At 45.0% G+C, this 144179-nt stretch overlaps 1 protein-coding gene across 1 annotated transcript; it reads left to right on the forward strand.

Moving 5' to 3' along the window:
- The first annotated feature begins 18825 nt into the window (after positions 1–18825).
- On the forward strand, positions 18826–106998 carry LOC146812438 (somatomedin-B and thrombospondin type-1 domain-containing protein-like). Its single transcript, XM_085619437.1, has 5 exons — positions 18826–19461; positions 67280–67471; positions 84322–84400; positions 97272–97448; positions 105512–106998. The coding sequence occupies exons 1-5, from the start codon at positions 19239–19241 to the stop codon at positions 105627–105629; spliced, it is 789 nt and encodes a 262-aa protein (XP_085475563.1). The 5' UTR covers positions 18826–19238; the 3' UTR covers positions 105630–106998.
- Positions 106999–144179: the final 37181 nt, after the last annotated feature.

A 144179-nucleotide genomic window follows, 5' to 3' on the forward strand; every position in this document is an offset into this window, starting at 1 on the left:
CGCGGCAGAGCGTCCCATTCAGGGCATACATTGGAGCATTTAAATGATGTGGGTGGTGTCCTATGCGCCTTCAATTGCCAAAGTGGGGACACTTCAAAACGCGTCAGGCATGCATGGCACATTGAACTGCTTAAAGTTATCATTGTACTGGTGGACTGTATACCATAAAGTCTCTTTAGGAGCATGTTGCCACTCGAGTGCTCCTTGTACGTTGGGTACTTGGAGCTTGGATAAATACCCGGCACACCCTGCCACGAAGGAGCACCACCCCAGGATGCGGGGACCACGTGATCTGTTATCGAGCAGGCCGATTTTGTGGGGCAGCAACAGATTTAGCATATCCACTGGCACACCGAGGCCCATCTGGAGGCATTCAATATCACAGCAGCAACATCGCGTGCTCCATTTGGAGATAAAAGACAATACAAGTCCCATAATGCTCTGCTAGTCGCGGCAGAGCGTCCCATTCAGGGCATGCATTGGAGCATTTAAATGATGAGGGCGGTGTCCTATACGCCTTCAATTGCCAGAGACTCTGAAGAGAAGTGAGGACACTTCAAAACGCGTCAGGCACGCATGGCACATTGAGCTGCTTAAAGTTATCGTTGTACTGGTGGACTGTATACCATAAAAGCTCTTTAGGAGCATGTTGCTGCTTGAGTGCTTCTTGTACGTTGGGTACTTGGAGCTTGGATAAATACGCAGCACACCCTTCCGCGAAGAAGCACCACCCCAGGATGCGGGGGCCACATGGTTTATCGAGCAGGCCGATTTCGTGGGGCAGCAACGGATTTAGCATAACCTCCGGCACACCGAGGGCCATATGGGGGCATTCAATGTCACAGCAGCAACATCGCACACTCCATTTGGAGATAAAGGACACTGCAAGGCCCATAATGCTCTGCTAGTCGCGGCAGAGCGTTCCATTCAGGTCATGCATTGGAGCATTTAAATGATGAGGGCAGTGTCCTATGCGCCTTCAATTGCCAAAGCCTCTGAAGTGAAGTGGGGACACTTCGAAGCGCGTCAGGCATGCATGGCACATTGAACTGCTTAAAGTTATTGTTGTAATCGTGGACTGTATACCATAAAGGCTCTTTAGGAGCATGTTGCCACTCGAGTGCTCCTTGTACGTTGGGTACCAACCCAGGATGCGGGGGCCACGTCGTCTGTTATCGAGCAGGTCGATTTTGTGGGGCAGCAACGGATTTAGCATATCCACTGGCACACCGAGGCCCATCTGGGGGCTTTCAATATCACAGCAACAGCATCGCGTGCTCCATTTAGAGATAAAGGACACTACAAGGCCCATAATGCTCTGCTAGTCGCGGCGATTTTGAGGGGCAGCAACGGATTTAGCATATCCACCGTCACACCGAGGCCCATCTGGGGGCATTCAATGTCACAGCAGCAACATCGTGCGCTCCATTTGGAGATAAAGGACACTACAAGGCCCATAATGCTCTGCTAGTCATGGGAAAGTGTCCCATTTAGGGAATGCATTGGAGCAAGGCCCATAATGCTCTGCTAGTCATGGCAGAGCGTCCTATTCAGGGCATGCATTGGAGCATTTAAATGATGAGGGCTGTGTCCTATGCGCCTTCAATTGCCAAAGCCTCTGAAGAGAAGTGGTGACACTTATCGTTGTACTCTGGACTGCATACCATAAAGGCTCTTTAGGAGCATGTTGCCGGTCGAGTGCTTCTTGTACGGTGGGTATTTGGAGCATTGATAAATACTCGGCACACCTTGTCGCAAAGGAGCACCACTGCAGGATGCAGGGGCCATGCGGTCTGTTATCAAGAAGTCTGATTTTGTGGGGTAGCAACGGATTTAGCATATCCACTGGCACATCGAGGCCCATCTGGGGGCTGTCAATATCAAAGCAGCAACATCGTGTGCTCCATTTGGAGATAAAGGACACTACAAGGCCCATAATGCTCTGCTAGTCGTGGCAGAGCGTCCTATTCAGGGCATGCATTGGAGCATTTAAATGATGAGGGCGGTGTCCCATGCGCCTTCAATTGCGAAAGCCTCTGAAGAGAAGTGGGGACACTTCGATACCAAAAGACACTGACACCAGGGAAGCCCAGCTTTTCTGGTAGGGGCCTGACCGGCAGCGTCAAAACCTCATTTGTTCCATGAGAAAAACACGCACCAGTTCAGTGCTGCGTAATCAGGCCCCCCCCACGTGCTTCACTGAAAAAGTGCTTTATTCCATGCAAGATTAAAATTGTAAAAAGCATAGCGCGTTTCGGTTCCAGAGAACCTTAATCTTATGCAAACTTGGTGGCAGTTTAAGTTCACCCTTTTTAAATTATCACATCAACAGCGAAAAGGGACCAGGTTTCCTGCTCAGTGCAATGTTTGGAAGTGGCAGTGATCAATAGCTCCAAAATCCATTTCAAAGATGACACATTGAGACAGTGAATGTTTTCATTATCTGCATCGGTAGTTTATATATATATGTTCACTACTCGTACCAAACTATAGATCACTGATGACATGGTCAGTGACATCACTGATGACATCTTCCACAGAACCATTCACCTGCCCACTCACATCCCTATACAAACTGTCATACACCCACCCACACAACCACTTACATACCCATTCACAGACCCATACAAGTACTCACACAACCACTCAATCATCCGTAGAGCCATTCACACACCCGCTCACTCACTCATGCAGCCACTCACACAACCACTCAATCACCAATACAGCTACTCATAGTCAGTCACTCACCCATACAGCCACTCACACAGCCATACACTCATCAACACAGCTACTCACACACCCACTTATTCACATATACAGCCACTCTCACACTCACTCACTCACCCATACAGACTCTAAACACAGAGACTCACTCGCCTATAAAAGCACTCGCACACTCAATCACACACCCACACAACCACTTACATATCCATGCACACATCCATACAAGCACTCCCACATCCGCTCACTCACCCATACAGCCATTCACCCAGACACTCACTCTCCAATACAACCACTCACACACCAACTCACTTAACCAACCACCCACTCAAACACCCAATCACTCACCCATACACCCACTTACAGACCCAGTCACTCACTCATACAACCATTCAGACACCCAGTCACTCATCCATACAGTCACTCACCCACCCACTCACCCACCCATACAACCACTCACCCACCCATACAGCCATTCACACACCCACTTGCACAAGCAAACGGCCACTCACACATGGATGCACAGTCACACAGCCACTCACATAATTTATGTTAAAAGAAGCATCACTCATTAGTAGTATACCTAGTCTAATAAAGTAACTTTTGTAGTAGCTAAGTATACATGTTTAACAATTATAGACTCTTAAAAAAACTCACACTCACTGGATGATGTAATCAGTGATGTCATTTGAGATGTCATCATTAATGTCACTGAGCATGTCATGAATGCTGTAATATGTGAAGTCATAAGCAGTGCATTGCGGGGACGTAAGTTATAGTTAGTTTAGGTAACTATAACTGCTGAATTTCTGTGGTTTTGCATGAGTGAAATTTGAGCCTAACTTTAATGACTACCTTTATTTTTTCAGTGAATTTCAAAGGTTTTTTAAATTCTGTTTCCTAACTATAATGTCCCTGAAACAATTGTTTTTTTCAGTGAATGTCTGAGTCTTTTAAAATTCTATTTCCTATCTATAATGTCCCTTTAATCTTTGTTTTTTTAAGTGAATTTTTTAAGGTTTTCTAATTGTATTATCCTAACTGTAACCTGTAAAGCTTGAGAATGGGTGTGTGAGTGGTCGTATAAGTCAGTGAGTGGGTGTATGAGTAGGTGTATGGATCTGTGGGGGGGCGTGTGATTGGCAGTGTGGCTCTGTGAGTGGTGCTATGGGTTTGAGAGTTGCAAAAAGAACAATTGATGGACAGAATGCAGAACAATGTCGTACATTCACCCCAGTACAGAGATCTGAGCCTAAATCCATCATTTTTTTGCTCACCATGCCATTCCAGTTTGGACCCAGCCATATGCAAATCAGTTTGACCCTGCACCCAATGGGAACAGTCCATCCCGAACTGCCAGGCCAGGTCCTCCCTGAACTGGAAACAAGCATCATAGGGCTGATTTCAGGCGTTCAGCCCTCATCAGCCAGGGTAGCTTGACTCCAGGTGCATGGAGAGCACGGGACCCACGTCTGGGCATACCTGTCCCACTCGGGGTGACAAATGCAAAAAGAACAATTGATGGACAGAATGCAGAACAATGTCGTACAGTCACCCCAGTACAGAGATCTGGGCCTAAATCCATTGTTTTTTTGCTCACCATGCCATTCCAGTTTGGACCCAGCAATATGCAAATCAGTCTTGACCCTGCACCCAATGGGAACTGTCCAGCCTAAACTGCCAGGTCAGGTCATCCCTGGACTGGAAACAAGCATCCTAGTACCGGTTTAGGGCTTTCAGCCCTCATCAGCCAGGATAGCTGGACTCCAGTGGCATGGAGAGCACGGGACCCAAGTCTGGGCATACCCATCCCACTCGGGGTGACAAATGCAAAAAGAACAATCGATGGACAGAATGCAGAACAATGTCGTACATTCACCCCAGTACAGAGATCTGGGCCTAAATCCATTGTTTTTTGCTCACCATGCCATTCCAGTTTGGACCCAGTCATATGCAAATCAGTCTTGACCCTGCATCCAATGGGAACAGTCCAGCCCGAACTGCCAGGCCGGTCCTCCCTGGACTGGAAACAAGCATCCTAGGACAAGACTGATTTGGATATGACTGGATCCAAACTGGGGTGGTGTGGTGAGCAAAAGAATGATGGATTAAACCCAGATCCTTGTGACTGGGAGTGAATGTTTGCATTGTCCAGCATTCCGTCCATCAATTGTTTCTTTTGCATATGTCGCCCTAAGTGGGAATGGGTGTACCTAGACATGGGTCCAGTGCTCACTACACCACTGGATTCAAGCTAGCCTGGCTGATGAAGGGTGATGCCCTGAAACCGGTCCCAGGATGTTTGTTTCCGGTCCAGGGGGGACCTGGTTTGGCAGTTCGGGCTGGACTGTTCCCACAAGGAACAGGGTCAAGAGTGATTTGCATATGGCTGGGTCCAAACTGGGGTGGTGTGGTGAGCAAAAGAATGATGGATTAAACCCAGATCCTTGCGACTGGGGTGAATGTTTGCATTGTCCAGCATTCCGTCCATCAATTGTTTCTTTTGCATATGTCGCCCTAAGTGGGAAGGGTATGCCCAGATGTGGGTCCCGTGCTCACTACACCACTGGATTCAAGCTAGCCTAGCTGATGAAGGGTGATGCCCTGAAACCGGTCCCAGGATGCTTGTTTCCGGTCCAGGGAGGACCTGGTTTGGCAGTTCGGACTGGACTATTCCCACAAGGAACTGGGTCAAGACTGATTTGCATATGGCTGGGTCCAAACTGGGGTGGTGTGGTGAGCAAAGGAATGATGGATTAAACCCAGATCCTTGTGACTGGGGGTGAATGTTTGCATTGTCCAGCATTCCGTCCATCAATTGTTTCTTTTGCATATGGGTTTGAGAGTGGCTGTGTGAGTGGCTGTGTGGGTCTCTGAGTGGGTGTGTGAGTGCCTTTGTAGGTTTGTGACTGGGAGTGGCACTATGGGTCTGTCATTGGGTGTGTGAGTTGTTGTGTGGGTCTGTTGTGATTCTCACCTTTGATATTTTCTGCAGGGGAGAGATGGAGGTCAGTAGCTAGATCCTAACTTCCCCCAATCACCACAAAAGCCCAACAAAGTCAAAGCATACAATGGTGAGATGGGAAAGAGAGGGAAACAAGGGTACAAGAAACAAACGTCTGAGATATTCAGGGTGGAATAGGAATCTTCGGACTCACTGAGAAGGTCTGCATAAAGGACAAGATGTATGTGCAACTACATGAACTGATATTACCTCTTCCAGTTATACTTCTACAAGACAGTGCTTTAATGTCTGTACATATCTACCTGTGAATTTCCCTTCTTCCGTTATGGGCTTTAGGTATGTAGTGGCAGAATATGCATTTTTCTTTCTATATATTAAAAAACATGTGTATTAAGTTATGTGGTAAAGACAAAGGACATAGACCAATAATGGAGGATAAGGTAACCAATGAACCAACCTTTAGAAGGAGTCAGCACACTTAGAATAGCCCCTTAAAAAATATTAGTACCAATGGAAAAAAACAGAAAATATATTTCCCAGTAGGATGGAGTGTATCAAGCATAGTAAGGAGAATCAAACTGTATACCAAAAAATAGGCAGAACTTATATAATAATAAGCATTCTTTAACTTCAGATTACCTTGTGGTAATGTTCTTTACTTTCTCAGGACCAGGAATTCACCGAGGAGAAGTCTGACACCGACAAATGCCGCGACGGGTCCCGGAAGTAATCAGGTGAGTCAAAGGGCATGGACGGAGGAGCGCACACATAGACTAGAACGCGAAGCGCTCTTCCCTATGTGCCTGCCCTCTTTATTCTGGGATGGCTCTGCCCCACCCGCATATGCAGGTGTTTACGAAGCAGGCCAGACATTTGTGAGTTGTTGTGTCAGTGCCTGTGTATGTTTGTGAGTGGCTGTGTAGATGCTACTATTGGATTGTAGGTGGGTGTGTGAGTGGCTATATTGGTCTGCGAGTGCATGTGTTTGAGCCGTGGAATGGATTTTGAGCATTTGCATACTTAGGGTATGTAAAAGGGAGTACCATGCACTCTGCTCTTACAATGGTACATTAATAAAGAAACCACTCATCACAGTCATCCAAGTTCAGATTGCACTCCAATACATTAACGTAGCATTCACTTCTATTAAGGATTTCAGATCATTTTTAACATATATTATTACAGGTCAGCCCTTTGCTAATGACTAGATGGCTTTGTTGCATATCTCAGTTGTGTGGTTCTTATTTGATGACTTTCTCCGCTATCCTTGCATTTGCTATTTGCATTTTGCAGTATTCTGAATAGATGAGTTGCATCCTTTCACTGCTTCCTTGTGGGGACTCTTTTAATTTGACTTTAGGCATTCCATTGGCGTTCATGTTTCCTTGCTTGTTCCGGTTTCCATCCCTACCCTCATGTGCTCCCTTCACTTTCTCTGTCCATTCCCACACACTCTCCCCAATGCTCGTTCGAGCCAAGACCTATAGGCTTTGTGTTAGACCTGACATCCTTGGCGTGGGTTTTTCCCCTATCTTTTGTCTCTGCTACCTGGATTTTTGATGCTGTGCTGGATTTCGTTTTTGCTGGTTTAGATGCTTTGGACACTCTGCCACTGATAATCAGTGCCAGAGTGTAAGTGCTCCCTGTGTAAAATATCATATTGATTGGATATACCTGATTGGCATATCTGTATCACCATGAAGTCCCTAGTAAAGTTCACTGTGTGTGCCAGGGCTGGTGATGACAGATGCTACTAGTGGGCCTGCAGCACTGATTGCGCCACCCGCATGAGTAGCCCTAAAATGGTGTCTCAGGCCTGCCGCCGCAGGCCTGCCTGCAGTCCCTGGACTGCCATGTCCTCCTGGCCAGTGTCCCCACTGGCCGGGCCTAACCCTTCCCTTTTTGTACACATCAGTCATCCCTATGGAAGGCCCAAGGTACCCCCCTGGGCAGGGTGCAGTGTATGTAAAAGGTAGAGCATGTACTAGTGCAGGTATCATGCTCTGGTAGTGAACAGCGGCCATTTTGTGTGTTCACTGCTGCAAGGTTATCTTGCTCCATAGGCTAACATGAGGGAGCCGGGTGCCAATGGCCATCCGCCTATCTTCTCATAGGAACAAGATAAGACATGAGTGTTTGATATCCCTGAGCTCAGCATTTAATAACACATATTTTAGGAGAGGTTGTTTTTAAATCCTGAGTTGGAGAACAGTACTTTTTAGAGAGTAGCTGTTCTCTTGTCTGACCCTTCTGTGTGCCTGGGCATGCTTGTGGATTGACTGTCTGGTTTGAGAGTGACAGGGGCTGGGGAGCCCTCAGGAGGTTGGATGAGTCAGCCCTTTGCTGAATGACTGCATTTGCAAGTAGAGTGGAGGGCGGAGATAGCACCTGGGAGTGAATAGGGCTGTGCCTGCCTGCCACACTGCTGGCTCCACCTCCTGCTGGGCGGCTGACGACTCTGCCCCTCACTCTGAAAGGAAAGAAGAAGCCAGGAAAACAAAGTGCTCCAGCAACCCCCAGAACTGGATCAGACCGGGCTCAGGATCCACTTGCACAAAGACTTCAAAGACTTTTAGGGGTATAAGTACAGGACCCCTGACAACAGATTTTTAGATTCTACAATCAAGAGGAACCTCTGCTGAAAGACGGACCGCTGAAGGACTGAAGGAAGATTGCCTTGCTGTGTGCTCTAAGGGCTGACCTGTTCTGCTGTGCAACTGAAGCTGAGGAGGAGAAGGGGCCTTGCTGTGTGCTGTGACCCTGCCTACTTGACCTAACAAGACTTTGCTGTGTGCTGTGTCTTCAACTCTGAATCTCCAAGGGCCTGAGAAGAGCCGGCCTCCTGTTTTGCAACCCAGGGACAGAAAGGTTGCCAAGACTTTAAGACTCTGCTGTGTCCCCCCTGTGCTGCTGTGTGCTGCAAGGACCGTGGGCTGTTTCTACCAAGTTTCCAAGCATCTGCCCCAGGAAGTGCGCTGGCTGCTCTCTGTTTTGCTGGAGAGTGCCGCGCTGATCTGGGTCTGACACCGGTTGCCACCTTGAGAAGACCGACGTGCTCATCGACACGTGTATTGCTGTGGCCGCAGGATTGTGGGCGTCCCCCGTGCTAACCGAGCCGCTGTGAGGCTTGGTGGCGTCACGATCGACCCGCTGACACGGGGCGCCGTGGAATACCCTGCCCGCGATTCACCACCGCGGCCCGGGGGCCAGAAACTGATCAGAAGCTGCACTTCCCCGCTCTGCGAAGCCGCGGAGGAGAGAACGAGGAGGCCGCGACCTGATTGGTTGCTGGTGGAGGCTTGGCCGGAGGAGCCGCGCTGCGAGTGGCTGACTCCGGTGACATCTAACATCGTCACTAGGGGCTCGTCGAGGGAGCCGCGACCGGATTGGTCCATCGCTCGGGAGCTGTGGAAGCCCTGCACCGAGCAGCCTGAGAGGAGCGCTTTAGTTATAAGCGTAGAGGCACCGCTAGAGGAACGTGGCTATTTAAACACTGAGAGCCTACGAACGTATTTCTTTTTCTTTGAATACGAAGTCACACAAGAGACTAGAGACTATCTTCTTACGATCCTGACAACCCAAGAAAACGATTAATGTGCAACGCTATGATAATTGATTTCCACTGCTGAAACTAGATAAAGTTATATTTTTGATATACTCACCTGTGTGGTCTACGTTTGTGGTGTACTAGGGGGGTCATTGTAGTTGTTACGTGCAAATACTTTACACATTGCCTTGGAGATAAGCCTGTCTGCTCGAGCCAAGCTACCTAGAGGGTGAGCAGGGGTTATCTACCGTGTGTGTCCCTGTACCCTGACTAGAAGCAAGAGTCCCTATTTGGTCTAAGGTACTTACCTATGCCAACTAGAGACCCCCAGATCTAACATTGGTGGGCAGCGGTGCGGATTAGAACCAGTATTTGCACTTGACCTGCAGTGATTCTCTGTACATCACTAGTCTAGTTAGCAGTTACATTTTGCACAAAGTTTTTGAAACCTATTTTTGGAAGACCTAGGAAGCATCATGTCTCTGAATGGAGTAGGCGAGGAGATGGAATTGCAATTTGAAGTAAAGGAGTTGCTCACATACAAAAAGGAGCAGCTGAAGCAATTCTGCAAGCAGCTAGGATGCCCAGTGAAGGGCAGCGCTAACAAAGAAGAGCTACAGAAAGCTCTAAGGGCCTGGTGGGAGGCCAAACATTTTGCGCCAGAGGATTTGACTGGAGAGGACGGTGCACAGGAGCATGGATTTGGATCCAGTGATTTGCCAGTGAATAGGCCAGCATCTAGGGCTGGCAGCACCCCTTCCAGTAGGGGCCTCTCTCCATAGGAGCTGAAGGAGAATCAGAGGATTAGGGCCCATGAGATTGAACTTTTTAAGCTCAAAGCTCAAGCAGAGGAAAGAAAATTGCGCCTTGACAGTGATAAGAAGGCGGAAGAGAGGAGGAATGCTCTCGCTTTGGAAGAGAGAAAACTCCAGTTGGCTCATGAGTTGAGCATGAGGGAGCTGGACATTAAAGCTAAACAGGTGGAGTCCAGTCCTAATGGGGGCAGCGCACAACCAGTACAGGCGGGTAAAGTATACATACCAAAAGATTTGGTGCAGAATTATCAGAGGGGTGAGGATATCTATGCATGGTTTAGATCCTATGAGCTTGCCTTGAACATGAATGAAGTGCTTGAAAAGAGTTGGGGGGCAGGTTTGTGGAAGCATTTTGAGGCCTCTGGGAGGGATGTCTTAGCACCCTTAGAAGCAGCAGGTACCTTAACCTACCCCACTATGAAGGAGGCCTTATGCCTCAGGTATGGGCTTACACCAGAACAGTACCGCCAGAAGTTTAGGAACTTCAAGAAGCTTGATTCAAGTACTTGGGTGGAATGTGTGAGTATGTACACGCGTGCACTGGAAGGTTGGATAAAGGGCAGCAAAGTTACTGATTATGTGGCGTTGTGTCACTTGATTAGCTGGGAGCACTTGAGTAGTCTATGTGTTCCAGAGCTGCGCCAACATCTTTTAGACAGCAAGTTAACTGATCCCAGTGAGCTTGCTAAAGAGGCAGACCGCTGGACTAGCACCAGGGTCAACAAAGGGGTGGTAAGTATCCCAGTCAAGGGTGGACAGGGTCCCCAGCAGAAAGGTGGGGAGGACAAGGGTAACAGTAAGGAGTTCTCTAAAGGGCCCCAAAACAGTTCCACGGAAAAGGAGTCCCAAGCCCCCAAGCCTAAGAAGTCTTGGCCCCCTAAGGGCAGACAGGACAACAGACCTCCCCCTACTTGCTATGCTTGTAGGGAAGTAGGGCACATCGCCCCTAAATGTCCCAAGAAACCCCCAGCACCAGCTGCTGCTCCAGTCCCAGGGTTAGCTAGTGTAGCTTTGGGAAGGGATTTGATTTCCAGTGGAGAGGAGGGATTAGCTATGATGACCCTTGTCTCTTTAGGAGACCAAGAGATGGTCCAGGATACCTTGATACCCGCTAACACTAAAAAATACGGGCAGAAGGTGACCATCAATGGGAGGGAGATAGAGGCTCTGAGAGACACCGGGGCCAGTGTGACGTCTGTCCGGTGCCAGTGGGTGTCTGAAGAGCAAGTCATTACCAATGTACTCCACCCAGTAGTGGCAGCTGACACCTCAGTGCGCCTCTGCAAGATGGCGCGTGTTCCCTTTACATGGGGGGGGGGGTCTCTGGTACCTTGGAAGTCTGTGTCAGTGATGCCTTGCCGGTAGATTGTCTGTTGGGTAACGACCTGGAGAGTCCTCCATGGAAGGACGTAGAGCACAGAACTCACTTGGAAATGTTAGGACTGCCAGCGTGGATCTGTGTATCCACACGTGCCATGACAGCCAGTAAGGGTGGATTAGTGGAACTGGAGCCTGGAACAATGGCTCAGGAACCTGCCAGGAGAGGAAGGGGCAGAGGGCGCGGGAAACCGGCCCCCACTGTTCCCACGGTCCAGGAGGAAGCAGAACCTGAGGGGGATGCCCTGGAACCTACAGGGGAACAGGTGGCCGAACTGGGGGAATTGCCTGAGCTGACCCATTGGCGGCAAGAGGGTGGTCCCTCCAGGGAGGAATTCTGCCAGGCTCAGAAGGAGTGCCCTTCTCTCATTGGTGTGCGGCAGCAGGCTGCAGACCAGGCAGCGGGCCTAGGGTCAAAGGAACATTTGATCTACTGGGAGGATGACTTACTTTATAGTGAGCCTAAGTTTGCTGAGCCCGGTGCAGCCCGTGTGCTGGTGGTACCCGAGCGCTTCAGGAACTTCTTCCTGGGTCTGGCTCATGACGTGCCTCTCGCGGGACATCTGGGGCAAGACAAGACCTATCACAGGCTTGTCACCCACTTTTACTGGCCCCAGATGAAGAAGCACGTCAGTACCTTTTGTAAGTCTTGCCAAACATGCCAAGCCAGTGGTAAGAGCGGAGGAAAGTGCGTGGCACCCCTGCAACCTTTTCCTGTGGTGAGCACCCCTTTTTAGCGGGTGGGCATTGATATCGTAGGGCCCCTGGACCCCAAGACTGCCTTAGGCAACAGGTTCATCCTGGTCTTGGTGGACCACACAACCCGGTACCCGGAAGCAGTCCCTCTCCGGACAATCACAGCCCCCGTGGTGGGCCGTGCATTGATGGGGATCTTTTCCCGCGTGGGGTTCCCCAGAGAGGTGGTCTCCGACCGGGGTACCAACTTCATCTCTAGGTACATGAAGTCTCTGTGGGAGGAGTGTGGGGTAACTTATAAGTTTACCACTCCTTACCACCCTTAAGGAAATGGTTTGGTTGAAAGGTTCAACCGCACCCTGAAAGGTATGATTATGGGCCTTGCGGAGCCCATGAGACGGAAGTGGGACGTCTTGTTACCATGCCTGTTGTTTGCCTACAGGGAGGTGCCTCAGAAGTCCTTAGGGTTCAGTCCCTTTGAACTGCTGTATGGCCACCCTGTTAGAGGACCTCTCACACTGGTGAAGGAGGGGTGGGAGAAAACCCGTGGGAAAACCCCCCAGGATGTGTTCAGCTATGTGCTGGCCATCCGCAACCAGACACAGCGCTTCAGGGAGCTCGCTCAAGAGAACCTAGAAGCCAGCCAGGAAGAGATGAAAAAATGGTACAACCAGAATACCACTCTGGTTGAATTTCATCCTGGGCAGAAAGTGTGGGTGATGGCGCCGGTGGAGCCTTGTGCGCTCCGTGACAAGTGGACCGGGCCATACGAGGTGGTAGAGCGCAAGAGTGAGGTGACCTACCTGATCAACATGAAGACTCCTAGGCAGCCCCTGAGAGTCTTGCATGTGAACCGCCTCTAGCCCCACTTTGAGAGGTCTGAAGTGACAATGCTCATGGCTACAGATGATGGTGGGGAAGAGGATAGTGATCCTCTCCCTGACCTCCTGGCAGCCAAGGAGCAAGACGGGTCTGTGGATGGTGTGGTCCTCTCGCCCACCCTGACCCCAGAACAGCAGAGAGACAGGTGTTGGGTCAGTTTGCCTCCCTGTTCTCCCTGACCCCAGGTGTCACTTATTGGTGCGTCCATGATGTGGACACTGGAGATAGTCTACCGGTGAAACAGAAGTTTTACAGAGTAGCTGACAAGGTCAGGGCTAGCATCAAGGAAGAAGTTTCCAAGATGTTGGCGTTAGGGGTAATTGAGCCCTCCAGCAGTCCCTGGGCTAGCCCAGTGGTCTTAGTTCCCAAGAAAGCTGCTACACCCGGTGGCCCGCCAGAACTTCGGTTTTGCGTGGACTACCGTGGGCTCAATGCGGTCACCAAGACTGACGCGCACCCCATCCCCAGAGCGGACGAGCTTGTGGATCGGTTGGGAGCTGCCAGATATCTCAGCACCTTTGATTTGACTTCAGGGTACTGGCAGATTGCCTTAACTGAGGGGGCAAAAGAGAGGTCGGCATTTTCAACACCAGAGGGGCATTTCCAGTTTCGCGTCATGCCCTTTGGATTGAAAAATGCCCCTGCCACCTTCCAGAGACTGGTCAACCGGGTACTGACCGGGCTGGAGCAGTTCAGCGCCGCATACTTGGATGACATTGCTGAGTTCAGCTCCACTTGGGAGGAACACTTGCAACACCTCTGTGAAGCGTTGAAGGCTCTGCAGAAGGCAGGCCTCACTATCAAGGCCAGCAAGTGCCAGATAGGGCAGGGATCAGTGGTGTATTTGGGACACCGGGTGGGGAGCGGCCAGGTGGCGCCCCTACAGGCGAAGATTGATACCATTCTGGCTTGGGAACCCCCCAAGACCCAGACAGAGGTGAGAGCCTTTCTAGGACTCGCCGGGTATTACAGACGGTTCATCAAGGGATATGGCACCATTGTTGCCCCCTTGACAGAACTAACCTCTAGAAATCAGCCCAGGAAAGTGAATTGGACCGAGGGCTGTCAAACTGCTTTTGATGCCCTGAAAACTGCAATGTGCACAGCACCAGTGCTTAAGGCACCTGACTTTTCCAGTGAGTTCATAGTGCAAACAGATGCTTCAGAGCAAGGTGTGGGAGCAGTACTCTCACAGATGGACGACGAGGGCGGGGACCAACCTGTAGCTTTTATTAGTAGGAGGCTACTCCCCAGGGAACAGAGGTGGAGTGCTATTGAAAGGGAAGCATTTGCTGTGGTCTGGGCCCTGAAGTAGTTGAGGCCCTACCTGTTTGGGACTCACTTCCGTGTTCAGACCGACCACAGGCCCCTCAGATGGTTAATGCAGATGAGGGGTGAAAATCCAAAACTGTTGAGGTGGTCCATCTCCCTTCAGGGAATGGATTTCACGGTGGAACACCGTCCCGGTACAGAACACGCCAATGCTGATGGTCTTTCCAGGTTTTTCCGCCTTAGTGATGAGAACTCCCAAGAGGGTGGGTAGTTCTCCCCACTTTCAGCTGGAGGGGACACGTGTTAGACCTGACATCCTTGGCGTGGGTTTTTCCCCTATCTTTTGCCTCTGCTACCTGGATTTTTGATGCTGTGCTGGATTTCGTTTTTGATGTTTTAGATGCTTTGGACACTCTGCCACTGCTAATCAGTGCCAGAGTGTAAGTGCTCCCTGTGTAAAATATCATATTGATTGGATATACCTGGTTGGCATATCTGTATCACCATGAAGTCCCTAGTAAAGTGCACTGTGTGTGCCAGGGCTGGTGATGACAGATGCTACTAGTGGGCCTGCAGCGCTGATTGCGCCACCCGCATGAGTAGCCCTAAAATGGTGTCTCAGGCCTGCCAACGCAGGCCTGCCTGCAGTCCCTGGACTGCCATGTTCTCCTGGCCAGTGTCCCCACTGGCCGGGCCTAACCCTTCCCTTTTTGTACACATCAGTCATCCCTATGGAAGGCCCAAGGTACCCCCCTGGGCAGGGTGCAGTGTATGTAAAAGGTAGAGCATGTACTAGTGCAGGTATCATGCTCTGGTAGTGAACAGCGGCCATTTTGTGTGTTCACTGCTGCAAGGTTATCTTGCTCCATAGGCTAACATAAGGGAGGCGGGTGCCAATGGCCATCCGCCTATCTTCTCATAGGAACAAGATAAGACATGAGTGTTTGATATCCCTGAGCTCAGCATTTAATAACACATCTTTTAGGAGAGGTTGTTTTTAAATCCTGAGTTGGAGAACAGTACTTTTTAGAGAGTAGCTGTTCTCTTGTCTGACCCTTCTGTGTGCCTGGACATGCTTGTGGATTGACTGTCTGGTTTGAGAGTGACAGGGGCTGGGGAGCCCCCAGGAGGTTGGATGGGTCAGCCCTTTGCTGAATGATTGCATTTGCAAGTAGAGTGGAGGGCGGAGATAGCACCTGGGAGTGAATAGGGCTGTGCCTGCCTGCCACACTGCTGGCTTCACCTCCTGCTGGGCGGCTGACGACTCTGCCCCTCCCTCTGAAAGGAAAGAAGAAGCCAGGAAAACAAAGTGCTCCAGCAACACCCAGAACTGGATCAAACCGGGCTCAGGACCCACTTGCACAAAGACTTCAAAGACTTTTAGGGGTATAAGTACAGGACCCCTGACAACAGATTTTTAGATTCTACAATCAAGAGGAACCTCTGCTGAAAGACGGACCGCTGAAGGACTGAAGGAAGATTGCCTTGCTGTGTGCTCTAAGGGCTGACCTGTTCTGCTGTGCAACTGAAGCTGAGGAGGAGAAGGGGCCTTGCTGTGTGCTGTGACCCTGCCTACTTGACCTAACAAGACTTTGCTGTGTGCTGTGTCTTCAACTCTGAATCTCCAAGGGCCTGAGAAGAGCTGGCCTCCTGTTTTGCAACCCAGGGACAGAAAGGTTGCCAACACTTTAAGACTCTGCTGTGTCCCCCCTGTGCTGCTGTGTGCTGCAAGGACCGTGGGCTGTTTCTACCAAGTTTCCAAGCATCTGCCCCGGGAAGTGCGCTAGCTGCTCTCTGTTTTGCTGGAGAGTGCCGCGCTGATCTGGGTCTGACACCGGTTGCCACCTTGAGAAGACCGACGTGCTCATCGGCACGTGTATTGCTGTGGCTGCAGGATTGTGGGCGTCCCCCGTGCTAACCGAGCCGCTGTGAGGCTTGGTGGCGTCACGATCGACCCGCTGACACGGGGCGCCGTGGAATACCCTGCCCGCGATTCACCGCCGCGGCCCGGGGGCCCGAAACTGATCAGAAGCTGCACTTCCCCGCTCTGCGAAGCCGCGGAGGAGAGAACGAGGAGGCCGTGACCTGATTGATTGCTGGTGGAGGCTTGGCCGGAGGAGCCGCGCTGCGAGTGGCTGACTCCGGTGACATCTAACATCGTCACTAGGGGCTCGTCGAGGGAGCCGCGACCGGATTGGTCCATCGCTCGGGAGCTGTGGAAGCCCTGCACCGAGCAGCCTGAGAGGAGCGCTTTAGTTATAAGCGCAGAGGCACCGCTAGAGGAACGTGGCTATTTAAACACTGAGAGCCTACAAACGTATTTCTTTTTCTTTGAATACGAAGTCACACAAGAGACTAGAGACTATCTTCTAACGATCCTGACAACCCAAGAAAACGATTAATGTGCAACGCTATGATAATTGATTTCCACTGCTGAAACTAGATATAGTTATATTTTTGATATACTCACCTGTGTGGTCTACGTTTGTGGTGTACTAGGGGGGTCATTGTAGTTGTTACGTGCAAATACTTTACACATTGCCTTGGGAATAAGCCTGTCTGCTCGAGCCAAGCTACCTAGAGGGTGAGCAGGGGTTATCTACCGTGTGTGTCCCTGTGCCCTGACTAGAAGCAAGGGTCCATATTTGGTCTAAGGTACTTACCTCTGCCAACTAGAGACCCCCAGATCTAACACTTTGCCAATGCTTGTTTTAATTATTGATTCGCTTCAACTATTCTATGTCACAATCAGAAGAAAATGCATTTATAGTTAGAGGGCCAGGTGTACAATCATAGGTTACAAAAAGTGGTCGCAAATAGCGCACTGACTATTTGTGACCAATTTTTGATTTCGCAAGAAAACCTATTGTACTATTAAGTAACTTTGCAAAATCACCAATAGCAGGGGGTCATAGAACGATCTGCCTTACAAATATTAATTAGGCAGGCAACAGTTTGTGACCCTCTGCGATTGGCTACAAACACAGGGATGCCTGTGTTTGCATTCCAAAATGTAAAACATTTTTTAAGCAATCCATGTTCGCTAAAAGATCTGGTGCTGTATTAAAAAAAAAAAGGTTTTCTGTTTCGGGGAATATCAGGGAGGGCAGGCAGTGGTACCTTGACCACCACCTGCTCCCCCGAGGGAACCAACATGCTTACCAAAAGAGAAGGAGTTGAGGACCCTGTCCCCTTTGTGAATCAGTAGCCACCTCCTTTCAGGTGTCCATAACTAGTCAATGGTTTGGAGGCAGAAATGCAGTCATTCACCATTGATACACTGCTTACTGAGTTGCAATCTCAAAAGAATCCCCTTTTACGCCCCTTCTAAATAGCGAGATGAGCAGTGCTTAATTTGAGCCGGTGCTTTCCGGTGCTCAGCACCCCACACTTAATTGGTTTCCGGTGCTGGGCACTGGCACCTAATTGTCAACACCATATTTAGAACAGTCTACTACAAGGTGGCGCTGCTCATCTAATTTAGAGATGAGCAGAACAACGGTTATTTAGGAATACAATATACATTACAATTGCTCATACCTGCCTCCCCCGCCACTCCTTTAGCTTTGGGGAGCTGGAATAATATGAACTGTCGCATTCACATGCGAAAGAGATGGTTACTAGTTGTTTTGGCAGCAATGACAGGGGCGATGGGTGGTGCAAGCTGCAGTGGCCTCCTGGTCAGAGCCCTGGCACTTCATATTTTACAAATTAAGCACTGGATATGAGCCATACATACTTCTCCGGCTCGTAAAACGGATTTGTACATATGAAACGACCATTTTTCTTTCATACAACCTGTGATTTTGTAAGGTTTTGAAGTCGCAAAATAGCTTTGTATATCTGGCCCTACATGCATAGATAGCCGCCATCAGGAAATATGGACCAGCATTGGCTGAAATATGATCCACATTTATATTTTCCTTTAATTTCCATCGTGCACCAAAATCTGTTGAAAAATAAGTAGCCCGAAATCCTGATGATTTTTTGCAATGCAATTCCATCTTTTATAATCCGCTTTTAATAAATGTCATTATTTATTTTACTATTTCAGAGATTGTATTGCAAATTGCAATAACATTTGTAATCATTATGGAAGTTTCTTCAGACTCGATGTCATTTATATTGCACGTCGTTTTGCAATTCGTGTTTATATTACTTGACTTTATGGGTGTTCGCCGAAATGTGAAATAAATCTTTGATGCTTTTATTGTAAAAGGTTTAATTGTGTAATTTCATCTAGAAATATGTGATATAAAATCCACTGTGCAGGGTACCCTTTAGTACAGTCACAACATTTTTGTCCCTGTGACACCCCTTTTCCCATTGCATCCTCGTTTTGCAGTCCCGTCTCTACCCCGCGCGCACAGAACTATTCAGTGTAAAGATAGGTGTGAGTTGCCCCTGCCTGGTGCAGCGAAAATATTCTCTGTTAAGTGCCTCATTGTTGCTTACTGCTGAGTTTCGCAAGCACGTTTGCTTTTAGCAATACTTCCTGCCCGGTAAACGATAACCTGTCCAATTAAAATAAATGAGCCGGTCTAAAGGTCGCTTTAAGTGGGTGAGCCCGGGATCTGCGGGGTGGAAATAGAGGCGAGAACAATAGCGCTGAATTTCAGTAAACATTGCTGTGGGAGGAGACACTTAGTAGAGATTTTCTTTCTGAACTCTGCGGGACACCTCCAGGAAATACTTTCTATCCTTTTGTACTTTAGAATTACGTTTTTATTTTAACCGGTGCTAATTTTTTTGGGACGTGAGGTAATTAAAGTTCTCCTACAGCATGTTATTTTCTCTACTCTAAAATACTACGGATGAAATTGTTCCAAAAACCTCCATCTTGACTAGGCTTTCACCTGGTTTCTGGATTGTTCTTCGTAGACAGGTGCTCAGAACGTTGATACGCTCGCGCCGTGTTCCACGCTTCGAGGCAGCACGAGACCACCCGCGCAGGACAAGTAACATGCGCGTCGGCGCGACGCTGGTGGCCGTGTTCCTTGGGGTCGCCCTTTACTTCAAGCAGACGGAGGCCGGATGCCTGGAGCTCGGACTCTGCTGCAGCGGCAGAAACCTGTCCTGCACCTCCACGGGCTGGAGACCGGATAGGTCCTTTGGGACCTGCTTCTGTGATCAGGCCTGCCCTAGGACCCTGGACTGCTGCCAAGACTATGCTGAAGCGTGCACAGGTGAGTTTCGGCCAGAGAAAGCACTATTGAAACAAGCATTTTCAGTGCACAAGGTCTCGCTTTTGCGAGCGTTTAAGCGATTGATTGGCATATTCCTTTTATTTATGTGTTTGAAACCCAACACATATATTAAAGGCATTGTTATTTTTAATGCCAAAAGCACAAACTCTCGCAAATTCCAGAGCACTTTAATGTTGGCCGCTCCCCTTTCTTTAGATGCTGCTCACCGTATTCAGGTTACATTGAGCAGCGTCTAAAGAAAGGGGCACGGACAATATCAAATTGAAAGCGCATATGGTGCGCTTTCACACAAAGCAAAAATTAGAAATGTTCCGCGGGGGCGCTGAAGTGAAAGTGGCCCGCGCTTTTAATTAATAAAATAAATAAGCGCTGTGGCCAATGTGAAAGCCTGTAAAATAAATACATAATTAAACAAGCTAGGCCACTAAACTGAAAGTGGACCGCGCCGTAAATAAAATAACTGAATAAGCGTGGCCGCTATAGTTAAAGCAGACCACATAATAATTTAAATGAATACAGTAGTCAAAGCCTGGGGCGTGCTGCGATGTTGTGGGTAAAATAGGGTAATAGCATTAAAGAAAATAGTGCTCACCAATTTATATTGCAGGCCATGTAACAACACCAGTAAAAAGTCTAGTCGTTATGGGAGGTAACAAATGCAGACAAGGCGGTACCAAGGAGGGATCAACAACCCTACTAACGACTCGGAAGCAAGCGTTTGCGAAGGACAATGACACAAGCCAATTAAAAATATGGGCGGAGAGTGGGCGGGTCCTCAAAGCCATACTCCACTACTGCATGCCTCGCAGCAGCGCATGCGCTGCCCAGGCTCGACCTAAAAAAGGCACAGGTGTGGGCAAAGCTTTTAAGTTTTGGTCTTTGAAACTTCAGGATTTTTGTTTTGATGGAAGTTTAAAACTGTCCATTTGTGTGAAATATAATGCTATTGTGAAATGATGGTCAGTGCCGCTTTGCTACCCTAGACTCATAGTAACCCTTCGGGGGTTCCCAATAAGCTCAAGGCCAGTGAATATCTGTGAGATATTGGAGTCTCGAGGGCCACGCATCACTTTCTGCAAACTGCGGAGTATATCACTTTACGTTACACCACCGACTTACACCTACATCATTCAGTATGTTTGGAAGTGTAGATATGTGAAGAATAAACATTATAAATGTTTGTGAATACTTAACCGGTTACGCCTGTGTGTGTATTCGTTCACTTCATTTGCATTGCATTTTCCTGATCTCCTTTCTGACATTATTTTGGGTGTTCCCTGCGACTATTCTTCTGGATGCCACAGAAGGCAGAAAACCACTGGCATAGTGGACTTCCTACATGTGTAAGTGACAAAACTGACATTACGAATTACTGGTCAGTTCTTCATTAAGACTTTCAGGCATTTACCACTCTTAAGACTTGCATACGGAAAAATCCATACGGGTCTCAAGCCTAAAAACACAAGTCATGGAGGCTCAGAAACTGGTACTCTTCCTTGAAGGGGTGAGAGTTGCAAGGTCCTAGAATATGCGAGGACCAGCTAATTTCTTTCATTTACTTGCTTACTTAAATCCCATTGTTGTATTGAAATTTATAACAACCAAAAAGCTACTGTACTTCAAATGACATGAGCTCACATTTGCTACAGTTTTCAGGGGCATGTGCGATGTAGTATAATTTAATATTGCAGACACTGGCATTTACAATTGTAAATACTATCTTTTGTGCTGCGTCTCATGAACAACCCTGCACAATTTTAGCAGATGTGGCGACCCATGAAATGAAAGCCTGTCCCAGTCAAGGGCAAAGAGATTTGCCAAAAGGAACAGAGCAGGAACTCAGGCCTGCAGAGTTTGTAAACTCTCCAGGCCTAGATCATGGAGCCCATCTTGATGACCAGCCTGTCCTAGGCTTACTAATCAATGGGGATGAAAAAACTTGCCCCATTTTGTTTTTGAGTCATCTTTTGCAGAGTTCAAGGCTGGAGACATAAGCTATCACACACCTCTGGCTTAGGCCAATGGACAGGGGAGTAACATCCACTAGTGAAGCAGGTTCAGTGGCACTAGGGCCCAGAACCATGAGGGTCCCATTGAACCCTGACAATTGCTGTACTTTACAACTCGAACAGTGGACAAAGGGGCCATTTTAATTGTTTGCACCAGGGCCATTAGCATCCTTGCTACTCTACCACCGATGGGGTGCGAGTGGAGCAGCCCAATATGTAATAATACAATATTGAAATAATGCCTTTCCAGCCTGGGGAAAGCTGGCGGGTTACGTATAGCTCCTATGGAGTTTTTGTTTACCCGGGGAGGAAGAAGCTACGCAGGTCACAAGACTGTGCTTATGGAGGGGCAGAGATCTTATACTGAAGTTTAATTTTTTTAGGATGAGGTAGGCCCTATAATATGTAAGGGGAAAGTACCATGGGAAGGAACATTGGGCCAGAAACTCTCCAGAAAGTGTTAAAGGTTTCCTGATGAGCATATGTGAATAATACATTATTTGTGTGAATTAGTAATTTTAATGATGCATATGTACGCAACTGATGAACGAAGGACTAGCACTTAAAATGATATAATTATCTCATAATTCTATGGGCTACTGTTAAGAAATGTTTTAATACTGGGTTGTACATCTCTGGAGTGCAGTTGCTGAGAAAACAAGAGGAAGATTTCTCATACCTTAAGAAATGAGTTGAAACAAAGTTGTTTTCTATTTGCCAGTGCGACCTAAAGTTCATACCATGCTGAATTTGCAGTTTTATTAATTAATATTCTATTTTGTGCATAAAAACCCCTGGTTTAGAAGGATCGGGGCTACTTTCTATTTTCCTCCTGAGACTCTGTCCAATTATTTTGAGAATTTCTTTCTCACTTTGGATGCTGTCAGTACTCCTTATGAGTTTTACACTTAGAATTTAGAGCGTTTTGCATTAGCTAACTAGGGTTTTCATTATAATTTTATGATTCGGTAGTTTGCTTCTGAGTCTTCATTACAAACTATGCAATTTCTCTGTAATAATTTATTAACGATTCTGTAATAAACCTTTCGAACTTAATTTTGATCTAGCTCTCAGTTTTTGAGTGGTCACAGTTTCTAATTTTATTAGATCAACGAGAAGCTTCACAGAGCTGAACTGCCAAGGTAAATTTGGGGTTCATACAATATTGAGGTTCAGGAGATTATTGGGGTTCGTCTCCCACATGAGTATTAGCAAAGCAATAGGTGTTGCTTTCTTATGCTAACACATACAGTGTGCACCCATGCTTATGTTTATTTTCCTGGTATTCTAAAGCCCAACAAATCGTTCTTGCCAATGCTTCTTCTTTCCACCTCGGTGGTACTTCTCCTTCCTGCCAATTTTATGAATGGATTATTGGCAACAAGCCAGGCACATACACTGAGGCGTGTCTGTATGTGCAAGGAGTGTTTTGGCACCAGCTTTTTGCCAACCTACATATCAGTTTTTGTGTTTAGGTCCAGCGTCAGACTGAGGAACCAAAAGCAGCCCTGAGAAAAAAATCTCAAACCAAGCACGCTCCCTTCATCTCCACATCCTATCTCTCTCTTTCCTTTCACCCATTCTCTCTCGCCTCCTCTCCTCTCTCTTTGCCCTCTCTGATTGCTTTCTCTCTAGCTTTTAGTCCCTCTCTTTTTCTTTCTCTATTGAAGCCTGCATGTGCTTTCTGCAATCAACTTTGGGGAAAGTGGTAGAGGCACCAGGAGTGGCCCTGGGTTTTCAAGCTCGGCCTCCAATGGCTCCAGCCCAATGGGAAAATGCTGGTGGAATAAAACACCTATCTGGCTTAGTTTCAATTTGGCATGGGAGCCATTTGGGAATCACCACAGTTATATCTTTGTTCTAAAATATTCTGTGTAGTACAGTGTTTTTCACAGAACTAGAGCTAATTGCTCTTCAGGGCGAATGCGATTTGCATTGCAGACGCCACCTCTGGCCTCTTAATGGTTCAATGATGATGTTAAGTGGCACATGATGTCACATGGCGTCCATTTTAGGAGCACACACAACTGTGCTTGTCATCACTTTAAGGTCCATTGCTGGAACCACCCCTTCTGTTACCATACATTTTGCCCTTTAGTTGTGCAGCAGCCATCTAGCTTTCAGGAGACACTTTCCAGCAGTCATGCATCATACATTTATCTTACACTGCAGGTCTCCTTTTAGCAGACATATGAATGGAGGCCTGGAGCCATGAACCATATGAGACTTGAGTAGGTCGAGGGCCACCAATCTGCTATGTACCTGCATCCTTGTGGCATGTATGACATAAGCACTCATGCCTTTACCAAACATGTATATACCACGCAGATGACTTTAACATGTCATAACTATATGTTTGGAAACTTATAGTGAAGTCAGATTTTAAATTGTAAGTCTGAAAATGCCTCTTTTTTTTAAGTTTAAGATAAACTAGGACACAAGTCTTAGAACTCTGTGTGCACTACCTGTGGTCACTCAAAAGAGTGTTTAACAATGTGACATTACGAGGTAAACTCATAGATACAATTGAAATGTAGAACAAAGTCCTCTGTGAAAGCTGCAATCGTAGATCATAAGGAGTCTTTAATTGAAAAACAAATAGTTGTAAATCCCGAATGAGTATTTTCTTTGAATGTGTTAAACAGCACACATGTAGATCCCACGGATGATGAATAAATCCCAATGCATTTCGGGCATGAAAAGCTGCCCTTCGTCAGGAGAATCTAGAAATAAAGTAAATAAATGAATTTATGTCATGGTAACTAGATGTTCAATACAAGTCTAAGTACGTGAGGTACTGGAGCAGCGTCAAATTACATTATGCTAAAGTGCAACACAAAATATTTATGGCACAAGCGATGACAAATCCACATACAATAAAGCAGAAAAGCTTAAAGGAAAATATATTGAAAGAAGGACAGTGACCAATGGTGAAATTTCAAGACATATTAGGAAGTAGCGCACTAACAGGACTCATAGTAAAGGGTGAACAGAAGACAAACGTGCACCTATGTAAAAACAAACGGAGTGACTGTGGCAGAACTCCAAGAACCAAACCCAAGGTGCTACAAAATCAAACAAAGTACAAAACCGCAAGTGCGTGTCACCTAAATAACATTACACCAAGAGGAAAAAATACCTGTAACGAACTAAGGACCATGGCAAAGCGTCAAATAGCAACTCACTGCTACGAAAGGCGGTGCTGTGAAAGCGAAACGTAAAGTATGAATGGTGCAGAAGACCCAAGCTAATGGAAAAAAGTAACGATTAAAAAATGTGACTCACCAACACGATAGAAGTGCAATGACACCTAGTAGAGTAGTAACAAGCTCAGTAAGAGTAGGCTTCCCGGGGTAGTGAAGCAGTGCCGAAAATCTACATAAACAGAAACCTATTCAGTAACACACCAAAACAACCAACAGCAGAATAGAACTGCTAAATTACACCGAGCGTGTCCACTCACCCAACTTGATGGGCTGAGATAAAGAAACCTTTTCGAAACGTCGTGCAACAGCGACCAACCAAGGAGAACAGCCTCATCAACAGTGCTTGCAACTGCGCGTATGCAAACGTAACTGCCATATAAATGAGGACGTAAAATCATGCACCGTGAATTAAAGAAACCGTGCAACGAACGAAGAAAAACTACATGAAGAACTCGCGATGTCCATATTTACCCATGCCACCAATAGAACGAAAATAAGTGAAACATTTTAGAAAGTTGGCATTTTCTTACTTTAACCATTCTGTGCTCTGCCTGTTTCTGAATACATGTCTGGTTTGGGTGACAGCTGTGCTTTGTGCATTCCCTCTTGACAGACACAAAAAGGGAGATGGGGTGTGATATTTGCACTCTGATGGCCCATCACCAGGCTGATGGGCCTTCCTTAGGTAGATTGAGAGGGAGGAGCTGACACTTGCACCTGAATAGAGCTGTGCCTGTCTCCACACACAGAGCATACCCCCTGTAGTGAGTCTGAAGCCAGGGTAGGAAAGACAGGAACCTTGTGATTTTCAAAGGCCTCTTTGAAGTCACCCCCAAGTCAAAGGCACATTTATAAGTTCTGGACCCTGACACCACCAAATAGCAACTTTGCTGGAATCAAGGACATTCTGCCTGAAAGAAGAGCTGCTGTGCTGTATGGGGAACTGCCACTTTGCTAACTGCATTGCTGTTTTGGCCTGCTAACTGCTGCTTCTTGCCTGGGAGTAAGTTGGAGTGGACATGTTCTCTACATCCTTCAACCCAAGTTTCTCCAAGGGCTTGCTGGCTTGCCTCCTGTTCTCAGAAGTATCAGGGCCATAAAAGACTACTTGCAATTTTGCTGATGCTGATGTCCCCTTTCCAGTCCTGGGCCTCAGAAAAGAGTTCTGCAGCTGTTTTGCTCTACAATCCACTCAGTGACAACTTTGCACCAATCGGAACTGATGCAGTGCCGTTCGACGCCAACGCAGCGCTGAGCGGAGCTGAGGACATCCCTGCGCGGCTCAATGACTATGCGGGTCCCTACCACGAGGTTTGATGTCTACACCATTGCCTTGACGATCAGCGAGGCTCAGGCGCAGTGCCTGCATCGTAAAGAGTTGCGATGCCGAGCCTTCATAGACTGTGCGGATTGGCGCCGAAGCTTCGCCTCCATCTACGGCATTAAAGACGACGCAGCGCCTTCTCAACTCCTCGCATTGAACCTTCGACATCGACACTTGCTCCACCCAAGGTACTTTGTCAGCAGGACCTGTCTGGGTCCTGTAGCCAGCCTGCCCTAGATCGCAATCAGCCTGAACTTTGGATTTACCCTGAGCTATCACAACCTCATGTAACCTTTAAGCGCTATTGACTTCTAAGCACTGTTTTTGGATTTAATCTTTAAAAATTAATATCTCAAGTATTACTTTTTGGACTTTTGTCATTTCGGTCGTTTTACTCAGATAAATATTCTCTATTTTCTAAACTGGTGTGGAGTCTTTATGTGGTGTTTTCACTGTGTTACTGTAATTCAAGTGTTGCACAAATACTTTACACATTGCCTCTTAAGTTAAGCCTGACTGCTCTGTGCCAAGCTACCAGAGGGGGAGCACAGGTTCATTTAGGTTGTGTATCTGACTTACCCTGACTAGGATTGTGGTTCCTGCTTGGACATGGTGTGTACTCTGCCAACCAAAAACCTCAATTTCAAACATGTGTTAGACGGCATCTGCGTGGTAATGGCATGTGTGCTAAAGACAGCATGGTCAAGGCTGTTTCCCCTCTCAGTGTCTCCTCTACAGCCAGTTTTTACAGTGTGTGTGAGAAGTGGTGAATGTACAATAACAGAATATGTTTATTTGTAAACTGCACCTTCACCTTATAGAACATCTTAGACGAGATTAACAGTTATTTTATTTTTATCTACTTCAATGGTACTTATTTTATCAATGATAGAAATATTTAACGGTGAGTTGGTCTACCGTGAAGTACCGGGGATTTTAGGACCCCAGCGGTGCCAGGGATAGCACCCTATGACTTCAGGCTATCCTGTTGCTGTAGTATTATAAAAGACGCTCTCATGGTAATGTAACAAAGAAACTGGCAGAAGAAGCTGAAATATGAAAAAGACATCTTTATTAGACATTAAATGAGTGAGACTACGTCGCACAGAAGCCTTAGCAACTGAATGAGGCAGTCTCCAGAACAAAAACCAGTCTTCTGTTTTATACAGAATATTACGCTCTGGGCAACACCGCCCCTGTTTTACAAGTGGTAATTCACATATTTTGGCTTCAAAGAAAAGGCAGAGTCATGATGACCATCCCACATTCCAGTTAAACCAGCCCACAATTATTTACCCAGCAAGGCTCAGATCCCACATCAGATATCGATAGGCCCCAATAAACATGAGCATCTCCTGTTTGGAGAACAAGCCATAAAACAGGAACAGTCAGGTGTGAAAGAGATTAGCTGGAGGCTCGTGTTTAATGTAAAGGCTTTATGGTGTGTCAAGCCCTGATGCTAATCACAGGTGGCCAGAGGACGGGGAACTCGTGAGACCGAACTGACCTAGGGGAGTGGAGCCAAGCTGCCCAGGTCACAGAAAAGTCAAAGGAAAGCACATGTGCTCTAAAGGCCCGTATTTTCTTCATAATATGTAGCCTATGTGAGGGCAACCATAAGATGGCCACCGCTCTAAGATGGAACCCACGTAGTGATGTATAATAACGTGTACACAGTGCATTCATCGCTAAAACGTTACACAAAGCACTTGTACATACCGCATTGACCATTCGCGGTTCGCTAATACCGGGATAGACAGGGGTAGGGCCCTGCCTCCTACGCGGTCCCAAATTTTAAAGTACCACAGACCCTCCTTTTGCCCTTACATAGGCAATAACTATACTCTCATCAATCCGAGTCTAGGTCAATATTCATGAAGTCATGGAGATGTTGCTGTAGCATCATCCTATTACTTAGCTCGTTTTCTGATACATGTTTCCTTACACATGTAGTAGCACAAAGGCCACATATGGCGGGACAAAATAAGGAATACCTCTGTCTGTAGTAGGCGGCATAAGATCACACACCCAATAATTAGTGATGTTCACTACTAACTAATGTTGATGCAGAAGCTGTACAAAAGAATTGCTTACGAATTCTAATCTTTTAACCTGCCCATGTTCAGGATAGGGTGAAAAGAGTACAAAGAAGCAGTGGTAGGAAAAGACATAGGTTGGGAAGCGGGTGCAGAAGTCAATTGAGTAGAGAAAAACGATCCCACCCATAAATGACAATGTCATGCTTGAAAAGACACTAGAAAACACGTTATTAAGAACATATAAACAACGGGAGAAAGTAGTAACCACTATTGCAAATTAAATAATAGTTTTTCACAACCCTAAGCAAAAAGTAAATCCCAAAATTATCTAGTAACATTTTTTAGGGCTCCTATGCAATTCAGTGATTTGTTTTGTATGTTCAGGTGAAACAGTGGTGACCCTCATCAATGCTCTAAGGTGAAAAGGGGGTACTCTTTCCACAGAAAATGGACTTTATTCTGCTTATACTGAACAGAATAGTACTTTAAGACAATACCAGCAAAACAATCAGTTTCTAACACCTAGTCTATACCATCACACGGAAACCTTTTGTGAAACCAACTATGCCCAGAGTCCGTTCAAAAAGCCTCTCTGGCAGGCTTCTATTGTCCATCAAATCTTCTTCTGTTGTTTTCTTTTGCATGGGCCTCTTCATTCAAGCCTTTCATGAGAGAAGTACTATTTAGTTGGAGTGCCCTCCTGGCAAACACCCACAGTTCACACGAAAGTCTCAATGTCCCAGGGCAGTGCGCCAGTATCTTTCCTTTGCAGCAGGCACTACAGGTAGTGTGCTCTCCATTGATCAAGGGCATAGGTCATCTCGTGCAGACCTGGGACCATTCTCAGGCTCCAACACTCATCATTCAGTGTCAGAGGACGCTCGGGCTGTTCTTCCATGGGCCCTAGAATTAGTGCCTTTTGTCAATCTTGGATTCGCCGGTGCACTGCACTTCCATTGGAGCAAAGGGAAAAGAGGGGGGTGTGTGGCCAAAAACTCAGGCCAAGGGGCTCAAAGGACTGCACACTGTCAGAGGTTACCAGCACATGACAGGCGCTCTTGTGCACTGAAATTCTGGTTCTTTGGCAAAACCAGCTCCTCCTTCTTTTCTGATGTTGAACGCCTTCTGATGAAGCAAGTGCGATGCTTTAAACAGTTCATTGTATAACAAGGGGACTGCAAACAGGTGGCCTGCGGTCTTTCAAAGGAGTGGCCACACGCCATGGGACAATTTTGGTCTAGAATACACTGTCATTCTCAAAAAGCAATACAAATATAAAGGCATTAGGTAAAACAGCGTCTCTAATCTTTTCAATTGGGTTTCCGTGTGAGAGCCTCCATCATCTAAGGGTAGATAACTACACGAGAATTCTATCTACATGGATGTCTTCACATATGGTGGCATTGTGTAATGGGGCAAACACATTTTTTTTTTTCAATGATTAGGTGTTCCTAAATTCCTTATCTAGAACATCTCAATAGAGAAATCACACGGTACAGATTATCATGGGCATGTAGAAACCTTTCACATCAGGTGCAATATGCAATACACAGGCTAATAGTCAAATATGCAAACAAAAGACAAGAACTAGAGGGTCCTGATATTTGCATGATTAGAACACATCTGATCCCACCAAAAATTAGAGCTTCAGGAACAAAAGGGTAAAAACCACATTAAAAATAGACATTGAAAATTCGTCATGTTCAAAAAGTAAACGTAAGTTATCTCCTATTGAGATGGAAAACTTGTCTTACTATAATATAATATACTTGAGTCAGTTAACCAGTCTATCGCTACCCTGACCGTCAGGCTAGAAAACATTGAAGCAGGCCTAAGGAACATTCTTGAAGATCAGTCTGGTCATACAAAAGGGAATTATACATAATATTGGGGTCCCTGGTACATCACTGCAGTCTGGAAGTGTGTACCTGAGCAATACACCTACAATAATAAATGGGCTGACTGGTGAAAGGAATACGGAAAAGGGAATTGGAACTAGGACACAACTAAAATCCCCAATCACTAAGCATAATGCGACATTGGGCAGGGAAGAAACAAAAGCAATAAAAAATAAAAATCTATAGGAAGGACAAGAATTTACTTGGGTGATAGTCAGGCATGTGACGCTACACCAAGAGTACGGGTGATACAAAAAAGGTAAAAGTTACACAAATTTTAACTCTACCGCTGGCGACTACACCATATACGGTACTCCTAGGTAATATTCCAGTTCCTTCTTCAGGGAAAAATGAAAACCTGGTTTTCTTTTAAGGAACAAGAGCCATATGCTACTTAGGAAGCAAAACATCATTAACTAATGTAATATAGAAATTAGGCCACCTTGAGTCACAGATCTATAATTTCATCCTTAGGTCCAATCAAGGATACATAAATGTAGGGCTGCCTGTTCCTTAAGGGAAGGGGGCAGTAACGTGACTAACTGCAGGTGACACACTTTGATCCTGTATATCTCTTTTTTCCTTCACTACCCCATTATAGCCAAATAGACATGCACTGGTGAAGTGTTGTCTCTCATGTTCACAGCATGAAATATCATTATCTGTGGAATTTAGTAACCAGAACAAGTTCAACCAACTGTTGCGTAGCGATGGGCATCGTCATGACCATCCCCTCACAACACAGGTAAACTTGTAATAGTATCAAAAGCAGCAACAAAAACAACAAAAACATGCAAAAAATAATAAAAACGCACAAAACGTCAAGCCATCAGATATACTTGCTGTATATCAAGCACAAAAAGCATAGAAAAAACAATAGCATATGTAATAAGCGGTGACACACAAACACCATGTCATGTACTTTATGCACTGTAAAACTGCAGCCCAAAACCCAATATTTGGGCCTGTTTAATTTGTCAGGTTTAAAATCCTTACCCTCCTTTTTGACAGTAGATCACCAGGCAATGGAAATCTGCTGTCAAATATAACTTTACTGTCTCTCTTCTAACATACAGGACCAGCAAGAACGATTCATGATAGAACCAAATACACAAAAATAAATTTCCATTACTTAACTGTTACCCTCTTGTCAGTCCTTGCAACATCCAGCCACTTTAGTTTTACCTTTCTAAAAATAAAAATCGTTACACTGACACTCCATATTAATTTGGCACCTACAATTTCCACTGTGAAAAATAAGTCTTAATTGTCAATTCGTTCACACTTAGCATGTAGCCTTAAAAATTTTTAGAATCTTATTTTCTGTCTAAGACTTAATGCAACACTTTGTTTTCTGTTAAATAAGAGCTAATAGCAGGCATCATTCTATCTTTTTTTTTTTAGAGCGAGACACAAATGTATCAGTTCTGTAAAGCATTCAACATGATGTTTGGGCTTTCAAAGAAACCCCATTGCTATATTTTCCCTTTGGAATTAAGTTCTTTAGTTTTAGTGATGTTGTTATGGAGAAACCAGAAACCCCACCTTTAGAGGCCCGTGTAGCAAGGTCATTCTGCATTCCACAGAGGCAAGGCCCTAATTTAAAAGGTCATAAATGTCAACTCCATTGTTTACGGGAAAACTAAAGATAGCATCTCAGCAGCATGACCGAGCCAGCCTCTGCAGCTCTCCCAGCTCCCAGCTTCTGCCACTCTGAATTTGTCAAAGCCAGAAGGCCTTCCTAATTCCTCCTAATTTGCAATAATTCACGATATTTTGAAAAATAATTTCTCCTTTTTAGGCGCTAAAAAAATTATCCCTATTCCCAGATTGTTAAACTACATGTACTGTGAATAATTCACAAAACTTAATAACACACATACCAGTTTTTAGAATAAATGCTTGTTGCAATCCTATGCAATGGTACACATTTCATCAACTTTAAATTAATGAACTTCTCAGTAGGCCCAGCTGATGTTAGAACCTTCAACCCTGATATTAAAACAAGCCGTTGTACTGGCATATTAACTCATTGAATCATAAGAAGGCACAACCTGTAAATATATATCAAACCTAAATGTATGTATTTACTGAAGCCTGAGACACTTTAAAAAGTACTCTGAATGAAAGAAAATGCAGTTTAAACAGTGCTTTTACCCAAATTCGACTTTGATTTTTTTAGGCATTAAAAAATGAGCATCCTTCAATTTTCTTGCATAATATGCATTACCAGAATGTCTATTACATAACCCATGAGTCAGGCATTGGAAATAATAACTTATACTTTATAAAAATGAGCTTGTTTGCGCCTGCGCCAAGGGAAAATTGTACACACGAATGCTTGCCATTTTAGTGATGCAACACAACTCAAATCAAATTTTAATGCTAGGATGTCATAGTATGAGTATTAAGCTTTATAAATATCAAAAAACGATTTTGAAAAGCACTTATTTTTTAAAAATAATTTTTCCATGATTAATAATTTTCTTTAAAAAAAAAAAATCCCAATTATTCGTTTTTGTGATAATTCCATGTATAAAAAACAAGCTGCATCCCTTGCCTATCATTTTGGACACATTTAACTCACAAGCCTAAGCGCATAAGCCCAATTTGAAACGCGTCACATTTTTGCGCCACTTTCATTTAAAAGGACGGTTATGCAAAATTCCACCCGTGTTTAACTGGGAAAGTGCTGGATGAATGAACATTCCTATCAAATATACTGCAGCTGAAAAGTTTGCCTGTGAACATCTAATACAATGCATCTAAGGAAAATGCTGTAAATTTATTTACTTTTGCAAAAATAGATAATTTCGTTTTTGGGGCCTTATTTATATCTATTGAATGTGGTTCTAATTTTATCCTTGAAGCATTTAACGGCAGTTTTGTATATGTGCACAACTGCTCATTCTATAAATTAAATAGCAACACATAGCTTTTTTAGCCTATCACATTGTTCATTTCTGGATTTTTCCTAAGTTTCTACTTAACATTAATTAACCAACATTTTGCATAACAGACTGAAAACATCAGAAGACCCACAAACACATATTGAGCTCATTTCAGACATAAACGGAAAGGGGGGTCAAACAGACAATACAGCGTGCTTTAGCCATTTTTCATGAATAGCGCCGTCGCAATTTACTTACGGAAGTTGCACTAATGAGAAAACCACATAGACATTTAAACACACAGTTGACTTACAAATCAATACGCATGACAGAAAGAAAGAACAGCTCACAGACTATACTTGAACCAAACCATTTGCAAATACTAGTTGTAAGTCATATTTACAAGAAACGCTTCTCAATAGTATTCCAAAAGGCTGCATAAACAGCCCAACAGACAGATGTATGTCCAAGAAGTAGTGAGTGCGCTCAATTCACTAGCTTTGCCTAGCAGAACACCACACAAAATCGTTCTGCATATCTTTATTCATGAAACTGCGCAGAACGAAGGATCCTTGTTGTGTATTATGTCATATTTTAATTCCCTGGGGATACAAAATCACCAAGGAAGAAATATGTTTTCAAATCTAACCGATTTAACTATGGTACCTTCCAAAAAAGCAGCACATTTTTCCATGTGAGCTTAAAAACAGGCATGCCAAAAATACTGCGGAAAACGCAAGTATTATAATCTAAACCAAATGGAGAAATATCTCCTCATTACCTGCCTACACAAATTGCAATTCGCATATCCAGACCTATACAAACCAAAAGTTGGCCAACACAAATTTCTACATTTCAAACTTGCTAAGATCAGGCATCTTATAGCTCACTAATCTAACTTCAAACTTCAAGGGGTTATCTCTATCAATACACTCGCAAATATACGAGACCCTTGGCTATGGTAATTGCAATGACCAAATTAAAAACCAAGAAACCAACCCCTCGGCTTTGGTAATTGCGATAACCAAATCAAAGACCCAAAGAACCAAAGGAGTGGGAGCGACCCATTCATACTTAACTCTTACTTTTATTAATCAAAAGGTTATCCAAATTCTAACTGTCAAGTTCTTCATAACAAAACGTCTTTTATAATACTCACGCCAAAAAGGGTTCTAATCGGGAGTGACATCTTTTGGAGAGTCAAAGTCAGAAAGATCAGAGATATACTGGGCTGCAGAGACAAAGAATTCCCCAGAACCTCGGTACCTGCTTAGTGGATTTCTGTCCTGTTCTCCCCAGTAGATTTCTGTCCTCTGACAAGATCGCTCCTCCAGATAGTCACTTGTATTGATGCCGCGCTGTCGGGCGCCAACTGAAGTACCGGGGATTTTAGGACCCCAGCGGTGCCAGGGATAGCACCCTATGACTTCAGGCTATCCTGTTGCTGTAGTATTATAAAAGACGCTCTCATGGTAATGTAAGGTAAGTGCAGTGGACAACCCAATATACCCTTGAGGCTCGGGCAAATATGAATAAACAGGTAGAAAGGTGCCTTCAAGGGATTTGTTTGGTAAATAATTTGTATAATTTCGATTCTTAATTAAAGGTAGGGCAGTTATATACCTTCAAATTTATTAATTATCACTTTTCCAATACAATCACACTGTTTTCCAGAGAAATGGCTAAATATTGTTGTGAAAAAGTGTTGGATCAATTTGAAAGTGAAGGCATCAAATATTGAAATATTTCCTTTCACTGTATTTAATTGTTGTAATTTGAAGTACCCTTTTTTGAACTAGAAATATAAATTCAATTTTTATATATACACCCGCTTGTTTCTCCTCCTTTTGGTTTATTGAATTTATTGTATTCAGGTTAATATGTGATGATTCACTCACACCTTATTCAATCCTGATTCTGACAAACTAACCTCATGGTAATGTAACAAAGAAACTGGCAGAAGAAGCTGAAATATGAAAAAGACATCTTTATTAGACATTAAATGAGTGAGACTACGTCGCACAGAAGCCTTAGCAACTGAATGAGGCAGTCTCCAGAACAAAAACCAGTCTTTCTGTTTTATACAGAATATTACGCTCTGGGCAACACCGCCCCTGTTTTACAAGTGGTCATTCACATATTTTGGCTTCAAAGAAAAGGCAGAGTCATGATGACCATCCCACATTCCAGTTAAACCAGCCCACAATTATTTACCCAGCAAGGCTCAGATCCCACATCAGATATCGATAGGCCCCAATAAACATGAGCATCTCCTGTTTGGAGAACAAGCCATAAAACAGGAACAGTCAGGTGTGAAAGAGATTAGCTGGAGGCTCGTGTTTAATGTAAAGGCTTTATGGTGTGTCAAGCCCTGATGCTAATCACAGGTGGCCAGAGGACGGGGAACTCGTGAGACCGGACTGACCTAGGGGAGTGGAGCCAAGCTGCCCAGGTCACAGAAAAGTCAAAGGAAAGCACATGTGCTCTAAAGGCCCGTATTTTCTTCATAATATGTAGCCTATGTGAGGGCAACCATAAGATGGCCACCGCTCTAAGATGGAACCCACGTAGTGATGTATAATAACGTGTACACAGTGCATTCATCGCTAAAACGTTACACAAAGCACTTGTACATACCGCATTGACCATTCGCGGTTCGCTAATACCGGGATAGACAGGGGTAGGGCCCTGCCTCCTACGCGGTCCCAAAGTACCACAACCGGATCTAGAACTAGTGACCAGGCGGCTAACCACAGTTTCCTACACTGTATGTTAGTCCATGAGCCATCAGAAGAAGCATGGGAGCTGGTACCCTGGTGTGCCCCTGCCTCTTTAGTCCCCCTGCCGTTGGTAGGCTGTGTATGGCTTTTTGAAAAAAATTACACATATTCCTATTCTGTAGCAAACACTTAATAGATAAGGACCCTTGCATGGATAGTAAACAATATGAAAGTATAACTCCTGTTTATACAAAAGTACAAAGCCAAAGATTCTGACATTTTGCTAGCAAGAGGATTGCAATTTCCTGAATGTTCGTGGCTCATAATGTAGTATTTATTAAAGGCAAGTCAGCAGCTAGCTGTGTACAGGGGTATCTTTGCATCCACTTAATGCTCCCAGGCAAAGCTGCATGATACACTCTTTGAATGTAGGGTGAAGCTTGAACAACATTTTCTTCAAGCAATGGATGAAGGGGTGATTGAATGCAACCAGTGGCTTAAGGGAATGATCCAAATCACTTTCTGTTTATCACCTATGAAATACGGTATGAGGCTACACAAGTCCTAAAAACAGTTCGCTCAATGGGGAGTGAATGGGAAATATTGGGGAGACAAGACCTCCCTCTGTTCGACACTGATGTCTTTGTTTTGTTTTCAAACTAGTGATCATGTCCATTATGTGGAGATCAGGGAGGTTGGCTGGGGGCGGGGGGTTGTGCTTGAGTTAGAGGAAGGATGTGGTAGTCCCGCCTAGGCTTCAGGCCTTGTCTTATCAGGCCAGTTTGTGGTAGGAGAAGGCAGGGGAGACCAACGTATCCTCCGCTGACTTCTCTGTCTAGTCTGTGATTCTTTCCTGGTCTGCTTAGGCTGTGGAGGGCTGTTTCCACCATGCAGGTGGTGCTAATTTAAATTTTCACGTGTGCAGACTGCAGCTGGAAATGACTGTCTCTGCAGTACAAATTGTAACACACTTTACATTCTTTTTGCCCCAGGTGAGGAAGGACCATGGTGTTCAGGGATCCAGGTCGAATAGATTAAGAGCCCTGTTTAGATTTTGGCAGCGCGGGACAGGTCCCAAAAAGTGGCAAATTTTCCTTCTGCTGTATTTACAGTGCCATTGGACAATAATGATCTCTTACTTTGGCATACGGGCATGCGCCACTTTATTGGCAGGTGTCTGCATCCGCCCATCTCTAAACAGGGCCCTGATTCGTGAGCTGGAAGAACCTCCTACTCATTCATTTGAATTTTTTTAATAGCGCGTAGAAGGCTCCAGGGCAGTGGTTTTCAAACTTTTTAATGCTGAGTCCACCTCAGTATGACAAGAAATCATTGAGCCCCCCCATGCCCCCCCCCCCGAATTTTTCACATTTATTCTATCAAATTTACAATGTTTATGGGTGCCGGGGAAGTTTGAAGTATATTTGGAGTCCCTTCCCTTTTGACACATTCTCCCAGCCAGATATAAATGGCAAAAGATGTTAGTAATGGCCCAATACAGAGTGTCTTACTGCTTATCCTTTGTTTTCAGCTTAAAACAGAGCACGGCTATCTGCAGGATGCTTCTTTTAACCAAAGCCTGACGCCCCTTATGGGTTCAGTTAAGGCCCACCTAGGGGGGCAAACCAGTTTGAAGACCACTGCTCTAGGGCATTAGTGTGCTTTATATAGGATACTCTACAGGCAAACAGAGGCAGTGTATCAACCATACTGAACACTACAATGACAGCACATAATAACATCAGCTACATTCGAAGCAGTGCTTAATTTGTAAAATATGAAGTCCAGGTGCTCAAGTGTTTGTCGGAGGACACACCTACTTTTTCCTGGCTCCACCCACTTCCTCCACTGGCTCCACCCTCATCCTCAACTGGCACTGCTAAAAGTCAGATGCACTTTATACAGAAAGAAACATGCATAAAAAACATTTTTACTGACAGTCCAGTGCAAAAACAACTTGTGTCTGACAGTCTAGCACTAAAACAACGTTTACACAGGAAGACGAGTGTAAAAACAACATTTGCACGGATAGCCCCGTTACCGTACAAAAACTTGTAAATGACAGTTCAGTGCTAAAACAATATTTGCACTGACTGTCCAGTGCAAAATCAACTTGTGCACTGCCAGTACACCACAAAAACGTTCAAACATGAAGACCAGTGTAAAAACATTTGCACTGGCAGTCTATTGCAAAAACAACTTTAGTACTGACAGCCCAGTGCTAAAGCAACATTTGCACTGGCAGTTCAGTACTAAAACAACATTTACACAGAAACACCAGTGTAAAAACATTTATTTTCACTGCCGATCCAGTCCAAAAACAAAGTTTACACAGAAAGAGCAGTGTAAAAACAACATTGTCACTCACAGTCCAGTGCAAAAGCAACATGTGCTTCGACTGTACATTGCAGAAACAAACACCTGTAGTGGTCTAAGCGGTCGGGCAGCAGCTCCTCTTATCAACTTCTATAAAAACAACAACATTGAGCCAGTATTTTTTTTACAATGTTTTAGCAGCAGTTGGCTTGTGCAAAAGTGCCCTGTTTCAGTGAAAATTGTGTTTTATCTGACCCCAGTGTTCAGTCTTTTCAGGAACAGACTCAGGAACTACATTTAAAGATACATGCACATCGATGCCAACCTTCTCTCGAAATAGAATGTGAAAAATGTGCCTTAAATTACCTCTCGGTATCTGGGACCATTTACCGTTTTGAATATTAAAACCCGATGAAGTAATAACAGATGATACATGTCAGTTCGGCAAGTTGAATGAGAACCAGGTGGTTCTCTTCTGCACCCACACAAGTTCATCAAATTAAAAGGCCTCCCCGTATTTTGTAAATTGTTTCCTACTGGAAATTAATGCCAGCTTTGCCTATACAGTGACGTTTCTGGTAGAAATGCTGTTGTTACTGTATCTAAATATATTAGGAGCTTTCGTATATTTTTTAGGTTTGTTTCACCTTTTCGCAAATGAAGACCCCCATCAACTGTATTCTCTTTTAAACAGCTGGTGGGACCCAGCTCTCCATTGCTCATTTTTATAGAATTTGTTGAAGGTTATGTTTTCTGGTTCATAATAAATGAATATGTGCAACAGTGAGTTTTAAAGTTGTAGGTACTCGGGGCCTGCCCAAGATCACATTCTCACGGCTTTCTCCTGCAGAGGAATGGGGAGCTGCTCGGGGTATCTCGAGGTTACAACCACAAGGGTTGCCTTTAACTCATCTAGCGTTGCTGGCTCTGACCTTAATCTCGCGATGTCTAGAGCCCCCAAGCTGCGTGCATCTCAATGGGCACACATTTTATAAATGTCTGAAAGCCGGACCCATGACATGGGACGGATTGACTGTTGTGAAAACTTCTAGCACTCTCCTGTATTATAAAAAGTATGTAAAAAATGAAACTATATATTTTGCTCAATTTTTGCTGCCACAGAATACATACATTCTTTGGTGGTCGCGTTGCACAAACATTTTACATGCAGAGAAAAATGGGACACTGTGCAATTTCTTTTTTTAGTAGCGTAGTGCAGAACAAGATCAGAATAAAATCTGTATGCGTGATGAGTGAGGTGTGACACAGACAACATAAATCGTGCACTGTGGACTTGCTGGTGCTTCTGAAAAGGGTACAAGTGTGGTGCGTGTGAGGCAGCCCAGGGTCCCACTATAAATAACTGCTATTGGTTGACTCTCCTCTAAGGAGAAAATACAGAATGACAGCTTCGAGAAGAAAACTCAGTTATCAAGCAGCAGTTGAACTGCTGAGAGTTTTCTCATGGTGCTGAGCTAATCCCAAAATGTCATTTGCAAACTGGTGACTGTCGGCTCAGACCGCGTGCCCTCCTCAAGCCAATTGCATATTCAACAAGAACATGCACAGGAACCCTATTCACCCTAGGACTTAAAATTAGTCAGCCATTTTTATATTCTTCAAAAGAAGACTGCTGCTATTGAATTGTTAACACCCGTCAGCTGTGGCAGCGACATGGCCTAGCAAACAACATTGGCAAATGCAAACTAGCTGACACAATATTCCCAAAGGGTAACACAAAGAAGGCCAAGTCAAATTAAAAAAGAAATTGTCAAAATGTATATGTTTTTAAGATTTGTAGAAAAACTGTTGGAGGCTTATTCCATCTCCAGCCCTTTTTGACCGAGGAGACTACCTGAATTCTAGCAGTTGTCAAACAAATCGCCCTAACAAAAGTAAAATAAAACTATATAGGCAAACCCACCAACAAGAAAATTAATGGGAAGTTAATATAAAACAAGCAAAAACACAGTATTGCCAGCATAAGGCAACATCTAGACAAAGTATCTTCCTCACTGAAGCGAAGCCATAATATCATAAATGGGCTAGAGCATAAGGTAAAAGTGAGCAGTACCCTGGAATATATGAGCGGCTTCCTGACGTATTCGAGAGAGAACTTGACATAAAGAGCAGAAATCGTTGCTGGCCTTACCATGAAATCCAAGTTTGCTGGGCAGACTGCAGTTTCCCAGATCCAGGTACAGTTTAAAGGCACAGCTTCTTGAAACTATACAATCTAAAGTATGCTCAGGACTTTGGACAGAAACTACCCTTCCCAGCATTTGGGAGAGTGAAATCAAAGCCTGAGCCTGCAATTTGTTGGAGACTAGGCCACGCAGCAGTGCTGCTAAAGTCCGGGGTTAAGTAAAGTTAAAGGCCCTGTATTGCCCCTGCCCTTCTTCCAGCCTTCTCCTCCTGGCCTGGGCAGTGCCATTTTACTGGCACATGCACACGGTGTCCGGCTCCGGAGGCATGATTGCTCAGGGCAGGCTTTGGACTCGTCACTCGGTGATTCACCCACTTCACAGTTTATGCGTATTAAGTGAACTGTGAAGTGAACAACCGAGTGACGTGTCCAAGGCCTGCCCTGAGCAATCGTGCCTCCGGCGCAGGACACGGGGCACCTCCTGACCAGTTCAATACCACTGCCCAGCCCAGGAGAAGGCTGGAAGGAAGAGGGCAGGGACCGGTGCACTGCAGGGCCGCGCAGCCCACTTTAACTTACATAACCCCGGACTTCATGTGGTGCCGAGCCGGAGCTACCACCCGACGCCGGTGACCGTTATGTATGTTACGCCACCCACAAGTCCTCGACCCAAAAAATCCCCAGTGTCGGTAATGTAATGGCTTATTATAATATTTATGGCTGTTACTTACCATGACAGCCTGCCCTGGTGGTGGTGTGCGGCCGGGCATTGGCCCGCCTGCCTTTACATTCGATAGGCGGTCTAGGCCAGGCTGCTGCTGCAGCTGCTGCCTGCACTACGACGTCGACTAGTCCACCTCAACCCAGATCTGCCTCAATGACTCGTGGCAGGGACTGGTGCGTGCGGGTGTGCCGGGGCGTTGCATTTTAGGAAAAATCTACAAGCAGTGCCTGCCGCCCAGCCCCCGCAGAACCAAATCCAGCCCCCTGCCTCTGCCCAATCAGTGTCCCGCCCACCGGAAAGGGCTGCCGCCAAACTAAAGGAAGCAATTTTAAAATGTGCATTGTGACCGGCGGAATCTCCCAATCTGATCTGATCTGACTGCTGCATATTGGATTCATTCATGCAGTAAATAAATAATGAGTGGGGCGGTCTGAACCACTAATGTGATGCGCTGATTCAGTGAGGTAATTTAATTTTATGTACTGTCATTTACATTGCCATATGACGTGCAGAGTTGGAGAGGTCTAGTAGACCCGGCCCTGGTAAATAAGTGCCGGTGCTAAGCACCGGAAAGCACCGGCACAAATTAAGCACTGATTCGAAGGTAAAAATATACAATTGCGGCACATAAAAAAAAAATATACATCTAAGAACTAACATGTAGAGACAGATGATGTAACACACTTGATTTATTACGTGACTTAGGTTAAAATATAAACTAATGAGAAACTAAAGAAAACCTCTTGAACCACAGAAAATGGCGAATGAAGCTTGAAAGCATGCAGTCAATACGAAGAGGACTAGAATCGTGAAAAACCTAAAGATTGTGTGGCGCTAGGAGTAAGAGCAGGGCTGGCCTTTAGCATGGGTGGGCTGGGCCCAGGGCGCCAATTTTCTGAGGCACACACTTATCTGTGTGCATTAAGGTTATGCCAGCAGCAGCGCCCTTCTCAGCGGCGTCACTATGGGGTGCGGACCGCACCGGGTGACACCCTCACATGGGGTGACACCAACAGGGCCGGTGTGTGCAGAGCAACCTAACCTTTCAGGAGGAGGAGGTGCCTGTGCGCAGTGCGCACTGTCTCCTCCTCCGTCGCGTCTGCGCGCCTCTCTAGGCTCGAGTGCAGGGGTCATTCCCGCATGCGCATTGGGCCCTAAAAGTGGGCGTGACTGGCCTGCAGCAGCAGCACGAGTGATGAGGAGCAGAGGCACTATCTTGACCACCGGTTTCTGGGCCGCCCGCCAACGTAGCCCCCCCTGTCTGCCACCAACACAGCAGGTGAGTCTCTCCCACATCAATTGATTAAGGATCGTGGATGGTCAAGCGGTTATGCTGCCTGTGCTGTGCGAGTTGTGAGTGAGTGACATCTTGAGCAGGGCGCGGTGTGGAGGGCGGAGGCAGTGTGGAGCGAGGTTGCCTGCCTCTGATCACTGATCACCGAGTTGTGGGCCCATCTTTTAAGCTGTCGGGAGGCCTGCGAAGACGACTTTCAGGCACAGCAGCTCTGTGTACATACTGAGGCCTCTCGCCTGCTAGCCCGGCAGTTCTTCTCTTACTGAAAACAGTGGCTGCAAGACGAGGTTCTCACTCTTTCCTCTCCTTTCTTTTATTTGCTTCCCTGTGAAATGGATCCAAAAAAGAAAATCACTTTTGCCGGGAAATCAATGACGTATTTTTCTGACATTTAATTCCAAAGTGCAGCATTGGCAATAAAAGTTTAAAAATATGAAAAAGAGATAACTAAATAAAGTAAGACAGAGTGGTAGCAAACTGGCCAGATTGATTTTATTCACACCCAAACACATTGGCGCCACTTTTACAGAGTTTGCCAGTGAAGCGCTATTTTTGTTGTCTTGGCTTTGTTTTCCCTGGGCTTGGAACTAGTGCACCAATCCTGGAGGTACTGCAATGTGAGGATTGAAAAACAAAATATGTACTGCTGCTCTGCATCTAGGGATGTTGTCTTTTTTTTACCATACTGCTTACGTTTTGTAAGGATATAAGCAATGGCCATTGAAATGGATCCATTCAAATAGTACCTCCTCTCCCCCCTGATCATTACTAGTCTTTTACAGCGCAGGGATGCCTCCGGGTCACCAGGCGCTTTACAAATCGTTAAATAAATTCAGGGCCCTGTTGTCATGTCCTTAACTTTTCAGGCAAAAGCACTCACTGATTTCTGAACAGTGAGTGTAAAAGCGTTAAGGTAACCATGTTGTTCCTGCTTACATTTCACATGGTTTTCAAAATTTTGCATTCCCTATGATTGTTTGCTTTTTCCAGGATGCTGTCACTTTTTTCTTGTAGGCCACATATTGCTCTTGCCCAGTGCGTAATTTTGAGCCGCATCCAGGTGTTTATAGCTGGCAACAATTGGGTTGTAGTTGAAAGCAGTCTGAGTTTCTCCTCAGTGGGGCAGTATGGTGTTCAGTGGGGGAGAGGATGTGGCACTATGGCCAGAGCTGCTGAATTTGGAACGGGAGAACCAGGTTCAGCCTTAATAACCAGTCCACCAGACCACTCTCCTGAGAGAGCACTTTCTTATGCAAGGCCGTAGAAGGCTTTGCAAGACATTAGAAGCCTGGTGTCGTAGCACCAGCAGGTGGACCCTAGCATGACAAGTGTAGGTTAACCTTCTAGGCTTGTCCACCACTATTCATACTGAAGTTCACCTCTAGTCTTGGGGGCAGGCCTATGAAGCAGCACACCCTAGAACAACAGTGACCCTGTTACTGAGATCACAGGACCCTTGAGAAGGGCCAGCTCTAGGGCGGTGCAACCGGTGTGACCGCACCAGGTGCTGACTTTAGGTGGAGGCATCATTTTTGCAAGTATATTATGGTTTTAAAAGCGCTTGCTGCCTCCTTCCTGGCCTCCAGCAATTTTCGGTAACAATAAAAATGTCATGATGACTCTGGTGATTAATGTTCTTCCTAGAGAGAGATCGGAATTTTGTCTAATTGAAGATTTGACTCATGGAAAGGTAGCTCAGAGGGTTAATGTACCTGCTGCAAAGAACATGTACCATGCAGATCACAAAGTGCACATAATGTAAATAGGCCAGTGGGCTACTGCTTTTGTCAGAGAGATCCTGTTGTTACTTGCAGTTTATAAGTTAAAATCCTAACATAGAACAGTGAGCTATTAACTGTCATCTACTCCGCAGCAGCACAAGTCACATTTTTTATTAACTTTTGATACGTTTGAGCTACAAACAATTTATTAGTTTAAATGGTAAGATCATGCTGCAGATCTTGCATTATGAGGCAAATATGGCAGAGCCATTATTATTTAGAAAACATTTGCAAACTAGGATTTTTAGCCATTCATGTTTGAACTGCTGTTTTGGAACAGGGAGAAGTGCTAATGACAGAAACTCCATGGCCTGGATACAAATTGATTGTGCTTCCACATTTTATCGTATTTGGGGACATTCTGTGATTAGAAGCATATCCCACTTTGTGAATACATTTTACTGTCAATAACTCCTTATAACCTTAAATAATGATGTGTATCCATTGGTTGATAAAACTGGGCAGTAAAACCAAACAAATACAAAAAATTGGGATGTTTGCGCATTCTGGTCACACCTCTGGCTCCGCCCACTGATCAAATCCTTGGGTTATTCCCGCCCTCTGATTCTCTGCCCACAGTTCCCCTACTTTTTTCCCCCCACTTCGACCACTGATATATCGTGCTGCTGGATGGTGGGAACACCACACCAGTACAAAGTACCATACCTATGATATTATAAATTCCAATAAACTGTTGACTAGCAGGTAGCCCACTGTACAACCTGATTAATGAGTCGTTATCACACTGTTGTTAACAGGCACATTTTGTAAATATAGGACCTACATTTACAAACGTTACTAAGGATTCTGTATGGTCCCGTTATTTGCCAACTGTGTCCACTGGCGGACTCGGAGCGGAGGAGGTCCATGCGATAAGTCGTGAGGGGGTGACACCATGAGTTACCCGCACCGGGTGACACCAACCCTAGTGACGCCACTGGCCCTTCTCACCGTGCGCCAGCCTTGTCCTTGTCCCTGCCTGTTCGTTTTTGTCTGATTTGCCAGTTTAAAGTGGTTTTAGTCTTCATTATCATACAGCGGATGATTTTAACACCCCTTTAGCCCCCTTCTGTGCCCTCCCTTCACCCTCGGACCCTTGCTGGCACACATCAGCAAAACCATCATTTGATTTAGGTGAGCTGGGGTAGGTCGGGGGATGTTTGTGCTCAGCGGCCAGTCCCTGCTCATCAAGGTACTGATCAGTGAACACAAAAGGGACCCCCTGCTGCCTCATTTAATTCATACCATCAGCGAGGGCGCCACATTTCTCTCCACCTCGCCCAGGGCACTATTAGCAAAGGCCAGCTCTGACTTACCGGGTACCCATCTTCATACAGTATTGCGAGGTCGTTTTCATCAAGGTTTTCTATAGTACAGAAGGAGTTAGTGTCAAAGCACATGGGTAATGCAATGGAGTTATCCACATCGCTTCCCCAGTTCTCATCCGGAATCTTTTGAGCATAGGAGAGATCAGAAGAAGTGCTCCTTGGCGAGGAAGTCTAGGATCTTATGCTGGGGGATAGAATTTCAGACTATGGCCGCATGGCCAGAGAAGCCAATATTGAAGCCAAAATATCAGCTACCACCATATCTTGATGGTAAGTATACATGGGCAGGGCCAATGTAATTATGTGATTTTGCGGCCACAGTGTTTTATGCATAATTATGGATTTGCCGCATTTGCCACATAAACCACTAACCGCTGCATTATCTGCAGATTTTAGCAATAAAAAATGTGTTTCTTTACAAAGGGATTAAAAGTTACAAACAGGTGTGGTGGCACGTGTTGCTGTGCAGTGAAAGGCTCTTTGCTAAAGTTAACTGGTCCCCTTTCTGTTGCTTATTGTGTATTTGGGTGTTAAACCAAAACTAATGATTTGATATCTTTGCCCGGGGAGTGTTAACCTGAGTAAATATGACAAAATAAGGAAGCAATACTTTCACAAAATATGCAGCATTACGCCACACAATTTACTTTTCTTCCCACATAGTTTAGTCAGCCCTGCTGCATAATTTGGTCCTCCCCTGCTGCATGATTCCAGTGGCCCTGCATAGCTGAGTATAGATTTACTATTCTTAACCCTACATATATCTTGATAAGATATACATTTTCAAAGTTCATAGATATGGAGTGGAAAATATTAAATCTATTCTTGCCTTCATGATATTGTGGTTGCCGATATTTTAGCGATGATATCTTTGCAGGAAGATATTTTGTTAACTCTATATTCTGACATACAATCACCACAGATCAAGATTTGAATCCCGGCTCCTACACCCAGCATTTTCTCTATTTGTGATTGATAAAAGGAGTGCCTTTAAGCTGGAGAAGTGTGGCTCAATGATTAGAGCGGCAGACCCTGATGCAGAGGTCTAGCCCAGGGTTCAATTCCCCGCCTCGGCGGGTCTTGGGCTCAAATATTCCACGGACCTGATCATTCTTGCCTCGGTGCCTATTCCAATCATGGAGTGCAACTCTGGGCAATAGCTTGCTTAATCTCCACAATGGCCCCTACAACGCTAAGGATGCCTGGCCTCCACCTTGGGGGTGCCCAGAAGTGGACGCCTCACAGGGAAAGCCAGGATGGGTTCCACAGCAGTATTCGTACAAACGCCTTGAGACCCTTGCGGGTGAGTAGTGCGCTTTACAAGTATCAATTTACATTTACATTACTCACGCTTGTTATCAGCCCCTTGAAACTCTTAAAGAATGCAGTGTGTTTTTTATTTATTATCAACTATAAGCCGCTTCTATAAATTAGGCTAGGTATGAGCAGAACTGCGTCTCACCACATATAATCTTGTTTTAAGGGCCATTGCGCGTATCATAATTAAGTTCACCCCAGACACAACAAACCTGCAGTTCACAAAAGCAACAACTTCTCACTTTTAAAGGGAAATGAAAAAGTTGAGACTGGCCTTTGAGAAGCAAAGAGAGGCGGCCATATTTGTCCATGATTGCACTCAGAAATCTGTTCCCTTGCCAAAGGGCATTTTAAACACTTTATCTTGTACTGTGTAAACTATTTCTATTTTTGTGCCTGCTGTCTCTTGTTTTTTAGACGTTTTGAAGGGTTTTCGTTTTTTTTTTTTAACCTTTGTTTAAAGAGACCACACACAATATCTTCACACTAAATATATCAGACCATTGTGTTGACAACCACACAACACCGAGGCAAGAAAACGAGGCTTGAGCTCTCATTTAGAAAATGTCTTGTTAAACCTAATGTTCACCAGATTTTCAAATGTCACGAAACTTATGGCAGGTGATACAGTTACTGAGATGCTATATAACATGGTATGCGCGATAGTAAACTGGTTATCTTTTCATTATGAACTTCCTCTATAACATTTAAATAAATCTTCAACTTTAACTAGCACCATTTTTCATCGGTTCGTCAAAAACTTGATTTTTCCCAGTTTGGAGCAAATTAATGTAGCAGTTTAGTTCAATTTTAGTCCATAATTCACTCTGCAATCTCTTTTAGACTGTGAAATATAGACAAAACTCCCAGTCCACCTAAACATGCATCAAAGCAGAAGATTTTTAGGCCAGGGACTATCACTCAGCCTGATTAAATACCTCTGGTCAATGTAAAATAAATCAACATTTTAATTGGGGTTGCCACCTCCGTGAACGGGAAATGTATTACAATTCTGGGAATGCAGCACCGAGTCAGATATAATTCATCATAAATTAAGGCATCGCCACACCAATGCATGGATTGAAATATATATGGATGAAAACCGAAGTTATTTTTTTCAGAGTAAGGTATCATTGCTCACTGCTTTAAATAGTGCTTTGGATGGAGAGCAGGGATCCGGCACCTTAAGATCTGACCACGATAAAGGCAAAGAGGATTTCACCCTAACTGTTCACCTACGCCACCTTTAGCTGTATAAGAATCTATCTATAATGTTTGTATGTATAGGGATTTTATATAACACAACACTAGCTACAAAGTCACAGAGCACTGCACAGTGTATGCTGAAATATTGCAGAAGGGTTATCGAGTGTTCCCAAAAGCTTGATCAAAATATAGATGTATAGATATACTATCATTAACTCCAAGTTTATGCACCTTGAAGATATGTAGCATCAAATATGTTTTAGGTGTAGTTGACTATGGGAAATCTATAAATACTTATCTGTCAATATTTTTTTCCTTCATATTTGGTCATGAAATGGTGACCACACAATATTAATTCCTACACATTCTAGACCAACATTCAGGGTGGGACTCGGACAAAAATTAGGACCAGTTACCCAAATAAAAGTGACCCTGAACAAGATAGCTAAAACAATTGAACCACAATTGCGAATCAGGCCAGTTTTGAGCTTGTAAAGACAAGCTATATATGTATTTTGCAATATATGGGAGATTGCATGCATTTGTGTTTGCTGCAGGCAATGGTTGTGGTAATATTAGGGACATATACAGCAAAACATGGCCCACCTGGCCTTAAAACAAGCCCACAAACTTCTAACAAAAACTTCCTACACAGATAAGTCATTTCTGCCCATCTGGCACTGCCTGATTGCCCTATAGGCCAGTCTGACGCTGCCCACACTCACTGCACAAAGTTGGGGGCAGTGAGCAGGAATACAGATGATGTGCATCACCGAGATAATGCCAGCAGGGCAGTGCTGCCTACTCCTCGGTTCCATCATTTGGATGGATACACATGGATGAGATGTTGCTTGAACTGGAGTATCTTCAGTTCCTAATGTAAAAACCAGAGTGATGGGGCTTGCTTGACCTGCGTGTGGAGGGAGTTTCAGAGGTGTGAACCTTGAATATCGACACCAGAATATTGATGGGACACAATATTGAGGACAATATATCAAAGATAAATTGTTAAGAGGTAAGTAAGCTTAGATTCTCTATACCTAGTCCACATACATGTACCGTGGTGATATATATCCCCCCCACCAAGATACGGTCCTGGTGTCTTTTCCCTTTCCGGCACAAGGTTGCTGCTGTGAGTGTCACATAGCTCGCCGGAGACCTCTTTCTTGCTGGATATGGTGGTGTGCTTGAGTTGACCACTTTGTAAATGAGGCATCAAGCTTTGAAGTGATGAGGGCTAGTTGAGGAAGAGCCTGCTGAGTTTTCAGCATGAGCACGAAGGGCGCTCATCAGTGAGGAAGTTGTAATTCCAGGATGCTGGTGAGCAGGACGTTCAGAGACTACCCATGAATAATAGATTGTAAATATGTTTCTGAAAACTTTAACCTTATATTTTCGTTAGAAACTATTTTTTGTACAAAATATTAAAGTAACAAATGAATAGACTTGATAGCTCTGCTTTTGGCATACTTTTATGCAGTTCGGGCACTTTAATAAAAGCAGGTCAAAGAAATGAAACATTGAGTGTACAGTAATAATATATGAGCAGGTGATGGGTAGGGCCAGCTCTTATAATAAATATCAGTTTATTGATCCCTAAATAAGAATACTTGCATTGCAGAGGTGAGCAGAACACTGTTAACACAAAGGGTACTGGAGGGGATCCAGGTCCCAGGAGGGTGCGAGAGGTAAATATGACCGGAGTATATCCTTCCTGCAAGACACGTAATCATGAAAAAAAACTCAAATGGACCACAACGTGGTCGACGGTGCTAGTAAACTAGCTGTGCCCGAAGGGAAAAAGGAATGGGTGTAAGGTTGTATCTAACCAAGCCATGAATGTGGGGGAAAAAAACTGTTTTTTCTTTAGTTACCCTCACACACCCTAGTGGTGTCATGCTTCATCATTGGGTCACCCCGGCCCCTAAAAGTCGGGGTGGGCTCAACCACAGTGTTGGGAGCACTTTTGATATATAACAGGGAGGGGGTATAAAGATAAAATGCCTCAGACAGATCCCAGGTTTACCTTTATTATTGGATCTGTCTGGGTAATTAAAAATAGATAAAATTGGGTCTTTGTTGGAGTATTATGTTCCTAAGACCCTAGTGCCAACATGTTTCAGTCCAGGGAGGCCAATAGGTCCAGGACTTTCTTCAGGGCAGGGTAAATCCCCTATGTGAGTGAATTAACAGGGTGGGAGATCCCTATCCTGTCAGTAGGGTGGGGGCAGAGTAGCTGCTCTTCGTGAATTGTAAAAGTGTGTGTTAACTGCCAGACTCCATCTGTAAAGAAAAAGAATGACAAACAACATATAAAACGTCACAGGCAGAATTGCTGCCGTACAAATTGTCTCATTGGACTATGCTTGATTCCGCTTCGGTGAGCATGCCCGGCTTGTTGCATGCTGCAATGTGGAGGGACATCCACTCATTGTGCCACTCAGTCCGATAACACTGTAACATATTGGTAGAATGTGACAGGTATAATGGTGAAGTGGCGAATTAATCGCATACTAGCGTTATCAGCGTGAATTTCTGATAGATAAAATAGCGTGCACCTATGGCGGCCGCTGCGAGGCAGAGGTAGCAACCCTTGACCCTCGGGTAGGTCGCTCCCCTGCTCACGCAGCGCCACCAGTCCCTGACTGCCCTCCTCACTGTTCTCCTCCTGTGAGTGTGTGTGAGTGTGCTCCCTCTTTTCCCGTGTACCCCGAGTGCTTGTGTTGCCGGTCTGACTGTAATCCTCTTTTTCCCGTGTACCCCGAGTGCTTGTGTTGCCGGTCTGACTGTAAATCCTCTTTTTTCCCGTGTACCCCGGCCGTGTGCCCCCTCTCGCCGTTCTTCTTTTTTCAGCCCCCTCCCTCTTAGGGTTCTCTAGGCCTTCTCGACATTTTTCCAGGCCACCTCGCCGTACTTTTTGCCGCCTTTTTTCCCGCCTTCGGATTCCCCCGCCTACCCGCCCGCCTCCCGCCTCCCAGCTGACCCCTCCTCCCCGGCTACCCTTAAATGGCGGCCGCTGCGAGGCAGAGGTAGCAACCTTTGACCCTCGGGTATGTCGCTCCCCTGCTCACGCAGCGCCACTAGTCCCTGACTGCCCTCCTCACTGTTCTCCTCCTGTGAGTGTGTGTGAGTGTTCTCCCTCTTTTCCCGTGTACCCCGAGTGCTTGTGTGGCCGGTCTGACTGTAATCCTCTTTTTCCCGTGTACCCCGAGTGCTTGTGTTGCCGGTCTGACTGTAAATCCTCTTTTTTCCCGTGTACCCTGTACGTGTGCCCCCTGAGTGCCGTGTGTCCCCTCTCGCCGTTCTTCTTTTTTAGCCCCCTCCCTCTTAGGGTTTTCTAGGCCTTCTCGCCACTTTTCCAGGCCACCTCGCCGTCCTTTTTGCCGCCTTTTTTCCAGGCCTCCTCGCCGCTCTTTTTTCCCGCCTTCGGATTCCCCCGCCTACCCGCCCGCCTCTCGCCTCCCAGCTGACCCCTCCTCCCTGGCTACCCTTAAATGGCAGCCGCTGCGAGGCCGCGCAGCGGACGCGCGCAGAGGGCGCGCCGCTGGCACGCCGAAGGCGCGCCTAAGGCAAGCCCGTCTGCGCCCGTCCGCGCCTGGACCACGCCCAGTGCCACAACCCCTGGCCCCCGCGACCCCCACCTCCCCCGCCGCCCCCGCCTGACCTACGACTCCGCCGTCCTCACCGCTCTCAACCCCGGCCACACGCCGGGCTGCTGCCACGCCACCCCAAAGCGGACCCACGGACCCTTCACCTGCCGCAACTGCCATTTCACCTGCCTACGAACTCACATCGCACCCAACAGGAACGACTCGCCCGGAAACAACCTCGACTGCATCCTGGTCAATACCCGATCCGCCCACAGGCACGCCATCGAACTGTGGAACCTCATCGACTCTACAAACCCGGACATCGCCTTCCTCACCGAGACCTGGATGAACCCCTCCTCGGCACCCGACATCACCATAGCCATCCCCGACGGCTACAAAATCATCAGGAAAGACCGCACCAACCGCACCGGAGGAGGCATCGCCATCGCCCACAAGAGCTCCATCCGCATCGCTACCTACACCGACGACTCACTCCCCGACGCCGAGCACCTCCACTTCTCAATCCACAGCGACCCCAAGACCACCCTCAGAGGCACCCTCATATACAGACCACCAGGACCACGCACAAAGTTCAGCGAAGACATCGCAGACTTCATCAGCCCACACGCACTCCCGTCCACCGACTACATCCTCCTAGGGGACCTCAACTTCCACCTGGAGAACCGCACCGACAACAACACCACCGCCTTATTGGACAACCTCGCCAACCTGGGACTGAAACAACTAGTCAACACCGCCACCCACTACGCCGGACACACGCTCGACCCCATCTTCTCCTCCAGCAAACACATCTCGTTCAGCCACACCACCGAACTCTCCTGGACAGACCACAGCTGTGTCCACTTCAGCTTCAAGAAGACCAACGTACACCACCACGCCCAACAACCACCAAGAAGACAGTGGAACCGAATCACCACGGAACAACTCGCATCAACCCTCTCTCAGAACCCACCCACCAGCACTACAGACCCCAACGAAGCCGCCAACAACCTCACGAGCTGGATCTCAGACTGCGCCAACCTCCTGGACCCCCTGAAGACCCAAGCAAACAAAAACAACCACAAGAAAAACTCCTGGTTCACCCCCGACCTCAAGGACTCCAAAAAAGAATGCCGCACCCTCGAGAAGGCCTGGCGCCTCAACCAAACCGACGAGAACATGTCTGCCCTCAAGAACGCCACCCGCAAACACCACCAACTCCTCCGCGCCGCACGAAAATCAGCCTTCCAGAACAGACTAGACAACAACGCCCACAACAGCAAGGAACTATTTGGCATCGTCAAAGAGCTCTCCAACCCCAACGCCGAAAACAACTCCATCCCTCCCTCGCAGGACCTCTGCGACTCCCTCGCAGCCTTCTTCCACCACAAGATCACCGACATCTACAACAGCTTCACCACAACCAACACGAGCCCTCCACCGGAACCCGCCACCGACAACACCACCATCCACACCTGGAACCCAACCACCACCGAGGAAACCACCCGCGTCATGAACTCCATCCACTCAGGATCACCATCCGACCCCTGCCCGCACCACATCTTCAACAAAGCCGACAACATCATATCACCCCACCTCCGAGACGTCATCAACACATCTTTTACCACCGCCACCTTCCGGAGAACTGGAAACACGCCGAACTGAACGCCCTCCTAAAGAAACCAACAGCAGACCCCACCGAACTCAAAAACTCGCTCCTACCATTCCCCGCCAAAGTGATTGAGAAAATCGTCAACGCTCAACTCACCACCGCCCTGGAAACCAACGACTCACTCGACCCCTCACAGTTCGGCTTCAGAGCTAACCACAGCACCGAGACCGCCCTCATCGCAGCCACGGACGACATCAGATCCCTGACCGACAAAGGAGAAACCGTGGCCCTCATACTCCTGGACCTCTCTGCAGCATTTCGACACGGTCTGCCACCGTACCCTGATACGTCGCCTCAACAACGCCGGCATCAGAGGCAAGGCCCTGGAATGGATCATCTCCTTCCTCTCCGGAAGAACTCAGAGAGTCCGCCTCCCCCCCTTCAGATCCACAGCTACGGAGATCATCTGCGGCGTCCCCCAAGGATCCTCCCTCAGCCCCACCCGCTTCAACATCTACATGACCCCCCTGGCGAACATCGCACGTAAACACGGACTCAACCTCATATCCTACGCAGACGACACCCAGCTCATCCTATCAATCACCAACAACCCCACCTCAGCAAGAACCAGACTACACGAAGGCATGAAGGAAGTAGCGAACTGGATGACAGACAGCCGGCTTAAACTGAACACAGAGAAGACGGAGGTCCTCATCCTCGGCCCTACACCCACCGCCTGGGACGACTCCTGGTGGCCCCCCGCCCTAGGCAGCACTCCCCAACCCACCGTCCACGCACGCAACCTCGGCTTCATCCTGGACTCATCCCTCTCCATGACCAGACAGGTCAACGCGGTGACCTCGGCATGCTTCAACACTCTCCGCATGCTCCGCAAGATCTTCCGCTGGATCCCCACCGATACCAGGAAGACCGTCACCCACGCCCTCGTCACCAGTCGCTTGGACTATGGGAACACTCTGTACGCCGGCATCACCACCAAGCTGCAGAGGAAACTTCAACGAATCCAGAACGCGGCCGCACGACTCATCCTGAACATACCCCGCCACCACCACATCTCCGGACACCTGAAGAAACTCCACTGGCTCCCAGTCAACAAGAGGATCACCTTCAGACTCCTCACCCATGCACACAAAGCCCTGCACAACCTCGGACCAAAACTCATCAACCACCGCGTCTCCTTCTACACTCCTCCTCGCACCCTACGCTCGAGCGGACAAGCCCTGGCAGCCGTACCTCGCATTCGCAAAGCCACCGCCGGAGGCAGGTCTTTCTCTTACCTAGCAGCGAAGACCTGGAACTCTCTTCCCAGCTACCTTCGCGCCATACAAGACCACCTCCTCTTCAGAAGGCAGCTCAAGACCTGGCTCTTCGAGCACTGACCCCCCCCCACCCCCCCAGCGCCTTGAGACCCGTACGGGTGAGTAGCGCGCTTTATAAATGCAATTGATTGATTGATTGATTGATTGATTGAAGTGAATCTCAAATTGCACCTTAAAGTATCATGACTCCTCGAATAATATCATTGGTTAAGGAATAGAAGGAAAGAAACTATGGAAAGTAATAACCAGGCATACTTGTGTATCACACACGGCATCTGTTGTAATCATACTTTACCCAATTTGGGGAGGTTAGCTATTTCACACAGGACCGGAATGGAAATGCGAGCGATCTGTAAATGAAGATCTGGCACAGCAAATACACCTATTCGGGTTCCGGTGCTCGGATTTTGGCAGAGCGGACTCCCGGTGGCCGGTTTAATAAAGGAATGGGTACTGGGAACCCGGAAGGACAAAAGTCCCGCCCCGGACTCTAACGGAAATGACGCGTCGCGTTTTTCCGGGGACGCGTAGTACGCGTAAAAAAAGATGGAGAATGTAGCTCTGAACTCGGCATGTTGTGTAGTTCTTTGGTCAGGGACTGATCGTAGCGGATTTTATGTATGTTTACCCCCGGGGTGTGTTCAATAGTCGATGTATAGTACATCAATTGTATGCTGACTGTTAATTACAAAAAAACATTTTTGGTGGTTGGGGGAACATGTGGATGATGAGAGTGTTTTCATTATACAAGGTGTTATCAAATCCGTTAATGCCCATCAATATTAACAGGGAGAATAAATGTTTAAGAGAGTGGAGCTTAATGGTAGAATGGAGCATTCTAACTGAGGATAAGGTGGAAAGCTGTTTATTTATTCAGTTGGCTCCATGGGATACCGTCTTTGAGCCCCTTCTCATGGGTTTTCAAGCGGTATACCCAGCGTTGTTCTCTATCTAGTAGTCTCTTTTGTAGAATCCCGGAACCTTGTATTTTCTCAATTACCGTCCAGCGTATTTCTGTGTCTGTATGCTGCTTCTCCATGTAATGTGATGTCAGTCTCGTGGCTGTGACTGCGCATCTGTTAGTGCTTCTGTGCTCACTTATCCGTATTTTGACTTTTCGACTGGTCATGCCCACATAGGATAATTCACAGGGGCATTTGATGAGATAGATCACTGCTTCTGTGTTGCAGTTCGTATGTGACCTTTGTTCCCAAGGGGTGCGTAACCCTAAGTCGAGAGTCTTGGTGTGTTCAGTAAACTCACAGGCTACACATGACCCGCATGGATAGTGTCTTATGACCGGTGGAGTGTTCCACAGTGTCAGTTGAGTATATTTTCTCGTGACTGAACTTTTTGAGGCCTTTTTGAAGTTTGAAATCTTGTTCTGCATGAGATAATCTTTGTGTTCTGTGATCTCTTTATTTACTTCTTCAAGTTTCTTTCTGTAGAGTGTCAATTTGATTTCGGTAAGTAGATGATCTTCACTGGTTTTGATTTTGATCAGTATGGTGTCTGATAAGCGCTTGGCCGTATTGATTATTAGGATTAACCAGTCTCTGGAGCAGCGCCATGCGATCAGCGACCATTCTTTTTTAAATTGAGGGTCATCCAGGAATATCCTGGGTGCATTTGTAACCAACAGGCCTGTTGGTGCTGCATTGCCCCGGAGATATTCTGTCATGATCGCTCCATGTAGGAGTATTTTCATCTGACAGTGTTTGAGTTCTTTTAATTCATTCCAATTCTGTGCTTGGGATAAGCTTTGACCGATATTTGTATCTGGCAGTAAGGATGGTCCTGCCAAAATAGCAGACGCTATGTCGTCTGTATAACCAATCCCCAATTGTTCAGCCATGGCAGGTATGAAAAGGATGTGTGTAGGGGAGATCTAATGAAAGTCAGTGCAAGAAACCTACGACAAAAGTGCAAAGCTATTATCTAAAAATTTTTTTATATATATATCTGAGAGACCAATTAGGTGTCAGAACAGGTATTGAAACCCACAGCTGTGTGATGCTCAAATCATGTTAACACAAAGGGTACTGGAGGGGATCCAGGTCCCAGGAGGGTGCGAGAGGTAAATATGACCGGAGTATATCCTCCCTGCAAGACACGTAATCACGAAAAAATACTCCAATGGACCACAACATGGTCGACGGTGCAAGTAAGCTAGCTGTGCCCGAAGGAAAAAAGGAATGGGTGTTGATTACGTGAGCAGAACACTACCTCTTTCAGAGAGAAATGAGTAAAGTTCTGCGAGTTGAATTTAATTTTAATATTGAAATAGCCTGCCAATGCTAGGATGCTGAGAGAGACCTGTGGCTTCTCCAGGAGGCTACGCGGCAATTACAAAGAGGCAATTCCAGATCCCTGGTTTAAGCAGAAGCAACCCGTTCCCTAAGACCTTGGGTTATACTTGTGCATCTCAGAAGCATAGCAAGATTACCTTACTGGAGTAATACAATATTTAATAACATATTGTGGGTACAAGGCATGGAAATGGATTGAGCATTGCACTTTTAACTTTGAACATAACAAACCAAACAGCAGACTATACATGAGAAAAAGACTATTTGTCATTAATCAAAACACACACATGCATAGATGCTACCAGAAATCCACCTGGTAGATTGTATTACAAACACAGAGAAGAACAAGAAATACAGTTGTCCTTTAGGGAGGCTTAAAAAATGGTACAATTTTGTTGCGTGCACTGCATCCCCAAATGCGATGCAGTGCACGCAACGAAATTCGTTTTCTTAATTTATATGTTAACTTACCTGTAAACCTCCGTAATCCATAGTTTACTACCCCCCACCCTGCCCCTCCCCCTCCCCACGTCACCGCCCTGCAGCTACTCCTACTACCGACCGCGACTGCTTAAAAAGCACCCAATTTCCGTTTTTATCCACATTTAAAAATAAATACTGACAAGCAAATAAATGGTTTTCTGTCTGTATTTATCTGTAAAAATCAGTAAAAACTGAAAACAGGGAGCCTTACTTATAAGGCAAACCACACTTTTGAACACTCATTGGGTGTTATAAGAAACGTATGGGTGAAATTTAGTGACAGGGATACACTTGGCTAAAAATACTTAAATCTTAATTCCTGTAGTGAATTTCCCTGACTGCATTATCTGCAACTTCCAATCTGGCAAAGGGAAAAACAGTCCCATATGGGTGATTATCACATTGCTCACTTCCTCTTTTAGATGTTTATAGTTTCAGACCATTTCTGCATCACTGACATTTCTTTGCATATATTTAGAAATATCACAAATAGATGTATTTCCCACAGGGCGGATTGTAAGCAGGGAACGCACATTTATACATAAATGTTTTAGAAAATAGAAATAACATCACTCAAAAGTGTAAACAAGATTACACATAGAATATAAACTCAAACGCAGCTAATACCAAATATTATTTTAATACATTTTTTCAGAAGACTGTAAGGAGTTGCTTATGAACGCCAGACAAAGCGTGTGCCTTTAATTACCTCAATTCAGCAAAATAGCATAGCTTTATAAAAGGGACCATATGGCGTGCTAACATCCATTAATCATTTCTTCCTTCTTCAGGCTTTTTGGGCTTGCCTGGAGACAGGTTCAGCTGATTCCTCAACCATTCTTGTGTTCTCCTGAACAATGAATGCTAAAAATACATATATACATACATACATACTTATACACAGAGGCTTTTGTCAGCCCTCTTCATCATTTGGTCTGTTCAAGTGTCATCCACATTGTGCTTGCAGCCAACCCAGCATCCAGCATGGCTCAAAGGATCAGCCCCCTTAAGGCATTGGCTTTCTTCACTGTAATTGACAGCATCTTGTACACAGACACTTCTGTGTGAACGCCAGTCTCTGCTTTAATTTGCAGTGAAGTTCCTTTGGCTTCATGGGCTCTAGTGCAAGCAAACAAACTGGGCCCCCAGCCTGTGTTAAATATTTCTATAAATGAGGTGCAGTGTAGCAATCCCACTCCTGCACCCTGGTGTCAGTGCACCTGCTGCACTAATGTAATTAACGGGTCTCCTGGTTCCTCATTCTACTTTTCTTCTCTTATCTCCTCCCTATTTCCACCACAGTCTCCTTTCATCTCCTCTTCTTCATCCATTTAATGCTCTCCTCTCTATTCCCATCTTCAGTCTCTTTCTTCCCTTACCCCTCATCTATCTCTCAATCATCCTTCTTTCCTTCCACCCATCTCTACTTATTTATAGTTCGTTTCTCTTTCTTGCGGCCTTGTGTTACCTGATTGCCAACTTAGCCACAACAGATTACTTACTTCCGCCAATCCACAGGCCGAGCACCAGCTCTCTCGTCTCATTGCTATGGACAGCATCACACCTGAACCATGTGGCTGCATCTTAGGAGTGCATTTAGTGAGAAGTATCTGCCCCGGTTTATCACCAAAGGCACGGCCATGCTGCACCACAACCAAATAAGCACCTTCATTCCAACTCCTTGCAAAGACTCATCAATACCCTTGTCAGGACCAAACTCAACAAGTGCTGCAAAGCACCCCACCTGCTCCCACTTGACTTTAGACAGTCATCAACTCCAAACAGCATGCTTCCTCAGTTGGCCCATTTCCTAACCAGGGGCGTAACAGAGTACCCTTCAGTGAAGGGGGGGCCCCCTCAAACTTTCTGTGGCCCTCAACTCTTCAGAGGGTCCTCATTGAGCCGAAAACCAACCAATACCTGTGCGGTATGGGAGTTACGGGTGCCCCTCTGTGCATTCTGCATGGGAGGGGCATCATTCTGTGTTTGCCCCTCTGTTCCTAACAGCAGGCAGGAGGGCTGGCTATGGAAAACAGAGCCCTCTTTACATTCCTCGCAGTACCACTCCATTTTATCACCCAAATGTTACTGCTTTACCACTCACATCACTGCCTAAGAACCCCCGCCCACAGGTTGTGATCTTGAGCTCATGTGCTTTTTTGCTAAAAAAAAATCAGTATATGGGTTGTAAAGTGCCAAAACACAAATATTAGTGGACAAATAGATGCACTCCATTCACAGTTCATGAGAACATCTATAGGTATTCTCAGCTGTCACGAGGAGTCCTCCCTAGCTGTTTTGTAGGCAACATAGACTTTGTACAACGTGGTAACAAAAGCCAGAATACTGGCTTTACTCATTCTGATGTGCCTGCTGTCCGGGAGCAAGCATTCGTCATTAAACAAGGAGTGTTGAGTTAAGAAAGACACAGACTATAAAACGTCATTTTTGGTCTGCTTTTGGTTGCAATATTCAGTATGTTCTCGCAGAGTTTTGCTGTTGCCTTGGTAGCCGTGTATTTGCCCTGCAATCTGTCAGGCATGAACTGCATGCATTTCTAGGTGTTGACACAAGCGTTTCATGACATTAGGTGCTTTGTTGGGTAAATAAGTGTTGGGCTCTGGCCGCTCCTGCTCTGTCATGGTTACAAAACGCTTTTGAGTAATGGCACATGGGTGCAATAGGTGAGTGTTAAACATACATCACGCCTTTTTCTCATGTATTTTGAGTTAGAAAACTCATGTGGACTTTTCTGTGGAACCGGATTGAAAGGATTGCTAAACAATGAAGAAAAGAGCACTGTATCCATTATGAGAAGAATCATTGAGAATGTTTTTTAAATATTGTGCTAATGCAAAACACACAACAGTGCAAGACAGTCCCAGTTCACAAAAGTTACACCCACTTGTACTCAAGTAATACTGCCAGCCAAACTGGCTACATTATGGCTCCATCCCAGCCATAATGTAGTCACACACTACACCAGGGCATTCAAAAGAGCTGCAGGGAAAAGCAAACAGAAAGCAGTCAGGAAAGTACACCACCAAGACAAAGAAAAACAAGCACCGGCAAAGCCAGTAGCCCTGTTGTGGGCTGCCATCCTTTCGGCTTTCTCTGTGCTTGTTTTGTCATGGTTTTGCCACACTTTACTGTTGGGGAAGTGGCTGGACTCTCCTCAATTGTAAATAAACAAACACAAAAAAACCAGTGGCTAAAAGCAAAACATATATTTTGGTCTCAAAAATCACACAATTCAATATCAGTCTCTGGCACTTGAGGAAACTACCTTGATGTGGAGGTGATCCTTGTGAAAAAGCAGAATGCATCGCTCATATTGAAGTTAGCCAGTGCTGAAGTGGGCTGACTCACTGCCCCACCTTGTATGCTATAGTGGGCGGAAGAAAAAAACATGATTGACACATTAGCAGACCAATGGATGAAATGGGTTGTCTGAAAGCCCCTACAAGTAAGAATATTTCACATACATTTTCAATAAAATCAAAAAGTCGTGGCTAACGCCAGACCTAAATGGAAATATGGAAATGGATCAGCAGTATACACAGACCTATAGTTCGCACAAAGGCAACAAAAACACACACACACACCCATGCCCACACACATTACACACACACACTCTCTCTCTCTCATTGTCTCTCTCTCTTTCTCTCGAAACCTCCAAGTAAGTGAAATGAAAATATACATTGGGTTGATTCACGAAGAAAGACTTTTTTTAAGTTCATATCTCATGTAAACACACCAGTCAGTGGAAAGGGAATTGGGTCATTTGCAACATCTGCACCACATACATCACCAGTTGTGCCTGATCAGACCAATGATCACTCACACAGAGCTGGCCCACAAAAGAAAACAACATGCATGCATGTAAATTCTTCCACTATGATAGCAAATCATTTTGTTGTATTCTCCAGGGCAGGCACTAGGGTGGTGCGATCGGTGCCACCGCACAGGGTGGTGACTTGGGTTGGGTTGTCATTTTTGTAAGTATATATGGTCGTTTTAAAAGCACCTGCTGCCGCTTTCCTGGCCTCCAGCAATTGACAAACATCAATTAAAATATCAAGATAACTCCGGTGATTAATCGTCTAGGAAGAGACTGGACGTTTGTGTGGTGGACGTTTGACACATGGTAGGGTAGCACAGAGGGTTAAAATGCCTCCAGCTAAGAACGTGTACCATGCAGATCACAAAGTGCATATAATGTAAATAGATTAGTAGGTTACTGCTTCTGTAAGAGAGATCTTTTTGTTAGTTGTAGTTCATAAGTCAAAATCCTAATATAGAACATTGAGCTATTAACTGTCACCAAAGAGCTGCATGCAAACTGCAAGGTATATGTTATAACTATGTTTTTGCCCAGTCTTTCATTAACATGCTAAGAGGGTTTATTTGGGTAGAAAACAATTCTTATTATTAAAGAGAACCCCTAACAATGGTGTTACGTTTTAAATTCTGAATTTGTGCTTATCCAGAATGAGGACTCAAACTATATTGCCTACCAGTATGGATGACATGTGACTCCTACGCCTTGTAGTCCTGTCCGATGTAACATTTCCTATACACTGATTTACACACATATGATTGTCTCTGTACAATGTGTGTGCAATGTAAAGTACTCTGACACCTCTCACTGGTATGAGTGGTGCTATAAAACTAAATGAATCTGAGAGACAGTGGGTATGGAGGCTTGAGGGGCACTTTTAAAGGGTGGTAGTGAGGGAATCCATGGCGGAGGTGGTCATGGGGGGGCACCAACAAACATTGCCGCACAGGGCGCCACCAGTGTTAAAGCCGACCCTGGTATTCTCCTTTAACAACAGAAGCAGAGAGAAGATGAGCAGGTAGAGGATTATTCTCTTACGCATGTCTGAGAAAGAGACAGTGGCAAAGTACTGCTTCCCTCCCATGTCCTTACCGTCCATGTCAAAGTACTGGTTGCACTCCACTTCCTGGTCACTAGACCATTCCAGAGGATAAACAAGACTGCATTTGGCATCTCACAGACCTGGCAGTCCAGGTGCATGCATCCGGTTTTGATATACATCACCAGACGACTATAGAAGTACATCTCAATGCTTCAGTCTGTGTAGGACAGGCAACTAGTGACCCGTCACTTATGCCATTGCCTATTTGCCTCAAGTGCTAGGTGCCATTGATTGCACACATGCAGCACTCCAGCCACCTTTCTACAAGGCACTCTATTAACACTTGGCACCACTGGCGCTCCATCAACTTGCAAGCTGTCAGGTAGCTTCACCTTTGTGGATGCTTCCTTTCCAAGATCAACACATGACAGCTTCATCTTCTGCTAGTTGACGATTCAAGTTAGCTGGTTGCCAGGGATCACGGTGACATATGGCTGATAGGTCAGTGCTATGAACTCGCACTGAGACTGCCTATGCAACTGGAGCATGGCAATACAATGAATTGTACACATAACACCTCCCTTGGCTAATAGATCCCTGATAAACTCCCTGAATGGATGAAAGGAATGTTAAGTAATTGTAGGACGAGTGGCAACAGTAACCCTCTGACCTGTAAGGATGTGCTGTGTATGGCCTTTCTAACCATCTTTTCACCACACTCAGGAGTTCTAAGATGGTGCCCTAATAAAGGTATAATAGATGCCTTGAGACATGGCTTACACATAGACCCATACCCTGCATCACGACCTCATCCAAGTCTCCTGGTTGGGCTTGTGCCCAGATGTCAGGGTCCGCGTGTAGGTTATCATTTTGTCGCTTTGCACTTCATCTGAGCTGTAAGTGTGGTTATAACACCAGAGTGCAAAGACAGTGTTCAGTCAATGATGACAGGAGGACAATGTTGTTGTCCACACAAGACATTCTGAAACTCCTTTGTTTCCCACAACATGATGCATCTTTCAAAGAAGGATGTGAGAATGTACCACACATATCGGTAGCTTACACTCGTATTATCCCACATTGAGGAATGTTGCATCTACAAATGTGATATGGACTCACATGTGAATATGTACACTCCTGAATCCTTGAACCGATTCATAGACTCACAGTGCATAAATGTACACCTATTTGCTTTAAATATCCAGTATTGGTAAACTTGTGAGATAAGCAGTGGTTGTGAGATATAAGCACTGTATAACGCCACTACTAATACTCTATTCACCAAGTCGATTGTCCCTCTCTCACCCCTTGCTGTGACTAGTCACTAGTCATTGTTGTTTTCCAAAATATATGCTGCATTTGTTTATGCAGCAGTGGCGGATTCACAATTCCTTTTTTTGATCCCCCAAAATGGATAAGTAGAGAAGCATGACGGCTCCCAATTTTGTACTGAAAGAGAAATAATCGTCCTGGGAGTCATTGACAAGTACCCGCATCGATAAGGGGGGTAGGGCCTGACACCTGGCCCAATATGCACACCTTGAAATATAGCAAGACATTACCTGCAGTGCAGGGTGGGTATTATCACCAGAATATGCAGGGTAGGCTCTCTACTGGTTGGAAGATCCCCTTGTTAGTACACCAAACATTACTCTAAGCTTACCCCCACTGTCAATGAGGCTGCTCAAGCATTATAGCCAGCTAGAAACACAAAAACAGCAACACGCATGTGTACTCACATAACCAAATAACATCACGTCCATTAAAATGCATTTGGAATGACCTCCGGGCCAATATTTCAACAACTTTGCACCCATTTATTGGGAAAGGCTGGTTTAAATATTTGGAAAAACATTTGTTAAATCTTTGCTACATACACTTGAAGAGATTTTACTAGTGGAAATAGTTACAAATGTATTTACAAACTTTCTAACCTACCTCTTCCTATTTGATTAAGAAAGAAAATAGGTGCCAGATTGGAATATTATGAATGATTATGCTGTATGTTATAACAACTCATGTTCAAAGTCCATTTATTTGCACTTCTAAGTCCTCAGAACAAGAAGTAGTAAGTGGTAATTTGCTTGGAGAACATTTGTGACTCTACATTGGATGGTATTTCACAATCAATTCCATTTTCATGACCACCTTTGCAAGATACATACACATATGTATAATGACACCACAAGACCTAAGGCATTGAGTGCAACCCTTCAATGTTAGACAGACACATACTCACATACATCAACAAAAGAATGGGGTAGTAATGCATCTGAGGGTGCACATCATAACAATTATTAGAATCAAATTGGGTGTATACTAATAGTTGTCAGAAAAACAATAAGATCGATAACAAGTTGAGTATGTGGTGCCACTCGGGATGGGGAAGCACCCTACTACCTAAGTGCTGAAATATACGGATCATGCACAGCAATCCCCGTAATTAACAGGTTTTTTACATAAAGAAATCCCGGCACTCTAAAGTCACGTATTATTCTTATTGGTTATTAGCCAAAGGGACAAGGAACAAAGTAATGATAATGAAAAACTGGCTACGGAACAGATTAGGTCCTCACAAAAATATATGACAAAGAGTAATTTAATTCATAAATTTTACAGCAAGGAAAGTCATAATCATGAACATAAATCAGAACTCCCTAGTACATTTGGTTCTAGTTGTGGGTTCGTAGAAAGGAGACTTGTGTTCTCCAAATCTTGATCCAAATGGATGACAGCCGACACGTGTTTCACGTCCATTGCTGTAAAGAAGAGACGGGAGTTACGTTTCGGTCATTACCTACTACACTACGAGGGCTTACCAGAGCCGGTTCCTTGACTTCACTTAACATGATGGAGCCAACAAAAATATATTAAAAACCATTACTTAGAGGACAACGCGAAGACCGGCACATCGACTTATTCTCAAAAATATGATTTATTACATGGTCCACCATCTCTAAGTATTAGGTATTAAAATATTGGTGGAGACCCGCTCTTCTTCAAAATAAGCCGTAAGACACCAGGAACTTCCATTGTGATACAAATCACTTTCGTCAATGGTTACAAGAACAATAATTATGGATAGTTTACTCTTGGTCGATCTTTCCTAAAACAATAGAAACTATTGGTGGAGATCCATTATTGCTCACACACAACTGGTACAGACATCAGGAGCTGTCCTTGTGATTGAAACTGTTTCTTTGGACCATCACAAGGGTTAAAAATCTTGGATCCTCTTCACAGAATCATATCGTACTTCTGAGTTTGTATCTCGAAATTTCCTACAATCAATATTTCGTCTGGCAGAAGCATAATTGCATGTCTGACATATTAAGTGTCTCAAGACTCTCTAATCAAAGCCCTGAGGAAGTCACTATACGTGACGAAACACGTGTCGGCTGTCATCCATTTGGATCAAGATTTGGAGAACACAAGTCTCCTTTCTACGAACCAACAACTAGAACCAAATGTACTAGGGAGTTCTGATTTATGTTCATGATTATGACTTTCCTTGCTGTAAAATTTATGAATTAAATTACTCTTTGTCATATATTTCTGTGAGGACCTAATCTGTTCCGTAGCCAGTTTTTCATTATCATTACTTTGTTCCTTGTCCCTTTGGCTAATAACCAATAAGAATAATACGTGACTTTAGAGTGCCGGGATTTCTTTATGTAAAAAATACTCACATACATGACAAGATGTGATTTTGATGGTAAAGACACGGTGACCGGCATACAGTATGAGGTCTTGGGCCCGTGGCTACCCGACATTACGCTGAGCCCTGAAAATGATGGACACTGATCTGTACACCACGGCATACAGCTTCCACCTGCATCTTTAAAAGCATATCCTTTACCCACCTCCTTTCATCCTTCCACTTTTTCTTGATGTCCATACAGTGCATACCCCCAGCCCCAAAACATTCACCCTTTCATTGACATCGTGCCACTTGGCTTCCTCCTCCACTCTATTTAGGGTGCTCAGATGAAGACCATGTACTTCACCAAAGACACTGAAGTGAGCCTTCAAGTTGACCAATATCTCCTCCTCAGTGAAGTTCTTCTTCCTCTTCCCCGGGATAGGCTGTAACTTACTGGATCTGGTAGGGTTCTTTCTCCAAATGACCTACAGCACAAGGGGAAGGAGGCACAGCTTTGGACGTCAAGTAGAGAAACATTATGGACATTGCGGTCTTCAATGAAGGCATATGCATACTCAAACTCATTGAATATCTACATGAACGAGAGATACTCCTACTACTTTAAGCAAAGATCCAAATGCATTTTTGAAATTCTTCCTGCTACTTGGTTGAGAATGTAAAAGCCCATTAGTGAATCTGGCCCAAGATCTTTGGGGTATTTTGATCATAAGATCATAATTTCAGTTTTTGACCTATTTGTATTTTCCCCAAATTTAAACAGCAGACAGGTCATGAAAATGTCTCTGATGATTGAACAGTCTGAAAATTATTCCATTTTGGGGCTTACCAACAGCTCCCCCACATACATACGAAAGTCAACAATGTGGGTGTCATTACAGATGGTCCTGAGCCATCCCCTGTTTTTCCTACTGCCAGATTTACTGTTTCTGGGGGTCCTGGTAATCTTGGGGAGGGAACATGTTGATTAAAAATAATTGGGCTATTCAACACTGATTCTGGAATGTTTCAACTAGTTGAAATCTTTGTGTGAGACACCACAACTTATAATTCTGATGGTCCCAGTAACTTTTGTTAACAGCCTAATTAAAATGAAGTGCGGAGAGATTTGTTTCCTTTTTTAGGTCGAACCTAGTGTTGCAGCGCATGCGCTGGTCGCTTTGCGAGGCATGCAGTATTCAGTATGGACTGGAAGCTCCGCCCACTCTCTGCCCATCTTTTTCATTGGCTTGTGTCTTAAATGCTGCCTTTCACTTGGTTTTAGGCTTGCTAGTCCCTCCTTATGATGGCCATGTTGTCATTTGTATCCTTCCATGGCTACTGGCCCCTTTACTTCGAGTGTTGCACAGTAGTTGTTTTTAGATTGTGAGCACTACTTTCTTCCAGTGCTTTCCCCCCTCCCGCAGTCCGTGCCTTCTCGCCCGCCTCCCGCAGTCTGTGCCTTCTAACCACCCGCAGTGCGTGCCTTCTGACCGCCTGCCCCCTCACGCCCGCCCGCACTCCCGTTTACAATGCAATAGGTCTTGCGTAAATGCGAGTCCTATTGCATTGCAAATGCTTGTTTTCTCTTTCCGTATCTCTTGCCCTCGGATAAAGTTTAATGATGAAAATTAACGTCTGCCCTCAAAAGCCCAAGCAGGTGGACACCTAAAGCAACCATCGGCACAGATTAAGCTCTGCATGTAGGATAATTAATAACTGTGTAACTCGCTCTTTCCAGGTCTACCCTGCAGTGTGTCTGAGTGGAGCAGCTGGAGTGGTTGCTCGAAGCCATGCAAATCGACATCCCGCATGCGCAGTCGACACATCACTCAGAGACCCACCGGAAGTGAACGGTGCCCTCCCTTGGTGGAGAAAGCTGGCTGCCTAGAGTACTGGAGCGAGCAAGGGATTGAGTGCAGCCAAGAGATTGGTAAATACATTTCAACCGCTATTTTATACATATGACTCAATTATAAGTCAGCTAATTCAAAATATAAATGGTCATTTTAGGTAGTCATCCAGCATTTGTTGTTTTCTTCCAGGGGTATGTATGTAGCAGGTGGTGCTGAATAATTTCTAGACTACCAAATAGGCAAAGAAGGCACTCCTTTTAAGGGCCCTGCGACAACGGATCAAAATAATATTGATTTGAACTTGAAAGAAAATTACAATCAAACTTTCTTAAATATTGTTTCCAAAAGAGAAAAGAAACGAAAACTTTACATTAAAGACTCTGTAGAGAAAATACTGTATTAATGTATCGTACCCATTAACAACTTAAAGTACATAAACCAGAGACATCAGATATACATAACAGTTTGTCTCGTAAAAGCTCATCTTCTGGTAGTTGTCAGTTTGGTGCATTGGGAATTAGGAGATAATTTGCGAGGGGGCCTCTGAAATTTCGACTGCCTAGGGGCCTCCACCGGGTTTAATCCCGCACTGTTCTGAAGAATCTTTCCCTCAATTATAGATTTCACACTAAACGGTTTTCTGCACTTCCAGGCTTCCGGCCTCTCATATTTGTTTCTGTTTGGAATTTACAAAACTTGTTATAAATGAGTTAATGTCTGACTCTTCCACAGTAGGAAATGACCATAATATTAACTGTGAATACCTGTAGATGTGTAAGCTTATGGGTTTTCGCTAACTCCCAGGGTCAGACTGGACTATAGGGCAATCAGGCAGTGCCCGATGGACTGGTCAGACAGATCAGTTTGTAGGCAGTTTTTTTTGGCAGTTTTAGGGCCTGTTTATGGCAACGTGGGCCAGTTTTCACTGTTGATTTCCTTGATTTTACCACAGATATTGCCTACAGTAAATACAAATGCATGCATTCTTCTTCTACACCTTGCAAAATACCCATCCACCATGTCTTTACAAGTTCAAAACTGTCCTTGACCTGATTTGCTAATGGGAGCCACTTTTATATTAGTGCCTGAGCAGATTTTGTGTCCTAGTCCAATCCTCTTTACTCCTCGATCATTGTCACTCAGTAATGCCAACTCCATACCCACTGGATTAAATTTACTTACAGGCAAAACTCCTTGTAAGTAAATCATTTTAGAAGTGCAAAACTGAGATCTCGGATTTGTTCTTATAAAAAATTGTAATTGCAATATATTAACCTTACGTGCTCAAATAGCTTTATGATTCGGGTCCTGTGTTCCTCATCATGATTAATAGGGAGTTGCAAAATCTTTTCTGCATATGTTTAATTGAATTCATGTATGTGGAGCATAGCGGAACAACATGAGCTAAATACCTGTTTTACCACGGCTTGGTCTAAACCCTAATGGAAATTATAGATTATAGATGCACTGGCAGAGGGGCAGCTGCTGAACGAATGGAGAGAGAATCAGGCTTGGGACACGCAGCGGGCTGCAGCGAAGAAGTGAGCTGGGTATGAACTGGTGAAGCTCCCTATCTCAGTGCCAGGCAGGAACTGGCCAAGAGTATAGGAAATAGAACATTGCTTAATTTGAGACTGTGGTTTACAGTGCTTAACACCGGTGCTTGTCAACACCAGCACTTATAACAGTCCACGACATGATGGCACATTTTGTGTAATTTTGAAATGTGCACAACAACAATTGTTAAATAATGTAATATCTATTAAATATTACTAATACCTGCAACACAAGACATTCGTCTAGCTTTGGGTGGCATAGAATAGTCTGAAATGTCACTTGTATGAGTGTGAGGTTAGTAGTTGTATTCATGCTCTCATTGCCAGTGCCAGCAGGGGAAGTGGCTGGTGCAAACTGCAGTGGCCTCCTGATGGGGGCCCCGGCACTTATTTCTTTTCTTTTTACAAATTAATCACTGAAATATAAATACATTATGCATGGATAGGCAATATCCATGCTTGAAGTGAACACATCCCATGAAGGCAGTGCAAAGATTGGTGGTCAGGGCAAATGAAAGAACATGTGATTGACTGGGGTATGGGCAGGGTAGTATCCTTGTCAGAGACTGGCAATTATCGTTTGATTACCACAGCACATACGTGCAGCCTGGAATACAGGAAGAGAGCAGTGAAAGTACATTTCCCCCAAAAAATACACAATAAATGGCGAGTTCTCAAGTTGCAGAGTCAGGCTCTGCTGAAAAGCTTGTGTCAGAAATCGGGTTTCTTGTTGGCAGAGGTTTGCACCCTGTCCAAGGAGGAACCCCAATCCTAGTCAGGGTAAGTCACAACACATCCAATATTATCCTGTGCTCACCCTTTAGTAACTTGACACAGAGCAGTCAGCCTTAGGAGTAAATGTGTAAAATATTTGTGCGACTCTTCAAACAGTAACACAGTGAAAACACCACAAAAAGACTCCACACCAGGTAGGGAAATAGAACTCAATTTTATAAATAAAACTAGACCAAATAGACATGATCCAATAAGTAGAAGTCGAGTTATGAATTTTTAAAGATTAAATGTGAAAAAAGCTGTGAGAAGCAATAAGCACCTATGTGGGATATATGGTCGCACTGGACCGGGACACAGTCAAAGTTCAGGACAACCTTGATGGAGCGCGGGCCGGATGCAGAGACCCCGCAAGGCCCGCTGAACAAAAGAACCTTGATCCTGGTCCCAACAGTGAGGTTGCAGGGTGCAGTCAAGTGATGCGTCGGTATTGATCCCACATTCGAGGTGATGTGTCGATTTTCTCCATGCAATAATGGCGATGTGCCAGTTCCAAAGATGATGTGCCAGATCGAGATGCAATGGTTCTGAAGCCGATGCACTGGGTTTCTTCACACAGTGGAGGAGCTATGTCAATCGTCTCTCTTCAGCGGTAGCGATGTGGTGGTACCGATGTGGCGGTTCAGATGGAGATGCGCTATTTTTGAATGCGATGTGCAGGTACTGCACCTGCAATGGTGATGTTGCATAGATTCTGCTCTCTCCACAGAGGATGCATTGGTGCTGTAGCAGAACACCTCTGGCCCACTTCCAATGGTCCTAGGTGTAAGAACAGGGTGAGTTGAAGTCTGTTGTGCCCCTGAGAATTCCGATCAGGAGACTAGCCACCTAGCCCTTGGAATCACTCTTAGTTCTGGCGACAAGGGAGGCAGGCCCAGTTTTCTCACCCAGGGGAAGAGGCAGCAGGTCATCACAGCAGAAAGCCGTTCTTCCAGAGCAGCATCCCATCAAAGTGGCAGTCCTTCAGCACAGCAGTCCTACTTCTTGGCAGGGTATCCTCAGGTCTAGAAGTGTACTGCTGTTGGGGTCAGAGACCCATCACTTATATCCAGTTGTGCCTTTGAAGTTGGAGTGACTTCAAGGGAGGGTCTTTGAAGTGCATGAAGGTCCTCCCTTCCTACCCTAGCTCTAGACTCACTACAGGGGCAGTATGCAGCCATTTGTGTGTGGACATGACCACAGCCTATTCAGATATAAGTGTGAGGCTGTGCCCAGCTCCTCCCTCGCATCTTCCAGGAAGATCCATCAAGTCACACCTAAGTTCTCTTTGTGTGTGGCTGTCTAGAGGGAACTACCTTTGGGCCTAGTTCCCACTATATAAAAAAAAACTTGAAAACTCCAATACACAAAGTCCAGCTGTCACCCACCCCAGGCTGATCAGAGACTGGCTGCAGGCACAAAAAGTGCTAAGAGCAGGAAAATGCCAACTTTCCAAAAGTGGCATTTTCAAAGTTGTAATGATAAATTTGACTTTACCATTAAATATGATTTAACTTTAGAAATCCATAGGTATAAAACATGACAGATCTAGTTCCTCTCAATCAGGAATTACAGCTAATTAAGTGTAATAAGGAAACCCCAAATGTTATCCTGTGAGAGGGGTAGGCCTGACAGTAGTAAAAAACTAATTTGGATGTTTTTCTCTACCAGGATATGCAGAACATAGAAGTACATGTCCTACCATTTGATTACACATCTCTCTGCCCTATGAGCTACCTAGGCCTGCCTTAGGGGTAACTTGTATGTAATCAAAGGGAAGTTTAAAGCTTGGCAATGGGTTTTAAATGAAAAGTCGACATACAGGGTAAACTGCACACACAAGCTCTGCAGTGAGTGAGTGGCCTGAGACATGTTTAAAGGGCTACGTAGGTGGGTGGCACAATCAGTGCTGCAAGCCCACTAGTAACATTTTGTTTACATGCCCTGGGCACATGTAGTGCAGTGTCCTAGGGATGTATAGGTAAATCATGTATGCCAATTGTGGATAAGCCAATCCTACCACGTTTTAGGGAGAGAGCACATGCACTTTAGCACTGGTTAGCAGTGGTAAAGTGCACTGAGTCCTAAAGCCAATAAAAAAAGAATACTGCAAAAAGTGGAGGAGGAAGGCAAAGAGTTTGCGGTGTGCCTTCAGAGAAGGCCAATTTCCACCTTTAAACAGCGTCCTATTTGAAAACAAGAACAGTGAATGCAGAAGGGGATTGAATGTAGACAAGAGCCTCAGTCTTCTCTCAGAGTACCCAAGTCGGCCTAATTTGTGGAGTACAATTCCCCAAAAATACCTACAGCATTTATTGTTTTAATATTTTAAAATATTTACCTAAAAATATACGTGTTCCACTATTTTTAATGGACAAAATAAACTTATCATACTTTGCACTTTATTCTACGTAATGGTTGCATGTCTGATTGTTGGTGTCAGACATATCTTCTGACATGAATATCATGTTCTAAATATTGTTTCCAAAAACATCGTCCCCTTGGGTGTTGATTTTCTAATATTAATGCTAATGGGTGATGTATTCATGTCAAAGATATTCTGAAACAGATATTCCGGTATCATACTACTTAGTATCCTAAGTTTGTTAAGACCAGAGCTTAATTTAAGATGGTAGTCTCCTTTTTTGAGACTGTCACTTATTTTTTCTCATCAAACATTTACGGAGAGCAAGAGAGAGAAAAACATACAATTCGTAAAGAAGAATGAAGAGAAAGATGAGAAACCGTCACAAAGGAAAGAAACAAGAATCTGCAGCAAGAGTAAGACAAAGGAGGAGGAAGTGTCAGGTGGTGGATTAAAGAGGCACTGAAAAAGCAGTTTTTATGCTTGGCGCGTGCAGTCTTCTAAGCAGAGTTTTGGGCACCAACACTTCTTAGCTGGTTTAGATCATCCCTTTAATGCAAGCTTCAAGCCTCACATTCTTCCCACTGAGTCACAAAGTAATATCTTTGAACATCCCTTCCCACACCCTCTTGTGCAAACCCTCTCTGTGCATCTCTAAATTCGACACAAATCATATCTTGATCTCCTTCTTAACATCATCACCTCCTTGCAATATTTGTAATGGAAAATCATCAACCAGTGGCATAGCTGCCAATTGTGCAGCAGGTGAAGTGGCACTGGGGCCCAGGCTTGTGAGGGGCCCACTGAGCTCCAATAATAGCTGTTTTTACTACCCAACCAGGGCCTAGGAGGTCCATTTTTCCCCTTGCATTAGGGTCCATGGCACTTGTGCTATACCACTGCCACCCCCCCGGGCCTCTTGCCCTTAACCAAACATCGCTAGTGTATTCAATGTCTCCATCGCTAGTGGAGTCATCCTGCAAGCCTTCAATTGAGCAGTTATCACGCCTATCTTAAATAGAATCGCCGCAAACCCAGTCAAAAGCTACTAACCTTCAATTATAAACCCAACTAGGGCATACCTTGTATGACAAAGGCACTTGAAACAGCGTTTTTTAGTCATACTTCACACTTCTCAGGCACAGATGAAGACTTTGTGGCTGCAATGATCCTAGTAGACCTTTCAGATATCTTCGATACCGTTGAGGACCAGGTGCTAATTGAAAGACTACAATTCTTACAAAACCTCACATCTCAAGTCAAATTGAGCACATTCTTTTTTAAAGTAGCCAACAACAAATGCTGAACTCCTCAGGTCTGTCACTATTTAAGGTTTACATGGCCTCTCCGGCCTTATCTTACACTCCTACAAGACTAGACAGCAGATGTATGGGAATGCCACACAATTCCTTCTCAAGCAAGAAAACAAACATGGCAAAAGTCCCAATTTGTCCCACTTCCTTTCAAAGATTGAACATAGGATGCTAGACAATTGACTCCCCTAACCTGAAATACTGAACCTTCTCCCTGTCAGTCCTGCTCCATTCCCTCACATTGGACCAGAGGAACTAAGCACACCCCAACCCCTGTGAAAAAGCACATAATTTGGAAGAGCTATTTGTCTGATATCTTTACCCTTGACCCAAAATCAGTGTGGTCAACATAATAGCTTTCTACCATCTACAAAGTGTTTGCCCCATACATCCAACCAGAAGATCTAGTTTCCCCTCTTCATGACCCTACTACATACATGAGTTACAATGTTCTATCTTTTCTTAATGCCTATGGAGTGACTTTGGACAAGACCTGAGATTAGATAATTACGGTCTCATATTCAGGTCATTATAGACCCACCTCTTCACCATGTCATTTTGATAATCATAACTTCTTCACAATAAACTGTTCCAAGTTCACCCCAAGTCTTACCCAAAGATAGTCTTTGCTTTCTCACACATCCTCTCAGGACTCTGCATGGCATTGAGAAGTTCAAAAAAGTGATGAGTGTGATTTTGCCTGATGGTGTCTTTGTGCTACACTGTATTTCAACTTGTGTTCCGATGCATTTGTTTATCGTGCATGCAATAAAAAAGATTGGAATGCCTGAATTAATCTCACCCACTGGTAGCTTTTGGGTTCCACATCCCAGTCCATCCTTTTTTTTGCCCATGGTGCTGCCTCTGACAGGATCAAGCAATATGCAAGTCAGCCGTGGACCGAGCAACTCGAATAGGAAAAGTGGAACTTGAACTGCTAGGTCAATCTCATTCTGAACAGGAACTCAAGTACCATTGTATATTTAAGAGTTTCCCACCTGGCATGAATGAACATGAGTACCTCCAGACCACTTCCTGAATCTTTGTGCCTCATCAGTTAAGTGCAGCCTATACAGTTTTGGCACACTGAGTATGGGACATCCCTCTGGGCACACCCATTTCACTTAGGGCATTTCACCGAAAAAAAGAAAAGTGCATTGGATGGAATTCTTGAATTAATCACAGCCACTGATAATTACTTGGGCCATACTTTAATCCATTGTTTTTGCCAACTGTGCATCTCAGACTTAATACCCTCAAAAACGTAGCATACCCAAACATTTTGTCAGGCCATTGTATAGTGGTTTGAAGCTGCCTATAAAAACACCATGCAAATTAAAATAACCAATATAAAATAACTATAAGTGCCAATGTACATTTACAACATCACTAAAAGACTGCCTACCGATAGATAACAGTATGTAGGACAAAGGCAGGGAGGTACTGACATGCACGCAGAAGCTAAAGCACAATGACCCACTGAAAGCATTCACAAAGCCTGCTTGAGGTTCATAGGGCATGAACCTGTCTAGAGTCTAACCCTGTTCAACCCACAACCTATGGAAAAGAGTTTGTTTAATAAGGACAAGAAGACACCAACAGTGAGTGGTCCACAAACATACACATGTATACACACATACGTGTACACACACACGTGTACGTCAATCACTGGAATGGCGTATTGCCTGTGGACTCCTGATCGCTGGTGGTGCCATAGGGCAATGCTACGCTGAGCACTGTTACAATCAAACTTAGGGGCATATTATCAACGGCCAGTGATAAGTATCGCTGGCCGTTCTGTGCGTGATAATTGTTATCGCCAGCTATCGCAGATAATTATCGCCATGCTAGCGCTGTATTAACAACGCATTGCCCAATGGCGATAATTATTCTGCGATAGCGTTGTTTTCCATGGAACATCGCTGGAAAACCAGCGATGTTCCATGGAAAACGGCGATAACCTTGCTGATACGACCCTGTGGTCGTATCCGCATAATCCACCTCCAATACAAAGTATTGGTAAGTCAGCATTTTTGCAGACGAAAAACTAACGTCTGCAAAAATGCCTGGGCCTCCTTGTAAATATTGCGATGTGCACATCAGCGATATTTACGACGTTGTTCTGCCCAGTGACGCCCACTTTGCATCTCATTAGAGATGCAAAGAGAGGCGTCGGGTAAAAGGGTGCTAACATGCGCTAATGTATGTTATCACCCTCTTGTTAATCGGGCGAAAACATTATCTCTGCTTTTTTGGCTTTTAAAGCCAAAAAAGCGGAGATAAGGCCCTTGATATTATGCCCCTCAGTGACTTCCCAATCCTTCAAAGAATGTTTCGGCACTACGTGGTGAGTTTTTAATTTCTAAATGTATTCAAGCTCTGTAAAGGACTCGTCAACTAGTTTCGGCGTGTGCCACGCCTTTGTCACAACGTTGATCGTTACTCACGGCATGCATTATATACAAACAAACCTGTGCTGACACTTGCATGACATAAACAAAGGACATAATGCCTAATACTGCGCCATTTTGGAATGGCTAGCTTATCCATTAACAAATTCTCGTTAATACAGTACACCAAACTGATGTAACTGCCTTTTGGAATTTACCGGTTACAAAGTCTAGTTGCTTGCATAAGAATTATGAACTGGCCATTCAGGTCTTGAATGCTCGTAATGAAATTCTCGCAGTTGTAATACATGCTTGAATTCGTGATAGCAACTGCTGCATGCAGTATAGTTCGTCCGCTATCTCTAAGACCTTTAGTTAAACAAAAGATATTTATGTTAACACCAAATATCAGCTAAATCATGCCCAACTGGGCTGAACGTAACAATACAAATGGGCTTCCCCACATCACTGAGCTGTCCTCAGTGACGAGTTGCTTCCCAAGTGCCTATTAATTTGAAATGAGCAGTGGGCTATGGATAATACATGTTATTCTCTATACAATTACAGCAATCATAATTCATGTGTAATAATTAAAAAAGTCATCCTGACTATAAGAACAGTACCAATCCTAACCCTTTGGGGGGCCGGTACAATGTCCACTTGTAGAATCTCTACAACTGGGGAAAATTTCATGGATAACATTATGCTGCATATTTTGAAAGGTGTTGTCTTCTGCCTTTGCCTCTATAATAAACATACATAGTCAGAGGTGGAAATATAATTCTTCACCATTGTTTAAACCAAATGGTTTCTTACTGTCCATTTTCAGGATGTACCTGGATTTGAACCTGCTAAGCTCCTGCTCTCTGTCACTTCCTTTCAATTTTTTAAGTATGTGGTCATTGGCACTGTAAGTAAGCAATGTGTGATCCTCCTTATGCATTTTCTGAAAATGGTGAGCCACAGGATAATTGATGTCTTTATTTTTGATAGTCTGCAAATGCTGGTGTATCTGTTTATGCACCGTGAGAATTGTACTCCTGATGTATACCTTGGGGCAAGAGCAAAACTAGGTGTAAACAGCGAACTCTGTTTTATAGTTCAAAGTCTTTCCTATTTTTATTGTCTTGGGAAATGATGTCTGCAATTCACTAATTTTATTACAATTTGCACATACTTTATATTTCTGGTATTTGCAAAATCTTGGACTTGGTTTGAGCCACTGTTCAGTAATGGGTCCCCGCTCTTAACCAAGAAATCCCTCATGGAATGGGTCTTTCTGCACAGGATTTGTGTCTGGTTGTTGCACTGGCTCCTATCACTGGATCACTCTTTATGAGGTGCCAATGTTTAGTAAGCGCTTTTCTCACAATGTGGTGTTTGTCATGATATGTGGTATTGTATCTCTTTTTTTTTATTTTTTTATTTTATTCCTCAGAAAAGTTACAGTCAATCCAAATAAAGAAGAAAAAGAAAACCACAATTGATCCAGAAATCATAATAACTAGATAACTACAATACATATACTTTCTTTTAACCTTATAGGCATAAGATTTCCTTTTATCCCTGCTGCTCCACCAGGGGGCCCCAAATTTGTAACCCCTTTTTTCTCGCTCTCCTACCCTTACATTTATATAGTACCATCTCCAAGTTAAATACATGAAAAAGTCTGGTGTACCAAGCTTGGTATGTCAGAGGATCACCATCTTTACATTTTGAGGCAATCATTATACGCAGGGTTGCAGTTACCATAAAACAAAAATAAACTTGGGACAATTCAAGCTGTAAGGTGTGGAGGAGGTAGTGTATCTCACTGTACCTACTGTGTTGGAATTAGCTTTCTTCTTTCTCTGCCCAAAAAGGGCATCCATCGTCCTAAATTGGGATGTACTAAACATGCCTGCATCCTATTTAAAATGTCTTCCTGGGGACCCTCAAACTGTGTTTGTGTGCTGCATATACATCTGGCCCTCAATAGTTCACCAAATGGCATGCTGTTTTTAAGGGCTACAGGATGAAAACTGCATGCATGCAACATACTATTCTCTGTAGTGGATTTTCTGAAGACTGTGGTTGTAAGTTTAGAATCTTGTAATAGGAATCTCACATCTAAAAAATACCAACTGTGTCCTACTAGTTTGAGATGTGAAGTGCAAACTGATGGTATTTTCATTAATGACTTTAGCAAACGTTTGTGCTGAACATTCACCCCATTCCCATAGTAAAAACAAGCCATCAATGTACCTGACCAATAGTAGGATTATTTTCATCCATTCACTCATTTCAGGTCCATTGAGTACATGCTCCTCCCACCAGCCCATATGCAAATTTGCATAGATGGGGCGAAGCATGTACGCATCGCTGTTCCCCGTAGTTGTTTGAAGAGTTTGCCATCGAAGAGAAAGATATTCTAGTCGAGGCACCACTCAATCATCTTGGGAAGCATGTTGTTATGTGCATATAATTTTAGTGATCTAGCCCTCTGGAAGTGTTGGACTGCCTTAAGGTCATCCCCGTGACTTATGCTGGTGTAAAGAGTGGAATCATCTAAGCTCATCATTATCATTCCATCCTCCCATGATGCATCAAAAATGATCTTTAAAATTTCAGTAGTGTCTTTTATTTTATGTATGATGGGAGATTGCATACCAGGGGTGGCAAAACGTGATCTATGTTGATGGAAGTATTCTGAAAAAGACTCTCTATTGCAGCTATAATGGTTCTTCCTGGTAGTTTTACTGAATCTTTATGTACCTTTGGGATAAGGTAAAATAATGGCAAAATAGATTCATCAGTCGTCAAAAAACTGTATTCATCCCAGTTTAATATTTCAACATCTCTCCATTCCATCAATTGACTGAAAAAGTCTTTGACCTTAGTGTACTCTCTTTTTGAAATTCTTGTGTAATACTGTGTATCATTAAGCTGCAAGTATGCCTCTTCCATATACATATATTTTTCCATAGTACAGTATCACCACCCTTATCTGAGGCTTGTACCACACAATCATCCTATGCTTCCCATTTCTGTAAAGCCCGTTTGAATTTTACATTTCGATTTACAAAATGTTTCCTTCTATGTTCAAACACAGTTTGCATTCTTCTTAATTTATCAATCATCAATTCAGAAAAAACCTTTTATAATGTCATGCACGGATGGTGGAATATATCTAGACCTGGGTTTAAAACTGGTTTCTCCCCCTTCATCAAGTTCCAAAACCCTCTGTAACTGGATATTCTCTACTTTGTGGTCTGACTCTTCCGTCTCTCTTTCCAGTGCTAAAAGATCTCTCATAAAATCTAAATCTGAGACTTATAAAATGTCAGTAGGATGTTCTCCTTAGTAATGGCCTGTTTCTGTTTGAGTGTTATACTAAAGTGTTTCTTCAGTTTGAGCTGGTGAAACAAATTTAAACAAGTCAGTACCTGACTGTGCATAGTTAAAACTTGACACAGGACAGAAGGTGAGACCAAGGGATAATATTTCCTCATCTTCTGGGGATTATGGAATATCAGTTAAATTAATTACCATTTTGTTATGATTCATCACTTCTGATTGCTGCATGTCCCTCGCCCTTTGAAGTCTCCATTAGCTCCTTTTCTCTTGCCCGCCCACTCCTTTGTTTTCTGCTCCTTTAGGGTTTTGTTCCCTTCGTGGTCAGTGATTGGTACGACTGTCCATCCTTAAAAAACTAAATTCATCTTGTACTGATGTGCATGCTTTCTCATTCCCATCACATTTACCTTTTACTTCTGAACCCGTATCTGCACTGAGATCACTGAGGGACACCAGTTGTCTGAGTTGATTTACTTCTCCCAGCTGTTGTCTGTGCTTGGTTTATATTCTCCTTGCAAAGGCAAAGATCTACCCTCTTTAATAAACCATTTTGTCTCTCTCAAATTTTTGTGCCTTCCTCTGTCTTATTGAGTCTTCATACTTCACCGTCCTAGTTTTTAATTCTTGTCTGAAAAGTCCTATTCGTTCTTCCTCTTTACTCACTGGATCATTGATGATTTTAATTTGTTCCATAATGGAATCCCTCTCAATTTCTGCATATTTAATGAGGATCATGATCATATTCAAAAAGCTCATGGTATTGACATCCACCTATTCTTTGATGAGAACAGGGTGGGGATTCTGGTAGCTTGGTGTGATCAGAATTCTTAAGGCCCGCGGTATTCCGCCAACTTCTATATACTTCTTGAGAGATACTGCATCCCACAACTTGGAGACATCGGATTTCTACAGCTTCTCCAACTTTGCCAGCATGTCAGACAAATAATTTCTTCTTTGAGACACTGCAAAGCCTGTTACACATACACATACATGTGTGCACACATGTACACATACACAGCTACACTTACACATACACATGTGTACGTGTACACTCACATACATATGTGCACGTATGCATACATATACATGTGTATGTGTGCACATAAACATACATGTGTATGTGTACACATACCCACATACACATACATTCATGTACACATACACATGTGTACACACCCATCTGTACATGAACACATATGTTGACATGTACACATACACGTGTACACATACACATGTAGATGTACACTCACACATGCATGTGTATGTGTGCACAAACATGTGTACACATACACATGTATTTGTACACATGCACATAAACACATTCACATTCATATACACAGGTATATGCACACATGCAGGTGTATGTGTGCACATACATGTGTATGTGTACATGTATACATATACATGTACGTGTGTACCTGTGGACTTGTACATACACGTGCACATCTACACACACATGTGGACATGTACAAATGTACACATGCACATACACATGTACGTGTACACATATACACATACTTGTGTACTTGTAGACTTACACATATACGTACATGTGCACATACGTACACATGTACGTGTACAAGTACACACACACACATGTAGATATACACATACATGAGTACATGTACAAATACATGTATACATGTATGCAAATAAACACACAGATACACATGCACACAAACAAATACATGTGCACGCGCACACATGCAATACAGATCCACACATACATGTTTACGTGTACACATAATAATTATTATAATAATTCATATTTGTAAAGCACAAACATGTCACCCCTCAACGGTTTCAAAGCGCTGGGGGCCATCGGGGAGATTTAGTGAGCTATTGCCCGGAGTCGCATGATCCTGAGTTGAGCTACCACCGAGAATCGAACGGTGGGCCCCGTGCTCCGTAATCAGCCTCTCAGGCTGCTGTACCATGTGTATGTGTGCATGTGTATTTGTATGTGTACACATGTACACATTATGTGCATGTGTACATGCTTACATAAATGTGTATGTGTACACATACTCATGTATGTGTATGTGTACGGGTGTATGTGCATTTGTAGATGCCAATGTGTGTGTACACGTGCACTTGTACACAAACTTGTATATGTATGTGTACATATACTCTTATCTGTGTATACATTCACATACAGGTGTACACATACACATGCACTTGTACATATATACATACACATGTGCATGTACACTTACACATACATGTATACATGTACAAATGTACTTGTACATTTACACATACATGTGTACACATCAATGTGTACACACATATACATGTTGTGTAGCCCAATGGGTTGGCTATACAACGTGTGAGTGGACACTCACACACGTATATGTGTAATTGTGTAATTGTACACACCCTTATATGTGTATGTATAGACTTACACATGTATGCACAAACACACATGTACACACACATATAGAAGTGTACAGATACACACTTACACATGCTTGCACTCATGCAAACACACACAAACCAACCCACACTTTTCATGATTGAAATTCAAGAACCGCTGAACACACTGAAATGGAGTGGCGAAGAATGCTAATTCTGACCAGTCTTTTGAGTCCACTATTACTGAAAACACATAAAAGGAGCAAACACCAGCCTGTTTATAAAAATGATAAAAATGTGAAAACACTGACTTGCGTGCTATAACTAAATCCATGCACACACCAAACATGCAAGGGTTAGTATTATTATTATAACCTGACAACACATCAGATCCATACCACTGGTGTGTTTGAAAGACATATCTTTTTCTAATTTGGAGTCTTGGCCTTTGAGAAAACTGCAAAGTCTACAGAATACAGATAGACTACATCCCCTAACCAAAATAAAAACCCGCTGATTACACTCAAAGTTTAATGGAAGATCAGAATACCCAGACGTCTTTAGAGCTCATCCAAATTGGTAACTTCATATCAGTTTAGCGCAAAGACACCAAACAATGCATAAAGTTGCAAAGATCAGTCATCTCTCCCGGGCAATTTGGAAGGTTACAGTGGTTCCTATGGCATACCCTGTCAAATGAAGGCAGTGCTGATGCATCACATGTTTGTAATGCAGCGTTTTGGGCCTACCCTCTTATCATTCACCTTCCAGTGGACCTTTTTATCCAACTGAGAGGTGAGGAGAATTAACATTACATCAATAAATTCCAATTAACAGTATAACCCATTTGGCTACACAATAAAGACCAAGAATCAGTGACTAAAGTTAAGAAGGTTTATTACAAATTAGCACCCAGTCAAGTGCAATATATATCTTATTAAGGTTGTTAGGCCACACAGGAAACATGTGCTAAATGCATGCATAGCTTATGTATTTGTGACGTGTAAATGTGGGGTCAAATTTCACGCTGTACCACTAGCAAAAGAAATTTCAAAACTTTAGATAAAAAAACAGATTGTTAGTTACATAATACGGCACTAGGATCAGTGACACTGATAGTGATCAGAGGAAAACAAGCTAGAAATAGCACATTAGAAGCAAAATTATTTGTTGTAGGAGAAGCCACAACTCTAGAAAACATGCCCATAGAAAAGCCTACACTTTCCAGATTCAGACAGCTAGTGAAGACCAGGGCCGCTAGAGTTATGCAATTGTGTAGCCGCTGCATTTTTCTTGCAGATTTCAATGAAAATAAATTGTTTCTAGCTCAAACGGTTCAAAAGTTACTAAAAATGCAGCAAAACTAATTGCTGCTCAGTGGACAGGCCTTCGCAAAGGTTTACTGGTCACCTTTCTGTTTTTTATTGTTATATTTGGGTGTTGAACAGATACTAACGAGGTGTAGCCAATGCACAGACAGTGTTAACAAGTGTAAAAATTACAAAATAGGCACTAGACGCTTCAACCACATTTCCCCATTGCTTAGGTCTCTCAACTGGCTCCCTCTTGAGGCCAGAACTCAACTGAAAATTGCTTACCTCATGCATAAAGCCTTACATTGTAACAAAACAATGTACCTAGCACAAAAAAATGTAATCTCAGGAGGCAGCCACACACTCAGAAGTGCAAACTCTTTCAGGCTAGAACCCCCAGATTCAGAAAACAAAGAACATACACACGCACCTTTTCTGGAGTGGCTCCAAAGATTTGGAACTCCCTACCATCCAAGGTTTGGTCTAACCCATTGATCGACGTCTTCAAAAAAGAGGTAAAAAAGATCCTAATGAGCAGATTCCTATCATAAAGCTACAACGAGCCTGTCCACTGGGCGTAGTGGCCAGCACAATGACAGTAATACCAATACAGGGCAGAGGCAGACCCATACCAGCAGGACTCCCACAAATATTGTCCCCCTGGTACCGAGACTTTTGGAAAGCCAGCCTGGAGAACCTATCCAGTCTTTAACGAATGGCCATCGTTTAACAATAACTCTGTTACAACACACCATATCTTTTCAGAGTTTTTAAATGTTGGTCTATGCTCTGTTAGATGGTCTTTTTTTAAGTTTCCTGCTCTTTGTGTATGTATATCATTCATTTGTACAGCGCTCTAATACCTTTGGTCATGTTTGCGTTTTATAAAACACCACAAATAAATAAAAAAAACAAAGGCAATACTGTCACAAAATGTGTCACGTTAGATCACAAAACGTACCTCTTCTTGCCGCATAATTTACTCAACCCTGTCACATTATTTATCCCATCCATACCGCATAATTCCAGTGGCTCTGGCAAAGACTCTTCTTGCAACAGATAAAGGACTGTGAAGATGGTGCTGGAGCCTGAACCCAATATGGTTTCAGCTCCTTCCTGGATTGGAACGTACTTCTGGTTCAGGCGCTTGGATACATTACAGTTTAAGCGTCATTCAAGTCTGAAAGAATTCAGTGCAAAAGCAGAACTTACAGTGATAATTAAAAGAATAATATCCAGATTCCTGCTGTTACTGTTGCTGCTTCTGAGGATACTAATATTAATTTCAACACCTACATTAAATTTCTGGAATCTCCAACCATAGAGTATAACAGATGCTACTATTACCTAACTCATTACCACTCAGTATTGTTAACATGTGACCCCTGGGGAGTATAGAAGTCTTACCTTTTCATCTAAAGGCATGATATGAACATTTTATGCTCAAGAAATAAAATATTTTTCTGCTTATGTGTTTCTGTTTTAGTGCAGTCCGACCACCTTAAATGTTTCTTGTTGATATTCACAGTCCCTGCTTTAATAACTGCAGAAAGTTTTGGAAAAGCAAGAAGAAAAAGACTTGCAGTGGAGGAGCCTGGGAACTTGGGGTAAGTAGGTTAACTCTTCTGATGTGCTGTATTTGGCTACTTAGGCCATATCATGATCCTGTGGTCCCTTTAACTGTGCTGCGCACCGTGCACGTGGCCGCTTGCTCGGCCCATGAGTCAGTGCGCGCACTGCAGACAGTGCAGCTTGAAAACACAAAGCGGTGCTTGGGGACCGAGGATTCCAAGGCGTGATTCCCAGTGCTCATTTGCTGACACGTGGAGTTAGGCAGGGATGCTTGCGCCACAGAGAGGGCAATTTCTCCCAAAACATTATCAGAGATCCCTTTCGAGCTTCTGCACAGGCACAGAACAGGATCACGATCAGAGCCGGCTTTAGGTCAGTACGACCGGTGCGGCCGCACTGGGCGCTGACCTGTGGAGGGGGGCGCTGACCTCAGGGGGTTGTGCTGTGCTTAGCAATAACTTATGATTGGAGAGATGAGGGCACTTCTGCCCGGTGGTAGAGGGAGAATCTGATAAGGAGGTTGTAGGGGTGGGGGGCGCCAAAAATTATTGTCGCACCGGGCGCCAGCAGCGTCGGTAGAGCTCTTGATCTTTAATTAGGATCCCACAACTCCATTATGCAGCTTTGAACTGATGAATTTAGTCTTCTATTAAAGAGATAGCGAATGAGTGCCTGCATAATGACTATACGAGGCTCTGATCTCATCAGGTTTGATTTTGATCTCTTTTGTAACATGTTTCTTACCCAATGTCTTACGATTTTTGTTTCATCTAGAATAAACTGTAATTACCAGCGTTAATTACTCAGTGGTCTGTTGCAGCTAAAATTGTGTAGTTACCTGCTGCATGTTCTAACGTCATACAGTTGTATACTTTCAGGTTTGTGCTTGCTTCCAGTGCACACTCCCACATTTGTTAATTTGCCTTTAGAAATATAAATAATTTACATATTACTTTACCTTGCGCACTAATAATGGGATAGATAATTATTATACTTTTTTCATATTATGTATTGTTGATGGATCTTAGATTCCTAGGAGATTATTCACAAAAATAAAAAGCCTGAAGGATTACGCCTCTGATTTTCATAATGCTTTAATGGGATTCACAATATCCCATGTAAATGGACTAGAGGAAACGACAAACATCACGGGTGTCAACACATTTTCTGGTGATAGAAAGTCTTGTTTGACACCTTTAGGTTTTTTTTGCCACACTCGCTTGTTTTTGGGTCTCGCCTACGCAGTGCACATGCGCTGCATTGGTAAAAAGACCTTTTGCAATCGCTTGGGTTTTCAGCCAAAAACGTGCACGCATTCTATTGCCTTCAATGAAACGCATGCACGTGTGGAGATTCACATGCGGGAGCGCACGGTGCCATATGGTAGCAATTATCGCTCCTGGCGCTGCTCGCGCTCACGCAAGTGAAACGTTTTCACTCGCCCCCTCCTCTCGCCCCTCCCTCTGCTGCCTTTTTTTAGCACGAGGAACGCGCTTGTCTTTGTCTTTAAGTTGGTTGCATCCCACTTACCTTTTGTAAGTCTCCACCCTCACAGTACTCCATCGCCAGCAGCGGCAGATCATTGGGGGCAAGTTTCTGCATTCCTTCTGGAACATCACAGGCTGCCACCACATTTGGGTGATTACTGGTATATTCTGACTTTTGGATGAGCCGACCCTCCTCCCTGTAACACCTCCACCTTTAGGCTGATAGTCAAATCAGCCAATTTAAATAACATTTTTAAAAAAATAATGAAAAAAAAGTATTGAGAGCTCTGTCATCCAACCACCAGCAGGGCTCCTCCCGTACCAGTGTCCTCGCCTGCAATGCTGCTGCTCTCCGGATACTAGCCTTGAATTCCAAGGGCATGTCATAATGTGGCATCTCAACATATCATCCTACGTCACCACTACAGGCGGTACCACGTTTTCCATGTTTACCGGGGATCGGACAAGGCTACCATCGATTCTCTTACCCTTTTTGCTTTTCTTTACAGACGTTTGTAAAATAAGTAAAACATATTTTCTAACTTAATTGTGCTGACGAGCTACTTATCTGATGGGAAAACACAGCCAGTGAAAGTACACATATAAAGCCAAGGCCACGATTTCTGAACGTTTGTTGGAATGTCCCATGGAGACAGACTGTTACAGTACAGCAAAGCTGCCCTGCAGCAGAGGGCGAATTATTTCCCTGAGGAACAGTACGCCATTCTCGCTGGACGTTCATAATGAACCTCTAAACACCGGCTTGAACGCGGGAAAGAATACTTGCATAAGTAACACGAGAAAACAACTGGATAAAAGGAAATACATTTGCCATCAACGTGATAACAGACAAAGGACCGCTAGATGTAGCAAGACAATCTACTGAAGGAGAAGTAATGATCTATAATCCTGGAGTAAAATGCACCATGAAGACATTTTTGTTAAGGAACAAAGTAACTCACAAAATGGACTGACTTGACTGCAGATTACAATGCATATCAAAACAGACAACTTTGAAGCTGCACCATAAAGTGCTAAACCTAGACAGTGCGTCTGGACAGAGAGCGGGCTGGGGACCTAACACCGCAGCTAAAGTGATGAGACAGGACCAATGTTGTGCATTGTTTTGTATTCCATTGAATCTGGGCCTCACTTCTCCTACTCTGAATTACTAAGTCCGTGAGATACCAACAACACCTCATGGGAACCGCCAAGCAGTGGATACAACTGGAACCGGAAGCTCATTACAGCAAAGGGGGTACAAGATGACGTAGGAATGGGCATTGGTTTATGAGAACTGGATGTTATTAAAATGAAACAAAGAAGGCAAAGAAATGCAGAAAAGCACAGTGGGATGTTGTCCCCCCAACTGCAGGAAAGACTTTCTCAATTCCCAAGAGGACTAACACATGAACAGAAATAAAGTATTGCTATTTTATTCAATCTCGCTTAAAACTAAGGTTTCTTCAATAGGAGTGTCGAGCCCATGAGCTATTTGACAGATAACACACAGATAAACCCATTAAATATTAAGGGGGGGGGGGGGGGGGAGTTACAGTTCAAATCGCGGGAAGGGGGAACAAAAATCAGCTTTGTTCTCTCTACAGTTAGTAAAAAAATAGAAAACGTACCCTTTGGACTCAATTGACAAAATACCTTGAGAAAAGATGGAAACGTTCACACACAGACAAGTTCAGGTGCAATTAATCCACCTGGTAAATATCAATACCCTGGGACTCGTTATTTATTGGGTGCGATAAAACCTATTCCGAGTTACTGGGGAATAACATGCGGATTTTGGTGCTTAATGCACCAAAATCTGCATGGTAAGGTAAATACAGTATACTTTTCCATGTTAAATTTTGGCAGGTTTGACCTGCCAAAATTGAACTAATGTTGAGGTATTTACTGCATCCGATAATTATTGCAGGAGAGAAATAAGTTCAAACTCGTAATTCTGACCCATACATGAAGCGAGGTTTCTGCACAGGTCAGAATACCACGAGGAACTCATAATCAGGGCCATAGAGTCGAGTTTACGTTTGGAGTAACTTTCTTACTCTTTAGAAATACATAAAGATTCAAGAGAACTTGTGATTTTTCCAGCATTTCCAGAAGTGCTCACATTTTAAAATTGTGCAGCATACGTGAGAGCAAAACTATAACTTAAATGTGCATTAGCACTTCAACTTTTTTCTCAACATGTTTTTCAACCCAGTGGAGAAATTCATTTTGCTAAATTCCTATGAATATTGGCTCTGTTTTCTTCTTGTTCCCAGATGAAAACACATTTACCCCTAACCTTAGCAGACGCAAATGTAAACAAGCATTGGCGTAGCAAATAGGTCTCGCCTTTGGGACCTTATAAGTGTTTAGCCATGCAACAGTTAATGTTGTTGCAGTAAGGATATTGTGCTGCATAACTAAATACTTATAAGGTCCCAAAGGCGAGACCTATTGGCTATGCCAATGCTTGTTATTTTTCTGAGTGGAAACACATTCATATATAAGCATAACTTGGTTGCATCTTACATCTAGAGCAGTTATACAGTATATGTCTCGATCTATAGGACTTCCGAGTGCTCCCATAGTTCATGAGGTTACTGAGGTATGTTGATAGCCGTACCTGGTGCTAGCATTTGTGCACTTGGCGGGGCATCGGGGCTTGGACTCCCATGTGTTGGGCTTCTTGTCTACTAGAGCGTGCAATACTGGTCTAAGAACTATACAACGTTGCACAAACTGGGCCTAACTTATATTTATCAGTCGTGTGGAGTGCGTTCATGATCACCCCTGCCGTTTCCCCGGTGGGCCCGAGGCGGGGGGGGGGGGGGGGGTGCTGGTTTTGCCACTGGGGGCCGGTTTTCCATCAGTGCTGCAACATCGGCCCCCTGTAACAAAAGCGGGAACGGCGCTTCTTGTTAGCACCCCCCTCCCGCACCCCCACTCTCAGCCTGTTGAGCAGCAATCTGCCAGGGCGGGTTGCTGTTCCCAGTCTGGCCCTGCATCTCAGCGTGCATGCAGGTGGGGTTTGGAGGAAGGACTCATACTCCTGTGGTGGGGTTGTAGCCAGGACTTTTCTGCTCTTCGTGTGCGGAGGGGTAAAGAGTGTAATGGGATGGGGTCTGGTCCGGGCCAGACAGTGTACCTGGGTCCACCGAGGATGTGTCGCCTGTAGTGCATGCATCACTCTTGCCTGCTATTGCTGAATGCATCAAGAGGTGCTGGTCAAACCATGTCAGGTCTCAGGGTGGCCATTCATCTGTCTTCACAGCCAGTTTGTCTATATATGTGTCCCACGTGTCCCATTGAGCCGTCTCCCCTTGCCGCATTGGCAGCGAGCGCCCTATTGTAGTTTCTGCAGTGGTCCATTTGAGGAGCTAGCTCATCCACAGTGATGGAGGAGGGCCTCTGCAGATTTCCACACCAGCGCTATATGGTCTTTTAACAGAATGAACGCCAAATCTATACACTTCATGCCGTATTTGTTCTTATGACTATGAGGAGTCAGCCCCAGCAAACAATGAAGAAGGCCCACCTGTTGGGAACGTCACATATTGTCAGTCAGTGTCCTCACTGCTTCTGTCCAGTATTGCCATATTTTTGGGCAGGTCCACACCATATGGTAAAAGACTGCCTCTGGACATGTGTACCATAGGCACTTTGGATCCACTCCAGGGTAAATACTAGGCCGGGGTGTAATATTCAATTGCGGCGGAATCGGAGGAATTTGGTAATTCTGCGTTACTCTTGTAATGCAGAATTACTGATAGCTTCTGCCACTCCACCTGCAGAATTATTCTGCAGTGGTTATTGTTTCTAAAACAGGGCTGGAAGAATGAGCAGTCCCTCTATGTTTTTAGATCACTGCAGAGTAAAGTTTAATCTGCAGCGTTTTTTATACACAGAGGGACAGCTGCCTCTTGCCGCCCTGTTTAGAAACCAAACCACAGAAGTGCATACCTCTAGGCACCCTTACATACGCTGCAGAAATCCCTGCAGGGCATTTAATGGTGCCGAGGGGTATGAAATGCAGTGCATTCCCCTCGGATCCCTTACATACCCTGTAGTTTACTGCAGAGTAGGTAAGGGTGCTGAGGGGGGATGCATGGAGCTCCATATTGCCTGCAGGCGGTGATACCCCAACCAATCTGCAAACGTGTGTGGTGGTGGACGGCAGGAGTGCCGCCCAATAAGGGGGGGTGTAGATCTGTCCATAGTGGTGTCATGTACACAGTCAAAATCCCCACCCCATATGCTTGGTGCGTTTAGGTCCATTATGGGGGTCAGGGCCTCCAGAACTAGTGTTTGCCCATCATAAGGGGCAAAAAGTTCACTAGTGCAAAGGGGGGGGGGGGCGCCATCCATCCTCCCCTCTGCTTCTATATACCACCCTTCTGGGTCCACAAGAGTGCCCCTCTATCCTAGGCCGAATAAGAGCTGACCTCTCCAGCGGCAGCCGAGTATAAGAAGTTCTGTAGCCGTCATGTGTATTTCTTGTAAAAAGGCCAAATGGATTTGCCAACATCTCCAATAGGATTACATTTGATGTTGGCGTCTGGGTGTAGCCATTCCCCAGACCTTCCTGGTCAGTATGTTTTATGTAGGGCGAAAATCAATCTATTGTGATGTCATATAACCCCTTCCCATCCGCACTGCCATGCCATTCTTCCACACGAGAGAAATAAAAATAGAGGCGGAAATTATAAACTGCTGTCCCCAGGTCAAGACAGAAACAAGTCCGGGACCATATACAAACAACATAACATAACAAATGTAAGTTCCTCAGGTGGTGGTTTACCCATAAGGTGTAGAGTAGTGGAACCGTGCCACGCCCATAATACAGTCACAAACCCCCCCCCCCCAACCCAACCCCCATGGAGAAAAACTCACACATTACTGGAAGGTATGGCAAAGGAGATGTGTGTCAATTCATTCTAGATAACATGATCCGCTGTGCTGAGAGTAGGAGCAGGGCAGCACTGGAGTTCTGGGGGAATGTCATCCAAAGCATAAGTCAGCTCGGTCTCCGGTGAGGCCTCAGTGTGGTCAGGTATCCAACACCCCAACCTTTGAAAGCACTGGCCGCTGGCTTCTGAGCAAACCTTTGGGGCACAGGACTATGTCTTCTACAAGTAAAGCACTGGAGCTACCTCAATAATATTCATGAAGCAGGTTGCAAATTATGACTCACTCCAACAGGGATGGTGGCATGCAGTGTTCAGCAGACCGCCATGTCTGTGATTGCCACTCGATAGAGAAAACTTTTTTTAAAAGCAGCCTGTTTCCTTAAAGGAAATATGGCTGTGTTAAAAAAAAAAGTTTCCTTTTTTTCAATAGGCACTGTACCACTGCCTACTCCCAAATAACCTTTTTTTAAAGATACACATAGGAGAATTATAGATGCATTGATTCCCCAATTTTGAAGCCGGATGCCCCTTCCAAATTGCGATACTGACTATCCAAACTGACCATTAAAATGGGATTGTGTAAGAATACTGATTCATTCACAATCACATTTTAATAGTCAATAAAAGTTTACTGACTCTTAAAATTGGATCAGCACATAGCAAAAAACGATTGTGAAGTCACAAGCGTGCCTATTGTGTGCATTGCAGCATTTCAGATAGCGCAAAAGGTTAGTACATCAAGCCCTAAATTATGTGGCACATTTGCCATGAATTACTAGGGAGGAGGGGGTTCTTCTCTAACCATTTCCCATTTCAATTTCTTGCTAGATGAATACAACTGAGACACAAATTTCCTTTTATCACACATCTCTTGCGCAGAGGCATCTTTAGCATTGGAGGAGCCTGGTGAAGCAGTCTTTGTTGTTGCCCCCTCCATGTCCTCCTTCTCCACAGATCCCCTCACTACCACCCTCCAATGGCACCCCTTATCTCTCTGTAGCCCCTTAATCACATTTATTTAATTTCTTTGATAGCATCCCTCATCCACAATGCAGGGTATCAGAGCTCTTTACATCGAACACACATATTGTACAGAGACACTGAGGCATGCAAGTGTTTAAATCAATTGATCGGAAACATTATATAAGGCAATGTGGGCTACAAGATGTAGCAGTCGCATGTCATCTAAACTATCAGGCATTATATGTTAAGATTGTTTGGTCTGGAGGAACACAGACTCAGTATTTAAAACATCACATTGTAGTTGGAGTTGTCTGTACTAATCAGAATTTCTTCGTTCCCAAAGGAAACCTTTTTAGCACCCTTATAATAACGAAACAATGGGGTGACCCTACACCATACAGTTTGCATGCAGTTCTTTGATGCTGGTTCATAGCTCACAGAGCTATAGTACAAGGATTGTAACTTATAAACTGCAAATAACAAAAGGATCTCAGTGACAATAGCAGTAAGCCACTGAGCTATCTACATAAAATACAAATCTATGATCTTCATGTTACACGTTGTGCTTTACAGCTGGTAAAGTATCCCTCTGTGCTACCTAATGATGTATTAAAACTGTGACTAAACAACACACAGATCTCTCCCGCAAGTACATTAACAATTAGAGTTACCTTGCCTTTATTATTATTCACTGAAAATTACATGCATACAAAGTCATCTGCAGGCTGCTCTTGTCTCGGCGGTCATACCTGCTCTATCCTCCTCCCTTATCAGAGCACAAATAGCACCCCATGTGCCTGGTGCCTGATGCGCCGACTTTGATTGTACCGCCCTAAAGCAGGCACTGTTCTTAGGTCTCGTGACACCTCCAGGTCTCACATACTCGGAGGTCGGGAGTACATTATAGGCACAACAGGGGTACTATGGCCTATGAGGCAGGGCCATAATAAGCGTGGTGGAGCTGCCATGCTGATTTACCTGGACCACACTTTTTGGGATCCCGCATTCCAGCGCATAAAAGCTGAGCAGGAGATTAATGGATCATGTAAAAGGAAAATAGCAAAAAGAGTTGGTGATTAGACAAAATATTGAGTTGCAAATATAATACCTTAATATTGTGTCCTCAAGAATATTGTTAAAGCAAAAGTATCATGTAAGAGAATGTCATTGCCAGGAATATCATTTCTTTAGAGTATGCATTATCTTTTTAAATAACGTTGTTTTCTTCAATATAGTTGACTTAAATATAGTTATTAATGTCGTGTTTCATTATTTTAATATATGTTAGTTAGAATATTTATTTCAGTTGTTAATATTGTTAGTATAATGTTTTATTATTTTCTTAAATTGATGTGTGAAATTTAAAAACGTGTATTTATTTTTTTAGCAGTAACTTATCAATCTATAATGTAGCATTTTGTTGGGTTTGTAGGGAAATTGGGTGTGAAATAAATTAAATTATAATTAATTAAATGTTATTGTTAATTTTGTAATGTAAAATATGTAAATTGTTTCTTGTTAAATAGTTATGTATGTAAGTTTCATTTTTTAATGTATGTTAACATTTTGTTAATATTTTAGTGGTGGGCTGTTGGGTATGTAGGTGACTAGAATGGGATGTTTTTTTTAAAATAATTTAAATATTTTTATATTCATTCATTTTTTTATGATTGTTTTTTTAATTTTTTAGATTTGTTTATAGTATATTTATATGTGACTTTAAAAAAAAGTAGTTGATGTTTCATTAGGGGGCTGTTTGTGGTTTAGGGGTATAGGGTGGGAAGTTATTAAATGTAAAATGTTTACTTTAATAATTGTTGTTAATACTTAATCGATTAATTGTTAAATATATTTTTAATGTTGGATATATTATGTTTATAATGTTTGATTTTTGAATTTTGCATCAATTAACTGTTAAGTGTTCTTAATAATAATTTGTTTGAAATTATTTTTTAATACACTCTATTAAAGAGTTCTTTTTTTTATTTATTTAAAAAAAAACTATAGGTATTTAAGTTCTTTGGGAAGTTAACATTTTCAAGGATTTACTGTTTTTGTTTAGGTAAGGAAGTAGTAATATTTCAGTTGTGTTAACTTTTTAAAGGTTTTAACCTTATCATTTATTAATTAATTTTTTTAACATGTAATCTATATATCTTTCTATTTTATTTAAAATGATATTTAGTTATTTGGTTTTTAGAATATTATTAGGAAGTATAATTTTATTTCCAGTTACTTCAAAGTCCAACCTTTTCCCTACTGTTGTGTAGATTGGAGTAGGAATGGTAAATCGAACCCCTCCGGAGTCCAACATTTTCTCTGCTGTTACTAAGACTGGACTGGGAATAGTAATTGAACCCCTTTGTGGCCCAATATCCTCCTACTGCTGCTTAGACTGGAGAGGTTCACTTTAATCTGTCTTAAATTCTGCAGTTCTGATATATTTAAATATTGCACTTCTTACCCAAAATGGTGGGAATTTGTAGAGCTATTTGTCGGTTCCAGTTCTGGAATATTAGGGAGTTCCAAAGGGTAGCTCTGCGTTTGCCCAGAGACCTCACCGTGTTTGCTAGGTCAAACAGGTGGCGGTGTGAAAGTAAGGAATAAACTATATTTTCAAAAACTGTGTTTCCAGTGCTTGAAAAGCATGTGTTTCAACTGAGCATTCAGTGGCACTAGCAGATCTGTGTGAGTTTCAGTACCGGAATGGTAGAGGATGCTCTGAGGACATTGTCGCGTTCCGGTGGGGACCAGTATTGGAACCATGAGGTGCTGTGAGTCCAATTTCTGGTGCATAGGCATTTTTATGTTTCAGAGTCAGTTTTAAAACAGCAGGGCTGCTGCAGGTCAGGATTGTTCCAGTGTTGAAACAGCATCCGTGGAGGTTCATTGCTGGATCTTTACATTTCTTAGGCTGGAATAGCAGAGATGCTGCAGATGAAAATTGTTGTGTGCAGAACAGCCACCGATTTTTTCCAGTTACAGAACAAACAGAGGGTCTTGGATGATCGAGGTGTATTGGTAGATCTGTAATAGAAAAGGAGGAAATGCTGCAGTGTATGTTTGAGATGCACGAGATGCATTGGAAGATTTGTATGGATAAATCAATAATGAAATAGCAGGGCAGGCATGAATATATCATTGGCACTGGCGTAACGATACTTGAGGGGGCCTCCCTGCAAGGTATGTGCAGGGGCCCCCTCCGGGCTCAATCAGGAGCTCTCTGGCCAGAGTGCTCTGCTGAGGGGGCCCCTTGGAGCTTGCCCCCCCTCCCCGCACCGCGGGTGCTGCGGGGGGCCTGTGTTACGCCGTGATCATTAGAGTTGATTTTCTCTCCCATTACTGTATAGCAGTGTGTGCTACAGGTTAGAATTGAGAGACAGTGAAAAATGTACATTTTGATTCAAGGATTGGAACTGCAGTATATGTAGCTGTTTTTGCACAACTACTAAAATTGCAAGATGTGGTGAATTTCAGGGTTCATGTGGATTGGCAAGACTGGAAAGTGTGTGGCAACAAAATAGAAATAATAGTAATAATAATCGTTTATTTGCTTGATTAATAAAAACCATTGCAAAACATATAAAGCAAAACAAGAGAAATATGGATTAATGGCGCCCCCTTTAGAATATCAGCATTGGGGAAAACTGAAAACCAGCAGACGATAGTCTGCGTATTGAAGACAGGAAACACAGACACCCTGACTGTAACACAACTCCTTCCAATTGCTCACATTCACAGCGGTTAGTGGATGCTTGCAAACCTCAACGCCCTCATCAGTGCTCCTGGGTTCTGGGAGTCAGGGCAGACAAAATGGTGATTTTGTTTGCAAAGCATGTGGGATTTCACAGAAATTGAACGTATTTCAAATTGCGCACAATTTTGTTAAAGTAATATTAATTTTGCCAGAACGTACAATGAAGAAAGTGTAATAGGTAGAGATTTATGCAAAAATATAAATGCACAGTATGAAAGAAAACAAAATAAGGGCTCATTAATACACAGATTGGGCATAACTACATTAGTTTATAGGAAAAAACCAAGGAAGCAGAACTCAGACTTGTATACTGTGTGTAAGTTTCTCACTCATGATGGATGTCTATGAGGAAGGCAGTAGACATCATCAGTGGCTATTAACTCCTTATCTTGAGGCTCATTTTGTGAGTCAGTCTTATTTTAGCCACCAGCAGTACTCTGCATGTTCGGGCTTTTTGGGGATAAAGAGAACCTAAAAATCTATGGGCCTGATTACAACTTTGGCGGTGTGGCGCTGGCCCCCCCCCCCCTGCTGCCTCACCTCCAAAGCTGTGGTCGGGCCGCCCGCCAGATTAGGAGTTTCCTCCTGTCTGGTGGCCTTTGTTTTTGACGTTCCCAGTGCGACGCCCTGAAAAAGGACTGTAAAGTCTATGCCATGCAGGACGAAGTGTGCTTGCACACAGGATGTTAGGCACATGTTGTGCCCCCCTGTGTGCATTCACAGGGCGTGAGGCACTAGTGGGCCCTGTAGGGTCCCCTCCGTTTCCTCTCTGCCACTGTTTTCAAGGCGGAGGACACATGTAATATGCTTGGCGGGATCGTGGCAGGCCCACCAAGCATTTTACAGCCTCTACACCGCCGCAACCCCACCAGTGTACAACGGTTCCCTAACGGCTGTGGTGGGCGGTAGTGGTCTGACGGTCCGAATCATAATAGGCCGGTCGGGAGACCGCTGCGCCACCACGAGTCTGGTAGTCCGTGGACAGCTAGACTGGTAATAGAGACCTTAGTGTGCAAAGTGTTCTTGGCTACAAATCCAGCCCTGACTAAAGATGATCTAGAAATTGGACTGGGTGATATCTTTGTGACACTGGATGAGAGTAAGCTTTTTGTCTCAGTAAGTCTCTTATATTGAGGCCTAGATAAAGAAGAGACAACCAGGGAGGATCATGGGTAAGGTGCATTGGATAATGCCTACAGAATGGAGAGTGGTGTAGCATGGTAGAGGTGCATGGAAGAAAGACGATGGAGGTGCAAGTGAGACAGCAATGTCAACAGGAGATGTGCAAGTGAAGGGCAGACAGGTTCCAAAGAGAGGTCAGTGTACATGGGATAGGAAACAGGAGCAGGGGAGATAGGTCGTGGGTGGATAAACGTTGGGAAAGGTAATGCTCAAAGATCAATACTACCATCAAACAATTACGGTCCCTTACCCATGCACAGTGCAAAATGCACTCAGAGGGACCTGATTTATGCAGAGGGCTCCACAAAATCTTGTGGCTGCTTTGCAATTGAGATCTGCGCAACATAGTCACTTATATGACATACATAGGATACTGGTTCGAGGAGAAAATACCTCTTGGCGAGAAATGTCCTACTCAAATGAATTTCCCGGATATCATATGAAATTTGAAGTGACGTGACACAGTTTGTGAAAGTTGTAGACTAGAATAAAATCCCTGTATGCTTTAGATTTTGTTGACCCTTGTTTCAAAATCCAAACTTATTATTCAGGATGCAAAATTGTTTATATAGCCAATATGTATAAAATTTCACATATTTTGCTGTAGGTATTGTATAGAATTCCAGCTACAGTCATTGACCAAAGCCTGCCTGCATGCAAACAGTCCCTACACTCAATGGATGCAGCACCTCAGTAAAGGATACACGGTATGTGTTGAGTGCCAACCTCCTGCCCTCAACCCAAGAAGCCAGCGATGTTATGGAGATGGGAGAGGAGCAAAAAAGTAAGTTTTAAAGTTGATTTTTTTTTTTTTACATAGTAGTAAACAGCGGTTAACAATTTCAAATTTGGATTTGGAAATTTAGATCTACAAATATAGAAATTATCTTCAGAAATGTTTCAACTGGTATCAGCTTGTTGAAAGATTGCGGAAATTGTAGCGCTTTGTGGTCTAGGGCACAGGAGTGCCCAAGTCTCTGCTCTTTGAGTGCCAGAGTAGTTATTCCTTTGTACTGCCACGCTCTGTTTCCTACAGTGTCAGAATCAAAGCTACAGAGTATTCCTTGCATACATTTCCAGCAGTCTCTATCCCAACTGTTTACCTCAGTGGCATCTCTGGGTAATAGGGATGTCTTTGGCGTTCTTGTAAACAGGCGGGGATGGGAGCCTATAGAAATATCCCCCTTGTTCGGCACATAGGAGAGAACCGGTAGACCTCCTTAGCTTCCTTTAACCAAAGTCGGCGTTACCTCCAAATCTCTACACCAAGCAGTGCTCAATTTGTGCCAGTGGTTTCTGGTGCTCGGCACCGGCACTTTAGTGTCTGCACGTATGACAGCCTAACACATGGTGGCGCTGTTTGTCTAATTTTTTGAAGAGCACAATCACAGTTGCTTAATAATGAAATATACATTAAAATGACTAATATCTGCCAACCAAAGCTATAAGAATAACGGCAGGTATTAGTCGTCGATAATGTATATTAAAAGTTTGAGTTGTTACACTTGTAGGAGTGTGATGGTTAGTAGTTATGTTGGTCTGTCATTGGCAATGCTGGCATGGTAATGGGTGGCGCAAGCTGCAGTGGCCTCAGTATAAAGGCCCTGGCAATTACTATTTTGCAAATTAAGTACTGACACTAAGTATGGGGAACAAATGGTAAGTGGGTGTGGAGATGCATTGAAAGGCAAGAACAGAGGTGTAGCTTTCACTGCGGATGAGGACATTAGAGGGGCGTTTCACTCCTTCTTTCAGGAAATCTATAGGGAAGATGGGGACTCCGACCATTTGAGGATTCAATCTTGGTTAAGCAATGTTAACCTCCCTGAGTTAACTCCGGAACAACAAGCTGCCTTAGACCTCCCGATCACTCAAGAGGAGGTCCAATGTGAAGTAATGAGATCAAAAAAGGGTAAGGCAGCAGGCCCCGATGGTCTCCCCTCTGAGTTATATAGAGCTCTTGTTAAGGAGGTCGTTCCGATCTTGACAATTTTATTTAATCAAGTCCTTTTAGATGGCTCGATTCCACCACCTTCCTGGAATAAAGCAACTATATCCCTAATATTAAAACCAGGGAAGCCCCCCACGAGTTGTGAATCTTATAGGCCAATTTCTATATTAAATGCGGACTATAAAATCTTTGCCTCTATTTTGGTCAAAAGGCTTGGTAGTGTGGTTGGAGGCCTCTAACACATGGTGGCGCTGTTTGTCTAATTGCTTTATACCAGGGCGTCATCTTTCAGAATTGACCCATGATCTGATTGGGGCTATAGACCTAGCCTCAACGTGCTCTCTTGCACTTGCTGTTTTGACTCTCGACGCTGCTAAGGCCTTCGACAGGGTCAACTGGGTGTTCCTGCCGGAGGTCCTGGCCAAGTTCAAGGTTGGAGAGAGGTTCAGGCGGTCTGTTGCCCTTTTGTACAGCAATCCCTCGGCCAATTTACTTATAAATGGCTTTCTGGCTGAATCTTTTGAGATCTCTAGAGGTACACGTCAGGGGTGTCCCCTTTCCCCCCTATTGTTTGATTTGTATATTGAACCTTTTGCCCAGCTTCTGAGAGATGACAGTAGAATATCGCCTTTCAGATATGGGGAATGGGACAATAAAGTGGCTTTGTACGCTGACGACGTGCTTATATTTACATCAGACTTGAACACTGCCTACCCCGTAGCTATGGAGCTGGCATCGGAATTCGGTGCAATTTCAGGGTATAAGATCAATACCTCTAAAACAGAAATTATGGCTTGGAATATGCAGATCCACCAACAGCTCCCTTCACTGAAGACCAATATGAGATATTTAGGAATTTATATTCTCCAGGAGATTGAAAAGATACCCACTTATAACTTAATGCTAATATCTAGTGAAACTCGTACATTAATGAAATCCTGGGCCCTGTTACCGCTCTCAATACTTGGGCGAGTTAATCTCATCAAGATGTCCATTATGCCCAGATTTACTTTTCTTTTCGGTGCTATCCCTCTATATTTTGATACGAGAGCATTGTGTAAACTTCAGAGCGAATTAAACACCTTTGTCTGGGCCTCTCGACAGTCTAGGATAGCTTGGAAAAAAATTAGAAGACGAAGAGAAAAGGGTGGTTTAGCGGCTCCCGACATACAGCTATACGCTTGGGCCTTTCAACTTTCCTACTCTCGTATGTTGTTAAAAACCCCTATTAGTGAGGGTGTTGGGGCCATGTTTTTGGCCATGTTGAGAGGTTCTGGTATCTCTGAGCAAGGTTTCTTATATAAATATGGCAATGCAAAATTCTTTAAAAAGGTTAGGTTGAAGGTGTTACAGGGGCTGGCTAAATCATGGGCTAGCCTTCGAGCTTCACTAAAACTGGGATACTTTTCAGGGTACGCCCCTATCTGGAACTCTCCTGGGACTCCGGAGTGTTTGTCAGATAGCTTGTCAACTCCTCTTAGGGTGGCAGGAATTGAGAGGTGGGGAGACCTTTTTGTGGAAGGTACTTTAGTTTCCTGGGAGGCCCTTAGAGATATAGTTGGTTCTTCCCTCTCCAGATTTAAATATCTCCAACTAACCAGCTGGGCTAACGCTGTCCAACCTTCCCGTAATAAACATCTAATGGGTGGTACAAATCATTTTGAACATCTGGTCATACATAAACGTCCGGCAAAGAAAGAGGTGGCGGTTTGGTACCGCTCCATTATGGAAGAGCAGGACGGCGAATTCCTACTACCCATCTCTCTTTGGGAGAGCAGTATCCCACAGCAAGACCTTCAGTCACTTTGGTTAAAATCTTGCAAAACGCTATATGATACGGTAAAACCAGCCTGGCTTCGTAGAAATCACCTTTTTACAATGCACAGAGCTTACTACTCACCACAAAGGTTAACAAAATGTTCAAGCGGGCCACCAGTATGCTGTGCGAAGTGTGGGGCAGTAGGAGCTTCGGATATTCACATGTTCTTGAACTGTCCCGCCCTTTCCAGTTTTTGGGAAGGGGTGAGTGATACACTTACTAGAGCCTTGGGGACACACATTATTGTCTGGTGTTTGGCTTGGCAAACAATCTAGAAGGGCCAGCTGAGAAACTCCTATTTTTTGCTATCTTGCTTGCTTGGAGAGAGATTTGCATCAAATGGAAAGACTCGTCACCACCTACTCACCAAGAATGGCTGTCCTCTTTATTAAAAACATCGAAACTAGACTTTTCTAGGGCAGGAAACAAGAAAAAGCGGGAGTTTTGGAATATGTTGAAATGGAGCTAGGGTTTTTTTTTTGTTTTTTGTTCCCCTAGTCCAATGATTATACAACCCTCTCTCTCTTGCCTATCCTACACCCCTCTCTAGGATTTGATTGAGACGCTCTCGCAGCCTAAGCTGAGCGATGGGTACCCCTGGTGGGCATCGTCCTTAACCTGTTGAATGAGATAGCACCGGCAGTCTTGGCCCAAATTGGGTATAATAGCAGCTGTTCCAGTGTTCTGAGACGGTTGTTTCTTCTCAATAATCATCAGTCTGGACAAGCCCATCTGGGTTGTAAATGAGGACAAAAAAAAAAAAATGGAAAAAAAGAAAAAGAACAGAGGTGTAGCTTTCTGTTGCAATGGCACTGGGCCCCAGAGGAGAGGGAAAACAAATCTACCCTGCATTGATTGAAGTCATTTCAGAGTGGCATTTCAGAATTTTCATCTATGCAAATGCCGGACTTTTGGACGAGGGCGGTGGTGAGGGCGTAAGTGAGTGAAACAACCAGGGCACAGGCAGGCGGCAGAGCAGTGGCCCAGCCACATTAGTGGAACTGTTAGAGGCTGTATCAATTCCACAATGGGACACATGTCTTCTCACTTGAGCTGAGCTGTTCTTTAATAGGCCTGGGCGGTACATGAAGAGTTTTACTCCCAGAGGTACAAAAAAACTCCATGAGGTTCCACGGAATTCTGTCAACGGGCTGAAATAGGCAAGTTGTGCTGCTTGTGCTGTGACTTAGCACGGGGAGCACGTTCCGTGCTGAAAAATCAGCCCAAACGGCACCATGCAGCATCAGAGGGTGCAACTTCTCTGACTGATTTTGCTGCTACTCGAGTAGATTTGCTATTCAAGTGGCAGCTTTCTGACCGCACACGGTTGGGACTGCCTGCAGTGGAGAAATCTTGCTGGGTGCCCTCGTAGCAACTGAAAATTGTGCTAAGGAATGCCAAATCTCATTCACGCTTGCCAACTTACAGTTTTTGAGCCCTGCATGAAAAAAAAATCCGACCACCCGGCTTTCGGCAGAATTTGACTGAACTCCGTGTTACAAGCTTAATGAGGAGTGGCCAAAATTCCACCGATTCCGCCGGCAGAGCAGAATATATCTACCAGCCCTATTCTTTAATTAGAGGCAGGACCGGATTGGGGATCCAAAAGCAGCCCTGGCAAAGATGGTCAAATCATCTCCACTCCCTTTATTTCCTCGCTCTATCGCTCTTCTTTCATCCATTAATTCTCTCTTTCCTTCTCTCCTGTCTCTCTTCTCCCTCTCTAATCTCTCAATCCCTCTCCCATCCCTCTCTAACCATCTTCATCTTTCTGTCTCTTTAACTCCCTCTGCCTGCTGCTAATAATCTCGAAGATCTATGGAACGTTACAGAGGCGCTGAACTCTCGAAACTGGCCTGCAATCGACCCGATTCACAAAGGTAAACTGAGACAAAAGTCTAATTTTACGACTTTCGGTATTCGCAAAGGGCATTTACGAGTAGTAAAGTTAGACTTTTGACGTAGTTTAACTTAAGTTTTAGTCTTCTTCTGTCTCAGTTTACCTTTGTGAATCAGGCCCAATGTCTCCAGCTCACTGGGAAAAACGTTCGGTGAAATAAAAGGTTTGTCCGGCCCTTATTGCAGCAACAGTCATCCAATTACAGAACAGTTCAGCTTAAACCGGAAAAGTGCATATGAACAAAAAGTGAGACCCTGGAACATGACCCTGCACCATGCAAGAAAGCAGATTGATGGCAATGAAAGATTTTATTTTGAAGGAAAGTTAAACAGCTTACAAAAGCACTCTAAAATACAGAAACATTAATTGTGTGTACTTAAAATAATGTAAGATTTGGAAAATAAGAAATTTGCTTGGGACCACATCTTTGCTCTTGCCTACTTTGTGAAATGACCGAAATTTGGCTTTCTCCTGTGAGAGCATTTCCAGAGGAAGAGAGACCAAGGGCACTCACAATTAACATACAGGGTTACAGGATGCATGTTTACTGAAAGAATATTATTTGCTTTAACCCCTTCAGTGCCCATGACGAGCTGGACTCGTCATGGGCTGCGGTGGCGCTGTGCCCATGACGAGTCCAGCTCGTCATGACCTCCGCCCGCTAATACAAAGCGCGGCACTGGGCGGGGAAAGGGGCGGGCATGCAAGGGGTTAAACATTTCCTAACAGATGAGGTGGGGACAGCAGCAGTAAATTAACTATAAAGAGTCTGGATGCACAGAAGCACTGCTTGTGAGGGAAGTGACAGCAGCAGATAGCCCATGTTCCCAAATAGAGCCAGTTTAAGTTTGAGGTTGTTGGACCCCAGAAACAGAACACAGACTGCAATTCCCCCCGTTCTGCCTAACCTCTGACAGTGGTTTTGCTCCGGGACAGTAGTGGTGGGGCGGGCGGGGGGAGGATAAAAAAAGAAAAGAAAACATTACTTACCTGCTGGCAGGCCACTGCCTCTCCTTTGTCCTCTTCTCTTCCTGGCAGCATGGAAGCACACAGGCTCCCAGACTCCTCCAGCCAATCACAACGCTGCTGTCTCCAGCATGACAGCAGGGTCGTGATTGGTCTGAGTGGCCTGGTTTGGTGCTCAGACAGGGAGTGGGAGCCTGTGCATGCCTTCCACCCAGGCTGTGCAATCCTTGCCCATTACTTTTTGGCCGGCCCAAGATGGCTGGCCAACCTGTCATGCGCACTTAAGTGCACCAACCACTCCTCCTCCTGCTGGCTGTGATGACAGTCAAGCCCCGCCCCAAAACTGGCTTCAACATGGAAAAATAAAATGATAATAACATTCTGTTATTATCATTTTATTTTTCCTTTTTTGCACTGCTGAAAAGCAATGGGCCGGCGCTCCTCCGCCTTACCTGGGAGCCGCCACTGGCCTCCGACCGGAGTCCTCAGCGTATTCCGCACTTTGAGACTCAAGAGCCTTTTGTTTCTTCAAATAATGATGAGGTGTGAGCAGATCAGTAATGTTCCCTTACAACCAGCAACTTGGGGTGGGGGTATTTTGTGACCAGATCAACCTGCTTGTGTAAAAGGATGCTGGGACTGTAGGGTGATGCTAGGGCTGTGGAGAAATATGAGTCTGAAGGGGTGAGTTGTGAACAGTGTTTGGCTGGTGGGGTTGTGGAGAGAAAGCAGGGCAGGGAAAAGATACAGTGAGGGGACGCGCTGGGACTGTGGGTAGGGGTTGTGGCTGTGAGGAGATCCTCTGTTATGTTGAGAAGATGGTGCTGTGGTGAGATACTGGAGGAGCGCATTAAAATTAGGGGCTGTGGAGTGGTAGAATAGTGAAGATGTATCTGGGCTGTAGAGAGAAGTGGCAGTAAAGAGAGTCAGAGGCTGCTGTCAAGAAGTGGGAGTGAAAATATACACGGGGTGTGCAGAGATGTGACATTCAAGAGATGAAGGGGCTGTGAAGAGATTTGACAGCCAAAAGATTCAGGGGCTGTGGAGTGATGTGCTAGTGAAGAGATGCAGGGGCTGCGGGGAGATGTGACAGTCAAGAGACACAGGGGCTGTGGAGAGATGTGCTAGTGAAGAGATGCAGGGGCTTTGGAGAGATGTGACTTTCAAGAGATGCAGGGGCTGTGGATAGATGTGACATTCAAGAGATGCAGGGGCTGTAGAGAAATGTGACACTCAAGAGATACAGGGGCTGTGGCGAGATGTGACAGTTAAGAGATGGAGGGGCTGTGGAGGGATGTGCTAGTGAAGCGATGCAGGGGCTGTGGAGAGATGTGACAGTCAAAAGATACAGGGGCTGTCGAGGGATGTGCTAGTGAAGAGATGCAGGGGCTGTGGAGAGATGTCATATTCAAGAGATGTAGGGGTTATGGAGAGATGTGATATTCAGAGATGTAGGGGCTGTGCGGAGAAGTGACATTCAGAGATGCAGGGTCTGTGGAGTGATGTGACATTAAAAAGATGAAGGGGCTGTGGAGAGATGTGACATTGAAGAGATGCAGGGGCTGTGGAGTAATGCGCCAGTCAAGAGATACAGGGGCTGTGATGAGATGTGACATTGAAGAGATGCAGGGGCTTCGGAGAGATGTTCTTAGAGGTTTGCTATACGCATGAGGTTTGCACATTCCAATTTCCAGGTCAGCATGCGGTTTATACCGAGTTAAGCATTGGAATCATTACTTGCTGCAGCTTGTAAAGTAAATAAAGAGGCACAAAAGGGTTTTCTTCTCAGACAAACCATAACGTTTTTGTTTCGGTCAATGATTGGCTATGGAATCATAAATATGAAAATATAATGTCATCTACTGCCGTGACTGTGTGATGCCACCTGCTGCTGTGAATGTATGACGTCATTGCTGATTTCTTCACTGTTGCGCTCATATGCATAAGTATTTTATCTGACAACTCACATGCATATGGCACAGATAAAATTGTTCAGCGATGTACATTTCTAATTCTGAGGGACAACTTCAAGGTCCGGAGTTGTGAAAGTAATCAGAAATATTGTGCTTACCTATCCTGTTTTCACGATACACTTCCTAGAAAGCCTAATGCAGCTGGCATGTTCATCTGTGCTCCCATTCGGCCTACCCACTGCCCTGCTTGACAGGTGAGATGATCCGTGCATTCATAATCCTCTGTACTTTGTGTTAGGAACCAGATGCTTCACTTTCAAGCGGTGGGGAATCCTCGGTGCAAAGGCGCGTGGAGGCGCGTGCGCCAGCTGGACACCTGCTCGTGCCCTTCGGTCCACAGTTTCCTCTTCATCTAATGCCGACAGCATCACCAGGACCATCTGTGGCAGTCTAACTCCACCATCAGATCTCTTCTTTATCTCAAGTGTTTGTAGCGTGCTACCAAGTCACCCTTAATAATTATTTGCTTGTTAGTCATCTGTTGTGTTTAGAAATAAAATTATTATAAGAATTGTGTTTTCTCCTAAAACAGTTGAATGTTGCGTAATTGTTGTGAATGGTAAATATGGATGCCATTGCTCGATAGAGGACTGAGAAATCATCACGCTTCAGATAAGCTATTAGAGTGTTTGTGAGCTCGCCAGTGCTTAATTTGTGCCGGTGGTTACAGGTGCTGGGTACCAGCACTCTTTTTTCAGAATTGGGATTGATTTTTCTTCAAGAGTCTTTGACTCCAAGCAAGCACGAAAATGGCATGAAGAGAGAAAGAAGACTGACGGAAAAGATGGCGCAACTTTGACAAAGGTAGAAATCGGGTTGAAAAAGAGCCCATAGGAAGTAGATAGACAAGAAGTGGAAGAAAGGAGGCTTGAGTTAGGATCAAAACTTTGCTACAACTTTAGGGGCCTTCACTTTTTTCAGCAAATGAAGCACTGCAACTATCCATACAGGGCCACACTCTTTCCCTTTCCCTTGCTAAAACCCTGTGCTCATCTCATGTAAAAAGTCCACCCTTGCTTCCAAATATGTAATTCAGCATGCACCTTGGACCTCATTTTGCTATGGTTTTTCATCACTTGAAAATGGGGGTGCATTTATTTCTGGCTACTATACTTCTTTTAGCTATCGTCTTATTTGTGCCCAGAATGCGGAATTTTTCAAAATTTTGTGTAAAACACCTTACTTTATTAATTGCTTCTTTTATATCCAGGACTTAAATCTTTAGTCACGTTCCCAATAAAATCTGGCTGCAATGTGGATCTGTTACTGCACTGCAATTTAGTTAATAACACTGGTATTCTGGTGATTGGTTTCCATCTGAGCACATTTTTTTACTTGTTACACATATAGGGCCATCCAATAAAGCCAGGCTTAACGGGGTAACAATAAAGAAAGAAATGGTAGTAGCTACAAATAAAATCAATACTGGTAGACGAGTGGTAGGTCTTTTAATTGAAATGTGTAATTTAGATATAGCACGTGCCATACGGACGTTCATCCAAAAAGTTAAAAAAATCCATGAAGGTGAATGGAATCGAAATCTTTCTCATAGATATTTATATGATACATGGTATTTTAAATAGAAAGGTGGAATGATTAATGAATTTTATATGTATGAATTTTATGCTAGATTTTATTAAGATATGTTTTATTTGAAACTGTATTTATGGAGATTTTAGGTATTTAAGGTCTAATTGGTCCAATTAAACTTTTGTTTGAACTGAACTGAAATACTGGTAGTTTGTCATGGAATGGAATGTAACATGAGAACTGAAGCAAATACCGCACTTCTGTGAGTAGAGCCAGGTTTTCAGGGCTCTCCTAAAGGACAGAAGTTGACTGAAAGATCACAGGTGTACAGGTAATGAATTGCAAAGTTTGGCTGTCATTACTGGGCATGTCCACGAAGTCTGGTGCAACCAGAGCTATGGACCACTGGAAGGTTGACGATGGAAAATCTCAACCAGCCAGTAGATAGATATTTAATAGACATCTGTTGAAACTAAAGAAGAACGAACCGGTGATGGAGCAAAATACCAAGAAAAGTGACTTAAATGTGGCTCGTGTGGAGACCGTTCTCAGTAGTCGGTGCTTTCGAAGCTGAGGAGCTACTGGCCACTGGAGTGCAAGCCTTGCTGTCGCCTTCAGACTATACTGCAGATCATTCAACAGGCCTGAGGCAGAAACCCTACATAGGTAATTGCAATAATCAAGACGATTGGAATTGTAGCCTGCACCAGAAGAGGTATATTGATGATACTAATGTGAGGTATGAATTAACGCAAATACAGAATATGTAAGTCTGTAAACTGAAAGAAAAAAGTAGCAGACGTAACAGAAATGACCTTTTTTTTATACTTATTATGGTTGTTGTTTCTCAGTTTTAGGATTTGCCTGCACAACGCTTGTGCTATGCTTGTGAAATCTGTTATTTAAAATATAAACTTAAAAGGGGCTTACATCCCACCCCCTCTCTTTCCTGGCTTTCCATTGGTTCCTGTGCATGCCACCTTCTTTTCATCCATTTCTATTGGCTGTAGCATATATTCCAGCATTTACCAATTTTTGTTATTCCTCTTCTTCTCTTGTCAGTTTCCCGTAGTCAAAATACTGTTAACATCCGCTCTGGTGGAACAACTTTTTCACAAAGCTTTGCCTCATTTTGCTTTTTTGACTTGCAGCAGATTTATATAGTGCAATTTATCACCCAGAGAGAGATTAAGAGATTTGCCAAGGATCACAGGATGTTGCACTGCCGAGATTCTAACTGGGATCCCAAGCTCTTGAGTCAGCCGATCTAACCACTGCACCATATCCTCTTCACTCCCGTGATACATGTCAGGGAGCTCTTAGCTTCGTCCCGGACTGTGATTGATAAAAACAGGTTACTATTCATCACATAGGCAAAAACGATGCATTACCAATGCTTGTTGAAAGATGTTGCAATTACAATGAAAGAGTGAATAAAATGGAGTAAAATCCCAAAATGTTGATGTTGCGTACAGAAAGAGAAAAATACTTATTATATGAAACAATATAGAGTGAAGCTACATCCAGCTCACTGCTGGTGCTTACGAATGACCGGTTTACTGAATACTGAGGTGCCCTGCCTTAATTCCACCTTAAGCCTCTTTCTTCCACCACCCTACACTTCCTCTCTCTTTAATTCAATCTTGCAGGTTTTTTTTCATCAGTGCTTTCTCCCGTTGTCATTTTTTTTCCTGTCGGACTTCCTCCTTCTTTCTCCATTTTCTGCATATCTGGTGTTCAGGTTCAAGGCCTGATGTTGGAAAATAAGTCCTTATCCTATAAACGATGAAAGGTGTCCACCACGTGCAGAAATTACAATTCTTTGCATAAAAAGAAATGCTATGCGGTCGTTGATCGTTTTGGCAGTTTACTAATTTTGCAGTGCCTTCTTCAGGACCTACGAATGGATTAAGCAACATAGTAGAAAAGCAAGAAAGAAGAATAATTGAATCATTGTCTTTAGTTTATAAACATTTAAAGGCAAACACAGTGTATAGTTTATATAAGACTTGCAATTCAAGTCAATTCAGCAGCCACTTTTTTTAGGTTGTCGATGCTGCTATATAATTTGCGTGATGAATAGGACATTTTTACAGGATCTTACAGTTATCTGGAATTAGAACAAAGTGGTGTAGATCACTCCCTATGTTATTTTTGCACATACTTGGCAAAAGCGATGCAGTAACAAACCTATGCTCATGAGGTTTCTGTTGCGTGAGTCGCACTGTTGACAGAATTTTAATTCATGAATTTGGTTGCAATTTTTTGTCATTAGTAGAAAAAGAAATAGAGAAGAAACAAAGAATCAAACCAACAAAGAAAGAAAGAAAGAACGAACAAAAAAAAGAGGCAGAATCATGTAATAGGATTATGGGGTGTTGAACCCAATTAACAATAAGCCTTTTATGTGTACAGTATCCTTTCATGTTTTGTTTTAACATTTAAGAACTATATGTGTATTACAAATATTGACATAATCATACTTTCTTAGTAGACACCACCATATAGGGGCATTCATTCTAATTTTTGATTCTAATAAGTATTTATTTTAGTTTGATATTCTTCCGTCTCAATTATGTTTGTGAATTTGTGGTAAAAATCAACTAAATTGTTTGTAACAATTTCGCCATTGTTCCATAATTTCTCCGTTCCAAAAAAGAAAATAATCACAAGTAAGGAAACTCATCTCATATATCTAATAAAAAAACGGAGTAAAAATTATAATCAATTGTATGTGATCTATTTGTCTGATATGTCTAAACTTGTGGACACGGGGGAAACCGTTTAGGTTTTGTTTGTGATGTGCATGAACACAATTACAAAGGATAATAGAAATACGTGTGCTCTGTTGTGAAAATAAGAAGCCACATTTTATTATAAAGTAATTAATATGTAACCTCATGCCCTTTACCTAGCATGGAAGCTGATTACGACTTTCAAGATTTCAAATTGTTTTCCAGAAGTATACTAGGTAACTTGCGATTGTCATGGAAAACGTTTGTGAAACACATTTCTGTATGAGAAATTTATTCATGGGAATGTTTGCTCAGACAGAAAATCTGCAGACGAAGTGCAGATACACTTGGTCACTTCTTTTATTTTTTCTATACTTTACATTTTACTCAGTGAAAAACGTGTGCTCCTGGAAAGAGATATACAGGGTCATTTAAAGTTTCTCCTTTGTGACCTACTGGCCCGCCAGGTTAGCAGAGTCCATAACCTCCTCTGCCTTTTCTGACCGGATGCCATAATTTGTGATACCTGCCAGGCAGACAATGATCTCTGTGCCTGTGGCAGAGCTTCTGGTTCAGACGTTCCACTGAAGACACCAACATTACTGAGTAAGATTATTTTTGTTGCACCCTTTTGGAAAATATTTTTGTTTTCTGAAACAAAACGTGCAAAGTCGGAGTTTGTTTTAAAAGATACCCCTAAAAAGTAATATCCCTCATGCGTAGGGAGTCTTCTCCCTGCATGTGGGGGTCTTTGTGTGCTTTTTTACCTCTAAGTCGGGCAGGTTTATTGCATGTTTGGCAGGGCAGGTACCCTAGTGGCAGGAGGCCACCATGTAACTATAGACAAATATCAAGGAAAATAGAATTTGGCCCTATCTCGCCCATTCTTTGAGATCTGCACAGGATCCCCAACAAAGTCAGAATCATTTTCAAGATCCTCTAAATCATCTAGAAGGTTGCACACCTGCACTTGCTCATATATCTACACGAGAGACTCAGCATCGATGTTGACAAAGCAGCTAGGTTGGGATGTCCCCACTAAGCAATGGTGCATGTGTGACCTTTGATCCCAGCAAGTCCCCACATTTGCTCCTGTAAGGCCTGGATAATCTCTGGTGTCACAAATCTTGAAGTTGATCATCTTATGTTTTCAATCAACTTTATAGAAGGGTTTGGTAACTATCTCTTGATCTTGCCTGGAATACGTTTGGATGATTAATTCCTGCTGAGTATAGGTTAGGAGTGCAAGGGTCTTAGAGGTTCTGATGAAATCTGCGCATCTTGAGAAGCAGATGAAACATGTCGACCTACAATAGAAACACTGGCTCAGTAAATGCCTCTTTGTATCATGTTGTGTTTGTAACCATATCACAGGTCCCCTCTTATTAAAGAATCGGGTTACGGCTCCCTGTAGACATTTCTATCTTTTTCTGTCTTAAGATCTCACTTGGAATATAGAGAATGTCAAAGTGCTCCCTCCCACTGCGAGGTTGAGCCCACCTGGTGGTGAGCACCTCACCAGGTGAGGATCCGACGATGAAGCTGCCACATGATTAGCATATGGGTGAGTTAGAACACATGGAGTGTGACTGGTGAGCACTAAGGAGCAGGGCATAGTGACTGCTTGTTTCAGGAGACACCCTTCACTTTTGGTTTATTTATATCAGTTTGCGGAAACTGAGGGTCTTTCCTAAATACCTGTTCCCCTCCCCCTGTCATTGGTTTTGGTTCAACATGAAAGCAACCAAAAAGGAAGTAAAGTCAAATAATGAGTTACAAAGGCATGTGTATAATATTACAGCAGTGAGTGGGGAGTCATATGCAGGGTCCAGCATAATTAATATATCCAAGGGGATCATACACGAAGCACGCCGAGCTCAGCGCCCTCCTGAAGAAACCAACAGCCGACCCCACCGACCTCAAGAACTTCCGCCCCATCTCGCTCCTCCCATTTCCTGCCTAAGTCATCGAGAAGACCGTCAACAGACAGCTCGCCGCCTTCCTCGAGACGAACTGATCCCTCGACCCCAACCACAACACCGAGACCGCACTGATCGCGGCCACCGATAACATCAGATCCCTGCTCGACAACGGGGAAACAGCAGCCCTCATCCTCCTGGACCTCTCTGCAGCGTTCAACACTGTCTGCCACCGCACCCTAGTACAGCGCCTCAGCGACATCGGGATCCAAGAGAAGGCACTGAAGTGGATCATCTCGTTCCTCGCCGGAAGAACTCAGAGAGTCCGCCTCCCCCCATTCAGATCCGAGGCCACCGAAGTCATCTGCGGCGTACCACAGGGATCATCCCTCAGCCCGACCCTCTTCAACGTCTACATGAGCCCCCTCGCAGCCATCGCACGCCAACACAACCTCAACATCATCTCCTATGCCGATGACACCTAGCTGATCCTCTCCCTCACCAACGACCCCGCCACCGCCAGAACCAGCCTCCAGGAGGGGATGAAAGACGTCGCTGAGTGGATAAAGAACAGCCGCCTGAAACTGAACTCAGACAAGACGGAAGTCCTCATCCTGGGATCATCGCCCTCCGCCTGGGACGACTCCTGGTGGCCCCCTGCCCTGGGCGCCACTCCCAAGCCAACCGACCACGCACGCAACCTGGGCTTCATCCTGGACTCCTCCCTCTCGATGACCAGGCAAGTCAACGCCGTCTCATCATCATGCTTCAACACCCTATGCATGCTCCGTAAGATCTTCCGATGGATCCCCACCGAAACCAGCAAGACGGTCACCCAGGCACTCGTCACCAGCCGACTGGACTACGGGAACACCCTCTATGCCGGAACCACAGCCAAACTTCAGAAAAGACTCCAACGCATCCAGAAAGCCTCCTCACGACTTGTCCTGGACATCCCCCGACACAGCCACATCTCCGGTCACCTGAGAGACCTGCACTGGCTCCCCGTCAACAAGAGGATCACGTTCAGACTCCTCACCCACGCACCCAAGGCTCTCCACGACCTGGGCCCCAAGTACCTCAACAACCGCCTGACCTTCTACACGCCCACCCGCCAGCTACGATCGACCAGCCTCGCCCTCGCCGCCGTACCACGCTTCCGCAGAGCCACCACCGGAGGAAGGTCCTTCTCCTACCTGGCAGCCAAGACCTGGAACTCCCTCCCCATCCTCCTTCGGCTGACCAAGGACCATCTCTCCTTCAGGAAGCAACTCAAGACCTGGCTTTTCGAGCAGTAACGGACCCCTCTCCCCCAGCTCCTTGAGACTCTCCGGGTGAGTAGCGCGCTCTACAAATGCTATGATTGATTGATTGATTGATACAGAGTACAAGCCCAAGAGCGGATTGCAGAACCCTCAGGTAGAGAGAATCAGCCTTAAACAGTAAATTGTCACTCTGATTTTAGGTCCTTTGCCGAGTCACCCGGGAGGCAGAAATATAGATAATCTATTTTCCCCCCTTCTGGCCTTTTAGGCTGCAGTTTATAACTGTTGTTTAAGGTAGGCAGTGAGAGATTGCCAAATGTCAATAGGTCTAGAAGTTAGGGGAAGCAGTTCCACATACAGCTCAGATTGCTCATCACAATATACAAGGTCAGCAATCCGAAGTCTGAATTTAGGTGCTTCACTTCTACCCCACCTACTAGCCACCAGTCTCTTTGCCAGCAGGAGGGCCAAGGCCATACATTTTTTATTTGGTGCTGATATGTCCCTCCTGCAGCCCAAGAGGGCACCACAGGATCCAGCCACACCTCCTTGTCCATCACCGCCGACATTGCAGAGGTAACCTCACCCCAGTATTTATGTGTGTTAGTGCAGGACTAGGCCAGATGTGGAAAGTCTACACCTGACATACCACATCTCACACATCTGTCATTCTCCCTCAAACCAATATCTGAAAGTCATACCGTAGTGTAGTAGAAACTTATAGTGTATGATTTGAAGCTGGCTACTAGGGAGGATCAGGCCTGTCTGTGTACAGGCAGAGCACCACATCTCCTCCAAGACTTCTGCACCCAGATCATCAACCAAGCCCTCCCTTGCTGTATGGGGTTGTGGCATCCTTCGCTGGGGCCACTTGATAGAGTGTAGCCATTAAATGCTTTGTAGAAGTGGCAGTGAGAAGTTTGTCAAGGGTGGCCGATGGAGAAGGTTCAGCCGGGAAGTCTGAAAGGGCCAATCTACAGCCCCCACAAAGGAGATAATAAATGAAGGTGTCAATAGGGGCACAAGGGGGATCGCCCAGAAACTCAGCTCGTGATAGAAATATGCTCTGTCTGTATAGGCGACTGTATGTGGTCTGGCCACACGCCTGAACCTGGGCTCCTACTAGTGGTTTATGTGTGGTGGGTAGCAGGGGGGCCAGCTCAATGGAAGGTCGGGGAAGTATAAGTTCTTGCCAACTCTCATCCGTAACCCCTTCAATGCCTTGTTCATGCATTTCCCCGTGGAAACATCTCTGGCAGATCATCTAGTGGTGGTCCCAATGTAGGAGGGGGGCACCGGGGATCTGCTGTCTATTTATATTGCCAGATGTGGGAGAAACTGTGTGGGGAAGTACCAATGAAAAGCATAGTGCGCTTGGGCGCACAAATAGTATAGCTCTATAATAGGTGCTTGAACGTCCTTCTCCCATTTAAGCCAGGATTGTTTGCCCACCCAAGCTAGAGAACCAACTGAGACCTCAGTGCAGAGAAAAATGCAGCGGTGAGCAGGGATGTGACATCCAAGAACAAATGCAGCAGTTTTGGCCGAAGGACCATTTTGATGATGCTGATAATGCCCAGCAAATGACAGTGGCAGGGAGCTCCATCTAGTGATTTGTTTGGTAATAGTATTAAGTGTGGTGCGATAATTTGCTCTCAGTGCAGGATCGCGGTGTACCCAGATGCCATTTCTTGATGCTTGAGTGTTGTAAAAGCGAGGAACACAAACTTGAACCTAATTCTTCCCAGTGAGGTAGTCAATAAAGTGCTCCTAATACTGTAATTATAAACTCATACTTCATATTTTGTGTTGTTCTTACACCATACAACAGTACTCATATTGTCGATCCTCAGAAGACTGAAAGGCTAAGTGAGCTCTTTCTCGATTCCAGCTTCTGGTATGTGCAGGACATACATATCTTTGTAGTCTGGCAATGGTCCAACTCATCTAATATGTTTGCGTTGCCTGATGTGTACTCCCATAATGTCAGTGTTATTTATTATTTTATATGCTGCCCTCTGGGAATAAACTTTTAAGCAAACACTAACCATCAGCAACCACGCTAACAAAGCTGATATTCAGATTTGTAGAAGAATTATCTAGCCTTTTTTAAATTGTTCCCTTGTGAGGGTACTTATTCTAGTTGTTAGATTGAAGTAAAAGTTGTCTTTATTGAAAGATGTATCTATAGTCAGTTTATGTTAGTCTGATCCTTACTATAAAGAAAGCAATGCAGAACCACACACCTGCTTTTTTAAACCAAATACGTTTCAAGGCAAAGATGTTAAAGTCATGGTAACGCACTGACTGTTTCAGAGGTAGAGAGTTCTGAAGCTGTCAGCAAGACCTGGGGATATTTTGCATGAGCTCTTTTGTGTTAACACTTGATTTGAAAATTGTGCAGTGGCAGCTTCTCCGCTAAGGCAGAGGAATGTCGCCCCACTGCTTTCAGCAGTGTTAATAAAGGAAAAGTAAAAAGATAATAACTCGTTATTATTATGCTTTTATTTCTTATTGCTGTGGCGTCTTTGCGGGGCGGGGCAGGGCTGCTCTGCTTTAGGAGCAGGGGGGAGGAGTGGTGGGGACTCTGCATTACAGCCTGCGTGGAGAACATGCCCAGGCTCCCATTCCCTGGCTGAGCACCGAACCATGGCACTCAGACCAATCACAACGCTGCATTGCAGCGTTGTGATTGGTCAGGGAAGCCTGGTTGCTTCCTGTTCTGGCCCAGCCAAGGGATGATGTGGAGAAACCTCAGAGGAGAGACAAGAGGCGGCGAGGAGGTAACTTTTTTTCTTTGCCCCCTCCGACTCGCCACCCCTGATCCATGCCAGCCACCACTGCAGCTGTGGCTCGTGCAGGTAAGAGGGGTGGGGCTGGGTTGGGGGGATTCGACAGACGACCACGAGGGAAAATTAAATTAATAATAATTTTTCCCTCGTCGTTGGTCAAAATTGACCCCAACCGGCCCCACAGCTCTTACCTGCTCAGGCCGCGGCTGTGCCACTGAAATTGTTAAATCAATTTCGACAGACATACAAATCAATTACCTTGCAAATTTCCACTGGTTAATACTTATGGCATACTGCCAACCTATTAACTAATTTATGAATAAATATAAAGGTGAATCCACCCATCCATCCATCCGTCCACCCACCCAAATCTCACCCACCCATCCATTACATCCATTCATCCATCTTGTCTGTCTCCTCCCTGATTCCGTCCTCTAATGAGCATAATTTGACTAAGATCATCGTGGGTTACGGTCAAGTTTAAAATCACACAGACACCTTTGGAATTCTTGGCCAGGAAGAGAAAAACTAGAGAAAAAATCTTAAAATTCCTAGAACTAACAGAATTGATTGTAATCATATTGACATTTCTGCCGCCGATTGGTGCAAAATGTATCTTTGCACTGGTAAATTGATACAAACGTTGCTGCAAAACTAAACTATATTGGTGCAAAATTGCCAGGCACTTCCCAATTACTTAATCTGCCCATAGTTTGAACTGTTAGCACGAGAATAGCTGGTAGCTATGTAATGGACTACCATTTTGAAAACGGCCTTCGGAAAAAACACATAACATTCTGGCGTTATTTTTACTCTGAACATTCTGAGCACAGTCCATTTGTTAAATGCTGACTCATCCCTATTACAATAAAACATGCACGTAAAATGTATTAGGGCGCACAGCCAACGCTTTAAATCAAAGCAGATAATAATTAGAAAAGGTTTGCAAAAATCAATGGATCCTTTAAAAGCTACCGTGTGTTATTTTTGCTCTCGAAGAGTAGTGGTCAGCGTTTCCTTGTTGGTTAATCATGACCATCTACAAAAGGTTATTTGAGCTTTTTAACTCTGCTCCCTTAGATATATTGAATTATTGGACATCACTCAACATGAATCTCTTTCAGAGTGCATTGCAGACTCACAGTCACTCCCAACTTTTTAGTTCCTGATCGAATATAATTGACAAGGTAGGAAGGGAAGTGGGTCTTTACAGAATGTTTTTCACTTAACCAGGCATTGTCAATACCATTCATTGATGGCTCTATCTTCTACCTTGCAAGTGCACTACATGTCTTATGTTCAAGATGTCACAAAGGCCAGAATCAGACGCCATTAGGAACCTCCTGTTCTTTCCATCATCACTCTTCTAGTGTCCACCATCTCTTCTTCATTACCGAGGTAAAAAATGCTGTTCCTGCTCATGTTTGTCCTTCATACTCCCTGTTATTGGACAAGTGATTATTGCAAACCATATAACCTTCATGTACATTACCAATGTTGACTTCAAATATTTATAGCTATTGTGACTAGGCCTGAGAGTACTCTTAGGGGCATATGTATGAAGCCTTTTTCCTGTTCCTAAACGGGCCGATTCTCTGAATCGGCCCATTTGCGAACGGGAAAAAACTTTTTGGGATGTATCATTCCTAAAGGCCCTCGCACAATAGGGAATTGCAAAATTTGCGATTCTCTATTCTGCGAATGCATTTAAGGAATCGCAAATTGGGATTCCTTAAATGCAAATCTGGAAGCATCCAAGTTGTGCAATTTTGCCATTAGAAATCACAAATTACCACTAACTTTAAGTTGGTGGTAACTTGCATTTTTCAAAGTGCCATGTGGCACACATACATGCCTTTAGGGCATGTATGTGCACCACATGTTCACACATACTTATTTCAGGGGTGCAACAGGGTGTCCTTTTGACACCCTGGCACCCTTGAAATTGCATTCGCAATTAGCGAGTACCTAATGGATACTCGCAAATTGCGAATGTCTTACCGTTCATTCCTATGGGCCTCTAGGCCCATAGGAATGAATGGGAAGGTATTCCTTAATTGCGAATCGCAATTTGCGATTCGCAATTAAGGAATACGTAGGAATCGGAATTACTATTGCAAATCCTACATACATTGCCTTTTGCGAGTCCTTAATAGAGAATCGCTAAAATTCACTATTAAGGACTCGCAACACGCTTTCTTGGGCATATGTATCAAGAAAGCGTTTTGCGAGTCCTTAAGAGTGAGGACTCGCAAAAGGCAATGTATACAGGATTTGCTAAATTAATTGAGCTTCCTACCCATTAGGTACTTGCAAATTGCTAATGCAATTTCAAGGGTGCAAGGGTGTCAAAAGGGCACCCTGTTGCACCCCTTAAATAAGTATGTGCGCCACATGGCACTTTGAAAAATGCAAAAAAGTGCATATTTCAAAGAAATCGCAAATTACCACCAACTTGAAGTTTGTGGTAAATAGCAATTTCTAAAGGCAAAATCGCACAACTTGGGTACTTCCAGAATTGCATTTAAAGAATCACAATTTGTGATTCCCTAACTGCATTCGCAGAATAAGGAATTGCAAATTTTGCGATTCACTATTGTGCGAGGACATTTTGGGATGATACATCCCAAAATACTTTTTCCCGTTAGTAAACGGGCCGATTCTGAGAACAGGAAATAGGCTTCATACATATGCCCCTTCATTACACCGGGGTAACTGGAGTAATTTCGATAATTCTGCATTTGTCTCTAAAACAGAATTACTAATAACGCAATTACTCCCACTTGCGTAATTAAGAGTAGTTCGGAGGGAGGGGGACCAACTCCGAGAGCACATCTAAAGACAGCGAGTGGCTGCTCTCACTCCTGTGTGTAGTATGTTGCATTTAGTCCTATTTTCTTAGCGCAAAATGTATCTGTGTATCCATTTTGGACATTAGGGTGCATTTTGTGCTAAGAACCTAGTGCTAAATGCTGGGAGTAAGTGGGGGGAAAATCCAACCCCAAGAGCACATTTAGTGAGCGTAACTGGTCGCTCACACTGCTATTCATGTTCTGTTGCATTTAGTGCTATTTCTTAGCACAAAATGCATCCTCGCCTCCATTTTGGATGCAAAGGGGTATTTTGCGCTAAGAAAATAGTGCCTAATGGACAACTACACTTTTCACATAATTCTGCGCAATTTCGGAGATTTTTAAGGTAATTCTGCATGATTAGGCGACATGAAATTGCACGAGTTATGCCCACTCCTAATTATGACTTTTTCTGGTGCGCTCCTGTACACTAATGTATATATTGGGTAATTGCTGTATTTGTGTACTGCTGTTATCTATCTATCTATCTATCTATCTATCTATCTATCTATCTATCTATCTATCTATCTATCTATCTATCTATCTATCTATCTATCTATCTATCTATCTTATCTATCTTATCTATCTATCTATCTATCTATCTATCTATCTATCTATCTATCTATCTATCTATCTATCTATCTATCTATCTATCTATCTATCTATCTATCTATCTATCTATCTATCTATCTATCTATCTATCTATCTATTCACAAAAAAGGGTAAAGTGCCTGAAGGCTTGCTTAAAGGCAGGACCCTGGCAGTGTTATGCCCTGTAGCATAAGAGTGCCGGGGGTCCCACTGGAATATCCTGCACAAGGCATAATTGTGGCAGGGTTCCTTCTGGAATATCCCATACATCCCTGTGAATCAATCTGCTGATATTCTGAGGGTTCAGTAAGTCCTGGAAAAGAGGGAGCTGTCTGCATGTAAGGATCCCAGTTCACCAGTTCACTGGAGCTTCCAGTAAACTGTTTATCCTGGTCACCGGACCCAGGCTTGAAGATGTCAGTAATTACTTCAAGGTAGTAATGCTGCAGAAACTGACTTTGGGACATTCAACTTTGAAAGGTCAAAGATCATACACTGGAAAGCCAATTGGACCCTACCCAGAAAAGACGCAATCTGCATGTTTAGCTTTGACATTTTCACATTCCTATATCTGTGACACCTAAATCCATGGACATCATTTGGGAGTAGTCAGGGGTCGCAGGTGTGACCTCTAGCTTGCGTTCCTGCTACTCTTGGCACAACCTTTGCGACCTCTGGCTTCAGAGGGTGCAAAACATTTGCCTCCTCTGAGGCCAGGTGTCACAAAGGAAGTGCCAGGAGTGGCAGGGAGCAAGCTAGAGGTCACAGCTGCGACCCCTGACTGCTCCCAAATGACGTTACTGCCTAAATCGAGGATCCAGCAGTACCTTGCAGGCAGCCAATCTGATCACAGGAGCCATTGTGGGGTATAAGTGTGTGGCCTGCTTCTCTTACTTGAAAAAGATCTGAAAGTATTCATATTAAGTGAATGAACCATTGGAAAGTAGTCAAAAGTATTGCATCTACTTACTGCTAGAACATAATTTATCCCACTGTGATTTTTTGGAGCAAAGTTTAGACTAGTGCAGGTCTGCCAGAGCAGTTTTTTCTCTTACGTGGAGCCTTTTTTTAGACCTAACTTTCAGAGTTGCCTGCCTTGAAATATTTGTCTTCCAGAAAAACCTCTAAACCTGAGGGTAAATACTTTTGGGTCTATTTACCAAATTCTCATGCCACGCAGCATAGCAGCCAAAAATGCTGCGGCACGTTGAACGGAAAGGAGAGACCATGACAGCACTGTATCTACAGAGATATGGCACTCTCCTTCTCTCTCCCTAGCACCGGTGCAGAATTAGGCTGGCAGGTGCCACAAACAGTCCTTTGTGCCATAGTGCAAAGGTATCTGTGTGAGCATAGGTTTTGTACTAGGAGGGTACCCATCCAATACAAAGTACTATGCTTTATAGTAACTGTAATACCTTTTTCACTTTATATGTATGCTGTACAGTGCAGCACACATGTAAAGTTGGAAAAAAATAAAATAAAAGCTTTTCTCCTTGATAGTGCCTATTGCACAGGGGTGGTTTTTAATGGAAAACCTGTCTACTTCTTTAGTAGCTAGGGTTCTGCATCAACAACCATGGGTGGCTGCATGGGATGCTCATGCACCAAACCATGTAAAGCAACGCAGTATGGGGCATATCAACAACAACCGGCGATAATTATCGCTCAGCGCTCTTAGCGTGAGTATAATTATCGCCGGCTAGCGTGAATTTTTATCGCTGAGATAGCGTGCTATTAGCAACGCTTATCTCAATAGAGATAAAAATCTACACGCTAACAGGCTAACGTGTGATTATCGCTGGAAACCCAGCGATAATCACACGTTACCTTGTTGATAGGGACAGGCAAACTTAGCCATGATATCCTCCTTCCATAGGATATCATGGCTAAGTCTGAAAATTAGCAGACGTAAAAAAGCAGCGTTAACCGCGGTTAGCGCTGCTTTTTTTGTCTCTAACAGGGTTAGCGACATTCTTGATAATAGGAGAAATGTCGCTTAGCGACATTTCTCCTATTATTTTACTCTGGAACGCCCCCTTTGCATCTCATTAGAGATGCAAGGGGAAGCGTAGAGTAAAAGGGTGCTAACATGCAAATTTGCGTGTTAGCACCCTGTTGTTGATAGGGTGCTAGTTTTATCTCTGCTTTTTTGGCTTTTAAAGCCAAAAAAGCAGAGATAAATCCCTTTTTGTTATGCCCCTATGAGTTGCTGATTTGCGCTACTTTCAAGTGAACTTCCAGCATGAAACAAGTTTCACTCTGGAAATGATGATGATGATTGGAATTTATAGTGCACACAGCTACTACAAGGAGTGTCCCGGCGAGAGACAGCATGATCAGAACATGAACAGCAGAGGCTTAGAATTGCACAAAAAGCCAGGTTTTAAGTTTTTTCTTAAACATCCCAGATATAATTGGAAGAAAGGATTTGTGGTCACTCTTGTGATGTAAACACAGCGCAAAATCTTCGTAAAGATATCCCTTTGACTGGGCAAAGCACCAATTTCAGGCTCAATGTGTAGGTCTGCCTAAAATTACTTGTCTTTCCTAGTTTATCATGCCCCATAGATTTACATTGAAACTGACATTCCCGTTCCCCTTGTTTCCTATGGAATACATTTATGTTTTTTTATCTACCACACAATTAGGCTGGGGGCAGCCAGGCTAGGGACATGAAGCCAGTTAAACTATGTAAATAATAAAAGGTTCTCAGAATAGGCATCAGTTCAGCTTTTTAGATTGTGTTTCACTTACTACAAGATAACCGGAGATAACGATATAAAAGGCAACCCGCAGTGGAGAAGGGTTCAATGCAGAATTGAGGTGAACCATCATGTCCCTGAACCCTCATCCTGGCCGCTCGGTGACCAGTGCAGGCATGACTGGTCACCGGTCGGACTGAGACAGAAAATAGGCCCAGGCACCAAAATAAAAGTGCCCCTCATTAGTCATTAAGATTGTTAGAAAACGGGTCCATGTTTGCAAATTAGGGACAGTTTTGAACTTGTAAAGACAAACTGTATAAGTTTTCTGTGATGTATGGAAAACTGCCTGGATTTGAGCTTGCCTCAGTCAATGTTTGACATAATATCAGGGAAATTAACAGGACAAAACATCCTAGCAGACCGTAAAACCGGCCCATAAACAGACCAGAAAAACTGGCCCACACACTGAGCTGTCATACCAGCTCGTTTTATAGGCCGGTCCAACACCGCTAGTCACTATCACCTGGCAAAGGACTCCATGGAGCCTGAGCCTGTGCCTGCAGACCACTCTGCAAATGCCTGCACCTGAGGGACTGATCTGGACACGAGTGCGCTCCATTGTAGTCCAGATTTGGGAATAAATGTAAGATTCCTCCTAAATTAGGTTTGCAAGACGTTCACATTTAGACAGACAAAATCTGAAGAAAGGTGAATAGAGAAAACAACCAGGAAAGAGGCAAGACATGCAGAAACCATTATGCAGATCTCCTATTCCACATGTCAGGCCTCATTTCCGTCATCAGAACTAATAATGAAGTAATCATAGGGTACCTGGGTATACTGTACTCTGGGGCATCGGTAATTCGGGGTGTGGTATTACTGTATTATTTTCGCTGGGCACGCAGGCCCAAGAGACATTATGAAAAACAATGGGTCTCCAGAGGCTACATTAATGAAGAATGACAAATCTCTAACTGGAGGTGATTGGGAAGGCCATTACAAAGTTTTGGCACACACAAAGGATACGAGGGGGCATATTTACAAGGGGATATTGCCACCAGAACGTCACTTTTAGTCACGTAGCGTGGCTTAACGTCGCCTTGTAAATAAGACCCCTTTTCACGCTTCACTTTGCATGAAAGGGGCGTGCAATGGGTGCAGGTGTTTTGCTGCAACACCCATTGCTTTTTGATGCTGCCTTATATTTACAAGGATGGGGCAGCACCAAAAGCGATATGAAGAGAAATGATCAATTTCCCCTAGTTTTTTGCTTTTTCTATGTGTGCTGCATTCTGCAGCACCCATAGAAACAGCAAATCATCTTTAAAGATTCTTTATGTGTAGTAGGTGTCCCCTCTTGCACTTAAACAATCACCCCTGCAGCGCAGTGACCCTTGCAAGCGCAAGGGTGCCTGCGCTGGAGCAACGCAGCTTTTTTAGCGCCAGTGCTAGCGAATATGCAGGGATATTTTTGTAAATACGGCGCATCCCTGTAGTTAGAAAATGTCAGAGTGTAGCATTACCAATTTTGAAGTAACACCACGCTCCGACAATTTATTGTAAATGCTTACCTGTGTATTATTTAAAAAGTCGGCATAATGGCATCAGGTGAAGTGTGTACAGGGATCTATTGTATCTCAATCATGGCTTTATTTTACTAGCCATCCAAGGAACAGAAGAGCCTTTTCCTTGCCTGCGTTATCCATATCTGCTCTGGTATGTGTGCTCTTTTAGGATTGCTGGCGATATAGAAATGAAGATTCGTTTTGATTTGCTCTCAGATACTGAAATCAAGACTGGGAAACTCTTATAATCCCATATATATTGCAATGTGGTTGAGCAGCATAGATATGTCAGTAGATGTAAGATGCAGGAAGTGGTACTATAACTATTTAAATCAGCAATGATGCAGCACATCAGTAAAGTGCCAATTTTGCCACCAGCCAAGAATTGCATTGGCTGTAAGACTTCTGTTTCCAGCTCCAACTCCCAACATTTAAGTGCATGAAATACACTTATGTCATCATGTGTGACCTTCCTGCTGTAATTTGATGTATTACGAAGGTTAATGGCACTATTCATTACAGGCAAGTTGCCTCATGTTTGCAGATGATTGTACTGGTATTGTAATTACCTCCAGTAATAGCTAACTGTATGATAGACTCTGTAGAGCTTGATCTACGAGCCCATCAATAATTTAGGAGCAAATCTCAGAAATAATTCAGTGTCTGTTTGTTCTACTGCAGTCAGCGAGATAATTGACGTTTTTTTACTGGAGGAAATAATGACATAAGTTAAAAACGGCATATATTCATTTAATTTTGTACTGTGGATTTCATTATGGATGTAAAATCTAATTTTATATATTGAGAAACTCCTGAGTTGGACACTAATGTTCTGTAAAAACATAATCCTGTTTTCTGTGTTGATATTGAATTTCGTGTAAATTTGTAATAGGAGTCCTGTCCCATAGAAAGCATACAGCTAAAAGCCCAACTTGTTCCACCGCCAATAAACTGCTAAATCATATGCATTTATTAGAGAGGGGGTACTTTATTTCATATAATGCCGAAAAATATTGCCTCAGATCTATTAAGCCATTTAGCCATCACAGACCCTCCGATTTGCTAAATCACAGTATTTGCGAAGGCTAAATAGCTTTTTACAGTGTACTAAACCCACTTTGAGGATATACTTCCCCTGATGACATTTCTCAATGCTATTTTATAAATAATACTATCAAATTAATATTGTATTAGCTTTCCAGAGAATAATCTACATGATGCTTCACATGGGTGAAATGCATCATATAAATTATGGTGACACTTTAGAGGCCCATTAGTATAGCGGGCGGATCGCCACTGCCCGTATGGCAGTCGCGATCCGCCCCCTAAAAACCTCCGCCCGCATTCAATTCCCCCCCCCCCCGTCACATTACCATGGCGGGGGGGACCCCGGCGGACGGGAAGTCCGTCCACCGGTTTTCCACCGGTAGGCAATCCGCCCCTTTTGCCTGCCGTGCGGAAAAGCAGTTTATATGGTGGTGGTGTCTGGTAGACTCCGCCATCCATATTACTATGAAGGCGGGGACCTGCCTTTCCGTGGTGGCAACGCCGCCACGGAAAGGCAGGTGGTGTTTGCCATTGGGGACCTGTAGCGGGCCCCCAGGGATTCTGGGGGGTGGGGGGTGCACATGGGGGGTACCTATGGTACCCCCCTGCATTTCAATGTACAACGTGGCACTCACCGCACGGTGCCTGTCACGTTGTGCATTGAAAGGCACAGGCTGCCTTTGTGGCATTGCGGCGGGCGGTGCTCTCTGCACCGCCCGCTGCAATGTTGCAGATGTGCAATGCGCCCGCCAGTGTGGCTGGCGCATGCTAATTGGGGAGCGGGATCGCCGCACCCTCAGCGGGCGGTCCCGTTTCCTGAGGGTAAAGCGGGCGGACAAAGTCCGACCGCCATACTAGTGGTGCCCTTAGTCCCTCGTTATACAGTACTCATAATCTCTGTTGGACATGGTAATGGAAGTTACCAGTCCCATTTAGATTACCAGTAATGCGGAACCACTGCAGGCTTGCGCAGTCTCCCTTGTGGACACTGGTTGCTCTCCAGCAGCTCAAAGTTTTCGAGCTCCCTTGAAGATACCCTACCAGCCGATAACAGTGACTGTGGGGACTGAAATCACCAGTCCCATTACCAGGAACTTATTAATGATGTCCTCAATGACTTGTGGTCTTTGGTGGAAGTGTTTTTAATTAAAGAGAGAGCCCTGCAGGAATTTAAACATATGTGATGCTCTGGATCAGGATACAGGCCAAAGCAGGCATGCAGCATTCCTCTTATTTTTGTTTGTGAAGCTTTACATGGTTTTGTACAACGATCATAGTTCTGTAATGGAGTCTCTAAAATATCAACTGTCTGTAATATGGATAAGTGTTGGTACACTATGGAAAGACCTCCCACTACATATAGGTGCATTGCTATTCCTTCTCCAGTTTATCTTCATTTTGTTTGTGAAGCGCACACTCCAAAATGTAATTCCTTATAGGCCCACAGACTTTATCACCGAAATACAGAATTAAGTGCGGAAAACATCTAAAAACATTACTACTATGGCAACTTCTCTTTTCCCCATAACTACGTGTCATGGGCTTTCCTCAGCATGTATCAAGCTCTGCTCACATCTCTGCTTATAATCTCTGGAAAATATTATTGGACATGTGATCTGTAAAATGCAAACCAGGAAAATGTGTGTGACCCTCTACAAAAGTACTGTACACAATAAGGTGCCGATTCCGATCCTGTAAAACCCGGGTACAAATGGTCGTAAGGAGCATTGGGTGCAGAGGACTCCCAACAGTGGACAGAGACATGGGGGTGGGTGCATATCAACACCAGCAGTGGACAGAGACATGGGGGTGGGTGCATATCAACACTAGCAGTGGCCAGAGACATGTGTGTGGGTGCCGAGGACTCCCAGCAGTGGACAGAGACATGGGGATGGGTGCAGAGGACTCCCAACAGTGGACAGAGACATGGGGGTGGGTGCATATCAATACTAGCAGTGGCCAGAGACATGTGTGTGGGTGCAGAGGACTCCAAGCAGTGGACAGGGACATGGGGGTGGGTGCAGAGGATTCCCAGCAGTGGACAAAGACATGGGGGTGGGTGCAGAGGACTCCCAGCAGTGGACATAGACATGGGGGTGGGTGCAGAGGACTCCCAATAGTGGACAGAGACATTGGGGTGGGTGCATATCAACACCAGGAGTGGACAGAGACATGGGGGTGGGTGCATATCAACACTAGCAGTGGCCAGAGACATGTGTGTGGGTGTAGAGGACTCCCAGCAGTGGACAGAGACATGGGGGTGGGTGCAGAGGGCTCCCAACAGTGGACAGAGACATGGGGGTGGGTGCATATCAACTCCAGCAGTGGACAGAGACAAGGGGGTGGGTGCATATCAACAATAGCAGTGGACAGAGACATGTGTGTGGGTGCAGAGGACTCCCAGCAGTGGACAGAGACATGGGGGTGGGTGCATATCAACTCCAGCAGTGGACAGAGACATGGGGGTGGGTGCATATCAACACTAGCAGTGGACAGAGACATGGGGGTGGGTGCATATCAACACTAGCAGTGGACAGAGACATGGGGGTGGGTGCATATCAACTCCAGCAGTGGACACATACATGGGGGTGGGTGCAGAGGACTCCCAGCAGTGGAAAGAGACATGGGGGTGGGTGCAGAGGACTCCCAGCAGTGGACAGAGACATGGGGGTGGGTGCAGAGGACTCCCAGCAGTGGACAGACATATATGAGTGGGTGGAGAGGACTCCCAGCAGTGGACAGAGACATGGGGGGGCGTACATCATTATCAGATGACCACAACTCCATGGGTGTATGTACGCATCCCTAACTTTGGACAATGATGATAGCGCCATAACAACACATCACTGACAGCAGTGTCCCACTCCCAGGAGGATGGATGTCTTTCCCCCACTGCATGACACACCACATGTGGGTGTGAGGACAAATAACACATGCATACCCACCCCTGGCAGATGCAGCACAATACACACACTGAGATCATGCCACAAGACTGTATAGTCATGTCACTGCCTACTAAACTAAGAGAGCCAAAGAGAACACACACTGTCACGCACATCCCAGGACTGATAGGAATGTTCAGGTGCTGGGCCAGCCACCAAGATGTTGTCTGTCATGGAAGGGATAGGGTGGGGTTCCCACAGATACAATGCCCATAATTGTGAGTCAGGTGTTCAAATACCCAGCAGAACAAGTACCATATGTGTGCTAGGCTGGGATTACACACATGCATTGTGCGGAAAAGGGACAATTTCACCATGAAGGCATGGCAAAATACTCTATACACAAGTACAGTGAGTACCAAGGATGGCACAGACGATGCAGCCGGAGACATTGCTGAGCAGGCATGGCCAGAGTTGAAGGGATCCATCACCAACAAAGGAAATGTAGACACAGGTCAACACAACGATTGTGCAACTCTCTGCAGGGAAGATGTCAGGTGCCACAGAGGAAGGAACACTCCTTGGGACAATGTCTCCAACACAAAGAGCATACACGACAAAGAATCTTTGCAGAGACCTTGTGATGGCACGCAGATACCAGGTTCCACCCCATGAGCAGCAGACTACAACATTTCCCTGAAACATAACACATGCCCACAACCCCAACTCCTGTAGCATCAGCATCAACATCAATACCTGAAATGCAAGACTTTTCTAACGAAAATAGAAAATGCTTTATTCAGCATGAAAATAATAATGTGTAAATGAGACTATTCACAATGGCCAGTGGCCAGTCCATATCATCAGTCCTTGGGGGGGGGGACACATGGCCATGCGTCTCCCCTAGCTTGCCTGCACATCAGGAGACTCTGTATCGTCGACTGGGGGGGGGGGGCATCATGTGGGGAAGGACCAGGCACCGCAGGGACAGGATGGGGAAGGGTAGGTGTGGTGGGTGCAGGGACGGACGACTCCACAGGGGGTGAGGCAGTGCCAAAGGTGGAGGTGAGCTCGGCGCTGCACACTTCTGCCAGTTCTTCAAGCGTCTCCCCTGCACCCGGAGAAACAACAGGCCCAAGCAGGGGGGGGGGGTCGGAGGGATGTGTTGCAGCGCTACTGGGGGAGGTGGTGGACAGGCTGGGGGACTTAACTCCCCTACCCGTGGAGTGCCTTGACCGTTTCCGGCCAGGTGAACTAGTGGGGCTGAGGGCCAGCCCAGCAAAGTAGGCCTCCTTCTCCGAATCTGGGGCAGGGGAGCCAAGAGGAGTGACATCGGAGGGACTGTGGAGTGAGTCATGTGGACGAGGACTGTGGCTGCGTGCCTGCCTGTGTGCCCCAGACCCAGTGGGTGTGCCTGCTTCCCCCTGAGTGTGCATGTCAGGAGGTGTGCGCTTGCCCTTACGTGGTGGTGTGCTGCTTGTGTCTGGTGGGGTGCGTGTGTGTGGATGTCTTGGTGTGCTTGGGACAGGCATGGGTGTGGGACTTGTGGATGGGGCAGGAGTAGGGGGGGGGAGGCAGCGCTGCAGGTGACTCACTACTGCCGTCAGTGACGAGTCCAGGGACCTTAGCAACATCCGTTGGTCAGACATCGCTGATGACATGCCCTCCATGTACGACACCATCTGGGTCAGCAGTCTGGTGTGGCCATGGAGGACAGTCAGGATCGATGTCTGCCCAACTTGCAACTGCCGCTGAATGTCCACAGACTCGGCAGTGAGGGCAGCAGGGGGGACAGGGGCAGGGGGTGCGGTGCCTGGCACGAAGGAGACATGGTGTGGCCTAGCACGGACAGAAGGGACCCGAGGAAGTGGGAGGGCGGTGATGAGAATGGAGGGGGCGGCGAGAGATGTACTGCTGCTTTCAGCTGTGGGAGCAGCCTCCGTCCCCTCTGGGAGCTCAGCCTCGGACCCGTCTGCCTCGTAGTCAGTGTTGGTACTGGGCAGGTCCTCTGCCTCACTCCCCTCGCCCTCCGTGCCACTAGATTCCACCAACTCCTCAGCAGTGGTGGCACCACTGCTCGATCCCTCCTCCACGTCCGTGCCGGTGTCTCCCTCGGTGTCCTCCGATGATGCTGTGGGCAAGGTGAAGAGACAGGAAAAAATCAGTCACCTTTATACATCTGACACATGAGTCCAAACACAATAGGCAACAGTGCATATCAGGAAAGGCATCATGAGTAACATCTAGAATACTCCCCACATATGTAAGCCCTGCACTCCCCAGTTGGTTGACCCACCATGCCACTTGGAAACAATGAAAATTAGGACACAACAGCAAATAACTTGAAATCACAAGATCATGAGAAGCTAGTGTCTGGGATCGGTTGAGCACAGCAAGACTATGAAGGCATGCCACCTCTTGTTCACTTTGAACCAAACAGTATTGTCGCACCCAAGGCCAAATACCACATGCCAATGCAGAAGGTGTCCCCACACTCAGAGACCTGTGAGTACTTTTGACACCCCAAAGAAATACATTGTGACTCCTGGGGAATCACAACCCTTTACACAATGGACATGTCTAGAATGTGTGAATGTGGCACTCTGTGAACACAACACACATGTGTCTGTATAGCAGAAGTCACACAAGGAGGTGCACACCAAACCACATGTACACAGTCATTGTCTGAGCTGCCAGACTCATTCAAATCAGCCACTGTTCAACAGAAATGGCGTATCAGTAAGTACATATACATGGCACCACGGTGGTCTGGATGACTTGACACTCGTAAGTTGGTATCAGCAACAACCAAGGACTAACCCAAATGCTACCACACTGTGGGAACATGTATATGTATGAACTCCAAACAAGTTTTGTTCAAACTGTGCATTACTTTAAAATGTGCCAGCGTGTCCCTGGAAAGTGTAAAGGTGGTGTCTTGTGCACTTCCTTGGGAGACATCTGTCATGCAGGCACATCATTGTCCTTCACAACAAAACAACAAGGTCAAGCATATGAAACATTGAGACATGTTGACAGGTGTAGTGAGTGCCAATGGACATTTTCTCTGAGTAACAACTTGAATAATGTCATTTGCCACATGGCTATCCATCACCTGATCACACAGTTGGCTACACATATGACCCACTGACTGTCATCTGGAGTGGCACACATGTCCACACCCAGGACAATGCATAAGCTAATGGGCCTGCAATTGTTTAGCAAAAAAGCTTAGCTGTACTGTGGGTTCCCCCTCATGGCAAGCCAGAATGTACCCACAGATGTCAGCACACAAAGTCACAACTGTGTAGCATCTGAACCACACACAGGTGCCAAAAATGTACAAGCAGGATACATGATTGCCAAGAACTGACACAGGCAATGAAGCACCAACAGCAAGCACGATGACTTTCTGTACTGCGAATCATCACACACAAGTCAGAACTGGCAATGAAACATCAGGGTTGAACATGTACACCCCTCCCGCACACACCCGCCCATACCTGAGTCAATGTGACTGATACCGATCAAGAAGTGACACCTCTTATTCAGGGTTACAATAACTGTGCTTGAAAACTAGCTTCATTAACACGACATCGCCTTGTAGGGCTGCCAAAACATATTGGTCACAAACAAACATCAACAGATTGTTGTGAATAGCCACACAGGCACTGCCCAGTGTGAGTATGCACAAGCAAACTGGTGTATCCCTGTCCAGTGGACAAATGTATCACACATGTGAAAAATACTACCTAGGCCAGGGAACAATGCCACAGAGGCAGAGCCATGCTGAACCCACAGTGAATGTGCACAGTGTTGGATGACACACATGAGTAGGATGGCAGGCTGTGTCAGGGGACTGTAGTAGGCACACTGCCCCATGGTCCTGGAATGAGCTGACTGTAACAGGAGCAACCGTCCCGGCACTATGAATATATCCCACTCATGCACATCATGTCTGAGGCCACAACATTGGTAATGCATGCTGCAAATCGGTTCATTTGAACCCTCACACTCCTATGTTGAGACTCAGCATCAGTGCCAACAATTATGCACCCCCAAATGACTGAACAGGACAGGGCACAGGCAGATCACCCCCACACATGATGCTGAAAGCAGTGTGCACCTTGATAAACTGGCAGCCTAGATGACCATGTGCAATAGTGATAACATACAGACCAGGTAACACATGTCAAGGAGGGGAAGGGAGGAAGAACAGCACAGGTTGACTTGGGGGAACAGGATATGCACTGCACATATATAGCCTGGCAGTGTATCCAGGCGACTGAGCAGCTACAAAAGCGGGCGACACACAACAAACACACATGTACCTACCCCCTTCCTGCTGCTGTAACTCCTGTATCTGCCTATCCAGGTCAGGGAAGACCACCGCCAGGACACGCTTCGCCTGGTGGGTCAGGCACCGGCGCCCGCCATGCTTGCGAGGAGCCTCGTCCTTCAGCATGACCCGGGCGATCCTCCGGGTCCAGCACCGGATGCCCTGCCATCTCTTCCTCACTTGTGGCAGGCGCCGACTGCGACCCTCCACCGATTGCACGGCCTTGACGGCATCCTTCCAGATCTTCCCCTTGTGGTAGGCGGTTACCTGTGTGGATGACAAAGTGGGACAACATCACTACACCTGCACCATGTCACAGAGACACACATTTGAACATCTTTGATTCGTTGAACAGGGCATAGTATGCTGGCAAGTAATAGCACCTTAGTCATAGGGACTTTTTCCACTGGGGACGCACCAATGCACTACATGGCATAGTAAGTACACAGGTGGCATGAGGGGTGCGAAACAATCCCTGATCATGGCACACACTGTGCATCCCAAGCAACACAAGGCTGATGGACAGCACCGCAAAGCAGTCACATGCCCCAGGCCACTGACGAAACCTCAGCAGAGTACACAGACGCACACAGGCACACATCAATCACCTGCCATTGGCAACAGCGGATGCAAACTTCACTCTGCACATGTGCCACTTGCCAGGGGGGGGTCACAGGTGTGGGGCTAGCTCAGCAAGTCAGACACACAGCACGGCTTATTTCTCACATCAGATGGATTGAGCAGTTGCCTCCTCCATGCAGCTGTGGTGCAACACTCCACATAGACACTCACCCACATGACAAGAAACATTCACACACATCAATGTCCAGGGGGCGTACACATCATTTGGACACTCTCACCACTCTCACCACAGCTCCACTCAACTCTCACACACATCTGTGGGTGCAGTCACCTGTCACACCGGGGTGACCACTGAATCACCGCAGGACAATAGAACAAGAATGCCCAAGAGGATTAGGCTGGCTGAATGTGCCATGCACTATGCAGTGAATGTCACAGTAAGCACAATGCAAATGAGGAGTGCACACATGAACTACATCAAGCCCTGCATGAGAGACATAAGCCATCCACCCCCCCCCCCCTGGGACCCACTCCAACCAACATTGCATGTCTGTCACACCTGGACACAATGCCAGAAGTGACAGACACAAAAAAGGTGCACAGGCAAAGATAGTGGAGTCAGCACTCACCTGCTCCCCTGGTCGACCATACAGCATGGGGTACCGTGGGAGGATCACATCCAGCAGGGCCTCGTTCTCCTCCTGGGTGAAAGGCTGGGCCCTCTCCACAGTCCTTGACATGGTGCCAGAGGGAGACAATACAGCAGCAGTGGTATCGACTGACATGTTGTGCAGGCAAGTGCCCCCCCATGGGTTCTGCCTGCCTTATATCTGCCTTGCTGGCCTATTTCATTTACAGGAGTACAGAGTGATTGGTCAGACTCATTTGCATCCTACGTTTCCTCCAATCCCTTTAAACATACACCAGTGACAACCTTAGCATCTTTCGAATTTGCAGCATCATGTCAAGTCAACAACCACTTTGCAACAGTGTATAATGTGGCCAACTGCTTTTTCCAGACCACATGATGTTAAATTTTGAACTTGAAACTCGGTATCCATGACAATCAGCATGCATTTAGGCCCTAATACTTGTCCCTCATGTGTCCCCATTGTAATTCTTAAATCCCCACACAGGTACAGTGCGTTTCACACGTACCCCCAGGGCACCATCACTACAGTGATACGGGCCGTACACGCGTGAGTACGTGCCGTATCACTCGGACCTACGGTACCCCCAACTATAGTGGTAGGCACATACTCACGTGTGTACGGTCCGTACACGCGTGAATACGTGCCGTATCACTAGGGCCTACGGTACCCCAACTATAGTGATAGGCACGTACTCACGCGTGTACGGGCCGTACACGCGTAAGTACGTGCCGTATCACTAGGGCCTACGGTACCCCCAACTATAGTGCTAGGCACGTACTCACACGTGTACGGGCCGTACACGCGTGAGTACGTGCCGTATCACTCGGACCTACGGTACCCCCAACTATAGTGATAGGCATGTACTCGCGCGTGTACGGGCCGTACACGCGTGAGTACGTGCTGTATCACTCGGACCTACGGTACCCCCAACTATAGTGATAGGCACGTACTCACGCGTGTACTGCCCGTACACGCGTGAGTACGTGCCGTATCACTAGGGCCTACGGTACCCCAACTATAGTGATATGCACATACTCACGCGTGTATGGGCCGTACACGTGTGAGTATGTGCCGTATCACTCGGACCTACGGTACCCCCAACTTTAGTGATAGGCACGTACTCACGCGTGTACGGCCCGTACACGCGTGAGTATGTGCCGTATCACTAGGGCCTACGGTACCCCAACTATAGTAATAGGCACGTACTCACGCGTGTACGGCACGTACTCACGCGTGAGTAAGGCCCGTACACACGCCCTCAGAGCGTGTGTACTGTGTTTCACAGCTTACACTGGTGATAGGAGGCGCACACGAAAGGAATGGAGGTGTGAGACTCGCACAAGGCTGGACATCAAGTCATTGTCAGTGCAGTCCTTCATGTGCAGGGCCTAGGTGTGTCAGGCAGTGATGTGGCACATGTCTCATCATGTTGTGGCACAATAGATGTGTGATGAGCTGTTTACACATGTCATGTGTGATGGGGCACTACGTGGCACACTTCCCCTTCACACTTTGCACATGTGTGCATGTAGGACACACGTGTCAAGCACTGCATCACTGGTATGGCACAGTCACCAACACCCGCAACTGTCCCCTGATGCCAGGAACACTGATAATTACACCTGACATGTGACTACCAGCGTGCCACGATGTGACTATGTCATGTGTGTGACATGTGTTCCCATGAGTTTGCCGTTGGTGTTCCGTCAACTCCATCTGCTGTTGCAGCATCCAACATGTGTCTGTGTGCATATGTGCATGACACACATATACGCACACCATGCCACATGTGGACTCACACGTTACATGTGTCATGATGGTTCGAAGATGACTTCCTGACATGAGGCAATATCTGCGTTGTCTCAATGTCTGTGTCATCCGTTTTTGACATGTACCCCTTCATAGAAATGTGTGTTATCTGTCCTTTTTCAGATGACATGTGACCTGTGCGTCTAGACTCCCGCCAGCTGTCTGTATGAGATAACATCCTTCAAATGCTGATATGTGGATGTCTGTCACTCATGTAATGTGTCTGGCTGGTCACTTACACTGGCCCACAGCTATTTTAATGGCATGTCACGTAAACATTGCCATGCAACTATTGTGGCTGGCTCTTGGTAGGAGTATCACCTGGCTGGCCTACGTGTCCTGGATGTATTGCACAGACCAGGCTCTGTATTAAGCAGATGTGTATTAGCTGTTGAACATGTGCTCACCTCAATGACATTGGTGTGGTAATGTACTCACTCTTCGTTATTCCTTCCAAATCTCTGCAGGGCACCGCCTCTCCCCAGACGAATGCCAGACCTGGATGCCATGCGTGAACATGACTGCATACGCAGACACCGCTTCTCGGAAGAGTTGATAGAGGACTTGACCCGCCGGCTTGAACCACACCTCCAACCACAACACAGGTATCCTACAGCTCTGACCCCCAAGATGAAGGTGATGGCAGCCCTACATTTGTTTGCCACCGGTACGTTTCAATTGACCATAGCTGATGTCGGAGGCATGTCCCAGACAATGTTCAGCCGTGTCCTGCATGATGTTTTAGAAGCCATGTTGGTGCACCTGGATGAATTCATCCATTTTCCCACTCGTGAGCAGTTGACAGGTGTCAAGGGTGAGTTCTATGCCCTGGGAGGGATGCCTTACGTAATTGGGGCCATTGATGGGACACATGTGGCTTTGGTACCACCACAGGCACAGGAGGTAGCCTTTCCGAACCGCAAACATTATCACTCTATCAATGCTCTTGTGGTGTGTCTTGCTAACATGCTGATTTCCCATGTCTGTGCCCGTTTTCCAGGGTCCGCACACGATGCTTACATCATGAGGCGTAGCAGGGTGCCAGAAATGATGCTGCAGCTGCACGCGGAACGAGCATGTCTTGTTGGTGGGTATACTCTGTTAGTCCTGTGTTTCGCGCTATCTTTATATCTTACGCCATCTCCTGACCCACTTCTTCACATGATGTTTCCATGTAGGGGACTCTGGCTATCCCAACATGCCATGGCTGATGACGCCTCTCCGCAACCCCAGAACAGCCGCAGAACACCGGTACAACGACACCCATGGGCAGACGAGGCGCGTGATTGAGAGGACGTTTGGACTCCTGAAGAGCAGATTCCGGTGCCTCCACAAGACCGACGGCGCCCTCCCATATGCCCCGGTGAAGGTCTGCAAAATCTTCATTGTGTGCTGCATGCTGCACAACATGGCAGTGGAGAAGGCCGTGCCACTCATCCTTCATCCGGATGAGCAGGATCATCCACCCGTGGAGGATGAAGGGCTTGGGCACGGGGCAAGTGAGGATGAGGATGAGGACATCCGGAGTCAGCTTATCCGCAACTTCTTCTCATAATGGTGAGTCCCTGTGTCTGAGTGTGCACGCTTTGAGCCTTGTGTGGCATGTGTTGCAATGTGTGTGTCCAGCTGACTGTGTGCTAAGTGACTTGGAGGTGTGTTCTGATGTGTCATTCAAGCGATGATGTCATTCCACACATTTTAGCTGGGACATTACATTTTGTAAGAGCATGGTGACAACATCATTCCTGTAGAGTACATGTACATGTCTGCGGATTACTAGCTCTTCGCTGACTTGTGTGTCTGTCCTCCCCAGGTTCTTGCGGCTGTCGTCTGCTCATGTCATCATTGCCCTCCTGCTATTCCTCATGAGTATTGCAACGTGTGCTGGATCAGAGTTACATGCACAGACATGGTGAAAAGTCATTTTGGGTAAGGAGTGCAGCAAGGCATTTTGTGGGTGGTACGTGTTTGTGATATGTGGGGACTGCTCCTGTGCATGTTGTGTTACCATGCATACATGTCGACTCACCATGGGGCACATGACGTGTTGCATGGCTCCCATGAATTGATAGTCACCCTTCCTGACAGTCATCTGTAATGGTTTGTGGATTCTGATGAAGGCATCAATGTGTGTATGACGTCCCTCAGGAACATACGGGATGCTAATGGTGGACATAGTGTGGGACATCCCCATATGAGGCTCAATGGGGAATTGCAGACTCTCCGTGTGCAGCAAGGGGTGTTAGGCTCAACCCCTTCACTTGTGTGCCAGCTCAGTAGGATTTACCACATCTGTGTGATGAAGGGGGTGTCCAGTGTAGGTCACACATGGTCAGCCAAATGACCTGTGAGTCTGTTCCAATTGATGCATTTCCCTTAGTGTGAGGCTGAGTAATAAAGGAGTCCGTCACACTCCAAGGAGCCTCATCTCTGTCAATGAGGGTCTCTTGCCACTTTGCATGCGGCATATCTGGCATAGTTGTGGAAGATTATGCATAGGAGTCCATGTGTAGTTTACCAACATGCATGCAGTTGCTCATGGATTAGGCTCCCTATTGGGCATGAAGTACATGGTCGTGTATGTTTTTTGGCATGTTGATCCACACAATGGGTCACCAACACCTGCTGAGGGTGTGTCCACTGTGCGCAGGTCGGCCTTCAGTTTCCTGATCCGGTGTCATGCTTCTTTGGTGATTGTGCATGCATTGTCTCTGGGTGTGCCATGTGACACTGGACACTCCTTACTTTACACACGTGCCTGTTGCAGTTGTCCTTCTGACATCCTAGTCTTTGTCTGCAAATTCTGGCATTTGGCAAGGAGATGCCGCCTGCTGCTGCGGCCCCTGCAGCAAGGGCCCACAGAGTATCCAGATTTGGCAACACACACGCCTCCAAGATGTTCCTCACTTCCTCCCTCCACCCATTCATTTGGCTGTCCTCAGCTTTTCTATGCCACTGTTGCCACCCACGCGGTGCCAAAGGCTGGACCATCAGCACATGCAAGGTGCACATTGCACCACCATCCTGTCCTTGCATAACCCACATCACACTACAGTCTGATGTGGCAGCCACACTCCGAGCTATGTCCATCCGCACATCTAACGCCTGCTGTCAGACATACCCTGGGCACACACACGACACCTTTGCATGCTGAGTGTGCAACTCCAACTGCCTTCACTGCGCTGCCCCGCCTTCCAGGCCCTGTCACACCAACCAGGTCACGTCCATAATACTCCACACCGGCTCTGTAGCCCAGCAAGGGCATGGGAGTGGGACTCAAGGCTTCAGCATGTAGTGTGGTGTAATCGTCTGGGACATGGCACAGGTATCATCTCTCAGCATGTCAATCGACAGAGTGTCCAGGACACCCCTCTCCACCATCACATGCGCACAGCACCTCATCATCAGCTCGTATGCCATTGACAGCCAGGTGCTCCTCAGCCTCAACAAAGACACAGACATTGGCAGTTCCATCATTCAAGTATGCATGAGATCCATTGATGAATGGCTGAACACAAGCCACCTGAGGCTGGACTTGTACAGGACTGAGGTGATCATCTGAGGATTGTCCCCTTCCAGGTGGGTCAAGTGCTTGTGTCCCACCCGCAAGAGCCCTGCACAAGCACCCAGTGGCCTCATGTTTGGGTCGCTCACATTTGCCATGCTAGTCCACAGCATCTGTACCTCATGCTGCAACACCCTCTGCATTATACACATGATCCGCAGATAGATCCATTCCAAGAAAAGACAGACCATCCCCCAGGTCCATGACAACATCCATGTCAAATACTGCCCTGCCCTCTATGGAGCAAGTACATCCAAACTCCCGGGAAACTTGTCCACATCTGCACACCTCAGCTTCAACACCCTGCACCCCAGCCACCTCACCGTCCACCATAGATAGCTGCAATGGATCACTGTCTGCTGCAGGATGACCTCCACACTCCCCACCCACACTCAGGAGGCAGTCCACAACCCCGACCCCAAACCAACCTTGTACGTCTGTCATCCTAGATCCCGTTGGGCCATCTCCGTGCATCCAACCTTGCCCTGGCCACCGTTCTTCACATCCACCGTACTCCAGCATACAGGACATTGTTCTCCCACCTGGCCACACATACCTGGGACTCCCTCCCCGGGAACCTCCACATGAGCCATGACCTCTACGCCTTGATGATAATGTCCGCACAGTATAGCAAGCCCCCCCTCAGCAGCGAGAGGCCATCACCGGTGAGTGTTGTGCTCCATGCCTACATTGAATGATACCTTGTGACCCATGTGTGTCCTGTACCAGACTCTGATCCCAGGGTATGGATGGCTGGAGTTAGTTCAACACTCAGGCATAGTTTGACATTTCCACACACATATGTTGTTGAATAATGCAAAATGACAGGAACGTCTCATGACCAAAGTAATATATTTATTTGCGGTGGGGTACGTGTTTTGGTAGATGGAATTAGGTGCTCTACCGGGGGAATAGAATCCAAAGTTCACAGGGGGAGATGGTATCCTTGGCATTGGAAGTCATCAGAGTCCAGGGCACAGTGTTGGTCATCATTGGTCAGACTGTGACCAGCAAGTCCATGTGGCAGAAAATGTCATTGGATGAGGTGCTGCTGTTGCACCAGAGGGCCAGGTGTCAGGCCAGGTGACCTGGGAGATGTGGATGGTCCGCTGACTGTCACGGTCTTTTCCGTGGACTACCCACCTTCCTCCGGGGACCCTCAGATGCAGGCCTTGACGATGTTTGGAACGCTCAGTCAGACGAATCCTCCTCCTCCTCCTCCCTCCCTGTGTCTAGTGCTGGTGTACGCCTGGTGGCACAGGGAGGGTTGCCCATGCTTTGGGCGATCTGACGGAGTGATTGGCTCATGTCCCTGTGCACCGCCAGGAGCTCAGCCAGTCTTGCCTCCATCCGTCCTTGGTGTTGTTGATGACTGGCATGATGCTCGACCTGCAGGTTCTTAATCTCATCGAAGGTCCCCTGCATCTCTGAGAGTCTCGACACGACCTGGTTGATGCCTCTGGTGTCACGCCGGTATGTGTCCAGGATGTTGCGTATGTGTGACATACCAGTGTCCTGAGCTGGCTGGTCAGGTTCGCGCTTCCGCCTGCCTCCACTCCCACCACCCCTGCCCACTTGAGCCTGGCCTGCCCTTGTGGGCACATCGGGTCTACGGGACCCCTGAGGGGTGGCATTTGCAGGGTTTGCCTGCCTCCTCCTCGGTGCCCGGAGAACCTTGTCCCTCCTGGTCAGACTGGCTCTGTTGTTCAGTGTGAGTTGCTCCTGGGTGTGTCCTGGGATGTGGCAGGAATGGGTCTGGTGGTTGGCACAGATGTACCTGACGCAGGTGCTGCAGGGGCTTGGGCACCAGAGGGTCCAGGTTGGTCGGGGTCATCCACGGAGTGGTGAGAGTCGTTGCTGCCGGTGGGATCATCTTCACGCGGAGCCTGGGACTGTGATTCTTCCCCCCCAGTGTTGGGGGGAGATCGACGACGTTGCCCTGTTTGTGAGAGAGAGACAATGTTAATGGTGTTTCATGCGTCATCTATGTTTCATACATATTCAAGTTGACACAGTTCCTCTAGGTAGTTGGATGTGCCTAGCATTCCTCTCAATGTCCACTTGGGGATGGGTATGTTGCGGGGGACAGATTGGGATGTTCTCCTGAGTGTTTGACCTGTAGATTGTTGGCTATGATGCTTAGTTGGCTATGGATTGGTCTTGTTGTGTCACATGTCCATTGTGGGAGTGTGTAAATCCGTTGCCTGCCCCGGGGGTGTGTGCTTGTGTTAGGGGGGGTGTGACCGGGTGTGCTGTTGTGTGTAGTGTGAGTTGTCATTGGGTCTCCCAGGTGATGTGTCTGTCCCCTCATGGTGCATGCTGGCATGACAGTGAGTGTGAGTTCCTGTGCTAGATACCTGTGCTTGTGGAGTTGGTGTTTGAGTGTACAGTGGTTCCAGGAGGGCCTTGTGCTGCATTCAGCAGGGCCAGGTGTCAGCTACCTTGTCAGTACTTTGCCAGTCCCTGTGCATTGTGCATGGGTATGTACCTATGCCATATGGGCTGAGGGCATTGGTGTCTGCGTCTCATTTTCACAATGTGTTGTGTGGGGCCCACCCTCCCAGCCTCCCGGACATCCAGTCTTGTGTTTGTGGTTGTTGTAGCCTTGGACATGGCCGTGCCTTGATTTGTGAAGGGTGCATGGAGACGTTAGTAGCATGAGCGTGGTTTTTGAGTGTGGTTGTGTGCGTTGAGTGCTTTGGGGAAGTTGCGTGCATTTGGTGTATATGTGGGGTGGACCCCATTGCCCCCATGTTACATAAGTTGTTTGTGTACTCACCAGGCTCTGCGACTCCTTCGACTCCGTGTACTCCCACCGTCTCCTCCCAGGGATGGTAGTGTACGGGTGTGCGGGGCGGCCCATCTCCAGTGATGTTACTCTGGGCATATTCTTCGTTCATTTTCCTCTTGACCGCCCTGCGCAGATCGTACCACCTGGCTTGGCATTCATGCCTGGTCCTTCAGATGGGCGCAACAGCATTCACCTTATCGACAATCCTCTGCCACATGGCAGATTTTTCAGCTATGCTGGTCTGTCTGACCAATGTTCCAAACAGCTGTGGCTCGACTCTGATGACTTCGTTGACAAGGAGGTCCAGCTCCGCCGTTGTGAACTTTGGATTCTTGTCTGTGGGCATGGTGTGGGGTGTGTGTGTGGGTGTGGATGGTTGTGGGTGTGTGGGTGTGAATTTGACGGTGTGTGTGTGAATGTGAAGAGGGGGATGTTTGTGAAGGTGTAGTGAAGGTATCAGTAATGTAGAGTTGTTTCTCTGTGGGGTCTGGCAGCAGTGGGTCTGTTGCAAAGGCTCATGGATTGTGTGTGTGGGCCCTTTTTATTGGTCCATTTTTGGGTGTGGCTGTGTTTGAATTTTGGTGGGTGTGTTATAAGAGGTGGTTGTGATTTGGTCCTCTGTTTGCCTGTTTGGATGTGCCAGGTCAGTCATTGAGATGTATTTTGTCATGTAGACGTGTTTTGTGGTGTTGTGCGAGTCGAATTGACCCTCCTTGTGCTGTTTTACAGTGTCCTGGTTCTGTAAGAGTCTTTTTCGCGTAGGTACGGTCCGTACATACGCGATGGTGGGTGAGGGTGCTGGGGTACGGTGTTGGAGTGCGGCGCGTACATGCGGTGGGGGTACGGCACGTACAGGTGCGGGCCTGGGGTACGGCGCGTACATGTGGGGGTTCGGCACGTACATGGGGGGAAGGAGCATACATGGGGGTACGGCACGTACATGGGGGTACAGCACGTACATGGCGGGGTATGGCGCGTACAGTTGCGGGGCTGGGGTACGGTGCGGACAGGGGGGGTAAGGCGCATACATGGGGGTGTACGGCGCGTACATGCGGGGGTACGGCGCGTACATGCGGAGGTACGGCGCGTACATGGGTGGGTACGGCACGTACATGGGGGTGTATGGCACGTACAGTTGCGGGGCTGGGGTACAGTGCGGACAGGGTGGTGTACGGTGCTGACATATTTGGGGGTGGGGGGGCTGTACGGCTCGTACATGGGCATAAGTTTACCCGTGTACATGTGTGCTACTGCGTTGGCTCCGTACGGGCCATTTTACGTGCGATTGTGTATTCGGACGGACGGTCGGGATCGTACTTGCGCGCTCGGACTTGTGTTTTACGATTTGCACGTAAAAATGTCCGGCTCACTCTCGTGCACTTTTCCAGACGATATTCGGAAGTAAAAACTTTCCGACGCACTCTCGTACACTTTTCCCGACGCTATTCGTAGTTATTTTTCACGTACGAATCGTACTTGGCCGTTTGTACGGTACTTGTGCGACTCGTACGTAAAAAAATACGGATACGGATCGTAGGCAAATTATTTTTAACGGATCGGAATCGGCACCTAAGTGTACTTGAAATCTAGTAAATAATGCATTTTTGTGTAATCGGCAATGCCTCTGTGAATAGCCTGTAACTATCCTGCATAGTTATATGTGTCCTGAAATACTATTACATTCTCATCTTCAAGAAGTTTAATGCCCAGCTTAACATAGTCTTATAATCCGCTGCCGAGGGCTATACTGGCTGTTAAAGGCCCTGATGCTGAGTTATAGGCCTGAGCTGCAGGCTATAAGGCTATTGGACTACCCACACACTAAGGGTAGAATGTTCTAAACAAAAAAGGGAGAAACTTGAAGACAAAATTGGAATGTTGGAGCTCCGGGCTTATACCAGCCATTATACCCCTGAAGTTACTCCATTGTCTTCAATGGAGCTCCCCACATTCCAATGTTTTAATGATAATTAGAACATTAGAATGTTGGGAGCTCCATTGAAGACAATGAAGTGCTCCATGCTTTTACGGGCCGGTAAAGGCCCATAAAGCAACATTCCAATGTTGTTTTCAAAGGCCTCTCGGACCCCGAGAGAATTTAACCCCCTCGAATTATGAGAGGCTTTTGTTTTATTTGTTGGAACATTCTGCCCTCTAGTGGCAGAATGTTCTAATAGCCTTATAGCCCTTCGTAGCTGGGCTCTACCGGCTATTAAAGTCCCACTCCCTTGTTAAAGTCCCTCGCCTTCGGCTTGGGCCTTTAACACTGGAGGGGGCCTTTATATAGCCGGTATAGCCCACTACGGCGGGCTATAAGGCTATATTATAGTCAAGCTTTTTATGATATGGAAGGTGGGACAAAATTCTAACAAAACAATATACCCTAATTGGTTCTTCTACCCACGGCTTGCTAGGACTGGTGGCATCTATTATCACTTTTTGCCTTTTATATCCAAGTGTTCATTTATAGGGTGAGACATTTCTAAGACAAGAATGATTTGCATTTTTGAAAAAAAGCAGAGTTTTTACATTGTGTTTTGTATGATATGAAGGACTTGAAGGATCACTGACAGAATTTCGAAGGACAGAATATCGATCCACAACAATATCACAGCAAAAATATCGAAGTCAAGAATATCGACATCCTATCTACATTATGGTAAGTACAAACATTTCGAGAGAAAAAAATATTGTTGTCAAAAATATCGTTGTTAAAATTATCGGTTTTTTTAAGGTTAAAAAAATAATGTAAAATAAAGTAAATAATACATGTAATTAAAATAAACATAGTTACAAATATTTTAAAATGTTTGAAAATTATAAATAATATATATATAATTTATAAATCCATTTAATATATACATATAATATATAATATATATACTTATTAATATGCTTTAATAATTATTTTAATAACATAAAGTATTTAAAAAATATATAAATTATAAATACATCTATACACATAAAGCAATAATATAAATAAAAATTAAATAAATATATGTAACAAATTAAAAATATTAAAATAATTTTTAATCTTTTTAAAATTAATTATATACTACATTAGCTAAAATAATACAAAAAATATTAGATAGTGGAGGGAATAAAATGACTATTGCAACAGTAGGGTAAATGTTGGTTAGCGTAGGGGTTAAAATTACTATTCTCACTCCAATGAATGCAACAGTAGGGAAGGTGTTGGATAGCGTAGGGGCAAAAATTACTATTCCCTCTCCAGAGAGTGCAACGGTAGGGAAAGTGTGGGATAGCGTAGGGGTAAAAAT

Source organism: Triturus cristatus, chromosome 7 (genome assembly GCF_964204655.1).
Source record: "Triturus cristatus chromosome 7, aTriCri1.1, whole genome shotgun sequence".
NCBI classification, from domain to species: Eukaryota; Metazoa; Chordata; class Amphibia; order Caudata; family Salamandridae; genus Triturus; species Triturus cristatus.

What these genes read in the sequence shown, in the direction of transcription:
- LOC146812438 (XM_085619437.1), top strand. Translation starts at nt 19,239, where the DNA reads ATGCGCGTCGGCGCGACGCTGGTGGCCGTGTTCCTTGGGGTCGCCCTT. An exon ending in TGAGTGCAGCCAAGAGATTG is followed by an intron (nt 67,472 to 84,321) that starts GTAAATACATTT and finishes TGATATTCACAG; the next exon opens with TCCCTGCTTTAATAACTGCA. An exon ending in GATGGGAGAGGAGCAAAAAA is followed by an intron (nt 97,449 to 105,511) that starts GTAAGTTTTAAA and finishes ACTTTGTGTTAG; the next exon opens with GAACCAGATGCTTCACTTTC.